At 37.3% G+C, this 144,179-nt stretch overlaps 1 protein-coding gene across 3 annotated transcripts; it reads right to left on the reverse strand.

The window, feature by feature from the left end:
• Positions 1-3,739: 3,739 nt before the first annotated feature.
• On the reverse strand, positions 3,740-74,947 carry lingo1a (leucine rich repeat and Ig domain containing 1a). 3 transcript variants are annotated; one of them, XM_053491091.1, is made up of 2 exons: positions 74,881-74,947; positions 3,740-7,290 (listed from the first exon to the last, which is right to left on the reverse strand). In XM_053491091.1, the coding sequence occupies exon 2, from the start codon at positions 7,276-7,278 to the stop codon at positions 5,431-5,433; it is 1,848 nt and encodes a 615-aa protein (XP_053347066.1). In that variant the 5' UTR covers positions 7,279-7,290; positions 74,881-74,947; the 3' UTR covers positions 3,740-5,430. The 3 variants fall into 3 exon arrangements, with proteins under 3 accessions (XP_053347066.1, XP_053347065.1, XP_053347064.1); XM_053491090.1 differs by lacking the exon at positions 74,881-74,947 and adding an exon at positions 40,831-41,085; XM_053491089.1 differs by lacking the exon at positions 74,881-74,947 and adding an exon at positions 40,827-41,085.
• Between the last annotated feature and the right edge of the window lie 69,232 nt (positions 74,948-144,179).

Genomic DNA, 144,179 nt, shown 5'->3' on the forward strand with positions numbered 1-144,179 from the left:
CAATTATGTAAGAATGTTGTTCATAGCGATGAGTTCAGCATTCAATACAATAAATTCACAAGCAAGTAAAAAAAGGTGATCATGCTGGCTCTGATCGGCCACTTTGCAACTAGACCCTAGACCAATTGGTAACACTTCAGGGTGGCGTGCTTAGTCCACTGATGATTATACCGCTGGCCAATGCTCTAAACTGAAATTTGAAGGGCATGATAAAACTATAATTCAGGGCCTCATCAGCAGTGATATGCCAGCATACGGAGTTAGGTGAACCAACTGATAGAATGGTGTAAGAGAAATTACCTATCTCTTAACTGTAATAAAACAAAAATATGGTTGTTGACTTCAATAAGAATTCAAGCAGATTACTTACCTTTGCACATCAATGGAACATTAAAATAAAATGAAGAAAGTCAAAAGCTCTAAATTTCTCAGTGTGCACATAACAGAGGACACCTCCTGGACATTCAGTACCAGCTAAGTAACCATTTCCTATGGGTGCTGAAGAAAGTCAACCTTCCATTCCCATCCTCACCATCACCTACAGAGGGATGATAGGGAGCTTCCAGATGTCATACTGTTTGGAGTATAACATCCTACAGTAGAGGGAGAACAGCTAAAAATCATCACAGTCTCATCATTGTTACCAATAACCACTGTATCTACAAAGTCACCAGCCTAAGGGATGTCCCTCTCCAGTGCTCACTTGGACTCCTTACCCTCCTTTTATCTGGCATAAGGTACAGGAGCATCTGTGCCACCACCACCAGACTCCACAACAGTTTCTTTTCGGAAGATTACTTAATTTCTTGTTGCCTCAAAACAGTCATCTGGCCTAGTCAATATCCTTATCCAGCATGACTCAATGCCTGTGCACACCATACTTCAGATTGCTAAATTATAAACTTTCTAGAGTAATGCATTGATGGGCACAAACAACCTTCCTTTGGAGCAAGGTATTCTGGTTACAGCTAAACTAACGACTGATGAAACTAAACATTACACAAACAAAATGTTTGTTATCAGCAATTCATGGCTTTAAGGCAAGTCTTTAGTCTGTCTTCATGGTTGGCACCTTAACGGCACTGTACATGAGAACCTCCATTTTTTCTTTTTGCAGGTGGTGTGGCCAAAAGATGACTATTTCACGCTGTGCACATCCAGGTAGATTCAAGCAGAATACACTTTTCATAGTGGTCATTAGGATTGCTATCGGCTGTCCTCTCTTGTTTTCTAAGGTGATCCTATTAAAAACATTAACTTCCTGATGACATAGCCCTGAAGGTTTACTGAAGCCCCTTCACCAAGACAGTCTTGATACTCAAAGGAGCTCTTATTATTGTGTATGTTTAATATTACATTTTCCCTGTTATATTTGTCTTACAGTATCTGTAGGTTTAGACCTGCATTTACATGGCTAGCACATGACATTTAAATTTTCGTGATGCTCAGCTGTAATGAAGAATGTACTGGGTGGATGGTAATAGTGCATCAAGCTCTCTTCTCTAAAAGCTAAAGGCACTGAGAGCAGCCATGTGAGAACTCATTGTCACTTTATAGGGAGCCATGTTGTATAACTGCACTGCCCTCACACAAGCTGCTTCATAAAACTCACCAGAAAAGCAATAAGATAAAATTAAAATAATACATTTTGAGTGGATAATGCGCTCTTGCTGATCCATTTTTCAGGTAAATTGATATATTTATATTTTGAAGGTAATTTGTATTTATGCATTTTTCTAAACCACAGCAAATAACTTAGTGAATGCCACACTATGCATTCTTGTAAAGTAAACCTAAGCTAATTAATGAGATCACAAACAAACTGAAGAAGTAATTGTTTTGATTAAACATCCTACATTTTTTTCATTAAATGATTTTCATTCTAGTGAACATTGGTTGTTAAATCAAGATTTTTGTTATTTTTATGAAATCACCATAGATTGTTTAATACATCATACCATATTCTCAACAATTCAACATTAATAAAACTGTTAATTAAAAAACTGCATATTACCTTTATTGCACAAAACAATCAGAACTTTTTTTTTCATATTTCGGATTTTTTTTTCCTCAATATAAAAAATGTTGTGGACCACATTGTATAACATCTTGGGATATAAGTAAAAAGAAATTAATAGATTTTTCTTGGTCTTTTCTGAAAGGGAGTTTGCACAGGATGAACACAGAAACATAAAAAAGCATCAACAAATGAAAATGTAATGTTTCTGAGCATCTCACTCCTGAATGTAAATAGAATTTTTGAAACCATCTGTGCAACCTATCAGCATAGGAGCAACAAAATAATTGCTCTGGCATTTAACCCACTTGTCTATAAACCAGCACTCAGTCCTGCTTTATCCCCCTCACATCCACAAAGCTCTGACAACCACATAAAAACACTTTCACTAAGGTAAGAACATCACACATAGACTCTCCTGGAAAGCCAGAATCACAATCAGTATAATTTCATTTTCTGCTCTTTAACTGCTTGTGGAACTCATGTTATGGAAAAGTATTTTTTTTTTTTACAAGTCATACTAAAAAAGTTTTGGAAATGATGGTAGGTTGAATTTAAAACATTTTTTTTTTTTTTTTTACAAATCTGTTGTTTTTGCAGCAATTTTTTACAGGCAACAAGAACATCAGGGTTGTCAAGCACATTAACTTTTTATAAAATTAACACTTATCCATACTTAATCATTTGATGACTTACCTGCTATAGTGAGGAACTCTTTTAATTCACAAATAGTAACCAGGACATGTCTTGTTATGTGAAAATAAAATGGCATTAACAAATTCCAAAATAGAAGTTATGTCACTCTGTCATTCACAATCAACCATAGCATATAACAACTTTCATAAGACTTGCTGGCAATATATCACAATGAAATATGCAGTTTAAATAAATCATATAACTGTAATATAATAGGTTATATAAAAATATGGCTCCCTTAAGCTCCTTGAATTTTGTTAGATCCACTAAACATACAACATATAAATCAGAATAGGCATTAAAGCTTTTATTTTAATGCCAACTAAGGAGATGCAAAAAAAACGCATATAAGGGCCCCTTATCATAAATGTGTTTCGGATTTTTAAAATTGTCATCAGACAGTGAAAGAAGATATACTACCATTCATGTTTTATCATCTTGGCCTTGTGGAAATAAGAACCCACTGAAAAGATCCATGCTTAAATATAATATTCATATAACATGTCAAGGTTTACTATCTTTCTCTAATATTAAGTGTTACTATAGCTTGTTTTTATAGCATTTATTTATAGTTTCATGTACTATGTATTGGTTGTATTATTTTGGGTTTCTAACCTAGTTCTAAAAAGTAATCAGTAGGTTACTTGTGCCAAAGATGGATACATCTGAAAAAAAAAGAAAGGAATTTCACAAATGCTAAAAACATCGATGAGCCTGCTTACACCTGTTCCCGTCCCCTGATATTATTAACACGGAGGCGAATATGATTTTGAATATCATGAAGCTCTGTATGGTAAGGGTTCTCTGGTGCCTTGAAAATGTGTCAAAGAGTATACTCACACTTATACATTCCATGTAGCTGTCTCTCATTAAACACAACTGGTCAGACTATAACTGCATGACAGTGCAAATCTATAACCACATGACAGCATATTCATGGTGCAAAATATTTCTATCCTCTATGACAAGCCATATCTGTGATTGTAATGCTAATGCAGCAATTCCCTTCAAACTGACAACGAAAATTTGCCCATCCAGAAAAATTACCAGTGTTAATTAATCTTAGTCTAGTTGGTCTCATATCAACTAGATCAACAATATGATCAACTAATAAATCAACACTATGTACTTCCTCTCATTTTTGATTTTTTTTTTAAATATAGTTAGCCTAGCTTATGCTATATTGACTTTTCCAGCTAATCTTTTAGTGTCTAAACAGTTACTCGTTACAGCAACTGATGGTAACTAACAATTAGCTATTTGTGTTCAAAATCATTTTTGCAACTGTACTTTTAATTTTCTCTGAAAGGGATGAGGATTGAGAAACAACTTGACAGATTAATGATCAAACCCCAATATGCCAGCAAAATGTATGGTTTTGATGGCTTTAAACTAAAAATTGTAACTAAATTATCCTTACACATACTATAATAAATTTTAAATAATCTTTTGTCACTTTGGGGATAGATACGCCTTGGGTTCCCATGATCCTGTCATAACTACCTCTGTGACTGGATCTACACATCCACAAATCAGCTTCCTGTTTAATTGAAAAAGTTATACTGTGCTGTAAATCATGTACCTCTCTGTAATTTTATAAAATAATTTATTATAGCCTGTCTTGCACTAACACTTGCAGTGTTTTAATGAGATTCAATAGAATACTGCAAAAACTATCCAAATACATCTTCCTCAATTTCACATTGAGAAATTGTTTTTATTCACTTAAACTGATATCATAGAAATAAATTCAACTCTATTTAATTAAAAAGATATTTAACTATGGTGCCTATGCAATCTGTATATTTTGATCTTACATTCAGCTTCCAAATGTGTATTTGACCAATGAATAATAATGGCCTTACAGAGTTGAAAAGAAACTGTACTGAATCAAAAGTTATGCAGCTCCAATCTAGTAGATGTGTGATGGCACCACATCTGGCATCCTGTAGCAAAATCTGAAGGTGCTGAATTCAGCCATGAGAGATGAATGTCACCTTGCTTGTTGCATAATTTGAGAAATTTAATTTCAGTGTGTTAAGGATGTAGGACTTGTCAGTAAGTTAGGACTTTGTCATAAGTAGATGTTTTGTCATCTACTCTTTTTGTGTATAAATATAAATTTATATACATTTAGTATAAATATAAATTAAAATAATGAATATTTCAACGGAATGTAAAAGATGTCAAAACACTTCATGTCATAGTGCAGTGTTTGACTTGGATACCAACAGTATTCAAGGAGTGTGGCAGTGATCATCTGAAATAAATTATATCTATAGCATAGGAATGAACTAGTTAATGTGCTTATCAACCCAGAAATGTCTGCTGCTGTATAATAAAACTATATCAGTTTGTCTATTAAAAATTAAATCATATAATAACACATAATGCAGGCAAAAGGACAGCAAAGGAGGACAATGATCTTTTGTATTTTAGCGGTTCACATAAACATTGAGAAGGGTTCATTAGTCTTTTCCTTTTGCTCATAAGATTCCACTTGAATGTTTTACAGCAAAATTGTCTTCCATGAAATGGTCCCTGAAGGCCAAGCAGAAAATGTTAGCACATAGAAATGCAGTCTCTTCCCTTTTCAACATCAAACACACAACATCTTAAATTCTTCCTCCATAAGAAAGTTGCAGGATCCAGTGGTTAGTCAGGGTGGATTTTATATTTTGCTCACAATTATTCAGTGTTTACTGTGTCTTTAAATTTCAAATCATCTTCATATTAAATTTGCGAGGTGCATCAGCAGTACCACTGCTTAGTCCTGCATCTGATTTACGTGGTACATACTCAATCTCGATGTTGTGTTTAGTGTTACCTTTACCCCGGCTCCACAGAAACAGCAGTACCAAACAGAATAATACCACCCCAAGGAAGGAGATGAATCCCATGGTGGTGGCAATGATAAGAGTCTTAATGTCAAAGGGGAAAGGAACAGTATCCTTTGTCCCGTTGGCTCCACTGTCACTGGGCTGATTAGAAATGAAAGCAAATGTTTTGTTGGGCTGGTTGGGCCAGTCAGGAGAATAACTGTGGACATGAAGGTGAGCAACAGCAGTGTCATTTCCACCTGCATTACTTGCAATACACACATATGTCCCGTTGTCTTGGATCTGAGCATAGCGTACCTCTAATGTACCATCAGGAAACATGGTTAGTCTTCCTATTGTTTTTGTAGTGATGAACTGTTTTTGTGGGGAAAGCCACATGATAACTGGGGCTGGATCACCATCTGCCTGACATGCAAAATGCACAGTAGTTCCCTCGTCCACATACGTCTGCTGTGGTTTGCGGTCCCGGATTCTTGATTTGCGACATGTGAAGTAATTAGGCTGTAAGATGTCAGGGAAATCTTTAAACTCTTTTCCTTGGACAAACTCAGGTGAGGCGCATGTGGGCTGCTGGCGGTTGAAGTTGAGCCTCCATCTACGACGGAATACCCAGAGAAGTCTACAGTCACATGCCAGAGGGTTGTCATTTAGCACCAGTGTCTCCAGGTTCCCCACTGAGTGGAACGCTGATTCTTCCAAGGTAGTAAGAGCATTCCCTGACACATTCAGGATTTTTAGATAGTTGAGTCCTCTAAATGAGTATGGCTCTATTATAGCCAGTCTCCCACCAACCAAGTGAAACTCCTGCAGTCTGAGCAGGTCATGGAGCTTGTTTCCCTCAATGAATACGATAGGGTTGTAAGACATATTTAAGAATCGTAGATAAACCAGGTGCCGGAGTGCCACATATGGGATTGAAGTTAAATTTGCGTTGGTGATTGTTAGGGATGTAAGATTCAAACCATACAAGCAGTTGGTAGTCATTGTATCCAGGTATGGCCAATTAGCAATCTCCAAAACTTTGAGGCGGGAGAGGCGTTTGAAGGAATAATCTCTGATAATGTTAATGTTGAGGTTGCGCAGACACAAAGTGTGGAGACTGTGCAAATGTGTAAAGGCCTCTGTGGGAACAGCGGTCAGATTGCACTTTTCCAGTGTCAGGTGTTCCAGGCTGTTGAGGCCATGGAATGCTCGGTGGGATATAAACACCAGGTCATTATCACCCACTTCCAGAGAGCGGAGATTATAGAGATCCTGGAACATGTAGTCCAGCAAGATAACTATTTTATTCTCACTGATATCAAGCTTGGTAAGATTACTGAGGCCTGTGAATACACCCAGCTGAATAAGTTTGAGCTTGTTGCTCCGCAGCCCGAGAGTCCTGAGGCCGTACAGGTTGTTAAAGGCCCCAGGTTCGATGGTTGATATGGTGTTTTCATTCAGTTCTAGCTCCTCCAAGTTGGGAAACCCAGAGAACTCCTCTGGATTGATGGTTTTAATTCGATTCTTACTAAGGTCTAAGAATCTTGTCTCAGATGGGATACCTTCAGGGATTGACATCAACTTTTTACGGTGGCACACAACAGCACGGTCTTGTGCATTGCACTCGCAGCGGGATGGACAGCCTGTGGTAGAGCCGGACAACACCGTGGCAAGCATTAGTATTAGGATGGGCTGCCAGCACGCCACCAGGTAGCTGTGCCCACTTATTTCCACTGCTACCATCCTACCGGTTACCTGCACACAAAAACAATAAAAATAAAAAGACAGTGATGGTATGATAAGTATTTGGCATTATCTACCAAAATAATCTTTTTTTTTTTTTGTTATGGTTTTATAAATAACTAAATTTAATGACTAGTGGAGTTTAATGAGAAATATGATAAGGATTATAAGCTTTCTAACATTGTGTTGGAAATGCAGTGTTGCATGTTTTTGGAGCTCTTAAACTAATTAAACAAATCAAAACAATAACACAAATATACTATATAAAAGCAGCACAGATACTGTACTTTATAGAATTTATAATACAACAAAGGTATAAGCTTCTTTCTTTCTTTCTTTCTTTCTTGCAGCACTATTATAGTGTATTTTGGCGTACACAAAATCATGTTGTAGCTGATCAGGGCAAAACAGTATTTATTAAATGGACCAACAGCTACATCAAGTACAACCTGCAACAACTAAGCCAGAAGGAATGGTCAAAATCACAAATGCTAGTGGTAATAAATTTGTTATTGCAGGCACAACTTGTATTACTTGATTATTATATAACATAAGAAAATTAAAGTTACAACCTAAATACCACTTATGTATACCTAAATACTTCAAATATTACAGGGCAGAGGAAAGAAAACTGCAGTTGACCTGCAAAGAACACTAGAAGCACCCTGGGTTTCGTTAGTTCTTTAGTTAGCTCTTTAGCGCTGGTAAGTTGGTGCATGCTGTGAGTAAAAACTGAATGTTATTGTGTCAGTGTGACTGAACTCATACACCACAGGGGTCTGTTTATGCGAGCACAAACATAAAGCAGAATAAAAATGTCAGCCTGTCTTTTACATCTTGTTCCACTTATACAGAGTGGATAGCAGTCAGTACTGTGAAAAAAATCTCTCACAAGAGATAAAGTATACTTCATTAAATAGTTAGCAATTTTTAACTAGTTATTTAAAACAAAGAAACACATTATTCACATTAAATGAATGCCTTATATATATTATTAAGAGGGCCAATAAACTGTATCAAAGATCATAAAAATACATCCCAAAATACCAATAAATATATATATATATATATAATTTATTTATTTATTTATTTTTTTTACAGTGACAGATGCTTTGCTGTTTTTGGCAATCCCAAATTGAATAAGAGAAGAGAGATGTTGTGTTGACAGAAGGATGGCCAAAGCAATGGGCATTTGGCCAACGCCAATCAATCATTACACATTAGTATCAAGACAGCTGAATGGACATGCTACAAGTTAAAAAAAAATCACTTGGCGGACAGGTTAATATTTATTTCTACTGCAAAGCATGCTGTTTATGGTAATCCAAAAGGAATAAAATGCACAATTATCGAGAAAACACAAGTAAAAATTCCTCTTAAATGCTCTAGCTAAATATGTATGATCTGCTTAGAAATCCCTCTAAGACTGCTGTCACTGCCTTTAGTGCTAAGAGTTAAGTACGTAAGCCATGACAGTTTCACTCACACTGCTCACAACCTCTAATCCTGCTGGAGTTTTATGCCATTTTCCATTTGCATGCCTTTAAATCTCCATCCCTCATGTACTGCTTATATGCAGCCTGAGTAAGATTGACAAATTAATTTTAGCCCCTGTGATCCTTCATCTCACTTACCTTTTATGACTTCTACTTTTTTCTCTTTGTGACCCAACATTATTTTAAAACCCATAGTAAGGTCAGTAAGTATTTGATCACCGTGTGATTTTGCAAGTTCTCTTATACTTAGAAATCATGAAGGGGTCTACAATTTTTGGCAAAGGCGCATTTCCACTGTGAGAGACAGAATCTTAAAAAAAAAAATCGGAAATCACATTGTATGAATTTTTAACAATTTATTTGTGAATTACTGTGTCAAATAAGTATTTGATCACTTGCCTATCAGCCAGATTTCTGACCTTTAAAGACCTGTTATTTGGCTTTTAAATATTCCATATGCTTCTTACGCAGCCACTACTTGGTTTTCCTGGCTGTGTGCTTTGGGTCATTGTCATGTTGAAAGACCCAGCCACGACCCATCTTTAATGCTCTGACTGAGGGAAGGAGGTTGTTGTCTAATATGTCATCTATAATGCTCTGACTGAGGGAAGGTGGTTTTTGCCCAATATGTCACAATACATGGCCCCGTTCATCCTCTCCTTAATACAATACCTCCTGTTCCCTGTGCAGAAAAACACCCCCAGAGCATGATGCTTCCAGTCTAATTCACGGCATTGACCAGCTCCTCCCGTGTAGTTCTGGGCTGATTCTTCACCATTCTTAGCATCATTGATACCCCATGTATCTACTTAGACTTTGGCTGATTGTGGGGTGCACAGGTGTCTTTATGACAGCTAACGACCTCTAACAGGTGCTACTAATTTAGAATTATGAGCAGAGTGTAGCTGGACTACTTAAAAGCAAAATAACCGGTCTTTGAGAGTCAGAAATCTGGCTGATAAGCAAGTGACTAAATACTGTACTTATTTGACACAGTAATTCACAAATAAATTGGTAAAAATTCATACAATGTGATTTCCGGATTTTTCTTTATATATTCTGTCTCTCACACCTATGCTGAAAATTGTAGACCCCTCCATGATTTCTAAGTAAGAGAACTTGCAAAATCACAGGGTGATCAAATACTTATTGACCTCACTGTACATTTACCCTTTCATTCTTGAGATATTTTGTTACCGAGAATCTCAGAGGGATGGACAAAAGGGCAGACAGCTGAGTGAACAGACAACCTGAAAAACATAATACCACCCTCCCACATAGAAAGTTGCATAAATAGAGAAAAAGCTGAAATGTTCAAGTACTTGCCCTGAAGGCTTACAACACTGCACAATGTTTTTCCTAGTTTAACACGGCTGAATGAACTAGACACCTAAATATTGTGCCCTTTATGAGTTAAGTAAAGCAGGGGAAACATTAGATTGCCCAGTACTGTGACCCTCCAGGAATGCACTTTTACACCTCTGGTAAGCAGACAGCATACTGCATTTATGTGCAGTGATAAGAATTAGAAAGGGTAGCTACATTTAACTTAATAAATAGATTAGAGCATTTTATTGAATCATTCCTGAAGTGATGTGTCCAAAAAAATTAATCAGTTGACTACCTGAATATACTGATTAATCAGGTTTTTTTCCACAAATGGAATTTTTTTATTTCCTGATAGCATGGGCATTTTCCCTAAAAGGGACAAAGTGTGAAAGAGTGATTTTGTGAAAGATTTTTCACACATGGACTGGCCACCACAGAGCCCAGACCTTAACCCCATTGAGAATCTTTGGGATGTGCTGGTGAAGGCTTTACGCATAGACTCCCATCATCACAAATAAAAGTTGTAACATTTTATAAGAAATTCTATGGCCATAATAAAAGCAAATGCCAGCCCAATTTAATGTTTGTTTGTTTTTTTTGGCTGGGTGGTGTATATTACTAATTTTCCTATTACCTCTTACCAAATAAAACACTGCATATGTAAAAAAAAAAAAAAAAAAAAAACTTAATCCACATGATGAAGTTCCACTTAGCATCCACTTACATCCACTTATACTAATTATACCACCACAACAAAATTATTATTATTATTATTATTATTATTATTATTATAAATTAATTTATTACTTTTTTATGTTTCTAATCATGTTGTGTTGGCACAAACTGTAAGTACTGTAGTAACACTACAGTACTAAAATATAATATATAATTAACACTGCTAATAAAACTAATTAATCTTAATCTTGGCGTGGATATATATTTTTTTTTTTCCTTGCAGTTATCTGTAAATGTTTTTACTGTGCTCTTCATGTTGTCACTGTGTTGTGTTGCCCTTCAGGAACTTACATGACATTTTACACAGAAGACTCAAAGCCTTTTAAAATTGGTCTATCTGAGGCTCAAAATCAAAAGGGTTACAAAGAAATAAAGAAATACATGCTGCTCCTCTGGCAAAGACAAAATACCTTAAAGAGGAAAATATAGAAGCTAAAGTTTCTTTTGAGGAACCACCCCTACCCACAAGTAGTACATCTGCAGAAAATGTAACATATCAAATCAAGGTTTAGAAGTTAATGGAACATCAGATTTTCCTATCCATCAGATACTTCCTATGGATACAGCACCACTGTGTGATACTGACTCACCCATGTGGGTTTCGGGTCAGAGAAGAAAAATGTGTGCTTTGTGTCAAAAGCAGATATGATGTGTCAAACAAAAGTGACACTTACTTCTACCCAGAATCTTGATATCATAATTAATAAGGCCAAAGTCAGCCAAACTTGATGGGTCATAGTGTTGTTCCAAGAACTGTTTTGGGATATGCATGGAAGAATGGATTACATGATATAATAGCTGTAAGCCAAAGCCATTTTGACTTTACTTTACCTAGAAAAACTTAAGACCTTTGCATTGAAAACTCCAATGTGTAAGTTTGTGGTGTAAAGTCTTTCATTGTCAGATTTTTGTGTTAGTTAAAAAAATATACTTGTCATTTTGCTAATATTTGCTTAGATATATCACTTATTTAGCCTTCCTATATACTGTATGGTTTACTTTCCAGTTTCCATAGCATGTAGTAACATTCGCTAAATTCTCATAGTAGTTATGTTTCTTGTATTTTTTGAAGTGAGTATAAAGGTTACTGCAGGTGTTACTGTGATTAAGATTGGGCCCTAGTGGGCTGGTTGAATGCCGTGTGATGTGTAGCAGTTTAAAGTGGAGCTGTTGCCGGACAGATGGGATAGCCTTTAATCCCCTGGCTGGAGCTGCTGTTTGCAACGAGATGCAGGGTTCCAACAGAGGGCAACTGCTTCATATGCATAGCAAACCATTTCAAAACATGCATGAGTATGGTAACACATATCTGTATGTAAAAGATAAATAGAATCAGGTGTTTCAGGAGAAAAGTACATATGCCTCACAATCTATTTGATTGGCTGTATCAAAATAGCCTCATTTTAGACATCTTTCATATCTAGCTAGTAGCAAATCCAGAAACGTGGCCCTTAATATAGTAACAATAGGACAATCAAATGTCCTTGACATTCCTGTACCATAAGCAGATTCTAAAGTACTTTACTATTGGTCCTGTATCCAAAGGAAGCCTGTTTCTTAAAGGAAATACGCACAATATCACTGCCCCTCAACAGTACATATTGTAACTGATGGAAAGAAAATTCATGCACACAGGCCTATAAGTACTGTAAGGGTTTAACGAAAAAGCCACCTTGAAGAGCAAAATACATGATTAATGGATGGTAACTGACATCTTATAGCTGCTTAAGCACGGAAAGGCTAATGTAGCACAAACTTCTGCAAAATGTTGATGCTGATGAAAAGGTATCAGAACACTCAGTGCAATCCAATCCAATCTGAGCAACCGTTAGATGTTATGGACAAATCTGTGATCCATGGAGGCCCTTTCTTGCAATTTAAAGCTTTAAAAAGGATATGCTGCTAATGTCTTAGTGACAGATACCACAAAACTCCAGAGGTCTTAACAGTGGGATTAATGTTTTGACTTTTAATGTTATAGCTGATTTTTGCATTCAATCAATAATTTTGACATGACAAACATGGCAACCAGACAAAAATGTAATCTTGGTTTTAGACAGTCACTTCTGCTCATTGTGTTTTTTTTCCTGTAAATTGAAAAGAAGCAGCTGTGCCAGGGGTGTAAATACTGTAGGTATTAACTTGGAATGGCTTGGGTGTACTCACCCCGACCTAACCATTTTCTTTGACCTTTTAGCATACATCATAATAAAGAGGCAGAGTAAGGGGTGTAGGTTATATTAGCACATGTAGGCAATAAAGCTTAACAAAAAACAATTGTGCACAGCTGATTGTGCATCGCTGCTCATTAAAATACAAATGTTTAAAATAAAAAATGTAAATAAAAACACAATTGACCACGTTTCTTTAGGCATATGTATTTAGGTATTGCTTTACCAGTTATCCATAACACACACGCACACACTCACTCACACACACACACACACACACACACACACACACACACACACACAATAATACTAAAAAACAACTTTTGTTCTGGTAAGTGTTTTGCTGTTTAATATTTTGTGTTTCATGTTTCACAAGAGAAACTTAAATAAAAATGCATCAGTGTATACACACCTTTAGAAAATGAGGACGCACGTTCAGAGTGCTGTAACATGACAATCGACAGATTAAATCCTGCCGCTGTCAGCAAGATGGGAGATGATCTACGGCTACAATCCTATTAGAGCAGGATGCTGCACTGCTCCAATTGTTCTAATGGAACACATTACATTGCAAGACAACCCATGCACTGTATTATGCCTGTGCCAATCATTTGCACTTGCTCAGTAACCACAAATGATGGTTATTGATGCACTCTTACGTAACACTTATTTCACCTTTAAATGACTGACACAGTAAAAAAAATGTAAGATTCAATTGTTTGCCAAAATGGTAGTTGGGAAACAAACAAACAAATAAATAAAAAAAAAAAAAAAACACTAGCAATTTAAAAACCAATTTCTGATTCATAGCTGAAGAATTTAGTGCATCCTGAATAATATAAAACTGCCTCAGCAAAATCAATACTGTTTACTTATTTAAAATTTATCCCCTCTGATGCAGCGGGTTAAAAAAAATATTATTCATAACTGCTCACTCTAAAAAGGGGAAAGGCAATAAATTCTAACATTTGCCTATGAAAGATTGGATGGTAAGATGGAAAGAAAAAGAGAGAGACAGACAGACACCATACTGGCTAGAGTAAAAACACAGCTATAGCAGTTGCTGATAAAAAGGTATGTGTATATCCCACCTGTCTAAAATGAGGCATGCAGAATGTACCAGGAGCTACAGTTTACCTGCAGCACATTCACAAAATCACTGTATTTGTGACACATTTACATTTAGGCATTTGGCAAATGCTCTTATCCAGAGCGACTTACATTTTTATCTCATTACACATCCGAGCAGTTGAGAGTTAAGGGCCTTGCTCAAGGGCCCAACAGTGGCAACTTGGTGGTTGTGGGGTTTGAACCTGGGATCTTCCGAACCATAGTCCAATGCCGTAACATTGATATGCTGATACCAAAGACAAAAAAAGCTATACTTTTGTGCTTTCTCAACTTAAGCAGCAGTCAAACTAAATTAATGCTTTATAATGTTTTTTAAGTTTTTTTTTTTTTTTATTATTATTACTAAGGATGTTGGTGTTCCTATTTAGGCAAATATGTTTATTTTTTGTATTATTTTTTTTTACATTAGTGATTATTATCATCTTTAAAATTTTTCGGCACCAGGAAATGTAAATGATTTGACTGCAAAATGAGACAAATTGAGTCAAGTATACCAAAAGAAGCAAGCATACCAAGTTTTAACAGAGTATTCTGTGCATCGTTTTTTTGAGCCACAAAGCGTTAAAAGCACAAATGCTAAAACAATGTGTCAAAACTATCTATCAGAGTGAATTTTGTGTGAATTTTGTGCAAATGTTATAAATCCACCTTCCACAGTTTTATCACAATGGATAAATCAACATGTAATTGTGTTTGTGTTTTTTAAATTATGATTATTTAGTTTTGATTAAAATGCGCACATGCATTCTGAGAGAACAGGCTGTTTGGTACATACTGGCAGCAAACTGGAACAGAGAAAAAAGCTTTTGGTGATCACAGTATCGTCAGAAAAAAAAATTTAACATTTCGTTAAAAAAGCATCAAACAGTATGCCTTCTCCTCTATTAGTTTAAGTTTCTCGTAGTTCCCAAATATGTGGGCATTTTCACATTAAACGTTTTGCTGTAAACAACCTTGTGTGCCTCTAAAATTATTGAGCCGGTATGAGTAAAAGTTCAAAAACATTGCATTTATTGCATTTTGCATGGAAACCCCTCATGTGTTTTATATGTTTTGCAGGTTTAATATCAAATTTAACCAAAAGGTTTGCAAATCCTAGTTTTGGATTGTAGTGAAAGGAAGAAACCTGGAGAACATTTTTTTTTGGCAGAGATTCAACTTTTTCTAAGAGCAAGCAATTTTGAGTGTGATGAATCCTCTCAACAAACAAGCATGCTCCATCTTAAGCTATGGAAGCTTTCAGACAGTCCCTCTTACTATCTATTTACCTTTTAAACTTTTTTTATCTGTCTAATACAACTGAAAAGTTGTAAAGTGACTACAAAAATCAAAAGAAAACCAAATAGTAATTTTGATCATAATTTTATCTAAAATTTAGATAAATACTAGTTATTTCTATACTAGTTAAGTAGCTATTAGCTACCTTGGAGTAGAGATACAGTGGCGTTGTGTTTCCTTGTTTCACTGACTGATAAATGGACAATCATAATGAATAGCACACTGCGTTCAACTGGCTATAAACAGTTTTTCCTCACCTAGCCAGAATTAGCTGTGGTTAAGAATGCATATCTTGTGCTAAATTTTATGCTGAAGGTTAGTTTGTGTGTATGTTCTATATTCTGAGAAGAACCTGCTCTTTTAATTTGTACAGGAACAACTGCACCATTGATCAGTCAGTGTCCAGCTCAATCGGTCTCTGAAGCTCATGTGTGTTCTTCTCTGGAACTGCCTAATGCTATTGATCCCATTTCTATTTCCTTGGACTGGGCTCAACTCTTTCATTTGCATTCTTCACTTTCACATCCTTTTCCATCTCCGGGCTACCAGGAAGTGGGCAAGGCCAGAGGATTGAATTGTTTCACCCTGAATGTGGCTGGGGAGACAAGAGGCCTTAATTAGCCCTATGAACTATCCTGGAAAAGGCTATTGTTATATGCTGCAGAGTCGTTACTGAAGACCTGAAGGAAGAAGCAAGAAAAGGCAGAATGAGAGCATGAGAATGAGGCCGCAGCAGTTCATCCTCCTCTCTCGTCGGCTTTAAAGGCCTCTTTTCATACAGCTAAGAGGCTTAGGAGGAAATTCTGACCCTAACACTATCAACAGTTATAAGCTGGATGAAAATGACAACAATGCAACTGCAATTTACTGGGTGTTAAACACAGGGGAATTAGAACTAATTAAAGATAAAATTACTTGTTCATGTCCTGAGCTCCCTTTCTTCCAGTTCTTCTCCACCTTCATTATTCAGTGAGCTGAGTTCACTGAAAAAAGGCATGGGTATAGGTTGTTGTAGTTGTTTTGAGTTGTTGTCTGATCCAACCCAGCTCTGTTTCTAACAAAGTATGAGTTTTTTCTTTAAGGTGTTTGACATGTAAGGTTACCCAGGATAGATGTGGTCCAGTTAGTCTTTGTACAATCATATTGAGCCAGTTAGCCAGTAGTTTGTCTTCACTTACTTGCCTTAAAACAAGAACATTCATTGTGCCCTAGAATGGATTGGTGACACATCTACAGTGTACAGTACTAGGGTTAACTAGGTTACTCTGAAGATTATTTCTGTACTCACTGCATGAATTGTGAATTAGACATTCAGTTAAAATGCTGCAGTGGTAAAATTTTATCTTGTCTGTGCCAACTTGTGACAAGCTTTGCTCATTATTAAGCAAAAACTATGGGATATATCACAACAATTTATTTGAAATTGCCTGGAGACATTTCATTATGAGTAGTGACCTGTTCAACTTTTTCCTTTGACACAATGTTTAACAATTAGCGGACACCACAAATGTTTCCTCTTGGAGAAATCGGTAGGATAGTGTGTTGTTCATCCTCTTATTCCTCTCTGTCTACTTTTCCTCTGATTACATAAATCAACAGGACATCTCTCAAGCAGTGGCGATTTCTTTAAGACTGCAAGGGAAGCTCAGCTTCCCCTATAATGTCACAAAATTAATGGTCAAATTATGTACTATTGTATTAATATTTTATTGACTAAAAATGTGTTAGAAAACGTTCATCTCAAAGACGAGTTCGTTCAGAATCAGTTAGATATAGCAGGTCAGCTGACTTGATTTTCTTCTCATACATGCGCGTAGCATCACAGTGCATTTCCCCATTGAAGCCCATTGACTTCAATGCGGCTGCTTTGAACGTTTTTTTTTTCAGCGCTTTGAAACTAGACGGTCATTGGATAAACGCTGCGATTATGTCCCGCCCACGGACGCTCAGCGTCTCTGGGGTAAATGAGGAGCAAATGAGGAGTGGGCTGGCCTGGACTCCGAGCTTCTGCATGATGATTGGAGGAGCTGTTTAAAGGGCTGAACCCCCTTTTTGATTGACAGCATATCTTAAGTATACATCAGCGCTACAGAGATTCAAGTTCACTCCCATTGTCAGGTTATAGTACAAACTTTCGGGTGGCTCCCGCACTTAAATCCAACTAAAAAGTACTGAAAAGAAAACAAAACTCAGGCTTTATATCCCAGCTTACATCTCGCATTTGCGTTTAACTTCACACACACACACACACACCGGACTACACTACCCACAATGCATCTCCCGCACTGGACTACACTCCCGTAAACAGCTGTCGTAAATCAACCTCTCTCTCCCACAACAACATGCTCTTTGTCGGCGGCGCCTGTGCGATCAACGCACTCATTCAAGTAAGTAGGAAAAAGATGCAATATTATGGTTTCCGTCATTTTTTTAAATATATTTGCATACTGACTGGGCCGGCTTACACTGGCCAGCGGCCCACCGGGAAAACTCCCCGTACTCCAAATGGCCAGTCCGCCACTGCCCATGCGGATTTGCAGGTGAAGTGCTACGATGAACTGCTGCACTCTGTATTGTTTGCTGGTGATATAAACCATTTTTGTTTGCACAAATCATTCTTTAAATAATAAAAAAAAACATATTATAGCCTTCTTGACTTTGCTCAGTGTTTCAGCATTGTAAAGTTAGTTCGTTCATATAATTAAAGTAGCTTGTGGGAGGGGAAACTAGCCGGAATTTACGTACGAATAACATAATGAATTTTATGATGAAGTCCTAATATAAGCTTCCCCTGTTTCAAAAGCTAGCAGCCGCCACTGCTCTCAAGACTAAAACAACCAGTGTACTGTAGAGAGATGCAGTCTGAAGTTAGTTTAGGTTTTGATATTCCTTTAAACAAATTTTAATCAAAGGTATATGTTGGAAAAGGCATAATATACATTTAATACATATAATAAACATGTTTACTCTCTCTAATCAACCTACTGAACTGTACCACAGTATCTGACCACTGTAGACAAAGATGTGCACTGTTTTATTTCTCCTATCATTGCACCAACATTTTCATCTATACAGCTCCTCTCTGTGATGTATTTAAAATCACACACTGCCCAGAAAACATTAAAGTTGAAAAAGGTGAATATGGCTTCAAATAAATATAAATTTGTACTTGGCCCCAAAACCCAGCATGTACAGCAGACATTTCCTGATTATGCCATTTCTCTTATAACATGTAATTAAGCAGAACATCATCCACTCTAAAAGTGAAAGAACACACACATTTTTCTTACAGTAGAACTCTCATTTTGCAGTATGTATATTCCAACACTTGCATGTCTAATTTACTGAGATTAGTTGAAAAAGCACTGTTATTGAACAAAATACAGTTTGTAGTAGAATTATTGTGAATCTTGCATGTATTACAAATTGTTAACAACCTCTATAGTACTTTGCAAATATACTTTTAAAAAATTGTACGTTACAGGAAAATATATTTAAAATAAAATATTTTTAAATATGTTTAAAGCACACGTTTTTACACGTTTTTATTTATTTTTAGCATATTTAAAAAGTATAAATGGAAGTGCAAATTTTAATATACTGTAGCCTCTGTATACAGTAAGTCCCCACTTTAGGAACATTGGAATTACAAATTTTCGACAGATATGAATAGACTGTGGATCTACAAACATTCATAGATGCGAACAAATAGTAGGAGTAGCTTATGTCTCATCATCGTCTATACCGTTTTAGACAGAAGTAGCATATGTGTACAGGTATTGTATAAAAAATTGTCACTGCAGTGCACCAGATACCAGTATTTTTAATCATATACAATCAAAGCTCGATTTGAGGGGGGATGTGGGGGGGATGACCTCTGTAAAATCAGCACCCCCCTTACCATCCCCTTTACCATCCCCTTAAGATTAATAATACTGTGTTTTATGTTATATTTGTCATGAAAATGAAATATTAAAACTCTCTATGTATGATCATCTACGAACTGTAAATCACAGCGATTAGCCAATCAGAATTCAATATTGTAACGTGTTACTCATAAGCTCATGCAAGTTTGCAAGTAATTTTTTTCGCTGTTCACATTTTTCAATGGCCAAGAGAACAGTTCAAGCACAGCTTTTGACATATTTTAAAAAGAAGAGAACTAAAGGTATGACACATACAGTACGTACAAATCCTCTCAGCAAAGACATGATGAAAACGAAGCAGTTACTTTAATATGGGAGTTTTCGAAATGACTGACAGCTTTAAGGATAATTTTTACCCAATTTGTTTAATTTTATAGTTCTTTACCCAATTTGTGTAATTTCATTTATAATTGTAAGAAGAAGCTTTGTTTTTTCATTAGACTTTGTGGCTTCACTTACATGCTTGGGTGCAAAAGAGTCAAAAATAGTTTTTTAAAATGCTATAATAGTCATTTATTCATTTTTGTGCGTGCAAGTGTGTGTGTGAGAAAGAAAGTAAGAGAGGGAGACTGGTGCGTAGTCATACAAAAATATTAAATTGATTTACTGAGTTTTAAAATTATTTAATTAATAATGTTTATGTAGATTTACTCTTTTAATCTTCCTCAGATGAAAGCCATGGAAAGGATTAAATTATAGTATTGACAATTGCATGTTTAAATGCATGTTTTGTTTTGATTGCTCCAAGTTGATTTACTTACTCACTCATCCACTCACTCGTTGTCATAACCATTTAATCCTGTATTCAGGGGCCTGGAGCCTATCCAAAAACACTTAGGGCACGAGGCGGGGAACACCCTGGACACAGTGCAAATCCATCGCAAGGCACACAGACATGCACACACTCTTTCACACACAATGGGCAATTTAAGAACATCAATTAACATAACCTACATTTCTTTGGACTGTGGAAGGAAACCGGAGTACCCGGAGGAAACCCACCAAGCACGGGGAGAACATGCAAACTCCATTCACATAGAGACAGGAATTGTACCCGGTCCCTGAAGGTGCAAGGCAACAGTGATAACCACTACACCACTGCGGCGCCCCAGGTTGATTTAATTAAGCTCATATTTGGTTAGTAAAACTGTTTTTAAAAATGACACTGTATTTCGCTTCTCCTCAGCCAAACATACATAAATCCCACACCATCCCCCTTAAATTTTCTTTACAATTTGGCCACTGTATACAATATTTTCAGTGTGTAAGTGAAAGTAAAAAATGTCCAAAGTGCATGCATGCAGGGGAGCGGGAGAAAAGAGTCGGCCTCTCCAGTTTTAGTGAATCAGTCCGGGAGCATGACAATAGAAAATGGCTGTTCTGTAAAGCTGAAAATCCTCAATAAGTTCACAGTCCAATACAGGTCTGAGACAAAATGGCATCCGTTCAAGCGTGTAGTAAACACCACATGTTGTCTTCCCGGGGCTGCCTTTAAATGTGATGGATTCCCCTCGTTAATAAAACAAAGGTGTCAAAGGTCTCTGTTTTAGGTACTGCAAGTAATCGCCCAATGTTTCGTGAGGTTCAAAAATATTATTCATGTGATATAGTGGTGTAAGAATGGATCTGACTTACTGTATTTTTAGTAAAATTTGAATCTACTTATCCATGCTTATATTTTATTGAACTGCTTAGTCATTTGTGTACTCAAACTCATTTTTACACATTCAAGCTTTTTTATTTGTTCTAACTCTATCTCTTGCATGTGCACAACACAAAGCTACGCTTGTTTGAATTGGAGCAGCGTTAAAACTCTGCCACAATACAGAGACTTGAGAGTGGAGGAGCGCACATTTTGAGTGCCTGTATCTAATTGTCTCTGTTGTCACCGCTTCTGGTTTTGAATTTAGTGGCTAGTATGCTTCATCATTACACTAGTTAATACTATTATTTTATTTTTATCAGCATAAGGTAAATGTATTTAAATGTTAAATGTGGCATTACTAAATATTGTACTTCGTTTCTAGTATACTGCTAAGGATCTTTTACCCTGTTTTCAGAGTCTCTGTGTAACAACTAAAATCAATGCACCAGGTTTGAACTAATACAGTGTATCCCACAGTACTGCCTGTCTTTGTTTAGACAACAGATTATATTTTAGTTTTTTTGTTTTGTGTGTTTGTCTTGAAGTTTTGTTGAAAACAAATAGACTATATATATATTCTTATTTATATTTTATAATATAACACTGTGTGTGTGTGTGTGTGTGTGTGTGTGTGTGTGTGTATATATATATATATATATATACAGTGAGGTCAATAAGTATTTGATCACCCTGTGATTTTGCAAGTTCTCTTACTTAGAAATCATGGAGGGGTCTACAATTTTTAGCATAGGTGCATTTCCACTGTGAGAGACAGAATCTAAAAAGAAAAATCCGAAAATCACATTGTATGATTTTTTAATCACATTGTGCGATAATTTATTCTCTTACTTAGAAATCATGGAATTACTGTGTCAAATAAGTATTTGCTCACTTGAGTGAAAAATTTTTGTATTTGGTACAGAAGCCTTTGTTATTAATTATAGAGGTCAAACGGTTCCTGTAGTTCTTCACCAGGTTTGCACACACTGCAGGAGGGATTTTGGCCCACTCCTCTATCCAGATTCCACTGTATATATATATACACAGCTTTATACTATAAAATATAAATAAACATGTATAGTTAAAGAAAAGAAAATCTTTAATTTTTAGTTGAAAACAGTTGAATACATGAATGAAAACTGTCATTACTGACTTGTTGTGTTCCTGTGGTCTTTAAAACACATTATATTATAAATGTTACTTATCTTTAGATAATTTTATTCCTTGAATGTGATATTGCAACTAACAAAATTCAGGTAAAAAACAAATAAAAGGAATAAACAAAAAAATTGTCTACAAAAGCCACCAAGTTTTTTTTTTTTTTTTTTTCAAAAACAGCATGGTGCTGGGGTCTTGACCTATGCTGTGTGTTATGTAATGTTTGTCATGAAAATCCATGTCCCCTTCTATTCTCCACAAGAGAATCATGAAACTTAATCATTGAATGATTAACTGCCTGGGATGTTCTTTTTTACAATCAAGATAATTTAGGTCAAATCTTGTTTTTGGTCACTTTTATTGTAATTCAGCCCTTGTCTGAAACATAAAAATCTAGCACATTGTCTTATGGTCTGATAAAACCAAGGTATAAAATAAACAACCTTACAACATATTGTGGGACAAAACACTGGTCTTATTTTATTGTATTGGTACATTATAATGCAGTGAGACCATTTGGGGGAAAAAAGCACAAGTGAAATAATATTTATTATAAAACAATTAGTGCTGATTTAGTATTTTGTTTAGATAAGTGGCAAGCCACAAGTGGTGTTAATAAATGGGGACATCACTAGAACATTTAACTATATATATATATATATATATATATATAGTGAAAGTATGTATATATATATATATATATATATATATATATATATATATATTTACATACTTTCACTATTTAACCATATGTATCACTCCATATGACAGGTGTTAATTGCTAAATTACGTTAACTGTCAGTCACAGCATGGGTGAAATTAGTTTGGTACGGTCTACAGTACTGAGGAGAGAAAAGCTACCTGCCAATGCCCAAATTCAAAATCAGTCACTGAACCTTTTGTGCTGTTCAGGTAATGCAAAGCCAAGCTACAAAGATAAGATAGATGGTTGTACAACCTAAACAGATTTCTTTCTAATGCTTTTTGTAATTTAACCCCAGACCCCAATCATTAACGTGACTGATATTCTATACTGATATCTTGCTGATAATTAATAAAACAAGAAACTTCCTTTATTTACGGTACTATTCACAACCTCCTTTAACCAAAGAACAGACCATGCAATGCTCAGATAAATACAAACAAAAACACAAGAGCTACTGTACATCTCAGCCCCTACAGGCCCCACTGTGCATCTTAAATGTCAAAGTCCATAACAGCACAATTAGAAGGAGACTGAACAACTTTGATTTGTTTGGAAGGATTGCCACCAGAAGGCCTGTTCTGTCCAAAATAAACTAACATAAACTAACTGACTAAGGTTCGCAAAACTGCATCTAAACAAACCACAAGACTTATGGAAGAATGTTGTAATGCCCAGCACTGATTTTCTGATTAGTCTCTGGAAACAGTTGATTTTACCATGAAAATTCACCAAGTGTTTAAGTGATTTCCGTGATTTTTTCAGAGCTCATTTCCCCCAAAAAGTTCATAGTTCAAAAATACCATTTTAAAATTTGTTGAAAGGTTCTTAACCCAGGGCCACCAAATTCTAATAAATTTCAATTGCAGCATGCTCGTGGAGCACCACAGACACATAAACATGATGTGAGATCTTACACTGTGAAGGGTAGTTTTATTAGATTTTTAAAAGTGCAGGAGAGAAAGATAAAAGGAAATAGAGTTAAATTATTTAAGAATTAGAGTGGAGCAGTGTCTAGCAGGCGTCATGGAACAAAGCTAGAGTGCTGAAGTGCTGTCGCAGTAGTAGGCTGAAAAGGTGGACAGCAGTGGCTAGCCTATCAGTAGCATGTCCACGCTGAATGCCTAGGGGCCAATTTTAGTTCATTGGAAGCAGAGGCCAAAGATAAGGGAACTGAAATTAAAGCTGCGGCAAACCCGCGAAGTGAATGTCATGGTATGCGCCAGTGATGGGCGCCAATGATGGTGTGTGTGCGACTAAATCTGTTGTCGGTGGGCACGGCTGTGGAAAAATCAACCTTAATGGATCTCTTTTCGCCCACATTAAAAAAGCAGGGCAGGGAGTGTAGCTCGAGGTCCTGCAGGTCCACAGAGCAGAGTTGCATGGCAGACACTTAAGGCACAGAAGAGTGGCATGCTAACAGGGGGATTTAACGCACCCCAAGGACTCGCACTCACTCACAGAGAGCCAGCCTTCGGGATCCTGCTGCCGAAGAGGAACAAAAGGCAGCTGTACTCCATGTTAAGGCCCCAGGCGCTGGATGTTATGAGAAACTCCCGCTTGAGGCCGTACCCAAAGGAGGTCTGGAAGACAGCAGGAGGAGTTGCTTAGGGAGCATGCAAGAGCCACTGCCCACTTTGCCTGCTCCCATCGCTTGCCAGCCTTGTGCCCGTATGCTTGCTGGGCACTGCCTCCAGACCCACACATGCACACCCTCACAACTTCCCTCACCTTTTTTCCTTCCTCCCTCCTTAATCCCCAGCCAGCTGTCATGTGCCATTTAGTGAGGAATGGCTTTTGTCTGGCCACTGTACCATAAAGGCTTCTGCAAGTCTTTCTATCACCTCAAGGGATATCAGGCTCTCATTTGTGGTGTAAATTTTTGGTTTTTGGTTACCTGTTTGACCAAGACACACCAGTTTGGTTGAGTGGCTAAATCAGGTAGGTCAGAAAATTAGATCAGATCAGAAAAGACTCTTGGTTATTCTAAAGCCCAATCCCAATTCTACCCCTTACCCCTACACTTAGCCCTACCCCTCTGTTTGGCGCGTTCACGTGAAGGGGTAGGGGTGTCTCATTTCTCTTTTGGTTGGAGGGGGAGGGGTAGGGGTAAGGGGAAGGGCCAGATAGCCCTCCAAACGAAGATTTTTCGGGACCTCACTTCAAACGAAGGACTAAGCGAAATTTTCAAGATGGCTGCTCATTCGAGCAAGCAGACCCATAAATGTAACTAATTTTCATTATATGTACAGGTATATTACCTTTAGTCTTGTGTTAGTGTTTATGGTGATGTTTTGTAAAGAAACGTCAGCAAAAAAAAATCGCTAAAGTTTGCTAGCGGATAGCACCGATTGCACGATATTACAAAAATATATTTTTATGTCATATACACTTTACTGCATGCTACAAACAAATATGAAAGTTCAGTAGCACGGCAGTTTGCCGAGCATTTGATAACACATTGTTTGTTTTGCTTACGGCCATATGTGTGCATGTAAATTAACGGATACGTATGATGACATATAACAGTGTTGTAGTGGTGTCCTATTTCTTAGGGGAAATATTTTAACCCATTTCCTTTCCACTTCGTTTCAAGGGACAAGGGGAAGGGGCGAGGGGGTAGAAAAAAGAATTGGGATTGGGCTTAAATCTCTTCCATTTGGGAATGATGGAGGCTTTCATGCTTTTTTAATGTTCCAGAATGTTTTCACAGAAGTTGTAGCACCATTTTAAGGATCATTGGTAGGAACAGAATGCACCAAAGCTCAATTGTAAGTGTCATAACAAAGGGTCTGAATACTTATGTACATGGGACAGTCTTCATTTTTTAACAGATTAACAAAAAACTCTAAACACCTGATTTACTTTGTCATTATAAAGTATTGTTTGTAGGATTATTTGAATACACTTTAAAATGAGTGTGAAACACTGTGTGTGTTGCTTGCTGGGATCTAATCAGTGTCTTCCTTTTTACAAACCATGTTTTTTTGTTTTGTTATTTACATCTTTGAAGGAAATCACACGCAGACTTAATTTCCAGATAAACATATGAGGGCTTTCAAGAAGGCATAAACCCTACTCAAATTTACAAGACTTCAAGCGGTTATGAAACTCTTAGCTAGAGTAAAACATTTGAATAATTCAAGCATTGTAAAAAAGGGCCATGATTCCATAAATGATGATCCTGGCCAAGGGGACTGAGAGGCTGCTGCAGGCATTCCCTAAAGATTCAGCCAATGGAATACCTCAAAGTGAGAAGTGATGTCTCAAATGGTTAAGGCTCTGGATTGCTAATCTGAAGGCTGGGGATTCCAGCTTTAGCAACACCTGTTGAGCCTTTGAAAACAGCCCTTAACCCTATCTGTGCTATATCCTGGCTGATCCTGTGCACTTACCCCAGCTTCCTAAATGGTTTATGCAAAGAGACATGCCCTGTGGCATCGATAAAATTTATTTTTATTTTTTAACATCAACATATACCATAAATTCGAATTGATCGATAATAGCGGTCAATAATGTGCAGCTCTAAATATGCCAAAAAATTATTTCACTGTGCTGTAAGGTACAGTGCATCCGGAAAGTATTTACAGCGCATTACTTTTTCCACATTTTGTTATGTCACAGCCTTATTCTAAACTAGATTAAATTAATTTTTTCCTCAAAATTCTACATACAACACCCCATAATGACAACATGAAAAAAGTTTACTTAAGATTTTTGCAAATTTATTAAAAATAAAAAAGTTTTGAGAATTTTGCACATGTACATAAGTATTTATAGCCTTGCCATGAAGCTCAAAATTGAGCCCAGGCGCATCCTGTTTCCCCTGATCATTCTTAAGATCTTACTGCAGCTTATTTGGAGTCCACCTGTGGTAAATTCAGTTGATTAGCCATGATTTGGAAAGACACACACCTGTCTATATAAAAGGTCCCACAGTTGACTGTTCATGTCAGAGCACAAACCAAGCATGAAGTCAAAGGAATTGTCTGTAGACCTCCGAGACAGAATTGTCTCGAGGCACAAATCAGGGGAAGGTTACAGAAAAATTTCTGCTGCTTTGAAGGTCCCAATGAGCACAGTGGCCTCCATCATACGTAAGTGAAACAAGTTCGAAACCACCAGGACTCTTCCTAGAGCTGGCCGGCCATCTAAACTGAGCGATCGGGGGAGAAGGGTCTTAGTCAGGGAGGTGACGAGGAACCCGATGGTCACTCTGTTAGAGCTCCAGAGGTCCTCTGTGGAGAGAGGAGAAACTTCCAGAAGGACAACCATCTCTGCAGCAATCCACCAATCAGGTGGTCAAACAGAAACTGCTCCTTAGTAAAAGGCACATGGCAGCCCATCTGGAGTTCACTCTCAGACCATGAGAAACTAAATTCTCAGGTCTGATGAGACTCTCTGGCCACTCTACCATATAGGCCTGATTGGTAGATTGCTGCAGACATGGTTGATATTCTGGAAGGTTCTTCTGTACATGTTAAATACTTATGTGCTTTCTCAATTTTTAATAAATTTGCAAAAATCTCAAACTTTTTATGTTGTCATTATGGGGTGATGTGTATAAAATTCTGAGAAAAAAATTATTTAAAATCAATTTTAGAATAAGGCTGTGACATAACAAACTTTTGAAAAAGTGATGCGCTGTGAATACTTTCTGGATGCACTGTACATGTGACAAATAATTTAATCTTAATCTTAACTTTTAACAACTTGCGAAAAAGACACATCTGTCTGTGGGAACTGTACACACAATTATTCACGAACACCGCTTATACATTACAGGGATTTGGCTATGGGATATTGCCACATCAACTGTAAAGTCATGCCAGTCCACACATTTAAGCCATTAAAGTAATTCGCAGGAGCACTGTACTGTACTTTGATTAAACCATGATGGTTTCCTATACTGTATACCAGGATTGGCAGACTATTTATTAGGCTTACTAGGTCAAACTGGATTATAAGATTTCAGAACACTATTGCATGATACCCTATTTTACTTGTCCTTCAAGGATCTGAAAATGGAACATCTTTAAACACTCCTCTAATATTACCAGAAGTTTTTGTAACACACAAATGCATACACACACATAAAATCTTAGTTAACTTTTCACCAGTTATCACTATTGCAACTCATAGCATCTATACCCCAGAGGATCACTCTTTATTATTCACATTGGCTCTGCACCTTGTGTCTGTTTTTTTCCCAGGCTCTGGGAGCCTAATTTCCTGCCTTCTACTGCTCAAATTTACAAGCAATCTCTCTTTATCTCCTCTGTCTTTCCTCCACATCTAGAATTTATAATCTACAGTAGACCCACATTACTGAATAAAAACTCACACACGGCAAAGTGAAAAACCTTCTTGGAAGTGGAAACTAAGACATTATGCAGAGCATTGTGTAACCACAGGAACCAATAGAAAAAAGTAACTATTGTACACAGATAAGCCATGCCTTTTACAGTGAAGCATGTAAAAATAAAAAAACTCAGTAATGGCAGTGTAACCATACGTGATTTACAGTGGCTACACTTTGCAGTAGGATTTGGGTTTGGATTTAAGCCTCTATTTATGACTGTCTCATCCGACCAACCCTGGCTAGGTAGCGGAGGCTCTAATTAAAGACTAATACTTGAAAAGTCTCCCAGGGTGGCTTGAAATGAGCACAAAGAGTGTATTGAAAGGCCACTTTATTGTTACTTGAAAACAGGCCTGAAAAATAGTCAAGCATTACTGTTATGTTTGTTAAGAAGCGGATTAAAACACACATCAGGCATTTTGATGTGGAGAGAAAGAGGGTTATGAATTGTAGAATCATTAAAACCGAGTGAATTATCAGAGAGGTGAACTTCTTTTGTTGGGGTGGGATCCATTTCCTTAAAAGAAAGCTCAAAACCTTAATGTGTTTTAATGGTCTGTGGTAAATGGCCATCCAAATAAAGTCAGACAAAAAAAGGTCCTGCATGTGTAAAATATGTGTGCGTGGACATTAAGAGCACATTTAAAGCAAAAAAAAAAAAACTATAGAGGCATTTTAAAAAGCCCATATTAAAGCTTTCAGAAATGAAAGTGAAGTACGAGTAGCCATTAGAGAGGACCGAGTACCAGCTTTGATTTTTGTCATTCATGTCTTGTTGACAGAGGGCCAAAGCTATGTGTGTGTGTGTGTGTGTGTGTGTGTGTGTTATCACCCATTGATAGTGCTTACAAAGGTCCCTGAATGGCAGATTAATGGGGTTTGGGATGCTCTTGGAAAAATGTTAACACATACACAGTACACTCACCACAGACCCAGAGATATTGGGATGACACCAATAACAGCATATAGCACTGTCAGACAGCCTGCAGGGGGAGAATGGTTTCAGCTTCTTGTCTTCATTAGCTGAATCCATAAGAGGGTCCTCACCCTCACCCTTAACTAAACATTGACACATACTAAATATATATCCTGCCTGGGTGGTATATTTAGGAGACAATGTAAATATGACTGCTGTAGATAAATGAACAAATTCAATTGAAAAAAATTAATTAGTACAGTTATTCTCAGCCCCTTTTCTCTCTCTCTCTCTCTCTCTCTCTCTCTCTCTCTCACACACACACACACACACACACACACACACTGACATGACATACAAAAAATAACTATAGTCTAAATCTGATTAATAAATCATTAATCCTGTGTAGTTTACAATCTGTATTTGATTGAAAATTATAAGCAATGGCTTGAGATTCTCTCAGTAACAAGGCAGCCATTGATTGGTTTATTCGACCATCCTGTTTACTGAAACCCCTTTCACATTTGGTAAGATTCTTAGTAAGCTTTCCAACTCACTATAATTAGCTTAACTAAAGCAGAAAATAACTCCATAAAGCCATGCACCATTAAAACAAAAAAATTGACAGTTTGAATGTCATTAACTCCATAAGAAAGCCTGACAGTAAAGGAAAGACTTTTCAGATTTGGAAATAAAAAGAGAGCATACGAAGATGCATTCAACATTAGTTGCATTCATCATAGTAACATAATGTATTATATAGATTTTTTTTCACCATACAGGAAGTACAGTTTTAATGGCAGTTAGAAGGCAAGATTTGATTTGATTAATTTAATTTCAGTGTTTAAAACCTCAAGTGCTGATCTTAACAGCAATTTAAATTTCAAGCACATAAGCTAATGGTATAAAAATGTATTTGATAAGTTGTATTTAAAGCATTGCCATAAGCTGCTCCATTTCTCTCATGCACTGTCTTTTTTTGTCTGTTTGAGGGTATGGCTGGAAGCGGTTTGGCTTTCAACACAAAGGGAACAAGTGGGATTAACCTTTTAGAACAGGGTAATATGGCCAGACTGAAAATCAATGCAGACACAGATAAAGATCTTTGCGCTAAGATACCTTTCCACTAGTTTTAAATGACTTATTAATGTCATATTTGCAGTTATACTTCTTATTTTAGAGAAAGGGTTTTATTTATTTATTTATTTTCAAACCTGAAGTGATAAAACTCTTTTTAGAGCAATGCTACGCATTTCCCAACACCCCCCCCCCTTTTTTTAATCCCACCGGGCTTTGAGTGTTTGGTATGGGAGCTCTGGAAGATCTCTAGGAGAACTGCACTGCATGGCTCCAGCATAGCACCCATGAAGAACAGTTCTCTGAAATAAGCCTTCTTTCAGAGTGTGGCTTCAAGTGTGTGCCTGCTTTAAGATGCCACATTGAGCACCTGCTGGTGCTATAATTTAAAAGAGTACTTGAAAATAAACAGAGGTAGATGGTGAATGGAACTTGACTTGAAAAACCCACCTTCCCTGTCTAGCACATCAATTTCAGGGACAGGATTATATTTTCTATACAGTATATACTGCCCCTATCAGGATCCATAGCAAAGGGGTTGCAACTGCTGCTGATAAGAAATATGTCACTTGCAGCTTCGAAGCAATGCTCTAACTCTAACGCCACAACACTATAAAGCACTATTTATCAAAATAGGTGCACATCATTACAGCATTAGATAATACTTATATTAGCAGACAGCAAATATTTGTACTGATTATTGTGATCTGGATGCATCAATCACTTTTTGCAGTATTGATATAACCTGTTTAAATAAAAGAAATATGACTTCTATTAAGCATTGTATTAATTACTATCCCATAAGATTACATAGGTAGCCAATACAGTTCATAATTAGTGCAGCATCGGAAAATGCACAAATAATTAATAAAATGTTCTGTATTTAATGTTTTACTCATTTACCACCAATGTGCTTGTAAGGGAAAATGGCTTTGTGCTATTCACCAGGATGAGGGTGAAGATTTTAAGAGACATCACATTTTGCACAGACTGTACATCTGTACTACTGGCTGTAAATGACTTGTACACAAGGCCATACCCTCTCAATTTATATATAATATTTGTTTTTTGTTTTTTCAACAACTAATTTGGATACAAATGTAGAATGTTTGCAATCTTGTACATAAACGATAAAAAATTATTGACTGTCATGCTTGTGTTCTGGTAATTCTTATCACGCCAATTGACCCAGGCAGCTCTGGTCATTCCTATACTCAGTTGTAAAACCACAAGTTACCACATGTTATCTTTCACTGTACTTTATTTCATTTCTCTACATCCAATTTGTTTTTGTTTGTACAATTTGTTTTAGAACTGGTGCAAGCTGTGTATCAAAGTTTCCACAACGGTTTGTAACTTACTTATGGTGCACCTTGCCAGGAAATAGCTAGCAACCCCTTATGTAATTGCCGCAGAAACGATAGCCTAAAACCCTCCTCATCCTCCTTGACCTTTCAGTAGCAATCAACATAATCGTAAAATCCTCTTGTCTATCCTCATGTCTCTTGGACTATGCAACACAGCTTGATACTGGTTTGCTTCCTATCTGGAGGAATGGTAAAAAAATGAATAAAAATCAGGTGACATTGCTCCATCCGTATTCTTCACTAGTGTCCTACAAGACTCAGTTCTTGGTCCCTTTCGGACCCCCTTTCTCTCTAAGGACATATCATAACATGATTTTCATATCAAAGACACTGTATGCTTATATAACTCAACGTCTCCCCTCATTTCCTTCCTGAGTCATTTTTGGTTCTCCATGCATCTTTGAATCTCTGGCAGTCTGGAAACTTAGTCCTAGCAAAACTGACTTGCTAAAGATCAGTGAGGATTCAGCCAATATCAAAATCTTGTGATCTCCTTGAATAACCCTCAGATCTCAGGACATGGACAATCAACTGTCCTTCTCACCTAACATTATTATGAGCTTATGGCTTCTCTCCTTTACAATGCCTTTAGGATAGCTTTTGGTAATTTCAAATTGCAAATCATTCCATAAGTCTATTCCAGTTTTAATTCTAGTGGATTGCAATATATTTAAAATACTGATGCTTTCCTATGAAGCCATTCATAGGAAATGAAAAACAGAGCAGGAGCCCACATCCTTAATGCTTAAAGCCCACATGCCTGCTCTGCACTACAATTCCTCAAATCCTCTAGCACTGCTCAGTTGGACCATCTCTTAGCAGTACTTTCTTGTTTTGGCACTAAGGTGGTGAAATTAACTTAAATGATATACCTTTGTTATTTGTTCACTCACCTCAACATTGTTTGCAATGTCCTTTCAATGCCTTGTGTGTGTGTGTGTTTTATTAAAAAAAAATCCTTCTGTGGTGCTGTCAGTCCACACTAGTACAAGTGGCATTTTAGGGGTTCTTAAAATGTTACAGTGCTAGTACCCACATGGAAAGAATCTATATGAGGATATATGCGCATATATGAAACCTATATGCAGTATATATGCACATATATCCTCACCTATATGAGGATATATGCGCATATATGAAACCTATATGCAGTATATATGCGCAAATATCCTCACCTATATGAGGATATATGCGCATATATCCTCACCTATATGCAGTATATATGCACATATATCCTGACCTATATGAGGATATATGCGCATATATGAAGGCCTATATGCAGTATATATGCGCATTTATCCTCACCTATATGCAGTATATATGCACATATATCCTGACCTACATGAGGATATATGCGCATATATGAAGCCTATATGCAGTATATATGAAGGCCTATATGCAGTATATATGCGCATATATCCTCACCTATATGCAGTATATATGCACATATATCCTGACCTATATGAGGATATATGCGCATATATGAAGGCCTATATGCAGTATATATGCGCATTTATCCTCACCTATATGCAGTATATATGCACATATATCCTGACCTACATGAGGATATATGCGCATATATGAAGCCTATATGCAGTATATATGAAGGCCTATATGCAGTATATATGCGCATATATCCTCACCTATATGCAGTATATATGCACATATATCCTGACCTACATGAGGATATATGCGCATATATAAAGCCTATATACAGTATAAATGCATATATATGATAATATATATGCTGCATGTAGGCGAAATTGAGGTGCATATATGTGCATATACAGGCCATATAGGTCTCCTGTATTGCTTATTTATATCCACATATAAGCCCTATATGTACATACAAGATATGTCTTCTATATAGCTCATGGCAGGATCTGGTCATTTTAGCTCATATCTCACTTTGGCAACTGTCATACATGATGCACTCATATTTTTTATTATCAAGGCAATAACTAAGAACTAACTAAATAAAAAACACATTTTAGAATTTCTGTCGAGTTATCTGCTAATGACCCGAGGCAGGACACGCCCACACGCCAATCACACGAAAATCAGTCCGGCTAATTTACATACTAGGCCACGCCCCCGGACAAGGAAACTCTTCAGAATGTTCTGGAAAGTGGGAGGAGTTTACATTTACCTCAGAAGAAGGTAATTTACCATTTTGAAGAGAGAATCCAGGAGGACACACTGGGTAAGTTATTAAGTCTTATATAACTCTTATTCTGATAATATTAAACTAATATTAGTAAATATTTTCCTCACTTCAGCTAGCTCTTGTCAGCTTGTGTGACACATTGGCTTTCAATGCCATTTACATAGTTCAGGTAAATCATGCTAACATGCTGCCTTTCTGTATGTAGCACAAACATGATATTTCCCGGTGGCTAAGCTAATGCCTTATGGAGTTTACAGATGTTTATAAATGTTTTAATAAATAATCATTTATTATTATTATACTGTCTTATTATTTTTGTCTTTTTTAGATGCTACATTGAAGAAGTGGCCGGCAGCCACCCGAGGGCAGACAGGCACATCTATCAATTCAAAGCTCACAAAGCTGAGAAGGTCCTCAAAATATGTATATGTTTTCTTCCTGTTGAGTTTTTTTGTCTTATTTTTGTTCTTTTACTATTTGATTGTTCTTAAAAAAATAAAAAAATTAAATTTCTACATTTTGGGCTTTTATTTATGTTGTCTAACAGCTATGGATTTTAATAATTTTACTAATATCTAGGTAAAAATATAGGTGCATATATATGCACATAGGTACATATATGCACGTTTATATGTACACATATATGTACGTATAATATAGGAAAACGGCCAATTTTATATATGTCTATATGGGTACATATATGCACGCACGCATATATGTACGCATATATGTACATATATGTACATATAATATAGGAAAACGGCCAATTTTATATATGTCACATATATGTCTATAGGTACATATATGCACGCGCACATATATGTACATATATGTACATATAATATAGGAAAACGGCCAACTTTATATATGTCACATATATGTCTATAGGTACATATATGCACGCATATATGCACGCGCACATATATGTACATATATGTACATATAATATAGGAAAACGGCCAATTTTATATATGTCACATATATTAAAAACCTATATCAAACCTATATTAAAACATATAGGTTTTATATAGTTTTTTTCCGTGTGGGTAATCACAGCACCTTAGGGCACATGTACATGCTCTTGTCAACAATATTGACACATGCTTTCACTATATGAATGACAGTCACTAAAATAGGCAGAGTTGCAAAATTCCCATTTTGTTCACTGGAGCTGATCCTGTCCTCCCTGACAGACACAGGAAGTCTACATATGAGCAGTGTGCAGCCAATCATAATTTTCTGACTGCCTTTATAGTAAAGACAGCTCAGCCTTCTTTCAGAAAGGTTAATTTGGTTAAAAATCAAAAAGATCAGGCTTTCTTGTGCATGTACTATTTATGCCTTTTTTTTTAAATAATAAACTGCATCTTCACAGTCGGTATAGCCAATTGGCTTGGGTCTTGTACCTCTGTGGTATGGACTTGTGTTTGGCAATGGCTGTAGGTAAACTGTAAATGATCCCCTGACAGTGTGCTGGAATGTTGTTATCAAGCTTCAGTTCTCCAACAGGAAAAAACAACGCACAAATATGTGCTTGAGAAGCTTTATTATGCCCTTTCTGATGTCAAACCACCTTTGTGTTCAGGGCTTCCATACCACCATTGTTGTGGTTCCACATACATCCTTTTATCCACTGTTGTGCTCATTAAAACCAAACTATATACATAAAGCGCAATAAGCTGCATAATGTGTTTGCATTCCTCTTTTAAATTTTTATTAAAGTGGCTCTGCAGCCATATCTGGTGTTTCCTCTACTCCTTGGAGCTTTAGTGCAGTGCCAGAGGAAGGTTATGAATAGATAGTGGTACTTTCATAGCTTGCAAGGTGCACTTTGTATACCGCAAGTGATTTTTTTTTATGCCAGTAGATACACATTTCTAAGGGACATGAGGTATGCACATTACAGTATATTGTTAGTGCATTCCATAGTTGTTCAGCTCCTTAACATTTTAGGCATGTCCATTATTCAACTCCACCAGGGCTTGGCAAAACGGGTTCAACAGTTACTTTTAATTTTTTTTAGGTTTTTGAAGATTTACTAAGAGTTAGCCCAGAGTGATCCTGCTGCTGATTAAACAGGCCATTTAAGCAGTAGACCATGTGTCTTGTTAAGCAGAAAATAGTTGATCATGGTGAAATTAGTATTAAACATGGATAAAGTACAATAGGTTGGTATGGTCTGCAGTACTGGAAAGGGGAGAAAGTCACTGCCTGCCAAAACGTGCATTCAAAACCAGTTTTGGTGGCACTTTTAGCAAGACAACAAATCTACTATCATTGTGTAAAGTTTACTGTATGTAACATTAACATTGTGTAAATGGCCAATATCTGGGCTGTGGTACCTGAGCTGTTGCCAGCTAGGAGGACTGATGTAGCATTGTAAAATTTTTTGTTCCGAAAGCTTAATTTTGTTTTAGTAATTTACTTCATCTTCCCTGTTAATTTTATTAATTTAATTTTCCACAAGAGCACCCATCTGTTGGTGGTAGTATTATTACAATGAAGTAGTATTATTGTGTGCATATAGTGCATATTGTACTACACCACTACTGCACCACTGGCTGACAGGTTCATGACTCCGCATTGTTCACGGCTAACACAAGCTAAAAGGTAACTAACTTCATTTAGCCTTTTAATGCAAGACTAAATCCCAATTGCCTCTCTAACCCCTGGACAAAGGCACTACTTTGAGTAAGAAAATTGTACACCCTACATAGCGCACTAGCTTTTTTTTTCAATTTTACGCTATTTGAAATTCAATCCCAGAACAGGTAGCTGAGGCTATTCTAATAAGCATTGAGTGGGGACATAAAGAGAAGCTTACGAGATTTACAGGACTGTCCACAATCTCCATCTTTTTTTAGTTACTTATTTTTTTTACTCTATTTTACTCCTTTTTTAAATACTGTAGTACCAGGAAGAATTCAATACTCCTGGTAAAAAAAAAAATAATAATAATCGAACATTAGAAAAAAAACACTCATCTTCGGTGTACCTCAAAACTCCCTCTGGTGGTAAAGATGTAAACACAATTGTGATTTGTAACAGCCAAGTGATAAAATTATAATACTTTACATGTTATTGTAAAACATGCATCCTCAACTCCTCAGCAGGACAAGATTGGAAAAGGGGATAAGCGTGAAATAGCGCTTATTTATAAATAACGCAATAATGGTTCTTATGGATGTATGTGTGAAATCTTTGTCATAAGGTGTTGACTTTGCTATAAGCACTTGGTATTAAAATAAAGAAACAGGAAGAACTCATCAAATTATAAATGAACTCAACTATATTAAAATAGAACCAGGTTGTACCATACTATTTTTAAGACTAAAATGCATGATATATAAAAGCTTAAATTGAAAATAGCACTAGGTAAAACACAAGTGCAATTTTCAACTAATGTGGATTTTAAAATTCCATTTTGTTGTCCAATTTTAAGCCCATAGTGTGGGGCAGTTCATTTCAAAAAGGAAACAACTGTATAAAGCTGGGTGTTTGGTGTCAGCAAGTAATTTGCCATAAAAAAAAAAGTTCTTTAAAGGAGTAAGGCTGCACTATATATGATTTGCTTATTGTTAACACAATATGGGCTTTTAAAATACCATTACTACTAATTATTGCAAAGTGCAAATGCCCTTTCTAACCAATTGGCAGATGTTTTATTACTGTATGTGTTGTGGCCAGTGAGGCCAAGCTCACCTATTTCTCTTAAGTGTGAATCGCCCTCATATTTCTACAATATCCTCATAGCCAATCCAGTCTGGTTGCTCTTAGAAATGGCCACTCATAAAAAATTTGCTTAATGTGCAGCATTTGTCATTCCTGTGTGTAATTTGCCTATCCTTTTCACTATCCACTGCTCATGCATCAAAGCCCTGTGCAGTATGATTTTTTATTGCAAAAAGGGTATATTGTCATTAGCCTACAATTTAGTAAAATGGGGGGACAATGTCTTGCACTTTAAGAGAGAAATAGCCACAATAAGTACATACAAGGAGATAACCGATAGCAACTGAATTTGAATTGACCCACATTCCTAAGTTATCAATAAATATTAACAGCATTAAAAGGACATCTATTGTATTGACTGTTCATGGTAAGAGAATGTGGAAAAGAGAACATATTAACCAAAAAGTCGTTACGGGTTAATGTTTTACGTCCAGTTATCGTTTATAAAGTAAGCAAAAAATAACCAATTTTTAAAAGCTAATTTAGCTATTGGTCTATGCCAATACCCTGCTTTCTGCAACACCCTGCAACTAAGCACATTGTTTTTCACAAGCTAATACTAGCCAAGCCTTTCCCATCTAATTTAATCCAAGTTAAAGTAATCACTGAGGCGATGGGAAAGTTGCTGTGGATACAAAACTAGCCCAATTGCACCCCTGCCAATCCTACTGGCTTACTAAAATCAGCAAAGTGTGTATGCCACAGTGAACTTGTTTACAACAGATTTTCTGCAATGAAGTTGGGTGGAAAATGTGATGGAAATAAAAGCCTTGTTAGAGAGTTAATGCTTAATCTGCCATGTTTAAATCTGTTACATTTTAATGCATAGCTTTTGTTTCATTCTTTCTTTCATACTGCTAAGTGTGTGAGAATTAATTGCGCAAGCATATTGGTATTAAATAGAAAAAAATTTGATTAAACGTATGTTTAATCTATTAAAAATGGACACCTAAAACATCGCAAGTAATGCGGTTTGCGACTGTTCCGCGAGACGAGCAAAGATTTTTAATAAATTTTGACTTGAAAAATGAGAAAGTCTTTGTTTACGAGTACCGAGTGTCATGTATCACGCATGCGCTTCTTGTTTTAACGCAGAGCGTCATGTTTCGCTCTTTCTTGCGCTGCGGAAATTGTTTTCCCTGCTGGGTCTTAGTGCGCGTCTCTCAGTGGTATAATCAACATCCGTGCACACGTGCACTGCTTGCTTACACTGTGACCACATGTGTGTGCGTGTAAATCATATTTTATTTTGTGTTTGTTTGCCCATGTGTACAGCGCGTATGTACTGTTTCTTATAACACGTGTGTTTGTGCGTGTGTAAAACTAAAGAAATTCCCATTAGAGAGGTTAAAGATCCATTTTCTCCCTCTCTGTCGTTATGTGTGCGCACATAATTTGACACCATGCCCCTTCACACACACACTCTCGCATTCACACACACACACACACACACACACACACACTCTGCTCTACACAGAAACACTGCTATGTTGTAAAGGTAAAGTGCAGGTTCATTTGTTTGTTTCTTTTACTTTACAGCAGTGATTTCGTTAATATGCGCTCAGGTGAGTGGCATTAGCGATGTTCCTTGCTTATTTTTCCAACAAATCAGTCTTTCCGTTAATGTGTGTGTGTGTGTGTGTGTGTGTGAAATTCAAATAAGAGAGGAGAAAGTTTTAATGTGTAAGATGAAAAGGGGGAGACGACTGATTCCTTCTCTTACTTCACACACATACACAAACCCACACATAAACAGCGCCTGCACGCATAAATGGACACATTAACAATAGGATTTCTATTATTTCTTATAGGGAAAAAATGCTTCGATTTACGACTGTTTTGGAATATAAGCCCACTTCAAGAATGAATTATCACTTAATTATACTTGTAATCCAAGGTTCCTCTTTGTTTTTGTTTTGTGTCAAAATGTCTTTTATTGTAACACTGTCTTTAAATTTACATTTAGATAATGTGTATTGTTAAACCTCTAGGCAGCTGTCGTGGGATTTTAAATATAGGGCTTGGTGACAGTAAAAAGTAAAGTACCTAGAATAAGAAATATTGTGCATAAATCAGGAACAGCACATTCATAAGAGCCAGAGAGAGAGAGAGAGAGAGAGAGAGAGAGAGAGAGAGAGAGAGAGCGTCACTTTTTCATATTTTTAATGAATGTGATATAGAAGATCCTTAAAGAGAACAGATTGCATGGGACACATGGGAGACTTATCTTAATTTGAAATGTATTTATTACCTTTTTCAGAAAACATAATTCTTTCAATTAATTATATTTTCAGATGTCCAGGATAACTATTCCATATCATGTGTACCTGGGTCATGATATAAAACACCCTGTCTATTTTATAAATCCATGACATCAAAGTTGTATTCTTTTGATTCTTTTGAACACACACACACACACATGATAGAAGTATGAATCACCCTCAGGTCATCTGTAGAACATCTTCAAAAACTCAAGACTTTTTAAGAGGTCTTTAGGCCATCTTCATGAAAGTGAAATATTATTAATTGCGTGCAGACACCCTAAAGACACCTTTACTATGAGGCTTGAAATAATTTCTGAAGACATCTGTGATAGTTACATATTTAGAGCTTTAATGGGTTCCCCAATAGGTTTCTAGTTTGTATGGTCCTAAAGACATCCTAGAGGCCCATCTATGGCCATTGGGTAAGTACAACTGGATACAGGATTTAGATAGATAGATAGATAGATAAGATATGTGATAATATATCCACCACTATCCCTTATCATTATCACTAATTGCTATTTGTGTGTGTGTGTGTGTGTGTGTGTGTGTGTGTGTGTGTGTGTGTGTGTGTGTGTGTAAAAATTAAGCCACGTCTTATGGGTTTCACGTTTGTCAGGTTTTCGTTTGTGCGGTTTGAGAGGTAGGTGAAATGCGACGGTAAACGGTCGCTTAGCAATCATCTCCATTCAATGGCGCAAGACAAACGAGCCAGAAACTTGCAGCGGTCGGCGTTACAGACGTTCTTCACTGGACCAAATTCAAAACCCTGATAAGAAGCTGGAAACATCCGACATATCCCCGATAAAGATAACAGTGACGAAAAATGAGTCTAGCGTATATACAATAATTACGTTTGTTCAACCCTAATGACATTTAAACACCCTTGAAAGCGGTGTCGCCCTCGGCTGCTTTATCAGCCGCTCATCTGAGCAGCTCCATCACTGAGATCGGCAGAACGACCAGCACGACTATCAAGTATTCTGCATCGTTTGCGTGTCTCCATTCTGTCCGACCTCTTTTTAAACGTATTTTAAGTTCGCGTAGTTTAAGCTCTGTGTGTGTGTGTGTGTGTGTGTGTGTGTACTCACCTACCGCCGTTCGTAAGCATCCTCAAGGGTTTTACACTCACACAGCGGCAACTCCCCGCGCGCACAGAACGGACCGACCGACTGCACTAGCTCGTCTCCATCACCGGACACACCAAGTGACAAAATAATGAAAACAGCTATAATAAGGGGGAAAAAACCTTCCCGGTTTCCGTGACCAAACCGTTATTGGGAGCAAATCGATAGGGGCGTCGTTTTTTGCTGTTGTCGATGTGGTTCTGTTCCGGACGGCAGGTAGGTAGACTCGAGAGAAAGGGCTTTAGACGCGCCTGCCGCTGCGCGAGCTTAGAAAATGAGGCGTGGATAGAGAGAGAGAGAGAGAGAGAGAGAGGGGGGGGGGGGGGTGAAGGAGAGAGAGGGAGAGATTTATTCTCACAAGACCGGAATTTAGTTAGCTCAGCTGGCAGTTGCACATACCACACCTCACAATTATTATTATTATTATTATTATCTCAACAACTAATATAACAGATCAACAAATAGCAAGAAACAAGTTTCACGTCTATCAAAACAAATTAACACACTAAAAAAAAATCGCATTAAAAAAAATATATATCGACCAGCAATGCATAATTTATTTTTAAATATTCTTTCCCTGTTCAGTTTATTAAATGCTGCAAGGTTTCACACAGGACTGCAGTTTTCTCAACGAGGGCCTGATGGCACTGTTGGACTCAAAGATGTTCTTATGCTGGGCCAAGCTCTCAAGTGTCTACTCAGGAAACATTTCAGAAAATCTATAGTATTATGCTGCATTATCAGGCTCACTCATAAAAAGATACATGTGTGTACTGATTGAGGTGAAAAATCTTTCTTAGACAAATTCCTGCATTTTTCATGAACTGGATGCACAAACATGCCTCCCCCGATGATCAGCTGGTGTGTGTGTACTGTCCTACTCTCGTTCGTACTGTATGCATCCTCTTGGGTTCACACTTATACGATTCAAGTCCCTGTGCAGTGTGTTTGTGAATGTGTGTGTGTTTGTGTGTGTGTGTGTGTGTGTTTGTTTATGTAGATAAACACTGCACTAAAATGATATGGGGCTTTTGATGCTATTACACATTGTGTAAAAAAAATATGTCAATTTTGCTACAATAAAAAAGTTTGTAAAGTACATAATTCTATTTAATGAGTGTAACATATTTATACCATTATTTATTTTTGTTTACTTACATAGGTAGTTTCCCTGAATGGAAGTTCTGCCCTCTATTTAAATACAGTGGAAACTCGGATTACGCAGTTTCTGAATGTTATTTTATTAAAATCTTTGTTTATTAAAGATTTTTAATACATTTTGACTTGAAAAACGAGAATTGTCTTGGTTGACGAGTACCGAGTATCATGTATCACGTATGCGCTTCTTGTTTTGATGGTGAGCGTCACGTGATCACAACTGAGTCAATAGTTTTTTTCTCTATTGCACTGCGGAATTGTAGGTAATCGTCCCCCCTGCTGGGTCTTAGTGCTCGTCTCTCACTGGTATAATCAACATCCCAGCATGCATGTACTGTTTACTACAACACTGTGATTACGTGCATGTGTGAAACAATTTATTTTGTGTTTCTAAGCGTGTGTGTACAGTGCCTGTGTAGTGTTTATTATAACACACGTGTGCATGTATATAAAGCAAAAGCAAGTCTCATTAGAGGGTAAAGATCCATTTTATTCACTCCCTCTCTGTATCAGCCTGTCAGGTGTGTGCATACGCATAGTTTGACACCGTGCTCCCCTTCCCACCCCCTCCTCCTCTTGACCTTCCACACACATACAGACGCACACTCTCTGCCTTACACAGAAACTCTGCTCTGTCGCGATTCTTTTTAAAGGTAAAGTGCAGGTTATTTATTTATTTTTTTTTACTTTAAAACTCACATTACACACACACACACACACACACACACACACACACACATCAGGATCTGTCAGGATTTATTTTTACTTTTTTTAAAGGTAAAGTGCAGGTTTATTTGTTTTATTTTTACTTTATATTTTATATTAATTATTTTTATGTATTTATTTTTTTATGTATTTATTTTTTTATGTATTTATTTATTTTTTTTTACTAGTGTTTCGGAACGAATTATGCTCATAATCCAAGGTTCCACTGTATGTTGATGCATGATTTATTTATTGCGTTCATATCAGACATATTGTAGAATCTGCGTAAATGATATGATCACTGTCTTCTTACCCTGAACGCCTGTGCACTTTTTGCTGCTAGTCTGTCTTCAGAGCACCATGCAAGAAAAAAAACCTGTGACCGTTCTTTGCACATTCCTTGTCAGAGCTCTATGCGAGGAGCTTCATTATTTGCTTTCTTAACTTGCTCCTTTTTGCCAGTTGGAAACTTGCAAAAGCTTACCAAGTAAACCACCCTCATCCGCTCTGAGTAATGGGTGTAGTCATTCACTCTTGTCCCCCCTCTAACTACCACAAGTACCCACCCCCCCCAAAAAGGAGAGACTTTGTCTCCACATTCCAATGCTGAAGGAGCATCATTGAACGATTTTCTATGAGGCTTCTATTTTGATACAAGACTCAAGACAGTATCTCGTTTTGTTTGGTTGGTTTATTTAAAGCTGGTGTTTGTAAGTTCTTTTTATGGTTTTGTTTCTTATGTGGGATTCTTTTATAGTTGTAATGTGGAGATGCTTGACTCTGTTTTTTTCTAATCGTACTTCATGTCACAATCTCATTGTGCCTTAGAATGCATTCTGTTTTGTTTTTAAGATCCCTATCTTTTACGTTTTGTCTCCTGCAAATCCTTGACAGAAAGCAACACAATAAACAATGGTGGTGGGAGCACCATCATATGGGGCTGCTTATTTGCAAACAGTAATGAGGCAGTACGTGCCATTAAAGTATTTGTGAATGCCACAATGCACTTGGACATTGAAGGAGAAATTGATCCTATCTGCCAGTTAAATAATCCTGTGGAGAAGATGGACATTTAAACATGACTGTGACTCCAAGAGTACATGCAAAATCACTTAAGAAGTCCTGGCTTGCCTTGAATTCTATTAAAAATGTATGTAGGATTTTGAAATTGAGAGTACATCAGAGAGTGCTCTGTGAAGGTGTTTTGCTGAGAGGAGTGGGCTTAAACCACAATGAGGTAAAATACTTTTTTCTTTCTTTCTTTTTTTTAACCAGCAGCTTTTCAACAATGTACTTCTGTTGTTGAAACACTTCTGAACTCTTCTATCTGAACACTTCAGGTTATATATGCTTGTTAATATTTATGAATGCATATGTTTTTGTTATACTTTATTGTTTTGTATATTTTTGTTTTTAGGTAAAAATTAACTAGTTAATATTTTATGGCTACTGTATAGAACTTGTAGTCTCACAGGAGTGATAATGAAAACTCATAATTAAATAGACAATAATAAATAGGATTTCATATTCTTTGCGTCAATAGTACAGACATTGGCCGCGATAGGCAGCACACACAATGTAAACAAACATGGCCGAACGCTTGAGTTTTCAGGAGTGAGCTAAGATTGTAGCATTCTAGAATGTAGCATTGTAGAATTCTATTGTTTTTGTGAAGAGATGTTGGCATACAGTAAAGAGGAGGAACACAAGTCCGGAGACTTGTCAAAACTTGTCATGCAAAGCTAATGTTAGGCTTCATGTTAACACACTGTACAGGAGCTAGCGAAAGAACTTTTATAACCGTATCTATCTTTGCCTTGACTAACCCAACTTTATCCTGACTAACAGTGTCCTGCTACACGGCCACGCAAGTGCTTAGCTAAGAAATGTCCAAGAAAAAACAAAGTGTTTAACAGTTAAGGAGAAGTGGTGCTTCTTTGGTGCTTTAACTCATCTTTAGAAGTCCAGAAACAATCTTTTACACACTTTGGTGGTACAGTATATAGTCTTATTAATATATTGTATATAAATATGAAATTTACAGTATCTTTTTTGTCTTTACAAGAATTTTCTTGTTCTGTTTAACCAGAGCTCTACAGTGGAGGATCGGGTCGGAGGGGTAATGGTTGGGCTTTGAACAAGATGTTGAAGTTGTAGTAGTTCTTAAGGGTCTGGGTGACTATGCAGCAGCTTTAGGAGTGATGTCAGGATGTGCTCTAAACACTGAATTCCAAAAGGACTGGACATATACTTATGCAGCCATCCAAATGATTATTATTATACTTGGAGAGACATTTTACAGATTCACATGTGGAGAAACAAACTCTTGTTGCCATAGACTCTTTTTTTTTTTTTTTTTGGTCTCTGACACTTTAAGAAAAAAAGCCTTCTAAAATCAAATCTTTGGTAAATTGTTATGATATTGTAATATAAAAGAATCAGAGAGTGATAAACATCTGGTGTATTTTATTGACCTACAGTATAAGCAAAATATAACCTATATTCTCAATATATGTTTTATGCAGAGCACTGTTTTAACTTTGAGTAGTTTTGGAAAAATAACATTTTTTTAAAGTAATGTTTGTGTGTTTTAGTTATTGGGGTATTGTTAGGCCAACTTGTTTTGTAAAAAAAAAAAAAAAAACTTCAGAAGTCATGTACTTGAACCAACTTCATCAGTTGGGTACAATGGAAGACAACTTACCTTTTCGAATAGATGAAACATTGATGAAATATAATTAATTGGGCCTACAACCAATACTACTTCAGCTGACTTAAATTACAAGTTAAGTCAACTTAAGATTTTGAACTAAACAGCTATGTGGAATACATCATTTGGCAACTTTCTTAAAAAAAAAACAGTAAACTAATTTGAGCAACTTGTTACTAAACCTTTTTACATTGAGGCAGCCTTTTTTTTTACAGTGTTGATGCGCGGAATGAACACAAGAGATTGCGTTTATCAAGTAAGTTCCCTCATTTCGAAGCTCACTAGCTAGATGGCCTACCCCTTCTGCAGTTGTGTGAAGGAGCGGAGCCATGGAATTAGGCTCGTCTGGTGAGCCATCTACGTTAATGATCCCGGGCTTCTCCCCGCACTATAAAGCACAGCTAGGAGTGTAGCTCGGGGTCTGTTGGGTTGCTGAGGACTTTAATAAGCGGTGTGTGCAACGGGCGCGCTAAACGCGGAAGAGCGGCAAGTGAGCAGGGCAATGGCACAAGCCACAGGGACTTCAAAGAGGCGAGTACGTCTTTGATCTCTGCAGCAAGGACAGCCGCAAGCTCACTGCCGGAGCTCCCGCGGCTCTTCAGCTTTCACACGGAGCTGGATTTTCGTGACCCTGCCACTGAGGTGAAAAAGGCTGCAAGGAGGTACCAACTACCTCTACCTATACAGGGCATCTGGAAAGTATTCACAGCGCATCACTTTTTCCACATTTTATGTCACAGCCTTATTCTAAAATAGATTTTTTTTTCCCTCAGAATTCTACACACAACACCCCCTAATGACAACATGAAATCGGTTTACTTGAGATTTTTGCAAATTTATAAAAAATAAATAAATTGAGAAAGCACATGTACATAAGTGTTTAGAGCCTTTGCCATGAAGCTCAAAATTAAGCTCAGGCACATCCTGTTTCCGCCCAAGTTCAAGTAGGCTTTATCGTCATTTCAACCATATACAGTTAGTACACAGTGTAACAAAACAACATTCCTCCAGGACAAAGGTGCTACAGTACATGCAACATCAATTTACAACATAAATTAACAGAAAAACTAAACTAGCTAACTAAGAGGCCTAGTTAGCTGGCCAGAGGAGACAAGACAGATTGACCTGACAACATAAATTAACAACATAAATTAAGGAAGACTATATGTTTTTTTTTCCCAGAAAACAAAGTGCACGTGAAAATGTGCAAAGAAGAGCAACAAAGTGACAGTGCGACAAACAAGACATAACATAATACTCTGTGGTGTTGAGGTGATAAGGTAGTGAAAAAACAGTAAACATTCCTTAACATAGCAGCAAGAATTAAGAAGTTAGTGCAAAAAGTAATCCAGTAATAAATATTGTGCAAAAGAGCATTTACAGGTTGGTGTGTACCAGGGGCGTTTCTAGGATTTTTAGTTAAGGGAGATGTTCAACACACATTTGGCTTGTTCATAATCAGTACTTAAATGAGTCTTCTTGATCACACACACTGTTTACCATATAAACCCTTTTCTATGTACAGGTACAATTAGAAAAACGTAACCAGAAAACAGCATATAACTTTAAACTTACATCAATTAGCAATATAAACAACACACCTATCAGGCTGGAAAATGGAATAAACTGTGTGGGTGCCAATAATCTCAAACATTTATCTGTTAATTCTTTGACAATACTGCTGATTTTTGTTGGAAACTGGCAGACAAAAAAAATTTGAAAAATTGTTTCTAAAGCAATGACTTCAATCAATGTTGGGAACACAGTGTTAATGTGCCTGAGAGGCTGCGCTTTCAGAGAACTGAACTGTAGAACTGAACAGAGAACTGTAGATGGAAGGTTTTTCAGGTCACATGGGAGTCGGTCTCCAAATACAGTGGTGTGAAAAACTATTTGCTTCCTTCCTGATTTCTTATTCTTTTGCATGTTTGTCACACAAAATGTTTCTGATCATCAAACACATTTAACTATTAAACACAAAATGCAGTTTTTAAATGATGGTTTTTATTATTTAGGGAGAAAAAAAATCCAAACCTACATGGCCCTGTGTGAAAAAGTAATTGCCCCCTGAACCTAATAACTGGTTGGGCAACCCTTAGCAGCAATAACTGCAATCAAGCGTTTGCGATAACTTGCAACGAGTCTTTTACAGTGCTCTGGAGGAATTTTGGCCCACTCATCTTTGCAGAATTGTTGTAATTCAGCTTTATTTGAGGGTTTTCTAGCATGAACTGCCTTTTTAAGGTCATGCCACAACATCTCAATAGGATTTAGGTCAGGACTTTGACTAGGCCACTCCAAAGTTTTCATTTTGTTTTTCTTCAGCCATTCAGAGGCCGGACATTCTCCTCCAGGATTTTTTGGTAGACAGTAGAATTCATGTTTCCATCTATCACAGCAAGCCTTCCAGGTCCTGAAGCAGCAAAACAACCCCAGACCATCACACTACCACCACCATACTTTACTGTTGGTATGATGTTCTTTTTCTGAAATGCTGTGTTACTTTTACGCCAGATGTAACGGGACACGCACCTTCCAAAAAGTTCAACTTTTGTCTCGTCGGTCCACAAGGTATTTTCCCAAAAGTCTTGGCAATCATTGAGATGTTTTTTAGCAAAATTAAGACGAGCCTTAATGTTATTTTTGCTTAAAAGTGGTTTGCGCCTTGGAAATCTGCCATGCAGGCCGTTTTTGCCCAGTCTCTTTCTTATGGTGGAGTCGTGAACACTGACCTTAATTGAGGCAAGTGAGGCCTGCAGTTCTTTAGATGTTGTCCTGGGGTCTTTTGTGGCCTCTCGGATGAGTTGTCTCTGCGCTCTTGGGGTAATTTTGGTCGGCCACTCCTGGGAAGTTTTACCACTGTTCCATGTTTTTGCCATTTGTGGTTCGCTGGAGTCCCAAAGCTTTAGAAATGGCTTTATAACCTTTACCAGACTGATAGATCTCAATTACTTTTGTTCTCATTTGTTCCTGAATTTCTTTGGATCTTGGCATGATGTCTAGCTTTTGAGGTGCTTTTGGTCTACTTCTCTGTGTCAGGTAGCTCTTAATTAAGTGATTTCTTGATTGAAACAGGTGTAGCAGTAATCAGGCCTGGGGGTGACTACAGAAATTGAACTCAGGTGTGATAAACCACAGTTAAGTTAAGGGGGGCAATCACTTTTTCACACAGGGCCATGTAGATTTGGAGTTTTTTTTCTCCCTTAATAACATAAACCTTCATTTAAAAACTGCATTTTGTGTTCAATTATGTTATCTTTGACTTATAGTTAACGGTTTTTGATAAGCAGAAACATTTAAGTGTGACAAACATGCAAAAGAATAAGAGATCTGAAAGGGGGCAAATAGTTTTTCACACCACTGTAAGCAGCAGGTAAGAAGAGAAAATCATTTTTTTTTTCATGTGACTTGAAAAACCTTCCAGCTACAGTTAAATATGAATATTAAAACTTTGATCATCACGTTATCTAGTATAATTTAATGTTTTCAAAATCAAAGTTAGAAAAACCCTACTCTAAGGCTAATAAATGTATTTTACGATTTGGGACATTATTTAATACAACTCAATATTTATTACAAAAAAAGGATTTTTCTATCTCTGTAAATCACACTGATGCAGTTTAAATGAGTGCACTGAATGCTGTCTGTCACTATGTTTAATCATTTATCTGCATAACTCTATGGTAGTTAATGCCATATGCACTGCGCAATGTTTTATATAGACAGGTTTTCCAATTAAAACAGCAACAGCATGATTGTTTTATAAAAGAGACTATAGGTTCATAGAGTAGGTATTAAGGGCTTCATTTTCACTCGAGGAAACACCTGGTGTGTTGAGGGTGAACACAGCGAAGATTTAATTGATTAATCCCTCATAACATTTTGTAAACTGTATTTATGAGAAAGGACTGCACTGGTGCAGATATAACAATTTATAGAAAACACACACCTTGCCTTAATCCTCCCTCTGTGAGGCGGATTGAAGACCGCGCTGAAGGACAGGGAGGAGCCGAAGGAGCCGAAATCTGCCGCCGCTTTCACATGAAATTTAAAGGGGACGATGGGCGATCAGCAATTTGTGTGATGGTTATGGAGAATTTTTAGGGGCGCTAAAGCGGGTAGTGGGTGATGGCTTATAAGCCCTGCCACATGCGCCGTATGTGACCGCTGTCCCTGAAGTGGATGTAGATTCTCTGGGCATGTGCACGCTTCGCCTCTCTGATGAAGCACTGACTTGAGATTTGCATGGTTGAAATCTCCAGCAACAATAAACAGTCCATTTTGCAGTTCCCTGATCTTTGCATACAGTTCCCATAGCGCTTCCTTAGCATTAGCGCTAGGTGGAATTTACACTCCAATAATGAAAACAGTGGTGAATTTCCACAGTAAATAAAATGGTCTGCATCTAACAGTCACAAACTCCACCAGCGATGAGCAATAACTAAAAACTAGCACAGAGTTCTTGCATCATTTCATGTTGATGTAAACACACAAGCCATTGCCACAAGCTGCATTTTTGTCGGCGCCGAAACGAGGCTAGCTAAATGGCGGCGTCCGCTACTCTGTCGCTGAGCCATGTCTCTGTAAAAACAAAGACACAGCAGTCTCTAGCCTGACTTTGTGCAGCCTGCTGGAGTTGGATGTAGTCCAGTTTATTGTCCAGGGAGCAGACGTTGGATAAAATAATGGACGGGAGAACCAGCCGGCTAGGGTTTGTTTTTAGCCTAGCACAGACTCCTGCCCTCTTGCCGCGCTTCCACTTCCTCGCGCATCGCTTTCTGATGTCCCCTTCTCCGGCCGCCAGCATCAGGTTGCGTAGCCTTTCCCGCAGCTCATCATGGATGTCGTTAATCGGGTTATTTAGGTACAAAAGTGCCTGGTGGTTTTTACGGACACCAGTTGTGCCAATGTCCATACACACAGAGTAAAATAAATGCGCTACACACAAAAAGTAAACAACGTATCACCATTTTGGCTTCGGAGGGCCGCTGCGTGCTACTGTCATGCCACCATCTTGGATCTCCCCTGATCATCCTTGAGATGTTTCTGCAGCTTAATTGGAGTCCACCTGTGGTAAATTCAGTTGATTGGACATGATTTGGAAAAGCACACACCTGTCACTATAAGGTCCCACAGTTGACTGTTCATGTCAGAGCACAAACCAAGCAAGAAGTCAATGGAATTGTCTGTAGACAGGATTGGGATAGTTACAGAAAAATTTCCTTAAATCATCCGTAAGTGAAAGAAATACGAAACCACCAGGACTCTTCCTAGAGCTGGCCGACCATTTAAATTGAGCGATTGGGGGAGAAGGGCCTTAGTCAGGGAGGTGAACAAGAACCTGATGGTCACTTTGTCAGAGCTCCAGAGGTCCTCTGTGGAGAGAGGAGCTCCTATATGGTAGACTGGCCAGACATTCTCATCAGACCTGAGAATTTTGTTTCTCATGGTCTGAGAGTCCTTTGGGTGTCTTTTGGCAAACTCCAGACGGGCTGCCATGTGCCTTGTGGCTTCCGTCTGTCCACTCTACAATACAGGCCTGATTAGTGGATTGCTGCAGAGATGGTTGTCCTTCTGGAAGGTTTTTTTTCTCTCCACAGAGGACTCATCTGTAAAATTTTGAGATAAACTAATGTTTTTTCAAGATAGTTTTTTTTTATTTTTATTATTGATCCTATATAAGGGCATTTCCCATTTAAATTTTAAATTAGGCCAATTGCGCTGAAACAAAGCCTGTATGTTACCTTAAGCTCAGTCAAATACACCTGTAAAAATCCCATTAAAATTTGTTCAGTAGTTTTTACATTCTGCATTTACAAACAGACAAAAATTTCTAAAAACATCATGATGTGTTCTATTACCCATCTTACGTTCCCCCAAATTATTTTTTGCAAGAATTTAAAACTATTTTCAACCTCTTCAAACTGTTGGTCACCAGCTTATTGCTACTTCCTCCAGTCATGGAAGCATATATGTTTGTGGCCAAAAATAACTGCTCAAAATAACAGACAAAACTTGTCTTTACTGTTCTATAAAAGCAGTATAACACTCATTCCTCCTTTAGGGAAATACTGTATACTCCAGCTTTCTCTCTAATACAGTGCTTCTTAAAGTACTCATGTGCTGGGAAAAAAAAAATCTCAACTTTTAAAAAACCCACAAGTGAAGCACAGATGTAACAAGAACCAACCGATCAGCTTCACTTTTTTGGTTCTCCTAGATTTGCTGGTGAAATTATCTGTATTTTCTTCTTGCTTGATGGATGAGCTGCTCCCAAAAATGGCATTTTACCCTCTTTTCAACAAATAAATCTTGCAAGGGATTTTTGATGCTGGAAATTTATTTATATCCTAAAACTTCCTTATTGGCATGCACCACGCTACTCGTGGTTGCTTAGCAATGGCAGATGCTACTGGGAAGTGTATATGAACATGTGAATGGCCCTTTTGGCACCATGTATCTTCCACTTCAAAATCATTTTGATTTTACAGTATGTAATTACTTTTATTTGTGTTGTCTGTTACTGTAAGTTTAGTATTTTAATCAGTTTATGTAGGGATAACATAAAATGCACTTTGCTTTTTTTTTGCGATTAAAATCAGTCAATGAAGATTTTTCTCTTGTGGTTAAAATGTATTCTAAAGCAGCTGTAAACTTTTTATTGTTAAAAATTGGAGCTGCTTAGGTTCCAAATAGTTTGAATAGTTCAAACAATACCATTTCTTTTGCACTACCTTGGAACATATTTTGAAGACAAGTTAGAGTTGATTTGGCTTAAGTATCTGATTGCAGTTAAACAGTGACAGTTTTCCACTAGGCTTGAATGTGTCTCAGTCTACCTTAAACATGGGTGTACAGTTAATTGCTTGCAAGTTATAAGTCATTTGCTTATTGCCAATTGTTATAGACCTTTGGGCTTGAATAGATTAGGACCTTTGCATATTAAGGTTAGGAACTTCTGCTATAATACATCAATTTAATTTTATTGCCCACTCAAGTCAACAGCTTCTTGGCCACACTAAGCACTAGAGAGAGACAGCCAGGGAAATTCCATAATCAAAGTTCTAGATCTAAATTGCCAAGCCAATGTGATCATCATACATCATATAGAGCCTTTTTTTTAGGCTTTGATATTTTGAGAAAAAATTTCCACTTAGAAATATCAACTGCTTTAAACGCAAAATGTTTAGTCAGTATAGCAAGGTAATTGAAAGTTAACTTTTTTTCAAATGCTGATTGTGCTGTAAATTGTTTGCTTTTATAATCTAAATGACCAATACTTTGTATTGGTTGTGTTCCTGCTCATTTTTCGTAGACATGCCATTGGTAGATGATTTTAGTCATCTTTGACCTAATTAAAGTGTAATCAATTAGACACAAAAGAGCAGAATGGTCTCCGCAAACAAAATAATAAATAAGTGGCCAAAAGATAATATAGAAAACCCATATGTTCTTGGTGAACATCTTGTTCCAGATTTAGTATCTCTTTACTCTTCAAACAACTTCCACTCTTCCGTGAAGACTAGATTTTGAAGCATACCTATGGAAATTCCTGCTTATTCAGCTACAAGAGCATTAGTGCGATCAGGTATTGATGTTAGGTGAGGATGCCTGGGATGCATTTGACATTCCAATTCATCCCAGAGGTCTTCGGGGGGGTTAAGGTCAGTACACACAGCCAACCTTGGCAAACCTTGTTTTGTTGGACTACACTTTGTGCACAGGGGAATTTTTATGCTGGAGCAAGTTTGAGACTTTAAAGCCCACATATGGGTGTGATGGTTAGGTGTCTGCAATTTTTGGCAGTATATAGTCTATCATGCACCATATGTTTAGTGGGCATATTTAAATTGTTCTGTTTTCTTAGCTTGGAATATGGACACTGGCCACGAACACCTTCACTGTGTTACACAGATATTTCTGTCATACTCTATCCAACAGTTTTATTAGTCCTTGTAGCGCTGAATGCTGAGTCACTGTACTGCAGTGTATTTCAAACTCCTTCCTGAAGTAACCTTTAATTGCATAGTTTAGCTTTTCCCTCTACTTTAACACACCCACACACACACACACACACACACAGGGGAGAATTCTTAATTAGCTAATGATCTGAACGCACTATGCTCTAAGATACAGTAGAATACCTGCTGTGTTTTATAGGATGTAAAACCTCCAAGCCAAAAGCATGAACTTGATGCAGACAAAATTGTGTCTTACAAAAATTTAAACTGAAAATTAGATCTTATTGATTGAAAAAAATATATACCTGTCTCAATTGCAAGAGAAATAGGGGGTAGTTCAATACATGCTCACTCCATCTCTCACTCACTCAAACTTTATACTGATAATCCTGCAGCAGGCTTGGAAACTATTGCAGGGGACACAGGGCACTAGGTGAGGTATACCCTGGATGGGGTGCCAATTCTTCACATGTCACAAATCTGTAGAAAACCAACCATTAGCAGAACATGCAAACTCCATGCACAAGCTCACAAATTCCAAAAATAGTTATTTGTGGGGGTACGGGATCTGCTAAGCTACTTTGATTATTATTTTTTGTATATTAAAGTCCATAACATGAACAAAAACAACAATAATAATAATTATTATTTTTATTATTATTATTATACTTAATTATTATTATAAATAATTGTTATAAATAATTATTAATATTTTAAATAAATAAATGAATAAATCCCTGTCTGTAAATTGCATTGCCATATGAGTTCATCAGAATTCCTTAAAAATTCTCTATGATCAAAACTACTGTTGCAAGACAAACACAAACTTAACCAAACTTAAGCACAACTTCTGATGGAGATTTTCTTAAATCTTGAACTTAAGATCATTCCCTGGTGATATCCTCTTCAGAGTGATCCAAACACACTCAGCTTTTCATTTATCCTTATCCACCCTGACACTGCATTTTACTGACATATTCAGCAAGGCTGCCCTATTGCAGATATTCTCTCTCTCTCTCTCTCTCTCTCTCTCTCTCTCACTCTGACTAATGTGTTCCCTGTGTGAGGTTTCATTACCTTCACCTCCAAGCCTTGAAGCTGCCAGACATTTCTCTCGCTGCCAGACTCAAACAATGCCCACCACACAGCTATTTCCTTCCTCCCCAAGATCACGATTTATTGTGACTCACAGCCCGTCACCTTTTTTGCAGAGACAATAGCCCAATGATGCCAGAAGCTGCTATAAAAGATGCTTCCAGCCAATCTCAGCATGGACCTCATCTAATCTGAAGCCAATCGAATCTCATCCCCTTATTTCTCAGGCACACCAAGGGGGTGCTGGGTGATGCTCACATTAAGCACGAGCAGACGGATCACTCATTCAGTGCCTGTTCGAGGTTTTCAGTGGAAATGCAAATTCATGCACACAGCCTCAAGGACAGACAGGATTACAGCCTTCTTCTAGTTGTAGAGCTCTGCCTATAAATGGAAGTCTGGTCACATGTCACAGAAATGGTTGAGGAGCTCTATATACAGTGTAAGCTATATTGGCTGTAAAAAAAATGTTTGTTTTTAAAATCCATTTTTCTCTTTTTTTATTTATTGAAGAAGGAACAAAAGCAGTGCAATGCCGAAAAGGATGCTTACTGTAAAAGTACACTCCAAATTTCATTTTCATCAGACCTTGAAAAGCTGATCATCATAGTAATAGGAGTATGGTGGGGCAATTTGTTAAAAAGCCTGCCCTAAAATCTCTATTCACATGGTTTTATGCCAACTTGTAGAGCTCTGCCACTGCATGCACATTCCACCCATTGGGCTTACTATCTTGAAACTACTTAGTAAATCATGCAATTAGAAATCTAGAATGTTTGCAAGCAGAACTTTTAATCATATTGTATATGATTTTCTGTTGTCATATAAAGCATTATTGTACTCTCCTAGAGTTTTGCATTGGAATTGTTTTATTTATAAATCAATTTGTTACAGCTTATTTGTTACAGAAAGCTATAAATAGTATATTATTACTCTCAGTACCCAAGGTTAGAACATACATTCAACAAATAAAGTACAGTTTACAGTTATTGATTTCTCTAAATAGGATTGTGGCTTTATGTAAGGCAACTCTAAAAACATTAGTGAGCTGTCATTATTGAAACCAATTATGATTGTTTTTAAGGTTTTAACTGTTTCTTTTTAAATGAATTTTATATTACTGTTTTTTTCTATAATGTGTTTCCTTTGTCTATAGCCTTGTTGATGTCTCTTGGCTAGAGCACTTGTGAGCGGCAATTAAAATTTCAGTTTTTCTGGTTAAATAAAGATGATCATCATCATCATCATCATTATTGTTTTTTATTTAAATTGTGGGCAGTTTTTTTTATTTAGTAAAAAATAGTATTTTTTACTATGGATAAGTCGATGGATTCTATTTATGTTTATAATTGTCTTATGGTAAATGGTTTACATAAAGTATACAGAGCACCATAAGTTCAATTCGATTTATGGATGTCAACCTTCAACCCCGATGTCAACAGAATTAATGCATATTATTAAATCTACCAATGCAGGAATATGAAACACATAATATTCATGCAACACATTACATACTGTATTTAGTACATCTCTCTCTCTCTTCTTCTCTTACACTTATGCACACACTCTCACATTATAATGCATCATATGACATAGTATATAACCCACAAGCCTGTTTTTTTTTTTTTAAGCAAACCGCCATCTTATAACAACAGGCAGAAATGATAAAATCATATAATATGATTCCATCATCTTACTCTCATCCATTTGTGTGTAAGGTTGACTGATATTTTGTACCAGGGCTCTGCTTGCCATAGAAATCTCATAAACAGAGAATTCAGAAGATAGAGAGAAAAGCAATTCCATTACTAGTGGCAGTTCACTTTATTTTACTTATCCACTCCACTGTCCTCTATTCACTCTAGATGGCTTGTTCCCACAGACTCAGATCAAATCATAATGGTCATATGAATCACTTCTCTTTAAATGCTGCCTGGGCGGCATGGTAGCGCAGCCAGTGGTGTTGCTGCCTTATAGCTTATGGGTCACTAGTCTGATCCTGAGCTCATGGTATTGTCTGTAGGGAAGTTCTCTCAGTGTTGGAGTAGGTTTTCCTATATACTAAGTACATACCACTTCTGTAGTGGCTATACTAATTTGACCTTATGTGTAAATGTGAATATGTACAGTACCTTCTCTGCTACAGAGTGCTTCTCCCAGCTATATGCAATATTTCCAAGAAGAACCTGTTATTCCACTGCAGAACCCATGCACATATGTAGCACATAAAGACCAGTAACCCCAAGTAAAATAATAATAAAACTAATGATACTACTACTACTACTACTACTACTACTAATAATAATAATAATAATAATAATAATAACCAAATAAATAATAAGCAAATATAATAAATAAATAAAAAACACCAGTACATAAACAGTACATAAAACAAAAACTGTTAATTATACAACATTACTTTGTTCATTATATATTAGATTACAATTAATAAATTGTTTTCCTCATGATATACTATGTCAATAGGGAGATTATTTTGTGTTTATTTCCCAGAATTAAAAAAAAATTAAGTCAGATATCTAAGTTTTGTAGTAAACCGTTAAAAAAATTGATTCTAAAAATAGTTATAATGACTAGTAAATGCCTCCACTGCCACATGTTTCATAGTGGCACTCGTTGACATTTAAAAGCTAAAGTTAAACTGGCCACCCAGTGAACTTGTCTAATGATAAATTTTTCTAATAATTGTCTAATAATAATCATTATTTTGCTGTCATTTACTTACTTAAATAAAGGAATCTTTAGAGGCAATGAATCAAGAAGTCTGTTTAGAGTCTGACACACAATAGCTCATTTCTCACATATTTGAGCTACCATTTAGATATCATGACACCAGTTTGAAATGTTTTAATGGGATTCCCATGTTACCATATGGTTTTATTATATATAAAGGATATAAGAAAGTGTGTTTCAAAGCAGCTTTCTTTTCCATTAACGTAAACATTTGTTTTTTTAATTATTTATAGATTTACTTCTATCAGCTATGTCTCAGGGGAGCAAAGCCACTGGTATCATGTGCAGTCTAGCTGTACTGATACACTTTACAACAGTGCACAATTATTGAGCCAACACTGGTTAAATGCTACACTCAGGTGGATGATTGATCTTTCTTCACTTTCTGTCTAATAAATAAGTCATGATTCATGATTCATTTTTTACCTTGAGTTTAAGATAATTTGTTTCAGAACTAGTAGAAAATAAAGAAAATAAAAAACAAATCTGCCAAGTGTATATAAGTGTGAAAGATGCAGATTCACACTAATATAAGATTTGTAAAGATTAAATAATATGCCATATTAGTGCAGTGGTTTCCAACATTGGTCCAGAAGACTTCCTGTTCTGCACATTTCAGTGTTTTCTCAGCTCCAAGCACACTAACTAACTAATTGGCTAATTCACAGACTATTCACAGTAGAAGTTGGTGGAATAGAGCAGCGAAAACACGAAAATGTTCAGAACATGGTTGGGAACCAGTGGCTATATGAACTTTCAAAATTGAGCTCATTAACTTAAACTGATTTTCCAGCCTTACCTAAGATTCCATGTGATCAAATGCAAATTACTTTTCTACATGCTGGGTTTAAAAGAAGCGTTTACCAAGGCCATGCCAGTCATCTCTCTTTAATCCACTACTGTAGAGCACCATCACTCCTCATTTAAACACGGCAGATAAAAACAAAGCCATGCTTTGGTAAACAGATACCAGTCACTGACCCTTTTCTCTCATTAATTTTTGTTGAAGGTGCAAACACAACATGCTTTATAAAACCATTATCAATGCTTGAAAAGTAAAAGATTTACTCAAATTGTCTATTGCATATTCAAGCTATAAAAATAATCCAACATTGATCTCTACCTTTTTAATAACATGGAGCATATTTCTGTAGTTGACCCTCTCAGGCATAATTAAATCTTCTCTCATTCAGTGGTTGGTAATAGTTTTGACCATGGGGCATGAAAGTAAAAAATGCTGCTGGATTTTACTTTAAGGCAGGGTTTTTTAGCTTACAATGTAATACAGATTCCTCTCTTAAATTTGATTTGATGTATTATAATTATAATGTTTATTTAAATAAGGATTTAAGACATTTTAATTAAATGGGAAATAGAGCTGGTATCCAGTGGCTATTGCGAAGTAAATCTTAATGCCAGCTAATCTAAATGTTTATTTTGAATACATGAAAAGTTTCATATCTGGTCTAAAGCACACTAATAATTCTGTAGACAGGAGAAGCACATCACATATGTTCATTTTAATTTCATGGCATAAATAAGTAGCAGATACAGTATGTTTAGTCTGTTTTGGCTGACATGAAACCTTAGTATGAAAAGTAAAAGATAAAACTAGCTTTTAAACCCTTAAAACATACCCCAAGCAGCAACACAGCATGGGTAAATGACAAACAAAATAAAAAAAGTGCTTATACTGTAAGCCATTGTGTGTTAACGGGGAGACTTCAGACTTCGAACAATGTACTTGGGTTTTCGGGTTTGATAGGTAGAACAAAAGTTATCATTACTTTTATAAAGGGTAAATTTTACCACTACCGGAATATGGAAATGGCATCACAAAAAATGTGGAACTCATCAAACTTCATTGCCTGTGTGACCCATTTAGATTTTTTTGCCCAGTTATGTTTGGGTAGTTGGCTAAAATAAAACAAAATCCAGTCCAATGTAAAGATTGGGACTGTATATGCTCCACAAGGATAATAAACAGCTATAGTTCAGGTCTATTGTACTTCCGAGTTTTACAGTTTACAACATTGCAAAACTCTAGAAAGCCTTCTACAATGCTCAGGTTTGTGAAGGTCAGCTAGCAAATTTAAGACATGCTGTGTTAGAAATGTTATAGTGGATACAATCACAGGGAAAAACTTGTCTTTTATTTACTTAAGTAAACACTGGTAGTCAAATCAATCACGAGTAATCAAAAAATGGATAGTCAGAGAAATCGTAGAAAAGTCATACATGAGGGTCACACAAGATACAAATAGCTCGATAACATCAGGAGAGAACTCACTAACTCTTGGCAACCCTCCTATTGTTCTGAGTTCTATTTATATCTAGTGTTAATGACAAACAGTTGTGTCTGATTAGAGCTCAGGTGAGCTGGAGCATGCATGCTGGGATTAGGAGTCTGTTTCAGCTATACTAGTATGTGGTTTCCTCTTGGTCGCTAGTGGCCTGGCATCTTGTATATTTCAATGTACAGTATAATTAGATATGCAATGTAAATATCTTATATTTTAGATTAAAAAATCATTGAAAAAGTAAAAACCTTAGCTCTATATACCTTTATTGTCTTTTTCCACAGGGATAATACGGTTCTGTGTTTGGCCTTTTTAAATGTCTTAATATTTCCTTAATATTTGTTGTGAAATGCTCATATTAAGTCTAATCAAAGAACAATCAAGTATTTACTATGCATAGGCCTACAGAACTCTTTTCAAATCAGTCAAACATCTCAAAAGGCAACACTGCCCCCAAATTATTCAACATATCTAGTAAAATACTGTGTCAATAGACGGTTATGTGACTTTTAGTACTTTGGATTGCTGAAAAGGTTAATTACATATGATGTAAAAATGTTAGAATGGTTTAAAATAAATTGAGAAAAAAATATCCAAACAGTCCTTCAGTGGGCGCTAAGAATTTCACATATAGTAGGGACTTTTTTTTAATTCCAGGCAAATAAATCTGAACTAATAGTTCAGTTCACTGATTAACAGGAAGTGAAATGTAATGAGAAAACTCCTCATACCGGAATATTCTTAAAATAATAACGCATAATGATGGATGGAGGATGCAACATCTACAAAAATGTCTGAGAGTTTTTAAAAATGTGCCTCCAAGCCATCCAAACTTTAGCCTCAGTAGTGTCTGCAAATATGTTGTATCACCCTATGAGAGCCAGCATGCCACTGATCTGATTCAAAACCACCTAATTGTGAAATGCTGAAGACTTCTGCACACTTTTCCAATTCATGCAAAGTCACATTAAAGTGTTGGGAGTCCAGATCTCCCCTTTGATCTGTTTGCATGTGACTGCACCTGCATTCATGTGACTGCACCTACATCACCATTGTCAAAACTTATGCAAATAAACCATTGACCAATAGACAACCGAACAAGTCAAAACATCTATAAATTTATAAAAGTTAATTTTTTTAAAGTCATTATACCATTACACTACACTTTACCACTGCACCACTCAGAGGACCATTAAAGGCCTGTTTAAGGTAATGTCAATTAGATTTAGGTCTGGACTTTGACTAGGCCACTCCAAAACTCCATGGTCACAGTATTTAAACCTAGGACCTTTCGAACTGTAGTTCAATGCTTAGTTTTACCGAACATCCTGCAGAACCATCCACTTGCTTCTTTTCTCATGTATGCAAATTCCAAAAGCTTTTAATCTTTTTTTCTCTTATTTCTGAGAAGTGGTCTTTTTAATATGTTGCTTTTTTATGGCCTTATAATGAAATAAACATGCGTAACAAAGACAGGTGCATTAAATAAATAGTTACAGTATGCCTAACATTATATTGTTTTCCTTACAATGAACACCCCTCACCCCACAAGGTAAATATCATTTGATTGTTTAATTGCTGCCAGTAAAATACTTTTACAGATAACAACTGTAAAATAAATTTACAGTAAAGTAGTGTGAAATGTTGTATAGTATTAAATAATTTTTTTTAAATGTGACCTAACTCAGCTAGCTTGCCTTGATTTAACCACATTTACGTTTAATAAACTTCAACAAAATTTGCAATGAATCATTGGAAGCTAGTTGAGCCACTTGGAGCAACTCAGTAATTGAAGGTTTTAAGTTTCAGATCAGGATGTCATCATGATTGGGTCCTGGAGCAAGGACTTTAGCTCACTTGTATCCTTCAACAGCTAATAAGCAAATGTACTTAATTATGTGATGTTTATGAGAATATAAATAAATTAGTGTACTCAGAAGAAAATGTGCATAAATGTGGTTTTGCGCTAATTTATTGGCAACCTCTTTTGCCAGTAAACAACAATAACATTTACAGTAGATTTTTCTTTTACAATATGGACTACTGTTTGTCTACTTAGTAACATTAAGGTAAGCCTGCTGACTTAGGTTCTCCCATGAAGCTGGTTAAGAACACACCAAAAGTGTGCAAAATTTCAGACTATGAAATGCAATTAGTGTTGGTTTGTATAACACATTTCACTTTAACACTTTCTTCTCCGCTGCATACTTCCATATGTGTTATTTCATTGTGTTAACGTATTCATTTATTAGTGTAAAGTAGAAAATAGTAAAAACATGTGTGCAGGTGTAGATAAGCCATTGTATGAAATTTTGACTGGTAGTGTACATTCAGGAATAGAATCACAAATTGCTTTATGAAAATTATTATTACAGTAGGGACTGTAATGAGTCTGTAAGTATGTATTTGCCAGGTAAGCACAATCTATATGCATTATTTTATAGGTAATGATTGGCATGAAATTTGGGAGGATGCCAGTTTTTTGCTTTTTTCACAATCCTAAAAATGCACTTATACTGGATGCAATGGCAATTTATCACATCATTTGTAAAAGTTACAATATTGTTATGACTTAAATCACTATGGAATTTAAACTAATATGGAATTAAAAATTACTTGGAAAAATATGGGAATTACTTAAATGGAATAAAAGATATTGGGACCTGTTTTTGATTTATTGCTTTTAGGCTATGATTATGGTTGTTCTTATTATGTAGTGTAACACATTTAAATGACATCTGTCGAAAATAAATAAATAACTATTAGGTATATTTCTTGGGAAGAAATGTGAATTAAAGCTGAAATTCACTGTTAAACAACATACTGAAAGGAATAAACATAGCTGAAGTACATGAAGTTTATTAAACACCATTAAGAGTATAAACAATGAAAGAGTCTGGAAGATGTTTTTACCATCATCCACCATTCAAAGAACAGAACAATCCATCACGCATTTCAGCAAAAAATTATTGAATATTATAAGACTATAAATCACATCACTAGTTGGCCATCACTTGTTAATATAAAAGAATATTCACAACACTGCCCACAGCAAGGGCTGTCTGTAGCCATGGTTACAACAATAGTGTCTATTGCTTAACAAAAAAAAGCCGTTATGATGTAGTTGATTTTAGCCCTGCTTTAGCCTCTACATTTCTGGTACCTAAATGCCATATCGTCCATTATCCCTTGCTTAACCAACATTAGCGATGTTAGTAGGCTACAAATATTATTACATATTTTGAAGCTACATTCATGCTATTCAGAGCTAAGTAAAGGCTGGTCAGATGTGGGTAAATGATATTTCAGAAACTAGAAGGTACATATACTGTACGCCATTAAGGTGCGTTTAGCCTCCACTACAGCACTGTTTTATTTTAATTTATGTTTACATCTTTCCATTTGCAATATACACAGAACAACTGAAGGATATTAAACTGGACTCAAGTCTTTCTGTTTAATAAGCTAACTAAAATTTAGCTGCTTTCAATGTGACTGATACTGTACATACTTTGATACAGTATAACATTTGTCCAGTTAGACAATGTCTAATCTGTTTGCAATTGAGTGTAAACCAGTTTGGGATAATTACAAATAAGTTCCTACATTCTGTTGAAGGAGGGTTTGTCTTTGTTTTACGCTATAAAACATAAAAGCTAGCATGACAAATGACATCATGGCTGGGATTTAGTTTCAGATAAGTCAAAGGCAAGAAGCACACATCACCAAGTCCATCAGCTCCTGCTCATCCCAGCTTTCTTCATGCTCACTCTATTCTTCTTGCCCCATTGTGACCAATTGCCAGAGGTGGACACACAGCAGCTGTAATTGGCAGAATCTATAACAGCTCTGCTTACTGACACACTCCATCACTCTTAGAGCATCGCACACGCTGCTGCATGATGGAAGACCAAACCTGCACATCAAGCAACCTCAATGTTAATGATAATTTATTTCACACACACACACACACACACACACACACACACACACACACACACACACACACACACACACTCTCTTCCTTGTGAGGACTTGCTACAGACAGGATGTAATGCTATTCTGTACTAACTTTAACCATGGTAACCAAATTTTTTATTTACAAATTTAAATACAGGATTATTGGGATATGACTCAATGCAGCCCCTACAAAGTGAAAACTGCCAGACAGTCCCATCCTTGCAAGGACATTTGGTCCCCATGATGTAAAAAAATCAACCCACACAGTGTGTTTTGACAATCCAAATTTCTATCTATCTGGTGTATTATACAATCAAAGAACACTTTTATCCATACCTGTACATCTATACATATAATAAAACTGTAAAGTTGGCGTGTCTGTACATTAAAGATATTTGCTAGAAAAATATTTTGTGGGGATGAGTAATAGAACACATCAAGATGTTTTTGGAAATTTTTGTCTGTCTGTCTGTCTGTTTGTGCATGCATGCATCACATAAAAGCTACTAAACTTATACTAAATTTTAATAAGGTTTACACATGTGTATTTGGCCGAGCTTGATGTTAACATATAGGTTTTGTTTTATTGCAACTGGCCCACAGAAAGAGCAGATATGATACAAGGCATGGCACATTTTTAATATGCGCTTATGAGTGTGCAATTGAAAACTAATTAATACTGTAAATGTGATCTCGCACACTTTACAGTAACACGTAAAAAATTTAGTTAATACTAAAATTCAATGAATGGCACTTATAAGTGTGCAATTAAATTCTATGCGAACAAAGTCACAGGAACATCAAGTATATAATAGAATTATTGCAAAAAAAATATTTTTTAAGCAAGAAAAATTATGTGACCTTTAGAAAACACATTAGCATTATTTAGAATTATCAGCATAATATTATCAGCAGGATTCCCAAGAATTTGCAAAGAATAACACATCAGCTCTTCCTGCACATCATAGCTTTTTCCATGCCTGCTAAGATGCACATAATATAGGCACAGAACCATGTGGTCATTTTTCAAAAAGATCATCTAAGCAATTCTCCTTTTGCATTTTTCATCTGTTCAAGCCCTCGTATTCTTTTGTTTGTGTGGAATGACCTTGAAAAATATGGCGCTCGATATTGATATGCTTTACTCTATCAGTCTGGAGCATTCTTCTCTGTCTCCTTCTCAAATTTGATCCCAACCTCACATTTCAAACCCAGGAAAGTAGGAAAAATAACCAGGCTCTGCTTGGCATGTGTGTGCATGAGTTGTTTTTATTCACATGCGACAGATTGGTTCAAAAGTAAATATAATGTGTATTTATAAATATCATAATAACAACGAGAAAAAATATATACTTATAAAGAAAACAACAGATTGCTTGCTCTGAACAAGCTTTACTAAAATAACCAGCATAACTAAAAATGTAAAAAAATATAGGTGGGTTTTGTTTGTGTGATTGTTAATCTCGATTACCACCCTCTCCCCTTGATTGGAACAGCATAACCTTGACAATTATAGAAGCCTTTATTACCCCAGTTTTTATAGTTACACCTGCAAAATCTGCCACTATATTTTTGCTTTTGGGATCTTCTGTACATCCCCAACTGAACAAACTAATCTAGACAGTGTCTTAAAATTAGTAGAAGTGGAGGGCCTGCTGGAAAGCAGATCTTAACGAGTGCCTCTGTATATTCGAGAGTAGGGGTTACAAATTAAGCTTGATTAAAAAACAGTGTGGCTGAATTTTCTAATGACATCCTTTTGTCACTTTATGGCTCTGGGTCTGCCAGTATGCTGGATATCACAACAAGACCATTATTTATTTATAATTTCTGCTTAAACAGAATATTTTAGAGTATGGGTTACACAGTGTTTCCTTGTTATGCGTTATTTTTTATGTTTGTATAATTGTTTTGTATTTATTTATATAATTCCTAGTAATAGACCTATGATTATATATAGTTATATATAAGGAGATATATCGTGGCACAAGCATATTTTTCTAAATAAAACAAATAGATTGAAGCTTGAGCAGCACATTGGCTTAGTGTTTAGCACGATGGCCTTGCACTTTCAGGGTCCGGGTTAAATTCCCACCTTGGGTCTATGTGCATTTTGTGTTGAGTTTGCTCCAACCCCCATCCCCTCTCCCCCCTTTAGAGTAAGCTTCCCAAGTTGCCCATAGTGTGTGACTGAGCATGTGAGTGAGTGCATGTGTGCGCCGTGCGATGGATTTGCACCCCATCCAGGGTGTACCCCGCTTTGTGGAATATGCTCCAGACCCCCTGCAACCCTGCAAGTGGTAAAGATGGTAAGTGAGAGAATGAGTGACGTTGAAGCTCTAGCTATGTATTTTAATGTATTAAAGATAAATAAAATATGCATAAATTAAAGACTTTTTAAATTACTGTTGCTTTATGAATTAATAAAGATATCAATAAATAAAGATAAAGTCTATGGTACCTCTTTACTATTTACAGTAAAGCCAGCATTTCAGAGGTGAAGCAGGTAGTCCAAACATGACTCCAGGGTATTAAAAAACATGAATGATATCAAAGTACTAGTAAAATGCAAGGATAAGTGCAGGAGAAATAAAGGTCTTGTAAATGTCTTGTATGATTATGTACAATCAAATGTCCCATCTTGACTTGAATCCACCTTGAAATGAAATAAGTAATAAAAATGAAAGAGAAGACAAAGAATGTTTCTACATTAAGAATGTGGCATGTGTGCTGTGGCTAAGCATACTTTACTTCTCTCTCACACACATAAAGAATCTCACTGCCTTTTTGAGAAACCAAAGGTAATCAAACACCTAACAATTCAGGGTGTGCAATATTTTCCAAAAGGGCAGGTTTGGCTGCAGGTCTTTGATTTAAACCAAGCAGGACCATCTTTTGATTTCACTATTTAATCACTTGGTACAATTCGTCAGTAAAGTTGTGGTTTTTAGTTGTGGTTGAAACAAAAACTCACAGCAAGACATGAACTTTGCAAATACTGTAAATTTTGTCAACCCAGGATTAAGGGTTCTTATTACTACAAGATCTTAAATTAGAGATATTTACTTCCAACCTCATACCACATAAAATACAGAGAAATTTAGACACACTAAATCTATTTGTTTTATTGAGTGCAAATAATGTAATAAAGCTTTGTAAGGTAACTCCGCCAATCATTCTGATATATTTTCTTGTGCAAATTGTTATAAATTTATGATTGCCATTGCTGTAGTTTTGTCCCTTCCAGAGTCCTATTACACTTAAGGACTAGTGTGCAGTGGTCAAAAGGTTGACAGTTCAAGCATCAGCACCACCAGGCTACCATATTTAGGCCCTTGATTAGGAATTCTATCATAGCTGACCCTGTGCTGTTCTCTGACACCAATTTCCTAACAAGCTGGTATGTCCAAGGTAAAGACTTTTTCTGTGCTTAAATGTAATAAAAAAAAAACAGTCTTTCTTTCTCTATTTCAGTGTTGTTGGAATAGCCCCTGGATCCACTGCTCCTCTAATCAGGATAAAGCAGATGCTAAAAATAATTGAATGCATAATGCTGGGCATTTTGCAAATAATAGGATGAGGTTAAGCTAGAAAAGTAAAAAAAAAAAAAAAAGTCACTAAAGTGAGTCTGCTGCAGTGCACTTTCCTATCGGCGTAGGATGATGTTTCGCAACTATCTGTGACGTCTATATGACGTGTTTAGATGTGCAACGGCAGGCCTTTAAGGAGCCCAGGCTGCTTTCCAAAGAAACATGTGTGGGCTAAATATCAAAGCTTTCACCATCTCTATAAAAATGCCTCGTTCCAATCTTCCTTCTACAAGCCAGAGAAGCATCCATGCTCCCTATCCTTCACTCCCCCTCTTCATAAGGAAAAACTGACCTTGACTTCACACTCCACACTCTAGGCTCAGATTACGGCAAATCTTTTTTCAACACGCAGCCTCCCCAAATCCTATTTTTTCCACCTCTTCTAGTTTTATACTCAGTCTAAAGATTGAAGAGAAGAGAAAAGTGAGCTGAAGGTGTGCAGGTCTGAGTGTATTTCAGCCACTGTATATCTATTATGATTCATAGTTATGAATACTCATAATACACCTTTCTCTTAGTTTGGATTTCAGTAAATCTTACAAAATACTCTAGGTACCCAAAAGAAGGGAGATGTAGAATCCTTTTTTTTTTTTTTTACCATAATATTACATCTTTAACAAGCTTCAGTCATGTCAAAAGGTATATAATACTGTATAAATCTTTACAACAGGCTTTTTACTTTATATTTGCTTCAACTCACAGGATTAACCACAGGATTATATCAATAATCTGTAGTGTTGTTTTTACTTTCAGCTTTTGAATTGCTGTCATAGGACCTTTATTTATTCTACATTTTCCTTTTTATAGTATATTTCTGACTACTTTCAAGCCATTTTTAGAGCCAGGGATATATATATATATATATATATATTTAACAGTACAATGCATATTAAAAACAGAACACCTGTAACATGCCAGAATTAGCCAAAGGCTAGTTTTCATCTGTTGTCCTGTAGGCCTGTTGTACATTGGCACCCTAAAAAAGCATAAAGTATTATAAACAGTAAAAAAAAAAAAAACAGTAAAAATCGTCAGGTTAGGATTGTGTTAATCGATTGCAATAGTGACAGCAATAGCGTAAAAAGACAGTGTGATTCCGATTAAAGTAGTTGTGAATAAGCTCCAGGAGCAGCAGCAAATAGTTTAGTAAAAACATAAAAACAGGAACAGCAACGATGGGTTTTAGCAACAAAATGAATAAATAAATTAAAAAGTTATGTTATGTAATTGATTGTAACAACAAGCATAAATAAGGAGTCAGCTTCATTTATACTCTTCTAATCCTTTCACTATCATGCAAAATTTAGGCTTAATAAGAAAAATTAATGACAAGATTTTAACATCAGTGTGAAATATATTGAAACATAAAACTAGAGCAATGTGCCACAGCACTTCTATGGAGAATCCTGACATGCTCTACATCTGCAATACACTTTACTTAATCTGGCACTAAAAAGGCTCCTTGGTCTTGCTTTTTTTAAAAAAATTAAGCGTAATACTACTTTTGATTAAATGTTGGTTCAAAAGGCTTTATTCATTTTTTTTACAACCTCGACAGGACAGATACAACAATCTAAAGTGACAGAATAACTGTTTAGAGAACATGAAAGTTATTATATAAAGAGAAAGGAGGGAGATGGCATGCAAATTATTTGGAATCAGTACAGTATCACGATCTATCACAATCAGAAACATGCATAATTTTATAAATGGTTTTAGCATTATTATCTTAACTAAGACTATTTAACATATAATGAAGAAAACTAAAATTTAAAGAATAAATTCTTTGTTGCAATAATAAATAAAGGAGTTTGCTTTGTCTTCGTGGTATGCAATTAATTAATTATTACTTTCAATCTAATCCTGGAACATTTAATAACTGTTGGTTCTGTGGACAAAAATGGGAAATGTATAAGGGGTATTCTATAATTTTAAGTACATTTCACTTAAGTAAAAACTACAACTACTTTTTTTTCAATAGAAAAAAGGTTCAAGTAAGTAAATTCCCTTAGTGTAGAATAGTTGATAATTTAAATCAAAGTAAAACACTGAATAAATATAATGTTTCTGTGATATTAAAACATACTTTCCTTTAAAATGTAAAATATAATATTTTGTAGAATATAGAATAGAATTAGAATATATCTCTAAAATTTAGAATATACTGAGAAGGAATGTACTCCAATTCATAAAAAGACTTATTAGTGTTATTTAGAAGAGTGGGCTTTAAATAAAATGCACATGTGCTGCTGTGTTATGGGTTTCACAATGTCCTTGTTTAGTTTCTTCTTTTTTCCCCTTTAAATAGTAAATGAAGCCAATAGTTTTTAAAACAAATGGCAACTGAACATAAAACTACTTAACATTTATGCCATAATAATTTTTTTTCCTCCTTTTTTTCAAACCAGTGCTCATGCAGTATGTGAAAATAAGCTAAATGTGCATATTATACTTATTTTAACATACTGCATGAGCACTGGTTAAAAAAAAAAATTGTTAACAGATAAACAAATTGTTGTTAACAGATACACTGCTACTGCAGGCATAAACTAAAGGGAATTAAAGAACTCTTAAAGCGAACACTTTACTCTACAGGTCAAATGAGGCTATGTGATGACTGTGGAGTACCAGAAAAAAATCCAGGCACACCATGGCAGGCCATTAAATATATTTAGGGACATTAAATTAATAACATCAGTTTATCTAAAGTGCAAAAAATACCCTTTGACTCTGATGTGTTCCAGTGAAGCGGATATGTCGTTTTGCTGCTCTGGTGTTATGTACAGTACTGCTTGAATGGGCATGACCAAAGTGGCATGATGCAGTTCACTGTCCTTGTGTCTAAGCACTGACCATCCTTTTTCTAAATAATTTAATGATTTGATGTGGACTGAAGCAAACTACGATGGCTGGTTATGGCATGACAACAAGCCAGCTTTCTTCAAGTTTATCAGTATTTTAAATATTAATAACTACTGCTCTGAATTATGACCTTATAAATAAAATGGTAAAGGCCTTAGCAGAATAGGCATAAAAAATAATATCTATAGAAAAAGATTAAGTGGGACCTTTTGCTAGAAGCTGATTTAAATATTTGTATAATGGCATCATTAAATTGTTTTGGAGAAGGGTTAGGACACTTTGTAGTTAAAATGTGAAATTGTAATAGATACACATTCAGTATTATATCGACAAAAAAATAACATTGTCATAGCATTATATACATTATAAAAAGGTTTTTGTAATAGGATTCAAAATGTTTGCTGATTTTGGCAATGGAAACAGCATAAATAAGGACACCGATCCATGGTCGCAAGGGGCCTGGAGCTTTTCCCAGGTAACTCTGTGGAGCTGATTCAGTCATGTGTACTGTAGTCTTGTGAGTAATGTCAGGTTTTGTATGTGCTTCTGTGTCCCTAGCCTTTAGTGTTGTTGTAGCTATTTGGTAAGTGTAGCTAGTTGTACGTTTAGCTATATGGTAGGTGTAGCTAAGCGTCTCTAGTCCCGTCTCTCGTCCCCCCGTTTCTCTAGTCCCTAGTCCTGTCCCTAGTCCCTAGTCCTGTCTGTCGTCTCTCCGTTTCTCTAGTCCCTCCGTTTCTCTAGTCTTGTCTTATCCCCGTTTCAGCTCCATGCTTAGCTTGTAGAGTCTGTGTTTCGTCCTTAAGCCTGTGTTTCAACATAGTGTTTATATCATGTGTAACAGGTATTAGAGCCTGTGTATTGTCAGTTAAACATATATTTCAGCATAATGCTTATGTCTTGTGTGTCTGTCATAAAGCCTGGGTATTGTTCAGTTATGGGTAGTATATTTGAGTGTGTTTGTTTCTTTATTTGTTTTTGTTTCTTTGTGATCTCCGTTTTATTTTATCTCCTGATTAAAGATTCTTTTGTTTAAAAACACCCCTCTGTGCCTATGCCTACTTTTCTGCCCACGGCAATAACAGCCATTACCACCCAATCATGGCAAAAACTTATTTTAAACTTTAAAGAAAAATGTTCTAAAATATTTCTATGCAGAAACAATTAATAGAATTTATAGGGGAAATGTTTTAACAAATGAACAAAAAAAATTCATTTTTGTCACTTGTGTTTATTTATCACATGCCTCTGCTACAACAAATGAAAAAAAACAATCTCATTGCCCATTGGCATGAACATTTACAGTACTTGCCTCTATTTCCCCTTATAACGGTTCTATTTAATACCTTCTGTTTCCAATGGTAAAAAAAAACTCTACCCGTTAAATATTAAAGAAGGGTTTGCATTATTATTATTTCAGAACTGAATCATTCCAATTTAAAAATTAAATTAATGTTCGACAGTGCAAGAGTTGAGACACACACACGCGTACACACACACACACACACACACACACACACGCACACACTGTTTTAGCTTCAAGTAGAATTTATAATACTTCAATTATATGAGCTATAAGCTAATGGAAACTTGTAATGTGTCAAATCAACTATTTCTTTGGAATGCTTTCAAGGAAATGTTTTTCACTAAGAAAGTTAGATTCACAAGAAGCATTGTGAGGATTCTGCAGCAATGTCTGGCTCTGAAAAATTAATCCATTATCCATAACTTGCAGTTTCCTAAATGACCACTAGGACTGCTAGCTTCAAAAATCGACCCCCCATAGAACTAAATTTTCAACTTTACAAGAAAAATCCTTTTTTTTAAGCCTGATATAAAAGGAAAAACAGGTTTTGGTCCCCATAGCTATTATGCATTCATGACAACTGTATAGGAAGGTGAATTGTTATGCAACTCATCAGGTAAATTATATTTAAGTAACAGCTACACGGCATCATTTACCAACTGACTGGAATCATTGTAGTTTAAATTACCACAAGACATGGGATGACATGTAGGATAGGGATGAATTGGGTTCAAAAAGTCATCCATTGTCTTTTCATTCTACCCATATGCCTATTTATGAGTTCATTGGGGTTTAGTCTGAGCTAGTTCAGGTAACTGAGGTAAAGTTCATGGGTAAACTGAGACATAAAGTGATTATTGACTTAATTAAATCCTAGATCCATAGTCTTTAAATTATGGTCATTTCAAATAAATAAATAAATACATTTACCATTTTGTTTCAAATTAAATTCACAAAAAGATGTATATCTCTTCACAGAAAAGATAAATAGGGTTTTCCCCAATAACCCATGTAACATGAATTCCTGTTTATTACTGAGTATGTGATGAGATCAAAAACATATAGTACTGTATAATTCCAATATAGTGAGATCTTCTGTGTCTAGATAAGTTAATAGATATGTACCCGAAATATGCTGCGTCTAGATATATTGATAAATTTCCCTAATCAAAGTAGTGTTCCAAATTAAACAATAATAAGTGGTAAGCACTGTTACCTCACACCTCTGTGATGGGGGGTTTAAATCTCACCTCCAGTTTGTGTGTATGGATTGTACATGCTCTCAATTTCCTCCAGAAGACTTTCTGTACATCCAAAGACTTTTGGTGTAGAGTGATTGCCATTTTTAAATTGTCCATAGTGTGTGATTGAGTGAGTGCATGCCTGTGCCCTGTGATAGTTTCACACCCCTTCCATAATGTGCCCTAAGTTCCATAGGACAGGCCCAGTTTTCCACAAGCCTACACAGACCATGCAAAGCATTATCAGTATAGATAATGGATAAATGGAATGAGACTGTGGACATGCTATCTTAATATTCAACTCCTAGTCTAGGTATATTTATGGAATTATATTATATTTACTTATATTTTCATGTTTTTTTTGTGTATGTCACAATAAATGTATGTCTCCATAAGAATTATCACAATGGAAATATGACAGAGGACAAAGAGAGGTTATTGCAACGGATAATAGATAGTGATAAGGTAGAGTGATTATGTAAAGCACTCAAGTGGGAGTATTGATATGTCTCAATTTGCTCTTGTGGGTGTTGACCCAATTTGGTTGGCTGGTTAACCTTACAGATGCTGCGGTGATTAAAGAGGCTGTTTCACACACCTACAGAAGCTGTTATCACTTACCACACTGCTATCATTCACCACACTGAACAACTAACCATATCACAACTTTCTCAGATCAAGTCATATTTGTACTGTACATTTTTTATATTTATTGAGATAGAACAGCTATAGATACATTTATTATTAATAATAAATTACTTTGACTGTTTCTAAAATACCTCATATTCAACCTTCAACCTTATGATTCTTAAAATTCAAGGCCCAACATCCCAATGATTCACTTCTTACCTCTCACATACCTTTCACATAACCTCCTCAAGTCTTTTTGCACATCACTTCAATGCTATGCTCCTTCTACTAGCCTCCTTTACTGTAGCTGTCATATTAGATTTTAAAAAATGAGGTTTGCCTCATTGACACAGCACATTGGTTTCTCCAAGGCTCTGGTATGGCTGCGTAGGACAAATTTTTCCTGGCTGTTGGAAACAGCTGAGTCAGTGGCTGTCCTTAAACAGTGACCAAAGACCTATGGTATTTCTTTGCTAAGCACTCAAAGTAGCACTTAGATATTTACTATTTTAGTTTAGTTTTAGTTAGGTACAGTCCACAGTAATGCCAAAAAGGCAGAGGAGCTACCAGCCAAAACCCACTTTCAAAACTACTTACAGCAGCACATTCAGCAACAACATCTCCTTAGTCAACTGCTTCTAAATCATTCCAAATTGCCTCTGTTCATAAATCATAATCTATTAATTACAAATGGTAAATTGATATTCAGCACAACAGCACTCCCTCTTGTGTAAATATAAATTTCATGTAACTAGCAGAGATTATCGTTGTCATAATTGCCTCCCCTTTCAGCCACTGTAGCCCTCCTATTTGTCCACACCTCCAGTAGCACATGAATGGCTAACTATTTTAGTAGCACAGGCTGTATTGTTTCATTAATGGCTGTTGTGTTGAGAGGCAACCAGGTAACTTGAAATTAGTTGTTGTGTTATGCCCTCATAATTCAGTCCAGTTTCTCCTTTTTTTTTTGACCAAGCAGGAAATGTTGAAGTTGCACATAATACTGTAGTAGTCCAGTATCACACATACCACACTGTTTATTGCAGCTTTATTCTGTAGTCTACAAATGTGCATCTGTGTGGTGTATCTGGGTGCAAGGAAATAAGGGCACTCATGGGGTTTGGTCCTTTTAAATCTGGTACAACACCCATTTTCCTGTTTTCTTCTTCTATTATTTCAAAGTAACTGACTAAGGCTGGAGAGTTACCCGGTGGCTTTACTTTAAGGTTCCAGTGTGTTTGGGTTCTTATGTAATCGATTGGAAGTTAGTTCTGCAGACAAGTTACTTTTAGATAAATGTTTTATATACTTTTTATTTGATTTAATGAAATTTTAAATTGGTAATACAATTGTTGTGAATGTGAACAGGAAAAACTTTGTCACTGTCTTAATTCAATACATACCTGTGAGCATTTTTACCTCCTTTTGAGGAATGGATAAAATCTAGATTTTGGCTGGAAAGTCAGCAGGTGGCATATTGGTGCTTCTTTCACATTCTTTTGGTTGTCAGAATTGTTACTGCTCCAGTCCCACTCAAATAAAACTCAACTGACTGAGTGTTGCTATGGATTACTATTGTATCTTATATCATGGTATATATTTTATATAGTTATTATTTCTCAAGTAATGTGAATGTAATATATTATTTGACTAATAAATTAACCTGAGAGGTGTGCTTTTGTAGGATAAAGTGATGAAGTGCTTAAAATTTGCCGTATGCCATTTTAGGCTAAAATTAACCAAAATACTCACCAACAGTGGCTGTAGTTGGGGATGGAAGATGATTTACTCAGTGCAGGCCAGGTGAGATAAAAACCTTTTTCTCTCTGGTCCACATGCCCTTTCCTTTCTGCATTCTCTGTACCACTTAGACCGGTTACTGCCCTCCTAAAAAAATAAAAATAAATAAAAAATAGAAAAATACAGTTCTGTAAAAAATATTTAATTTTTTTGTGTATTTGTCACACACAAACAGTAAATAACTTAGATCATCAAACAAAAACATTTTACACAAAGGTAAACCAGGTGAACACACAATGCAGTTTTTTAAACAATGATTTCATTTATTAAGGGAAAAAAAGCTGTCCAAACCTACCAAGCCCCATGTGTAAAAAATAAATGCCTTCCTGCTAAATCATGTTAGTTAAGCACTGTGGTTAACTGCATTTTTTGGAAAGCTAAGTTAAATGTCACTTGCCACACCCTGGCTTTATTACAAGAAATCACTTCATAAAGGTGAAAGAAAGATCTTGCATGCTTAAGTAACACATCATGCCACAATGTAAAGATATTGAAGAACAAATGATAAACAAATTGACATGACATGTTTTATACACACAAAACATGACATGTTTTATACATTACAATTGACAAGTGACATGTTTTAGTCTGGAAAGGGTTATAAAGACTTTGAGACTCCAGCGAACCATGGTGCAAGCTATTATCCACAAATGGAGACAACTTGTAACAGTGGTGAACTTCCCAGGAATGACCAGTCTACCAAAAATTACTCTCAAGGACAATTCATCCATAAACTCATAAAAGAACCTAGAACAACATCTATATAAGTGCAGGCCTTACTTGCACTTAGTTAAGTTTAGTATAAATGACTCAGTTCAACAATAAGAAAGAGACTGGAAAAAATGGCAATCATTCAGTTCCCAGGCGAAAAACCACTGCTGACCAAAACGAGCACAAAGGCTCATCTCACATTGCCAATCTTGATTATCCCTAAGAGTTTTTAAAAAATATTCTGGGGACCGATTTTTGGAAAATTTTTTGGAAGGTGTGCGTCTCATTACTTCTGGCATAAAACCAACACCGCATTTTACAAAAAGAACATCATAACAACAATGGAACATGTTGGTGCTAGTATAACAATCTGGGGCTGCTTTGCAGCTTCAGGATCTGGACGACTTGCCATAATTGATAGAACCATGAATTCTGCGCGCTACCAGAAAATCCTAAAAGAGAATGTCTAGGTTATGACCTCAAGCTCAAATGCACTTGGGTTATGCCGCAGGACAATTGTACAAACACACCAAAAAATTCCACCTCTCTATGGCTCAAAATACAAAATTAAGGTTTTGGAGTGGCCCACCCAAAGTCTGGACTTAAACTCAATTGACATGACCTTAAACAGGACGTTTATGCTTGAAAACACTCCAATGTGGCTGAATTAAAACAATTCTGCAAAGGGGAGTGGCCAAATTTCCACCACAGCAAAGTGAAAGACTCATTGCCCATTATTGCAAATACTTTATTGTGCTTTTCTCTGAATAACTTAGGTAATCTTTTAAAACCTGAATTTTATATTATCTGTGTGCATTATTCAGATGTATTTTTTTTTACAACAAAAAACAGTTAGTTGAACACTTTGAACATTTATTTAAAACTGCGACACATTCACATTGTTTCTGCAAATTTAAAATGCATCTTTTAGACTGCAGTTTATTTTAATGGCCAGATTATTTTCTTCATAAACATCAAACCTATAACATTCTTTAAATATTCATAAACTGATTGTTTAGACTCATGAAGGTTGCCCTATACTCAGTATATGGTCTGTATGAACCACTGTGAATAGAAAAGTTGCTCAATACGTTCAAGACAGGTTTCATTTATTCATACAAAACGTCTCGGGTTACTTTGCTGTAACCCTGTTTCCTGAAAAGGCAAGAACGAGATGCTGCGTGACAACGCTATGGGAACATCTTGTCATGTTGCCGGTTGTGAAGCATGTGTGTATCAAAACATTTGGCTTATATAACCTCGGTCGGGTGACGTCATCTAATGAGACGCATCTGCAGGTTATAAATAGGAGAGAGCCGCAAAACATTTCTCAGATTGATTTGTCTGAACAGACGTCCGGCCACATAGGCAGTGCGGCATTGTGACCCAGCATCTCGTTCCCTCCTTTTCAGGGAACAGGGTAACAGCAAAGTAACCCGAGACGTTTCCTTTCAAAGGCTACACTCAATGCTGCGTTACAACGATATGGTAAAAAGAATACCAATGCCGCCACACTGCAAGTGTCTGGACCACAAGGTTGTGTAGCGTGTGCGCACAAGGCCGAAAAGGTCTCAGAACTATGTCTGGGCAGCTAACTCGGAAACCCATGAGCTCGGAGTAGCATAAACATCCAGACTACAAATGTAGTCAGATGTGTAACAGATGTGTGCGGAGAGGACCAACCCTCCGCGTCACACACTTGCTGCAGAGGAATACCTCTTGCTAGTGCAATAGATGAGGCGATCCTCCTGGTTGAATGAGCCCTGATTCCTAGAGGCAAAGTGAGCCCGCGCGCCTCGTAGGAGAGGGCAATAGCATACCTCACCCAGTGTAGTGGCGGCCTCAAAACATGTAAAGGCTGCTTTGACTTACGCCACTGGCTGATGCGGTGGACCTAAATATGAAGAGCACGTACTGGACACAGTAAGTGAAGTCTCTCCTGCTCTGAAGCTGTAAAGGCGGAGGACAGAAGGCTTTAAAAACAGTAGGGTGCATGTTGAGAATAGAACTTTCGGAATATAGTTCAGTGAGGATGCAGTTACGTACGTCCTGAGAGTACTAGGGCAGAAGCCCGAGGACAACTTTTCCTGCAGGAACTCCAGCACTGAAACAATTCGGCAGTGGACTGGGTCTACCTGCTTCACACACACTTGCCGCAGGGGAATACCTCTTGCTAATGCAATGGAAGAGGCGATCCCCCTAGTTGAATGAGCCCTGATTCCTAGAGGCGAAGTAAGTCCACGCACCTCACAGGAGAGGGCAATAGCATCTCTCCCCCAGTGTAGTGGCGGCTGCCCCCCTGGTTGCGGCCCCAAAACGTGTAAAAGCTGCTCTGACTTACGCCACTGGCTGATGCGGTACACGGAAATCTGAAGATCACGTACTGGACACAGTAAGTGAAGTCTCTCCTGCTCCGAAGCTGTAAAAGGCAGACGACAGAAGGCTTCAAAAAAATAGGGTGTATGTTGAGAATGGAACTTTCAGAAGATAGTTCAGTGAGGATGCAAAATGGCCCTAACTAGCCCAGGGGCAAAGTCTAGGCAGGATGGGGAGACTGACAGATCTCTAATCCTCTTAGCGAGCTATTAGCCATTAGAAAAACCATCTTAAGGGTCAAAAACCTGAGGCGCTGACTCTAGTGATTCAAAAGGGGTCTTAATCGGACCTTTGAGCACGATAGATAAAACCCACAAAAGGGACCATGGCTCTAATTGGTGGCGTCAACTGTTTAGCTCCATGAATGGAACGGGTATATAAAAGGGTGTTTTCCCACAGTAACCCCATCGATCAGGACGTGGCAGGCTGAAATAGCCTATTTAAAGGCATAAGCTCTTTTAGGAGAGGCAGCCCTAGCACTTAGAATAGTCTTAATTACGCTGGCTGGAAGACCAGCTTGACTTAGTTGGTCCCGTTCAGGGACCGCCGAGGCGTCCAGACCCAGGGGCTGGAAGAGTCAGAGAGTAGTAAAGGGGACATTTGCTGATCTTGCGGGGCAAAAAAGTCCACCTCTGCTACATAAAATTTTCCCAGAATGTAAATCGCCCTGAGGGACAGGAACCTGGTGCACTAGCTATTTAGCGACGCGAGCAGAGTCCGCCCTGGCAATTAAAATATGAGACTGCCGAGACTGCCATAGTGTTGTGAACCCGCAATAGGACATGTAGTAGTAGTCTTAACTGCTGGAGGAAGTGCTTTAGGGCCAGAAATAGAGCCATAATTTTGAGGCAATTGATGTGTTGCACAAGAAGATAGCCTCTCCAGCTCCCCTGGGCTGGACAGTCATCTAAGACTGCAACCCATCCCATGAGGGAAGCGTTTGTCGTTAGCATCTGCGACGACAAGATAAATTTAGAGTGTGACCCAAAGTCAGAAACCGGGGTCTGAACCACATAGGAAGGTACGAAGCACCTGGCCAGCCCTAAGTGGGGATTGGCCCTAGAGTGAAATCCCCTGGTTCTTAGGCACAACTGAAATGCGCTCATGTGCAGAAGGCCCAAAGGTGTCACCGTGGATACAGCTGCCTCGTGACCAGACGTCCGTTCAGACAAATCAATCCAAGAAATGTTTCCGGTTCACTCCTATTTATAACCTGCAGGTGCGTCTTATCAGATGACGTCACCCGACCGAGGTTATATAAGCCAAAAATTTGGCATGTTTGATACACACATGCTTCACAACCGGCAACATGACAAGATGTTTCCCATAGTGTTTTCACGCAGCATCGAGTGTAGCCTTTGAAAGGAAACAAGTGCATACCACTGGGAAGATGCAGTTCTGACAACTGTTGGCCAGGAATCCTTTACATACCAATGTGCTCTCAACAACAGTGTGTGAGAAAGCAGAAGGGATCATGTCATAGAAGACTAGATGATAGCATGAAGCACACTAGCAAGTACTGTATGCAAGCACATTGCAAAACACATTGCAGGTTTAGGCATAACAGATCGGACACACTTATTAGTCACTTACTGCTGACCCTAACAACATTATAAATGAGTAGTGTATTAATGTTTTTTTTTCTAAACTTATGGGACTTTCATGATTACAAACAGCCCACTTGTAAAAAGAGTAACTAGATAAAAATTTACTTAAAGAATAGTTAAACAATTTATACTGTATGAATGCAAATATGTTCGCTTAAATATGCACTGTATTGTTCTTAGCCTTGTGGTAAATACACCCCAGTGTAGTTTTTAATCACAAATATAGAATATAGAATTTAGAATTTTCAAATATAGAATATTTAAATATAGAATTTATTTATCCGAAACAGAAAAAGTTTCAGCTTATGATACCACCCACAAGTTCTAAAATACTTCCAACCATGATCCTCCAGGTTTAGCCATACTGTACCATAACCTATAGCTTCCAACCTTATGCCTTTATGCCTTCATCTCTGTGTCCTGCCTAATTGTGATAAAGAGCAATTAATTATGGTCAACTCACCTACTGTACATGCATATTATTAAATGGTAAGATGAAACTGGACAAACTAGAAGAAACCTGGCACCTTGGAGGTGGAAATAGACATCCTGTAATAGGTGGAAGTACTGTACATCATCCTGTAAAATATATCAGTTATGCCCCACTTTCTACAGCTCTCTCAAAACTCTGCAATTTTCTTTCAGTCATGTTATCTCATTCTTACTACATCCTTCTTTGCAGAATTTTTCATCATTAATTAAATAAAGTTTGTAACATTACAGGCACTAGGAAATTTAAAACTAAAGAAGATATCTTCTGTTAGCAACACCTATCACTTGCATTGGTAATCTAATACTTTATAGACCTCAATTAACAAAATTTTTTACATTGTCAGGGAAATAAATATAAATTCAGATGATTACAAATGCAATTATGAAGCTTAAATTTTTAGATATGGTTAATAATTACTTTTTTTTATTATTATTTAGACTGTCATTAATTATGTGGTCTTAAAATTTAAATAAGTTTCAAAGTCTTTCTTTCAGTACATCTTAGCATGTCTCAGCTGAGTGCCTCCTAAAATGTGGGTGTGAAAAAAAAAATTCCGCCTTCATAGTGGGAATTTTTTTTAACCAATTTAAAAATGGGCCTGCATTTTGCCCTTATTCTCACCCTTTTTTAAACAAGAATAAGCTAATTTTATTTTAAACAGTAAATACAGTACAAGGGGCATGCATGGTAAACTATGACTTTTGACAGTTTGACAGAATAACAGAACACAGTTACATTATGAGAGAAGAAGCTACCTTTATATCTCCATATTATTTATATAATGTATTTAACCCAGTGCTTTACTACTGCTGTTAGGATACCATTAATATAAAACCTCTTTTCAGTATGCTGGAGCCATGATTGGACTGCCTGTTTTAAGTCTAAAATGCTGGCCCCCCATGAACTCCATTAATGGTCCAAACATGTGAAAATGGCTTGGAGTAAGTTCAGCACTATATAAATATATAAATGTGCAAGTGGAGGGCACTATGAGGTCATGCGCTGACCTGCAATAACAGAAAACTTTTGGTGATTGAACCAGGCTTTTTCTTTTTTTTTTTTTCATTTTTTAAGGAAAGGGACATTAAAGTACTTCCTGGGAAGTCAGACAGGAGGTTATTTTACCCTAATTACAAATTAAGGTAGTTTTTATTGTCAAAACTGTCTTTATTCTGGTTTGACCCGAACTCCATTCGTACCACAGATTAAACTACTTTATCCCTACCAAATAAAAACACAGTTGCACACCATTCTATTTTAATAGGCATAAATAAATAGACTCATCAAGATCAATGGTATTAGGATTTCAAAGGTATTCTCAGATAATGTATTACTTTTTTTTTCTTGATTCTTTCCATTTAGGCCAAAATCACTGAGAGCCATTAGCTTTACATACTCCTTCATGAAATTGTGAGGAATGTCTTAAGGTGTAAAAATAGTTTTTTTATTGTTGTAGCTTGTGTTAATGCGATTATGCAAATAAAACTCTAAAGGGGACAGGATGTACTCTCGCAATAAGACAAAATCAATTATTTAACTGGGTGTTTGCTTGTAATATGATAAAAATGAAGTGATACTGTAGACAACAAATGACATTATAAATAGGCTTTAGGTAATCATGACAAAGATCCTTGGAGAGGAGGAACTCTAGCTATCTCTGCAGGGGAGGGGGGTCTGCTGTGCAATTGCACTAGGAAGGAGCAACAATCCTGAGCTTCTTTTTTAAGCTGTCTGAATTCATGCTTTCTTGTATTAGTGAAATACTGCAGCATATGAATTTCAGAGATGCCAAAGTTGCTATAGACAAACACAGGAAGTTGAGGGCCTACAATGAGTTAAATCCACAATGAAAAATTGATTGCTAGTTGCTTAATGAACGAGTCTAAGCCGCCCCCTAAGCCTCAATACAACAAAACTTATTGCAAGGACAATTTGAAGCTAGCTTAGGAATAAGTGCAAGTACTGTACTATAGGTGTGCAGAAAGTATGTACTTGCAAGACAGTGATTTGACCTGGGCAAGTAGCTCATGTTCCCTTCTGGTGTGACACAAACATACAGTATCTGCTGTTTTATATGTTAATTCTATCAGAGACATAAAAGCAATTGATAGTGAGCTGACAGCGTCTTGGAAATGCCACATTGAGAAGGTGAATGACAGAAAGTATGTTTAATATTAGGAGCTGATGGAACAGTTCTAAAGGCAGAAGCAACATGTATAATGCAAGCCAATAGAAGTAGTGTGCAAGAGATTTGCTGGCTGTTCTTTTTGCAAAGTTCTGCTGACCTCAGGGAACATCACTAATGACGAGTACCAGTGCATATTTTCATCAGATTTACTTTGGAATTTAATATAAAACATGTATCTAAGTCTCCATACTTGTGGAACTACCAGTAAAATATAATCTCAAAATACAGTGTCAAGAAAAAGAGAAAATATTGTTTTTGCATACTTACAGTACCTCTAACCCCATCACTTTTAATCTAACCCCCTTTTCACATCCTAATCTTAATGAGCTCTTGTTACTTTACTAAGTGTCACAAAGATACCAAGAATATACTGTACCATGTTTCAATCATACTGTATACTTGCTCTTACTTGTCAAAAAATAGAACCCATTTGCTTATTTAAACTGCAAAAATGTAACAATATTATTACTGAAAAAAAATTAAGGACTGCACCACTTCCCTTATCAAACTGGACAACTAATTTATTTTATGGGACTTTAAAAAGGTCAAAACTGCTGTTTATTAAATGGAAAAGATTATCAGCAGAACTGTCCTCTCCCCTTTCTGTTTGCCATTTCACATTTAATGAGTACAGGCACAATGATGTAGCTCACAGCTAGACTGTCTGAGGAATCACAGCTATTTATAAAACATATAACAGAACAATATACAACAAACCAAAAACGTAACTTAAAACAAGCCAGGGTAATTAATCTAGGTTTTCTGACATCATAAAAATCACCTACAGTAAATACCATAATGATCAAAGAACATAAATTAAATACAAGGTTAATGACTGTTTTGATTAAAAAAAAGGTCACAATACATTTTTTATTAATTTATTTAATAGATAGAGAAGAGTCACTTACACATACAGATTCTAAATTCTCACAGTCTTCACAAAAAACTGACTAAATCTTTAGAGTAAAACAAGATAAACCTAAAATATAAAAAAATAGCATTTAAAATGGATGGACAGGTTTTGAAATAATACGAAATATTCAGTGTTCCATCAAACAAGAAATATTAAATAAAGGAACACAAGCAGAGCACACAAAGACTTGAAATAAGTTTGACATAGTATAAAGGTGCAAAACCTATACTACCAGCAACAACAGAGAAAATGCAGCATAAAATCAAACACATTTGACTTAATATAATTTCAGTGAAGCAATAATAAACCAAAAAATCTTGATCTTTGATTTTCTTTAAAAGAGAAGGATTCTGTTTGAGTCAAAGGTAAACTTTGCCCTTTGTTGTTTTATTGATCCACAAAACCATTACAAGCCTCCAAAATGTCATTCACACAGCACCACTTTTAGAGTTCTGTATTTAGCATTACTAAATGTGAGCAGTCTTTAACCTGAAGATCAAAGAGGAAATCATAGACCCTCTTTTCATAACTTCTGTTATAAAGGGACTAATCATGGGTCTGAAATACAGATAAAGGCAATATTTTGACTGAAGTGGCCTAAACACATAAGAAAACACCACAATAGCTCCACAACCACACTGATAATGCTAGCTAGCTATGGTCAGTGGTCAAGCATTAGATTTATTGATGCATTGAGGCTTCTAAGATGGAGATAGATACATGCAGCATACATTTAAAATATAATTTTTTAATAATCTGGTGCACAAGTTTTCATTTATTTAGCATTTTCTAATATTCACTTATGGTTCAAAATGTTCATAAAAAGTGAAAAATATACATACAAAACAAAAAAATATATTTTTATACAGCACACGTAATATTCCAACAAGTTTTAACCAGCAGATTTTGGTAGCTATTAACAAGAATTCTAGTTGGATATTTGAAAAATCATTTCGGCAGAATTTGTAGTGTAAATTTGTTGTTTGCCTGGCATGGATCTAAATTTTAAGCACAGTTCACAAACTTTCGGTAGGGTTAGGCCTTCAAAAGCTTAGAATTAGCTTGCTTTATCATTTCCCAAATTAGCTTTGTGTGCAAAAGTTTAAACTATCTAGCTGATGATTTTAGAAGAACTTAGTGAAAACCTCTGAGATAGTCCTTCTTTGTCATTAATTAATCCACTTTGTACAATGTACCAGTTCCACTGGCAGCAAAACAGCATCACGGCATTATACACTGTTATTGGGATAGAATGCTTTTCAACTCTTCAAACATACCCCTGGTCATTCCACTAGAAGGCTAAAATTAGCATTAATTGAGGCTGAAGGTGTCAATTTAGGACAGAGAGCTTCTTTCTTGGATGGCAGTCTTTCAGTTCATGATGATGTAAAACTGGCTTGTCTGCAGACAGTGACAGCAGCTATCAGTTCATGGCGGGCCTGTTTTTCTGGATTGTTCCTTACCATACAAATCAATTTCCGCTCAGCATGACAGTTTGGGTCTTCTTCTAGACCAATGCAAATTATTACATTTCTTAAAAATGTGTACTTCTATATAGTAAACAGATTTTGGAATCTGCAGTTGTTTTGAAATGACTCCCAGTAATATTTAGACTCTCCAATATGTATTGTCTAACAAAGAATTTTTAAGGCTATTGTCAATCATAAACACTAACTAGGAAGTTGAGAAGTCTTCGCAAATAGAATTTTTGTGGGGGGCTTTTAGCACCATCAAATTAACAGTGTTTGTGAATAAATTTAGATATTTGAACTTTTATTTAAGCACATGATCCTTTGTTGACTTCAGGAAACTCAAACTAAATTCAACTTTGTGTCCTAAATGTTTATTCTTCTAATAAAGATGGAGGTTATTATTATTATTATTATTATTATTATTATAGTCCTGAAAAAGATCAGTTCTAAGAAATCACTGAGTTTCCAATATTGCCATTACAGTACATTTATACCCAGGTATGGTACATTAAGTATATTAAATCATAGCATGCTTAAGTGTACTTGCAGCTAGACAAGTGATGAGTATACGTGAAGTTTGCTATTTTGGTGTCATACTAAGTTCATACTAATTTATAAATTATACAAAAGCTTAATAAAGTGACCTTTTCAGCGGTTTATAAACATTGTGCTAAGACATCACTATCCATACGTCGCTGTGTATTTGGATGACATTGTCATTCACTCCAGTAGCTGGTAGGATCATCTACACTACCTAAGTGCTTGAATGGTTGTGGAAGGTGGGTCTCAAGGCGAACCCCAGAAAGTGTCGCTTGGGGCTGACAGAAAAACAGTTCTTTGGGTACAGGGTTAGATGTGGTCTGTTAAATCCGCTAGAGAAGAAAGTAGAGATGATACTCCCCGCAGCCCTCAAAAAAACAGGTACGTGCCTTTTTAGGTTTAGCTAATCACAATCGTCGTTTCGTACCTTTCAGCACCACCTTTCAGATCTCCTAAAAAAGTCTTCCAGAGTCTTCCAAAGGTGTGCTGGATTCAGAAAAAAAGAATGCACATGGTATCCAGACTTTTATTCTTTGTCTATTCTTGGTCCATAAGGACACCTCCAAGATCGGGCTTGGGGCGGTCAAGCAATTTTCCTTTGGCATTAATAAATTTCTTTGAATCTTATATCTTGTCTCAGGAGTTCGTCATTATCCTGTATGTGAGTAGAAATGATGTAAGTATACTGTTTATATATTAACTGATGATTTCTGTTACTATAGAAGATTTTAACATATTTGTAATACACTAGTGTTTTTTATGATGTTTTCTCAAAATAAACTTTCCTTTCTTCAGCTGCAGTTACATTTGCAGTTACAGTCATGCAGTTAAAGCCTTGTAGCAAATGGTCTACGACTGCTCTACTTTACAATTCCTTTTCAATCAAACCTGCTTTATATGCTGATAACCCACTGATTAAATCACTTAAGATTTGGTATTAAATTAGACCTCACTTTAAATATGTATTTGCATCAGCACTGGGTCTATTACATAAAAACCAATTGTTTTTCCATCACTCCGATTCAGCATTTCCTTTATGGTATAACAATGGCATCAAAAATTTTCACAATTTGTATTAAGATGGAGTCTTTATGTCTTATTTATTATTTTTTTTTTTTGTGCCTTAATCTACAGGGGTTTTGAACAGTTTTTTTTAGTATCATGTCCAGTACAACTGCAACTATGCTTATTTATTGCTGCATTTGTTATTCCAGATGATTCTGTTCCATTGAGTTCTGGACAAACAACATTAGCTTTCTCATCTTTATTGACCAAACTTTCCATAATTTTACATTGAAAGTCTATTATGTGTTCCTCCTTTTCTCACTGACTTTAAGATTTATTACTTTTTTTAAGCCAGAGAATAATAAATATAGACAAAATAAGGAAGTCTTTTACCAATAGCAACCGATTACCTTTAATTTTATTTATTTATTTTCAGGTATTGCCTGATCGAATATTTGAACTAGGTCATGCGTCTGAATGTATGTATGACCTGTTTGATACACAAGGATCTGTCTGAGCCGGATGGTGTGTGTGTGTGTGTGTGTGTGTGTTTTGTGTTATTGCATATTTAACATTTTTGGTTGTATTTAAGATATGTACTTTATATTTTCTTGACATGTGTACTTAAATTTGTTAAATAAAATTATTTGCAAAAAAAAAGGAACTGCATGTTGTATTTCAGAGGAGGTTTTCATATTTATGATAAGTCTATGTCCTCATCATAAAACATACATACATGCTGTAAATCCTGACTGAAGCACCATGATTGATTTTAGCATGTGCTATATAAGAGATCATTCTCATTTAAGCATTTCATTTTACTTCAATAAACAAAAACTAAATAATAGATGGGGCAAGTACAGAATTGTTAAGATGTTTTGTGATGTTTTGCAGTTATATTTACACTATAAGATGAAACTATTGTTAAAAAAAACATGTTATTGTTTTCATAAAGAAATAAAACATAATGCCATATTTTAGTGCATGACAATTAATCAATTGTATTTTGTTTTTGTTTTTATATCTGCACATGATCTGGTAATCCAGACTATATGCTTAAAAGAACTGTCATCCAGATTTAGCAGCTTAGTGTGTAAAAATTAACATGAGTCATTTTGGATATATTTATAAGGGGAATTTGAGCAGTTTGTGCTAAGAGGTGTTCTCAGGGGACATTATTACATGCAGTCTTGGATGAAAATCGTTTCTAAAGTCCCACTGCACCAACTGAATTTAAATGTCACACCTTCTTTTGTGCCACTCACCAGCATTAACAAGCAAATTATGCATCAGCAAGGGGGAGCACACTAACATCCAGCATTATGGCAGTTTTAAACATTTTCAGTGAATGTAAAATGATACATATCATTGCCTTTAAACCACAATGGCAATTTATTGTAATATATGAAATGTTTATGACATTGTTACTGTATGTCAGTCTTGTAAAATTAGGATGCATACACTTCAAATATATTTACATTCTTTGTTCCCACCGAGCATGTGGTAGTGTGAACCTTTTCACAACTGAACTTCCCTTCACTCTATGTATATGGATAGTGGATTATAGCAAACTACAAAAGCAACACATGGCAAAGGAATGGAATGTTTTTAAATAGCTAATTTAGTCACCTGACCTCATTCCAATCTTGCTGCTTTTCCCGGCAAAATAGAAGACGAATGATAAAATTTAAGATGAGTGCTGTAAAGGTCTGGCAAAGTAGCTCAAGGGACGAGACACAACACTTGGTCATGTTCACAGGTTTTAGACCAGATGCAGTACTTCCTGAATATAAGCCTAATATTTATGATGGTTAGTTTGTCCATTTATTTTTGAGCCTGTGAAAATAGAGGAACTTATAAATAAGGTCTAAATTAAAATCTTAAAATGCAAAAATGACTAATTCCACTTCTTGCCATATTTTAAAATTTGAATTAAAAAGTCAAAAATTAATCACATATGGTTGCTTTATTTTAAATTCATTGTGGTAGTGTACAGAAACAAAAGTATGCACACTGCTGCTGAAATGTCGGGAACTATAGTGTATAAGAAATTGCCAACTCAACATTACAAACTGCCTGATTTCAGTAATAAGAATTATATCATGAACTATGAAATGCAAACCACTACTACAGTACATCAACAGACACAGTAATCAGCTGAATCAGCAGAAATCTTTAGTATTATCTTTTAGTATTATAACATATCATTAACAAAACAAAACTAGTAACAACATACATTAGTTCAGCATATTCAACAAAATATTTGTAACAAACATTGAATAAATGTTTACATAATTATAATGCCATGATAAAAGAATTTATTTATATGGGATAAATAGAAGAATTAATGTTTTAATGCCTCTGGCAATTGCCTCTTAAATCTTGTTTGCATATTGGTGCAGCTGAGATTACCAGAAAAGGGGAGAATCTTATTTCTATGCAAGCCATTGGGTATTTTGCCTCAAATGGCTGCAGGGTATGTGCAATAGAAATTGTTTTTTTTAAGCAAGAAAAAAAAGAGAGAAAACATTGATTACAAACCTTACTAATTTTCTAATGAACCAAATGCTGAATAGTCAACGGTCAAACAGGTTAACAAGTTGCAAATGAGGTTTAAAGATACTGTATGGCTTAAGGTTAAGTGTCTGTCAAAATTTCTTAAATTTCTTGGACTAAATTGAGAAGTACAAGGCAATAATCAGGTTTTCATGGCAAATGAGTTCTTAGTGCAGAGAATTGAATTTTTCATCATTCTACTTAATGGCTGCTGGCATTTTGCGGTAGGTCTGGATATGAGAATTACTCCATTCTTCTCCAACAGCTACGACAATCTATCAGTCTGAGGATAATTATTCCTGAGGCACTGTCACAGTGACAGCCATGCCACTGGCTTTCCTGTCTAGAAGTAAGTGTAAAAATGGCCAATCAAGACAGTCTGGAGGATGGCAAGAGAAAAGGCCAGTCCAGTTTTATGGAACCAAAAATAAAAACATTAATAAATACAATTTAAAAATTATAACAAATGACAGCAGGACCAGGATGAACCCTGCGCATTTCCTTAACCTAACCTATTATATGATTTGGCACAGGTGACCATGTTTGAAATGGACAGAATAGGGGCAGGATAGATGTGCATGAGCTGAATTCAAATCCAACTATCTCAGAAATTAGACTTTTTAAAACAAAGGCACACCTGCTCCCACTGGAACCAGGCAATGCAAGCAAGAATTAGAGAAGCCGTGATAAATATTACCTGGATTCAACCTACCAGATACTTCTTGGCTAAGCACCTGATTGCCTTCAGCATAGAAAGCAACCAAACTCTTACAAGGCAATTGTTAAATACAGGATTATCCCTTTAGGGAGGTTCAGCCCGAAATAAGAATTCAACATGTATATGCTTTTAATGTCTTAGTATTAGTAATTATTTTTTATTTTTAATATTATTTTATTATTTATATATATTTAAAAATGTAATTTATTAACACCATCATTTTAATAACTGGTAAGTAACATGATTTTTGTGCCACTTTTTCTGGGGAAAACTGTAGATATTTAACCTTAACCTTAACCGTTTTATCTCTAAAATCCTGACTGTAAATTTAGCATAAAGCTCAAAAACTATCTTGCTTTAGTTAGCTGACACACACGCATGCACGCGTGCACGCACGCACACACACACACACACACACACACACTCTAAATAATTTTAGAAAATAATAATGCATCATCTTTAGGGGTGCTAGAATTGAATTAAGGGGTGCTTAAGAAGGGTCCAAAATTACCTCTGGTTGCAAGTCTATATGGATTAATTGCAAAGTACGGTATTAAAAGATGAAAATACTGCAATGATCCCCATGTTTATATTCACTCTTATGTTATTTTGTAAATGCAGCAGCTTCACTTCAAGAAGACTACACTGTAACCCTGGTGCCTGTGGAAAGATTAGGCTATCTCATTCCACACATGGATGAGTGGCTCTATGGGCCTCTGGTGTCATCTCTGCCCTGCCTCATCTTACAATCCGGCAGTGAAAGTCATATATAGTAAACTCACTATTGGATTACATTGCCAATGAGCCACCTGCCCTCCAAAAGCCATATTGAGGCCAGACAAGTTAAAAAGATGTAGGGAATCGGACACATTCTAAGCAAAATGAGCAATTTGTGTTTGAAACTCAGTTATGGCTGAGCATCCACACCCCTGGTTAATAATTAATTAACATAGATGACACATTTTAATTGATACAATTAACCATAGTTAGCTATTTGCACTGCTTTGCTATTTTTATTTATATTTATTTTTTAAATACACAAGGGTAGTGTATTTATACCCTGTGTCATAATTTGCATTATATGCAAATTCCCTATGAAATAGTTAAATACTTTTTTGGCAGCAGAACCTACCCTATTTGACATTATAGTGACTTACAGTACATATGTATAAATCAAATTAAAAAGAGCTTCTACTCACTATTGTTGGAGACTTACAAATGTACAAACTATGTAAAGAGTGAGCATGATTCATCTGATGTTCCTGAATATTTCCACTGGAGTCGATTGATTTCTGAGAATTTATAGATTTATTATATACTATTTACATCTTCTGAAGAAAATAAACATTCATATATAAATGTTTTTTTGGCTTTGCTATAATTATAGTCACAGAAAAGTAAAGTGCACATTTCTAAAAAATTAAAAACTACAAACTGTCTAGAGTGAGATATTATTATGTCTTGAAGCATGGATTTATTCAGTATCTATGAAAAGGTGTTTAGGTTTTTGCTTAATTAAAAAAAAAATCAATTTAAATTACACATATAGTATATGGTATACAGCACATATAGTACATATACAGTATTATTGGCTCTATTGGGGCTTTCTACTACAGTAAAGAATGCAGCGTGGGTTGTTAAATTACCCATAATGCTTCATGGTGCATGTTGTATTTCCGCTGCAAAGTGAGCCAGCTAAGGCTAAAAATAGTACAGCCCATTGATTGATCAAACACAGTTGTCACGGAATCATACTGTGATGTGTCTGGCTGGAATTGATTTCCTACTGGCATAAGTATGTTCAGTAGTAGGCTAAAGATTGGTCTGTCTCACTCATTGTAATCATTTTTTCAGGCATCTTTAAGAGGCTATCCATGTAAAAAATTTAAGCACTTTTAAGTAGTGTATTTAATGCTTCAGACTCATTTTTATTTAATTCACACTTAGTAACATTTTTTCAAAGGGACTGACATTGCTACCTTATAGCTCAAGTGCTCCCTCCTTGGCTTGATCTTAAGCTTGGGTAACTTCAGTGTTTTGCAGTTTCCCTTTGCTGTCCAAAAAAACACTTGGGTAGGTGCAAATGTGTGTGAGTGGTGCCCTGTGATTGACTGCCATTCCACCCATGGCAGTCCTACCTTGTTACTGTAATTGGCTCTTCATTTACATGATCCAAGTAAAATCTGGCATCTTCTAGTTAGGGTAAACCCCAAATTATACACACATGCGCTGGATATTAACACTGCATATATATACTATATATATTGTTTTATTGGCTTTACACTATACACATACATGTATGCACACACTGTGGTCAGAACGGGCCAAGCTCCAATGTTTCTGAAGGATTGGTGGCACAGTTTCCACAGACTGATGCAGTCATTCATTGACTTTCAACGATCAGGTGTTCCACTTACTAAGTGTTCACAAGAGCGACTGCAGTGGGCTCTGCGCCACCTTAGCCGGAATTGTCACTTACAGACAATATAACCCTCTTAAAAACATTCGTGCAATTTAAATGTGTTAGTGAAAGTCTTCTGTAAATGAAAAAGCATTCACCTTTGTCAGTTATGTTTTTAAGTTTGTAACTTTAAATTTCAAAATTTTAAAATAATGTTTTATAAAACTTTGTTACAAGTGTATGTATGTGTAAGTACACATACATGTGTTTGTGTGCTGCAATTTAAGCAAGTACTGTGTCTGAAGCACTGTGTCTAAAGCTAAGAGAAAGCTTTGCATGAATCTAAGCAGCACTTCCTGCATTGTCTCCGTTTCAAATCTGCTAATTTAAATTTTAAGTTGTATTTTGTTACTTGTGCTGCAACCTCAGGAGAACCCCACCCATTTCCAAAAGTAGAGATTGGAAAGTGACACACACTCAGCTGAGTTTCAGGTAACAGTGGGTCCACATTTGATGCTGTTGCTTGGTAAAGATAAGATAAGATATCTGCTATAAGATAACTTGAATTTCTGGGACAAAAAAGTGCATAATCTGCAGCAGCAGATGGTCAAAGTTGGTTTTAGGTTTTCTGCATTACTCTGAAGTATAAAAGTGCTGGCTGAGGGATTTTAGGTGAACTCATAAGCAGAAAAGAAAGACAGTGCAGCAGAATGGTTTGTCCAGATTAATAGTGGGATCAGACGAAATGTGACAGCACTGTACTTGGCCAAGATTAAAATATAAAATTAAAAGCAAAAAATACTATATTCAGTCAGTTCCAGTATTCTTGGTTTGTCACAATTTAGGAGAGTAGGCAGAAATTATGTGTAAAACAGAGTAGGATGCATAATAATTACATTTACTGCCTGTGTATTTTTTTTTTTGTTACACACTCTAATATTTCTTTGATTACAGCACATATTTACTGTCATCGTTTCAATGCTTATGCAATGTATTAATACATAACATTTATTTCTGTCCACAGTTTTTTTGTTCTACTAAGATCTGATGATGGGAAAGTTAAACTGCTGATTCTCAGTAAGGTTAAGGGTGGCCAATCCATGTGTGAAAGTGAGAGTCTCATGCTCCAAGAACTACTCTTTTACAGTTTTGGCCCAACAACTCCTGACATTCTCATCTTGGAATATGCTTGTTCCATAAGTAAAAAAAATAATAAATCATTGATGAAAAATACTTGGTTGTTGAGTACATGCAGGTAGTCATCTGACCTCAATTTTGGGCACATAACATTGCTAATCCAAGACCTGACCAACTAAAGCAACCCCAGATCTTAAGCCTGCCCCCACATGTTTGTATGGTAGGCACTAGTCATGTGCCACTCTTCTTACTCTGATGCATCCAACAACCTGGATGTCCATTCTTTATGCTCTCTAGCAATTTACAGTCTTTTTTTCTGTTTAGCCTAACTGATAAGTGCTTTTCTTAAGGCTACACAGCTCTTTAGCCCCTATCAGTTAAGTTCTCTTTTTATTGTGTGTAAATTATTATTCTTTCTTTTTTCTTTTATAATTCGATTTCACCATTTAAGCAATTTAAGTAACATTTAAGTAATATCTAATCATGTTTATTCAAATACCTTTTTACAACCCCATTCACCCTTGAAGATGATTATTTACCACAATCCTTCAAGGGTCAGTTTTTAACCTAGTTTCAGCAATCTTCTTACTTGTTTTCCTTGCTTGGCCCATGCAGGCCCATAATTTGACTATCCTGAAACAGAGTAACATCTTTGCTATGACCATAGGATAAGTCCTCTGACCTGACATGATTGTTTAAAAAATTAGAAGCTGCTTACTGCATCAGTACATTATCTTGTTGCCAGCTAGAAAATATTAATCACTGCAGTAATTATTCAATTGAATGCTCTTACAAACTTGTTTAGTTAAATCCAGGTGAAATATTTTTATCAGGCCTGGCAGTGTATAATAGTCATACAATTTTCATTTTTAAGTAAAAAAACCTTTTACAATATCTGCATTCTTGATAATAAAAAAAAGGGAATAGGTTTTGGCCAGCAGATCCGAAGGAAGCTACAACACATCTTTAAACAAGCAGATCTGCAGTCAACCTCATGTTTGGTTGCTAGGCAACACCATTATAGAGCAACCAGGGGAGGTATGCAGTACCTGGTCACACTCCTGTATAGGCCCCTAGACTTTGAACTTGGTGTGCGGACATTAGTTCGACATACCAAACTGTATGATAGCAGCAATATTCAATTTTATTCAATTCAATTAAAAATGTCACTTTGGTATAGAAAAGAAGCGAAGAAAAGTAAAGAAAGAAAATGTATGTTGAAAAGAGTTGAAGAGATAGGGAAAAAGTGACTATTTTTAAGAGAAAAAAATGGTGCTGAAGAGAAAATAAACAAGAGAGGAAAATTTTATGTTAAAATTAAAAAGTGTTTTTACAAAAAAAAAAAATCATAAGACAAGATCCATTATATCAAGAGAAATTATGCAAAATCATTCCTGCAGTCTGTTGCCACCTTATTATTCAATAAGCCTGCATTGGGCTTTTGGTCACAACACACAGAATTCTTGATGAATCAGCCAAATCCAATCACAATTCCATTTTCAGACCCCTTCCCTGTTGCTACTGGCTCAAACACTAACTTAAGATTCTAGGTTTTGCTCAACTACCCGTTCTGGTGGCTGAGATGAGATAACCTGTTCCCTAGCTGTATGCAAAGTGTTCACTGATCTTTGAGAAGCAACCTTCTAAATTTCCCTTAGAGAGAGCAAAAGTCTCATTTCATTCAATTCATAATTTCCTTGCTAACTGGTAAAGCACCAGAATGGGCCACAGTGGTCTGGCAGAATAAAATCTTTGATCACTTCACATTACACTTCCTATTGAGGCATTTATTTGAGGCTACATTTCTGCACCCTAATACAGCAGGTGTAACCTCCTTCCTGCTCTGGATCAGGGCAATGGGCAAATACTTTTTCGACTACAGCTCTGCATTTAATACCATAATTCTCTCCACACTCACCACCAAGCTGGAGCATCTGGGACTCAGCTCATCTTTGTGTGAGGGTTTTGAGCCCCCTGCTGTACTCATTGTACACCTATGACTGCATAGCCACTACGAACTCCACCACCATCATTAAGTTTGCTGACGACACTGTCGTGGTGGGCCTGATCTCTGACAATGACGAGACAGCCTACCTGGAGGAGGTTGGAAATCTGGAGAACTGGTGCCAGAGGAACAATCACCTCCTGAACGTCAGCAAGACAAAGCAGTTGATAGTGAACTTTAGCATAAAGCAGGAGAGGAACTACCAAAACCCCATCATCAATGAGAGCTCACTGGAGAGAGTGGACAGCTTCCGATACCTCTGTGTTTACATTACGCAGGACCTGTCATGGTCCTGTCACATCAACACCATGGTGAAAAATGCCCGGCAGCGTCTCTACCACCTCAGGTGCTTGAGAAACTTTAGACTGCCCTTTAAGGTGTTCAGGAACTTTTACTCCTGCACCATAGAGAGCATCCTGAAGGGAAACATCTTAAACTGGTTCAGGAACAGCACCATGCAGGACTGACAAGCTCTACAGAGGGTCGTGCATTCGGCTGAGCGCAACATCCACACCGAGTTCCCTGCACTGCACTCAATCTACAGCAAGAGGTGCTGGACCAAGGCCAGGAAGATCGTAAAGGACCTCAGCCATCCTAACAATTGACTGTTCTCTCTGTTGCGATCAGGAAAGCGCTTCCGCCCCCTGAAGCCCAACACAGAGAGACTGAGGAGGAGCTTCTTCTCACAGGCAATACGGTCTCTCAACCTGATTAACACACAGGACTAATCATATATATATGATTATATTATATAATCATATATTTTGGTCTAACTTCTTATAGTTGAACTATTTATTTATTTATTTATTGCTTCTTTTTCTATTTCTCTCTTATTTCTTGTCAATTGTTTTAAAAATTTTAAGGTCACAGGCGGTCGTATAAGCATTTCACTACATATCGTAGTGTGTATGACAGTATGTGTATGTGACAATTAAAATTTGAATTTGAAATATTTGTAATCTGTTGGTCCACCGGTTACAGCCACTTAATCATACCTTTGCTTTGGGGTATAGAGCCCAAAGCGTGCTTTGTAGAGCCCATTTAGTTGGGTATCACTGGGTTTGTTACACAGAGACATGCCATTGTGAGAGTGCATGTTTCTGGTTTAGAAAAGTGGGCAACCTGTCCTTAGCATCTGATGCCAAAAGGACTTAAAAGTTTGGAGTCAGGTGGCAGAATTCCAATTGAATCTAGGATCAATAAGTAAGTAATAACTCCAGTAATAAGTCAGAAGTTCATGTTTGTGTAGGATCTCTATATACGTAATTACTGTAAATCTGTACAAAAAAAATTATCTATTTTTGTAAAATTTTCATAGCATTTCTATAATATTTAGTGACAATTTTTAGTAACTACATTAAACATGTGAATAGTTTGAACTTTACTGGCCTTTTACTGTACATCTCCTTGTGAAATGGAAGGCCATTAACTTTTATTGAAAAGAAACAAGAATCTTTAATTAATCTTTAGTAAATGAATGTGAAAGGACTGCTTGCTCTGTAATATCTAGACTTTTTTCTGTTTTTGCATCTAGGTGGTGGAATGAACTTCCTCTAGATGCCCATACAGCTAAGTATTTGGCAATCCTTAAACAATGACTTAAGTATCTATTGTTTCAGTACTTGGACTAATCTAAAAAAAATAAAAAAAATCCTAACAGTGTTTGACTGAAGTTACTTACTTACTTACTTGTCCGTTATTGGACAGATCCCAGTGTAGGGATCTGTCCAATAACGAAAATTACAAAGCACTTTTGTCTATCTGGATAAGATAAGATCATCTGCTAAATGTAAATGTAAATCATCCATGTATGGCAGTTCTTGTATATGATGGTCCCACAGGTAAACTACACCTGACAATAGCGGTAAACATTCAGGACCTTTTCTGAGAGATGTATGACCCCAGGAAAGGTCCTGGGGCGTACTGCTATTGGCATGTCTTTTGAATATGTGGCACACGCCTGTGCAGTGAGGACCTTGGAGTTCATAGTGGCCTGGCATAGATAGAAATGTCTGGGCCTATGTGGCTGCATGTCTTGTTTGTGCACCGAATAAGGAACCCCACACATGTCAATCTGGCACATTCCACCCTTGGTCCCACCTCTCACTGGACTTACAGGATTGCCAGTTTCTAAGAAAACCATGAAAATATTAATTTTGGTGAACCAGTTCTTAAATGTTTGCAAGTTTATTCCCTTATAAAAGTTCACTTCAGTCAAGCAGATGGCAGAACTAATATTACAATACCTGGTTGGCATCCACGCCCTTCCAACACACCTGGTTTCTGAAAGGAGACCACAATTTGCCAGCAAATTCTAAAAGAACTTTTAAAGACGCCACTGGCAACCTGCCCTCTGGCTTTACCAGAATGAAATGGACAAACAGAAAGGAGCAACCATAAGCTGGAGCACTCTTTCAGGTGTCTGGCATCTTCCAACCCCTTTTATTAGGTAGAACACATGATCTGGATGTGTTATGCCCATACCTCTTATGGCACTCCTTGTGAGGGATGTTGCCACTTGAGTGGCAGTATGCCTACCTTCCACCCATGTTTCCAGGGGAAAAATAGAGGTACCCACAGCACAGCATACTGTATGGTACAACCACTGGTTCTGGTAGAAGGCTAAATCTGTCCAGCAAGCTGCAGTTTAAAGGGGGGCCCATATACAGTAGTCAACATAAGGAGACAACCTTGGGGAGTTTCACCAAGTACAGTAAGGTCAATAATTGGTAATGTATAACTGGTCTTTGAGGGTCAGAAATCTGGCTGATAAGCAAGTGATCGAATACTTTTTTGACACAGTAATTCACAAATAAATTGTTCAAAAATCTTACAATGTGATTTCCAGATTTTTCTTTTTAGATTCTGTCTCTCACAGTGGAAATGCACCTATGCTGAAAATTGTAGACCCCTCCATGATTTCTAAGTAAAAGAACTTGCAAAATCACAGGGTGGTCAAATACTTATTGACCTCACTCTACGTCTGAAATGGATATCTACCGAAGATCTTCTGCTGAAGATCCTGAGTCTAGGAAACCAGTGTGGTACAATGGTTAATTTAAGGAGGATTAACCCTGTCCTGTATTAGCTGGCATTTCCTCAGTCGGTTTAATCCTACTTTTTTTATATACCATAAGATTTTAAGAGGAGAAGAAAAGAAAAGAAATGTTAAAAAGAAAAATGAAAAAATATGTGTTGAAAATAAAGGAGAATATATGTTGGAGAAAAAAAAACAGAGAATTCATGTTGAAATAAAAAGAAAATATATGTTGAAGATAAAAGAGAATTTATGTTAACCCATAACATCACAGACCCATTTCTCCTATAAAGGGATATTATAGGGAATATAACACAGACCACCTGTGACATGTATCTCACCAATATTTGATTAATTTTATATGGATTTGATTAAGAGAGGCAGCCAAAATAGTTTAAATATAAAATATGGGATGTAATTAAATCCTTATAATTGTTACATAGGAAGAAACTAACTTCCAGTAACTAAAAAAAAAAACATTTTAAAATTAGCTTATAAAGTTCTGTCACATGTGCTACCCACCATACCACCATTTTTAGAAATAATGTCATTGGTACACAAATTCAGAGATTGTTAAATGATTGCACCAGGATGCTCAATGGATGTCACTTAGGGACTTCATGTGATTAAATTTTTTATTGTTCTCATTGAGACAAGATGCATTATTTCTCAAATCGAACAATTTTCACAGAAAGCACACACAATCATTCATGCAGTCTGTTGCCACCTTGCTATATACTAAGCTTGCACTGGGCTCTTACTCACAACAAATAAAACTTCACTGTTCTTCCGCCGGTTTGACATCACGTGCCGTTTACATATAACAGTAAGAGCCTTTGGTTTTAGGGCTTGTCTATGTTTTTAGGTTAGAGGAGGATCTTCTATCTTTAGATGGGTTTGCCTTTGAAATAACTTGTCTTTGAGATGTTTCCAGTAAATACAGAAGAACATGTTTTATATGTGAGAAAAAGATTATTAAAAATAATATATATATATATATATATATATATATATATATATATATATATATATATACACACACACACACACACACACACACACACACAAACCGAATTCCCAAAAAGTTGGAACACTATACAAATTGTGAATAAAAACTGAATGCAATGATGTGGAGGTGCCAACTTCTCATATTTTATTCAGAATAGAACATAAATCACGGAACAAAAGTTTAAACAAAGAAAATGTATCATTTTAAGGGAAAAATATGTTGATTAAAAATTTCATGGTGTCAACAAATCACAAAAAAAGTTGGTACAAGTAGCAATAAGAGGCTGGAAAAAGTAAATTTGAGCATAACGAGGAGCTGGAAGACCAATTAACACTAATTAGGTCAATTGGCAATGATTTGGTATAAAAAGAGCTTCTCAAGAGCTGTATATATGTGTGTGTGTGTAAATATATATATATATATATATATATATATATATATACAATTATTTTTTTTTAAATAATTAACTCTTCTTTAAATTGGACAGTTAAGGATTTTAAAAAATCCTTCAATTTCATTATACCCACTCACTGTAATGTGATTTTTTTTTTAATTTCTGTAGCCCTTCTACCACAAGGGTCAATGTGTTATGCATTTTTACATATTTTTAGCGAGTTATTTGGTACCATGATATATTACCTTTTAAATATGTGGACACTGGTTGATCCACACTTTTAGTTATATACATGATCCTAATAAAATGGACTTAAATGGTTACAGTGATTAATTCATAAAATACAATTCATTCTTTGTATGGTTTACATAATTGTACTGGCCAGTCAAGAAAATTTGAGAGTTTTTTTTTTTTTCTCTTTAGGGTCTGATCATTGCTTGTTTTAAAATCAAAGCATATGTTTTGCAGACATTTTAAGGGTAATACTTAAAACTACAGGCCTCTAATTATTTCAGAATGTATTTACATTTATCACATTATCAGTAAAGCTGAAGGTGAGTCAGTTCCACTGGCAATCATACAATACATGCCCATGGGCAGATGAAGTAGAATGCTTTTACAGATAAGGTAGAATGGGTTGAATTATAGCAGTTTCTTTTTTACATCACCTGACAGCAAGGGTACAGCATGTGTACAGATATTGATGATTTCTACCAGTAACCCTTTGTCTAGTTTTGTGTATATATTCTTCACAATCAGGTTCTCTCATTAGCAGTGTTGGGGAAGTTACTCAAAAAAGTAATCTACTACAAATTACTACTTTAAAATTGTAATTTAATTGCATTACTGAATATTACATGTAAAAAGTAATTAGATTACTTATTACGTTACTTTCAAGTTACTTTGAAAACATCTGCGTGTGCATGTGATGGGCGTGCGATCTGTTGTTACTCCTCGCTCATTCCGTAGGCTCCCTACGTAGGCGCTGTATGTGTGTGTGTGTGTGTGTGTGTGTGTGTGTGTGTGTGTGTGTGTTTAAATCTAAAGTTAGCTTCCCTCTCCCTCTTCACATCTTAGACAGTTACTCTATCTCCCTTCTTTTCACACGCGCGGACTATACCAGTAAGAGACACGCACTACGACCCAGGAGGGGAGATGATTACCCACAATTCACACAAGAGAGAGAAAAACCATTGGCTGCATCAAAACAAGAGGCGCATGCGCGATACATAATACTCGGTACTCGTAAACCAAGACTTATTCGTTCATAAAAGTCAAAATTTATTAAAAATCTTTGCTCGTCTTGCAGAACACACACAAACTGTGTTCCTCGCAATCCGAGGTTTCACTGTAATTGTAATCAAATTACATGCATTTGAAATTTATTGCATTACATTACTGTGTTATCAGGTAAAGTAATTAGATTACAGTAACACGTTAAAACAAACTTTGATCAGTAGTTAGCTTTGATAATTTATCATTTCTTTAATACTTCACCCATTTTTGTCTGTATATTTTTATATGTATGGTTTATCTTTTTTGCACCATTCTTTCACTGATAAATAGTAAGTTGTAACCCTTTATTTAAATTGGTTTCTGTCTGTAACCTTTCTCATCTTGAGCATACTTTAATAGTCCTATAACTATTTCTTTAACAAGTTAACATAGGTGTCAGAGGTCCTCAAAAGTGTGTCTGTTAAAACCCCAGCAGAAAAACCTCTCAGATAATGCATTTTTCATGCCTCAAACTTCCTCTCTTTCAATTTACTTCTTTACCAAAAGCTACTGCTAAGCCACGCCCCCCAGAGAACAGCAGAGTTGGACAACAAGTGGGGCAGGGGCTCTTATATAAAGTCAAAACAGGAAAAATCTATATGGCTTGTTTAAGTCCAGTCCTGGCCAATCCAAAAAACAGATAACCATTAGGGAATATTTTTTCTTATCTTTTTTGTCTCTACTTGCCAACTGGAGACCCATGTGAATGTCTAAAAATGACAAAAAAAAAATATTTTGCATTATGGGTGCCCATTAATTTAAGACAGCCTCCGACATTCAATATTAGATTTTTAAAAAAGTGCACTTTTGGTTGGTTTGGCAAAGCTTGAATAATAAAAAAAAACCTGCAATTACTTATTCATTTAAAAAATCTACATTAATCATAATTGGAATATGAAAGATACTTTTTAAGTAAATAAAAATTAGCGATGGACAAAAAAAAATCACACATTTGCATACCAAATATATCATATGAAATCTGTATCCTATCAAAGCAGAGTAACACAATCTGTTTTTTAACATTATAGGTAAGATAGTGACAGGACATATTAGAACAGTGTGTCACGGCTTTGATCCATGAATGACCTTATCACAGAGCAACCCAAAGAACCTATTACTTTATAGAGCTAGCTTAACTGACAACTCACAAATGGGAGCTCACTGCAGCTGTCAGTGCCAGAGATAAAAGGTATCACTCCAAGTGATTGACACAACAAAGTTTGACCAAAGTAGTACCACAAAAGATATAAAGTAAACGGCTTGCAAGGCTGTAGCTGTTAATGAACCTTGAGACTAATAAACAAATCAGGCCAGAATAAAAGTCACATTTAATCACAAACTGATAATTAGTCTGAGCATATAGTGGGAAATAAGCTACACTGATTAATTTCCTAAAGCCGGTTGGCACCCATCAGTTTTCTGCATTACAGCAAAAAAGTTCATATCATATACAGTATATATATATATATATATACTGTAAATACATAATTAAATTACAAAAGCAGCCTTAGAGGTACTTAAATTACTAATACACAAAAAAGACATTAAATGGAGGGAATACACAGTGGTGTGAAAAAGTGTTTGCTTCCTTACTGATTTCTAATTTTTTAGCATGTTGGTCATACTTTATGGTTTCAGATCATCAAACAAATGTATATATTAGTCAAAGATAACACAAGTAAACACATTATGCAGTTTTTAAATGAATTATTTTATTATTAAGGGAAACCAAAATCCAAAACTACATAGCCCTGTGTGAAAGTGTTTGTCCCTTGCTTTTAAAACATAACTCTGGTTTATCACACCTGAGTTCAATTTCTATAGCCACACCCAGGCCTGATTACTGCCACACCTGTTCGCAATCAAGAAATCATGTAAATAGGACCTGTCTGACAAAGCGAAGTAGACCAAAACATCCTCAAAAGCTACACATCATGCAGAAATCCAAAGAAATTTGAAAAAAAATGAGAAAGAAAATAATTGAGACCTATCAGTCTGGAAAAGGTTATAAAGCCATTTCCTAAGCTCTGCAGCGAACCACAGTGAGAGCCATTATCTATAAATAGCAAAAACATGGAACAGTGGAGAACCTTCCCAGAAGTGGCCAGCTGACCAAAATTACCCCAAGAGTGCAGCAACAACTCATCCAAGCGGTTACAAAAGACCCCACAACGACATCCAAAGAACTGCAGGTCCCACTTGCCTCAGTTAAGGTGAGTGTCTATGACTCCATCATTAGAAAGAAACTGGGCAAAAATGGTTTGCATGGCAGAGTTCCAAGACAAAAACCATTGCTGAGCAAAAAGAAGTCTCAGTTTTGCCAGAAAACATCTTGATTATCCCCAAGGCTGTTTTGCTGCTTCAGAAGACTTGCTGTAATAAATGGAACCATGAATTTATCCTAAAGAAGAATTCCAGACATCTGTTTGTGACCTCAAGCTGATGCGAATTTGGGTTCTGCAGCAGGACAATGATCCAAAGCACACCAGCAAGACCACTTCTGAATGGCTAAAGAAAAACAAATGAAGACTTTGAATTGGCCTAGTCAAAGTCCTGACCTGAATCCAATAGAGTTGATGTGGCATGACCTTAAAAAGGCGGTTCATGCTCAAAAACCCTCCAGTGTGCCAAGTTACAATAATTCTGCAAAGATGCGTGGACCAAAATTCCTTCACAGTGCTGGAACAGACTCATTGCAAGTTATCGAAAAGGCTTTATTTTCGTTGTCGCCGCTAAGTGTGGCCCAACCAGTTATTAGGTTTGGGGGGCAAACTTAATTAGTAAGGGGACAAGCACTTTTTCATGTGTGTGTGTGTGTGTGTGATGTTAGCTCTGAATGAATCAACCTGAAATCACTTACTTAAGTGATCTGCAAAAAAAAGTGAAGGGGAATTTGGCTCAGGGCTGGTGGATTCACAAATTGAAATGTGTGTAAATCTCAGGAATGACCCGAATGATTCTCTTACTTAAACAATGAACTGCTAAACGTTAGAAGTGAATCTTAATTATAACAGGAAGATTTGTTGATTTTAACTCTGACCTGAAAACTGAACAGCATAAAAGGCAAGCAACAAGTTTGGCATACATGCCATTGCCAATCTGACCTCCAAGTTGCATATGTTTAAAAAGTAATTAGTGAAACTGTTATTTTACTTTGTAATTTTATATAAAAAAAAATAATAATAATAATAATTAGCCCAAATAACATTTAAACAAATGCTTTTGATGTTACAGTATGTTACTGTACATAAGAAAAGAGAGAGGAGTTGGAGAAGTTCATTCACAATGACACATAGCCTTGGAATGAATCAAGAAAAGCATAGGAGAAGCTCACACAGTGCAATGAAAAATGAGGGTTTCCTACAGTTTGCTGCTTTGGAGAATCGTCATGACAAAAGTATTTGCAGATTTTACAGAGTATCAGTGCATTCAATTATCCTAGCCGGGAAGGCTGCAGGAGAGTTTTCATAGTTTTTTTATTTATTTATTTTTTTTTTTACTGAATCTCTTTTAGTTAGCATGAAGCAAAGATAAGAATAAAGTTAATCTAGGAAACCTTCACACCTTTAGCTTCCCTCAAGGACATATTGTGTAATGGTTATTAACATAAACATCAAAGCAACCCTAAAATCGAAATAGAAACCAGGACTCTAAAGTCAGAGAATTTAGCATACTGTGTTATACAGTATCAGCAAATGCCACAAGGCTTAAAACAATTAATACAAAATGAACAGTTTAGTGAACAGCCTAAATCTAACAGACCAGTTAAATGGTAACTACTAAAAGGTAATAATTTCCTTACAGACGTCTCTGGTTTAAGGGACATAAGATACCATCCCAGATAGCACACTGCTGAAGGACAAATGCTGGACCAACAGCAGTGCATACATTGGGCCAATGTTGGCATCAGTGGTTGGCCCAATGCCATTTTGTCCATTGTTGTCTCATTGGTCAACAGGGGCCAAATATAGGGTGGCCCAACATTGGTTCAGTAGATAATGGTAACAATAAAGTTGGAAAATGGGAATTAAATTAGGCTCTTTTCATCATTGCCAATAATAATAATAAAACACACTTATATCTCCAGAAATTTATTCATTAATTTTATTTGTGATAAAATGATAACAAACTAAGAAAATATATGTAACCATTATGATGATAAACTACTAAAAATAAACACCTAGGACAATTTTTTTTCTCTCAGCAAGGTGAATGAAAAAAAATGTATACAAAAAGTACCTATTGCCTCAAACTTGGTACTTTTACCATCAGCTTGGTTACTGTAGCTCAGTTCTTCTTTATCCACCACACAACACTGACCATGTAAGTTCAACAAACTCAAAATGTTTCATATGGTTTTGTGCAATAATGATATTGTCCAAACCATTTTTGTATAAAACCTAGTTTTGTTAAATATTCAGGCTAGGGCTCTCATTTACATCCATGACATACAGCATATTTGTTGTTTATACTTATTGCTTGTTCACTGCCTTTTGTGGATGGGATCCTCTAAGTAGATCCATGGTTATGTCCTACTTATTTATACCTAATAATATTTATATAATAAGTATAATTTATATTATATTATTTTATACTATAAAATGGTAACATTATACTATAACTTTACAATATGGCACACACACACACACACACACTACTATATGGTATTTGTTAAAAAGGCTTGAAGCCTTTTTGCTTCTTGTTTTTACATACAACAATTTAGCAAAAAAAAAAAAAAATACCATAAATATTGTGGCGTGGGCGGGGCGGCAGCTGACGACTAGCATGCCTTGCAGGGATGTCTGTGTGTTCACCATGTTGGGGAAAGGTGTTTGGGTTAGTGGCTTCTGCCCTGTTTGTGTGTGGTGTGTGTGAGACGTGTGGAATGTGCTCCGGTTCATGCTTAGGCTAAATTGGAGGTAGGCTTTGAGTGAATGTGCTGCTCATGCTTTTGTATGCCTGCGTATATAAAATAAAGTACTCCCAGCCATTGCATTGGGCAGCAAGTAAGCTCACTCGTCTCTCCAACATCCTTCTCAGCGGTAAAACACTACATTGGTGTCAGAAGTGGGATGGAGAGTACTACGGAGGACCTACTAAAGATCCAAGCGGGCCGCCGAGTAGCGGAGCGACTACTCAGGAAGAAAAAGCTTTTGCCCGACGGAGTTAGCGCAAGCACACCACGGCAGCCAAAGCGGAGCGGCGAGATGAAAATCCCGCTGGCGATTCAGAGCCACTGGGGGCGTTTGCCATGGATCTGAGACGTCCCGCGCACCGGGGCTATCCGGAATTCAAGCACGACAAGCAGGAAGAGCTAGCCCGTTGCTCATTTTTCCGGGGACTCCGACCGCCGTGGCTCCGCAAGCACATCAGGTTAGCGGCACCAGCTTCCCTTTCAGAGGCGCTGCGCGAGGCCGAGCGTGCTGAGCCCATAATGGCGACACATCACCCTGAAAGAGCCGAGCGACCACCCGCAGCTTAGTGGCGCTCGGTAGGTAAACCTAGCTGGCACTAAACTAGCGCCAGGGGGACGTTTGAAAAGCCGTGCTGGAATTTACATCGACTGTGAGCTAGACGGCGTCTTACTGCGGGCGCTCGTGGACACCGGCTCCGCTGTTTCGCTGCTGCACTGTGGATTACTGGGGCAAAGCAAGTGCGTCTGCAGACTGCATGATCCTGCCTTCAACGTCCGCACCGTTACTGGGGGCTACATGAAGGTACAGGCGTGTCGCACGGTGCGAGTCCAGGTGGGTGGTCGAACTTATTCTCATGACTTCTTTGTGGGGAACATTGGGGATGAGTGCATTTTGGGGTTGGACATTCTGGAGAGATGGGGTGCGGTGCTGAATTTGTCTAGCGGAACTCTGCGTGGTAACTTAGGGGTAGCCAGGTTGCTGGGACCCAAGCCACGGCCGGACAGGTTGGTAGCCCACACCTGGGGGGCGGAACTTCCGGTAGCAGACCGAGGGGAAAACCTACGCGCTAACGCCGGCCGGGCAGCAAAGCTCGCTGGCCGGGCAGCAAAGCGCGTGGTCGGTACTGCGAGCGAGTGGAGTGCCGTGGCGACGTAGAACCCTCGACGCCGAACATTCTCCCCGTGCAGTTCTCCAGGCTCTCTGGGGGTGATCAGCTGTGCGAGCCAGCGTGTAGCCGAGTTACTGCATCACCCAGAGCGTCACCCGCAGTCGCTTCGCCTGTGTCACAGCTGGACCGTGATCCGCTCATCGCCAAGCAGAAGGGCCCCACCCAGCGCTCGCGGGCACCGCTGCAAGACTTTCGGGTGGGGGCACCTATGGGGCGTATGGGCGTGGACACTTACAGCCGGGGGCGAGATTTTGCTGCTAGAGAGCAGGTATGAGTGTGTTCCTCCGGAAGGAAGAGAGGTTCTCGGCCAAGCTTATGTCCCACTGGGTGGGTCCCTGTACAGTAATTGCTCGGCTCTCTGATGTCTTCTACCGGGTGGGGTTGGTGGGGTGGGCACGAGTTGTGCTCCACCGGGACCGTCTTGCGCCTTACCAGCTGCACGCCGATGAAACATCAAACTCTGTGGAGGCTGGACCGCCTCAGGAAAATGTTCGCGCTCATCCCTCACCTACCAAAACTGACGAACAGCATGCCTTGCAGGGATGTCTGTGTGTTCACCATGTTGGGGAGAGGTGTTTGGGTTAGTGGCTTCGGCCCTGATTGTGTGTGGTGTGTGTGAGACGTGTGGAATGTGCTCCGGTTCATGCTTAGGCTGAATTGGAGGTAGGCTTCGTGTGAATGTGCTGCTCATGATTTAGTATGCCTGTGTTTTTAAAATAAAGTACTCCCAGCCATTGCATTGGGCAGCAAGTAAGCTCACTCGTCTCTCCAACATCCTTCTCGGCGGTAAAACGCTACAATATGTTAAAAGTTGTCTAGTATTCCTACCACAAGATTACAATAATGCAGAAAATAATATGCCTTTCTAGCTATTTTTTCATATTTCAAGCTTGAACTGATCTTAATGGTTTTGTTAGCATATTTTATATAATTTATTTCTAAAGGGAACTGTCTACAGAATGGAATTCATAGCTTGAAATTTGTTTAAGGAAATAATTGGAAGACAATTTAACTAAAGGTATTGTTGTTGGCTAAGATAATTTTTTTTTCTCCAGTAAAGTGAGTTGGAACAGCTGCAACATGACACATTTCTACATGATAGATGTCTATCAAACATGACTGATTGGCCCACAATACACAAAGCATACAATGTATTTACTGTAAATGCAGTCTGAAAAATAGGTTCAGACAAATTCTAGGGTTGATAAACAGTACCAGGCGTTTTCTCTCTTTTTTTTTTCTATTCTCAACTCAAGAGTCCCAGTTAGCACATCCCACACCATCCTTGTGGATGCTCTTTTCATATCTTGTAAGTTTTGAGGTTGACATGTCAAAAAGAATATCAGATGTATATTTTTAGCAGATTTCATAGATACCATAAATAATTGGCATGAATGTTTGTGAGGTATGCACTCATTACATTATTACATTTAAATAAAACATGATGCTATACAGTATTTATCTCTCAGGCATGAAATGCACACATGTACAGAAAGACAGAACAACCAAACAACCAAAACTTATGTGCAAAAATAATAGAAATAAGTCCAAACTGTTTTTTTTCTTTCTTCATCTCATAATAGTATGTTCCTGTTTTTCAGAGATCATTTAAAACATGCAAGACAAATGGGTAACCTGTTTTAAAGGATTATTGTACAACATTGAAGAGAAGAGATACATCTTTTAAACTGACTTAAGGATCTCTTCATGACACTCATGGCACTTTACATGGCATGTGATTAATAACTTTACAATTTTTATGTAATTAGTATCTTAACATTCAAAGTCATTCTTGAAGAGGAAAAACACCACTGGCACTCTTTCTCTCTCTCTCTCTGAAGTGTCTGTGTCACCCAAAGACCCTTCTGCTTGTGCCTGAAATTGTTGAGCTACCAGTCTTTTCTATTGCATTTTAATCACCTATGCAAATGGTTTATGTCAGTGTTCTTATACACAGTTTCAAAAACCTTTGGTAAAGGTATTTTATTACACATACTACCACAAAGTGATAAACAAGACAAAAAACACACAAAAACACTGCCGAAGAACCTAAATGCAGCAAATTAAAAACACATCATTCTTACCTCCCTGCAGCATCAAAATATCTCCAGCAGTGTCATTAGCAAAGACCTGGGACCAAGGGTACATTCATCTACTGTTCAGAGAACTCTGGCCAGAAGTGATCTTAATTTACGAATTGCAGCCTAAAAGCCATACCTCTGACATGGAGACAAGGCCAACCCAACCATCCACAGAAACATAGCAATTGGCTTGAAAAAAAAATGTCAGCAGGTGCTCTGGACTGAAATTTGAAATATTTGGCTGCAGCAGGTGGCGGGTTGTTTCCTGAAGGGCTGTAGATCGTTACACTAATGAGTATCTGCAGGAAACAGTGGAGCATGGTAAAGGTTCCTTTTAGGTTTGTGGCTGCAATGGAGTTGGAGATTTGGTTAGGGTTAATGGTGTCCTCAATACTGAGAATTATACATACTGTAGATACTTTTCCATCATTCAGTAGTATTTAGGGAGACATCTGAAATTCCCAAATGACCCAAAACATACAGCCAATATCATTAAAAACTTCTATCTTCAGCATAAAGAAGAATAAGGTGTTCTTTAGTTGATGGTTTGGGCCCCACAGAGCTGTGATATGAACATCATCAAGTCTCTCTGAGATTACATGAAGAAACAGAAAGTTCACATCATAGGACTATACAGCCGTCATGCTGGACAGGAAGGACACTCATACTTTGATACAAAATGTACAAATGAATTCTAGAACAACAGCAATAGACCTACACCAGTTTTGACAGGCTACCCAAGTTAACAATTTAAAGGCTATGCTACCAAATATAAACTAGATGTATGCATACTTCTGGCCTAATGGGAATGTAAGAAAAGAAATGAAAGCTGAAAAAAAATCTCCTTACTATTATTCAAACATTTCCCATTCTTAACATAATGCAGGTATTTTAACTTACCTAAGACAGGGAATGTTTATTAGGATAAAATTTAGAAAATACATAAATCAACCACACTCATTACCTTTTAACATTTTTTTTATGCCACTGGACAGTCATAAACATGTCGTACTCTGTGTGTGTGTGTGTGTGTGTGTGTGTGTGTGAACCTATACAGTTGCCAAAACATTTTGAGATCATTTCTTACATCTTTTTTGTAATCTATAATGTTTGAATACTCTTTAAACGAACATCAAATTTGTAATAGCTTTTACACACTTTGTTTATTCACATATCATAAACACTGTGGAAAAAAAAATATTATGGTTTTTAAAAATAATTTTCTCCTTCCAAGTCTTCTATATACTTGGACTAATGTTAGGTGTCCTTGCCAAACTGACAGTTCTCCAGGAAAAAAAAGGCTAGATAAAATTACATTTGGACCATGTGGAGTACATTGGTTCAAAACAATTTTTGACAGGTTCTGAAGCAAACAAGTAGCCTGCTGGTGAGGTCAGGTTTAGCATTGGTAAACACAGTATTGCTATCAGTCTTAAGTTTTTTTTTTGTTGTTGTTGTTGTTTTTTTTGAGACATGTAAATGTGTTGTTCACCTCCACACATATCAACCCTTCTGTTCTTGCATTTCTTGGAAAATATACAGATTAATAACAACAAACAGCATAATTCAGCAGAAGAATGTGTTATTGGTGTGCTATACAAGCCATGTGTTATTTGGTGTAATGTTTATGCCATCATGTTATCTGTAACCCAGTTGATGTACTTTCTTTTGATGTACAGCAATGTGTAATATTATGTTTCCTCTAAAGGTGTCAATAGCAGCACCATTATTAACTGTCAGAAGAGAGGCATATATTTTTTATGTTGAGGTGTGTATACATTTTTTTGGGCCCATCAGTATATTGTGTAAAGTTATCAATAAATTGCCTCTCCTTTTCCCCCCAAGAGCCGGGATGCCCTTTTAAGATAACAAAGAACAAGTACTTTTTTTTTTAACCAGTCATTAGGTCCGCAGCAGTTTGTGAAGTACATGCATGCACATTACTGGAGAGAATAATTTGAAATGTTCCTATTCATTTGTCATTAACATTATTGTTTAGCTTTTATTAATTTACAAAAAAGACAACACATTTCATCATAGTTTTTGGAGATTATTTTTATTTAGTTTTAGTCTTGTCTTCATCTTGAAAAATAGGTTGTCAACTAAAAAAACTGCCATGTACCTTAATCAAATCTTTCAAGCCGCAAAAATGAGCCCAGATGAGATAGCACTAATGTAAGTTGGTGGAAGGGACCAGGTTTATAGGGGTGTTGGTTAAAAGAACATAGAAGACAACCTTGTATATGTCAATTATTCCAGAACTGCATAACAATTGGCACAACTGCTGTTTTACTAGGGACCGCACTACTGGCATTTTTAAAATGCAATGCTCCTACACAATATTCATAAACGTTGGCAGGTTTAAAAAATAACAAATTCAATATTTATTTTTGTTGTTTTTATATTTTGGTCTATATTTAAAACTCTTGTTAAACTTTTTTTTTTTAGTTGAGTTTACTTTTCTGAACTTAAAAAGTTCAGTAACTTGCCATTACTACCAGGAACATGGAGTGCCCACAGTAAATCATGTACAGTATATATTGTTTCTTCTCTCAACTATCTAGCATGCAATTATTCGATGTAATTCACAGTACCTGTCACATACTGTACCCACTAATTGCATGCTTAATTGGTTTCATTGCACATGACAATTAGTAACCTACATTAATGATTTTACAAGAAAACAAAAGCTGTGTTTACTTGCTGTCCATTAGACACAAATTATTGTAGCTTAACTCTTCTATTATCTGTATGTAATATCTAAGCACAAGACTGCTGTGGGCTTGATGTTTGATTGGTGGTTTCCCAGATAAGCTGCTGTGCATGATATACAAAGCACATCAATGTCAGTGCTGTAATGTATGTAAGCCAACACCCAATTAATAATAGCCTACTTCATTAAAAGGTGGGGTAGAAGCAGACAAAAAAGTACATAGCAACCTCAATATATGGTGGGTGGACAATGGAAGGGTCAGTAAATATTTAAACACTGTACACTGTATGTAGGCTCACATATAGGGGCCATCTCGATTTAGTAATAACCACATTGTAGTTGGAACTTTATATATATATATAAGCACAAACAACTCTCACAAAAATAAATCAAGTAAAAACTTCAAAGTGCATACAGTACATATACATACAGGATTTTTTTTGTATCTACTAGATGCTTAAGGATGGGTACTGTAAAAAAAAGTACTGTATATATGCCAAAAATGTGAAAAATCCATAGTAAAAAAAAAAATATATATATATATTTCCAATCTTCTGGTAAAAAATAACAGCAAATACCCCTCTATTTGGCAGGGACAGATCATGTGTGATCTATGCAGCTCACTGGCTATTTGGTGATAGTCATAGTGTGACTCAAATAGCAGTAAATATAATGACACAATACAGGATCAATGGTAATCTCTACTGTACAGCACTCGCTACTGGAAGATTATGTATAAAAAAAATATGGCAGATGAGAAAAACTAATTGAAACCAATTTTACTAAAAATGTAATAAAAATGATGAGTTAATTTAGTCTGAAACACCTTAGTGGCTCTTATGATAAATGTTATTACATAAACACAACAAGCACTTAGATTTACCACTCTAATATAAAATTGTTCTCATGCACAGCAAAAATGCTTTCATTCTCAGTTTATAACCACTTCAGCAGGTGCTGGATTTTTTATGGGACAGGGATGGGGTCTGACTTATGTTGGTGAAGGATATCCCCCTGTTAGCTTAGGCCATATATATATATATATATATATATATTTTTTTTTTTTTTTTTTTTTGGTAAAGATAGGTTTAATACAGTACTGTAGGTCTGAATATGAAAGTCAAACCAATATAAGCATACATTCCTTATAGAAAAAGACGTTTTTGTGTGGTAAAGAAAAGTTGTTCACATCATTATTTTATTGAAACCCTATTTTACATGATGACGATGAATATTAAAGGGGTCATCCAGTCCCATTTTTTCATTAAATGTTAATATGATTCTTTAGGGTCCTAATGAAAAGTTTGTAATATTTAAAAATTTAATGAAAAGTTTGTAATACTTAAAAATTCTCAACGGTTGTGTAAAAAAAACACTACTTTTACCTGGTAAAAACTAGCCCTGTCCTCAGCAACCTGTTTCAGTACATGCTCCTTTAAATGCTTATGATCTCTGCTGAGTTCTGTGGGGCGTGTCTTTACAACACACGTGAGGTATAGCCACGAGAGTGTAGTCCAGTGCGGGCAATGCTTTGTGGGTAATGCAGTCCAAACTGGAAAACGCTGGAATATAGAGCCTGAGCCTGTTTTCTTAAGTAGTTTTTGGTTTGTTTTAAGTACGGAACCCACCCGAAAGTTTATAATATCGCCTGACAACGCAAAAAAAATTAAAAGAATGGACATGCATTGACTCGATTTGTCTTTCTCATCACTGCATGGGCATGAATTAACGAGTTGTGACGCTGCCGCGAGCAACAACAACAAAAGCGGAGAAGCTTACTGAGAGAGATACGAACGCGATGTGTTTACTGATGTGTTTACATGACTTCTAATCTTTGACAGACATCGTTATAAACCATCTAACGTTACAAAGGTAAGCATAATATAGTTTTCCGACTACATACACAGTTTGCAACTAGACAATCACCTTAAAGCATTGTTTATTATAAACGGGCGATTAGGAATTATGTAGAGACGGATGTACATAGAGAAGACGACATAACCATGTTCTATGAGAGTGTAAGTTAACTTACACTTCGCACTCATCATGATTATTAGAAAAGGCGATCTGCAAAGAGCCTGAGCTGGTGAAGATGAAGAAGGAAGTACAGATAGTTAGTACAGATCCATTTTTTAGGAGCTGCTTCCTAGCAAAACCTGCTTTATATTGACCCTCATTTATGAAGCAGTCTGGTGAAAAATGATTATCACAAACATGAACGCATTTAGGTATCGGCTGAGACATTAGCTTCAAAACAAAATTCAGCCACTGCGTTCTCAGCGGCTCAGATGTCGGTAGTAAATGACGACTGCTGTGTTCGCTATTACACCCAACAACTGTACACCACACTCGCTTAGGCGACATTTTGCTCCACAAAATGGCCAACAGTTTCTTCTCACTCTGGGCGGGTTTTGCTAAAACACCAGTGTCAATCAACTATAGCAGGAGTGGCCTCTGTTGGTGTGGCGTCACATCAACAGGCATTAGAGATTGGCCTGATTTCAAAAGGGACATGTTATTTAAATAAATAAAAAGAAAATCACTGGGCAGTTCTTTATCATTGTAGAGTGGTTGTGTACACACTCTCCTAACACACATTTCAGTCCAAACTGCTTAAAAAGGGCATGTAGGCCTGTATGACCCCTTTCAAACTAAATAAGTAATAACTAAGAAGTAATCTCTGGAAATGATAATTATAAATGTTTTTTTTTGAATAAAAATTAAGTGATAATGTGAATGACAAATGAACAGACAAATTATTTTTAGATCAATTTATCTTTTGATCCAATACTGTGCCCACACATACTTTACAAACTGCGGCTCACCCACCCACTGACATCAAAAACAAATAACTTGTTACCTGTTATGTCTATTCCTGCTCTTAAAAAAAAATATAGAGACAATTCATGGGATAACTTCACCTGTGTTGCCACTTGCCACAGAAAACAAAGCTGACCAAAAAACTTGAAGAAGCATATGAATACCAGCTGCTAAGAAATGTATGAAAAGGCAAGTTAGATTCAGATTACAGCTCATAAAAATAAAAAAAAAATCCAGTATTTCAAAATATGAAAAAAATATTTCATAAATACAGTGTACTGTATCTCTCAGTCTAGTTCAGTACACACAATCATGGAGAACACTGCTGACTTAACAGTTGTCTAGAAGATGATTATTGACACCCTCCACAAGGAGGATATGTCAGAGAAAGCCAACAAAATGGCAGAGAGATAGATCCAGATGCAGAGTTGCAGATGCGGTCGTGAGGCATTGAGAAGCTTTGAAAACCTAAAGCTGTGTGTCAAGGAGAGACGTGAAGCAGAGTAAACGAGAGCGAGAGTTCAAAAGCCATGTGATCCGTCTGCGAGGGTGTCGAGCCAAAAACGCGAAGTAGAGCCGTAGTCGAGGAATGAAAGCGAGAGTTCAAAGCCATTAAATCAGAGAGTAGCAACTAATCCAAATCGTGAGATAAAAATTCAGAAAAGTAAGCAAGGTCGACAATGTGAAAACATAGTGGGCAGTTTACGATACTTTGTAGATGTGAAACTTGGAAGGTAGAGTTGATCTGTCGCATCTAAGATAGGAGCAGGAGTCGAACAGCACATGGGTTGATAACCTTGGACACAGTGTAGGGGGTCGATAAAGCAAGGTGAGAGCATTCTCAGAGAGATGTCCCTGGTAGCGAGCATGACTCTCTCCCCTACATGGTACCTGAGAGCCTTGGTATGGTGGCGGTCAACCTGTCTCTTGTACAACCTGAATGCTTGCAGCAGGGATTGTCTAGCTCGTACCCATATCCGTTTGCAGCGACGGACGAAATGTTGGGCTGAGGGTACCTCTATCTCCTCCTCTTAAATTGGGAACAGCGGTGGCTGGTAGCCCAGACAGAACTGGAATGAAGAGAGCCCTGGAAGCGGATGGCAGGGAGTTGTAAGCGTATTCGACGCATGGGAGGAACTTACTCTAGGTGGTAGCATCATGAGTGGTCATACACTGGGGGGCGACTTTAATTGCTTGGTTCTTTCATTCTGTTTGGCAGAATTGGGAATGAAAGCCAGAAGTGTAAGGTGAACTGAGGGCCTCGATCTGAAACCGTGAGACCGTGAAGATGGAAAATATGGAGGATCAGTTGCTCTGCTGTCTCTTTGGTGGAGAAAAGCTTGGAAAACGAAACAAAAGGAAGTGACGTGACCCTAGCCTTGTTGAAAACCAGCTTAAAATTGTGGTATTCGGAAGGAACATTGGAGATATCCAGATGTTCAGTACGCGTAGCTGAAGTGGAAGGCAGAGGGAGTGCTCGGAGAAGACAAGATGGCATGCTTAGTCCAGTCAATCTGTGGGCCATGAAAGCACTAGCCAGGGAAGGCTGAGAACTACAGCAGCATGGGAATTCTCAATAAACAACAGACAGATCTCCTCAGAGGTTTGCCACATGATGGCTGGCAGAGGGCTTCTGTATAGGGCCTGAACCAAGCACAGAGGTTCCACTGGAACACAAAGGGCTTTTAGCGCCCTAACTGTAAAAGCGCTGATCAGGTCAGAGTGTCTGGTGAGCTTGGCCGCCATTGATCAATGTAGCTGGGAGCGGGGGCATGGTTCTGGAAGTCTGTCTGAAGGAGCACCCTCTAATGCTACCAGTCTGACTAGAGGGTGCCTCCTTTTAACGGGCAGTTCTTAAGTAAGTGTCCCGAGGCCCTGCAGTAAAAACAGGTCCTCCTCTGAGACTCAAGTCCTGTCTAACTGTATTGGCTCCTCAGGATCGGTCTGTCTCGGAGAAGGGGCCCTGTGAGCTGTCCGGGGGGAGTCTCTTAGCAGGGGGCGGTCTCCTGAAAGTTCGCTTCAAATGAAGCCGCGAGTCGACCCGACCAGCGAGATCCATAAGTCCATCAAGGTCGGCTGGTAGCTACTGAGAGATGTGTTCGTCTTTGACTTTCTCTGATAAGCTCTTGAGGAAGACGTCAGATAGGGCCCTGTCGTTCCATCTACTTGTGACAGCAAGGGTCAGAAATTTAATGTCATAATGGTAACCAAAGCATGATTCTTGGCGAAGCTTTAACAACTTATATACTTATAACTCATACTGTAACTGGATGGCTTCTTGTAGAGTGTTGTATTGAAGCATATTCATGGAATATTCATGAAATGTTGACTGGAATGTTGACTGGAAAGGAGAGTGTGTTTGCTTACAATAATATTATTATGCCTGATTTACCCAACCTGAACCCCATAGAGAATTTATGGGCTATTGTTGAGAGAAAGATGAGAAACATCTAACCCAACCCAACAATACAGACAAGCTAAGGGCTGCTATCAAAGCAACCTGATCTTTAATAACACCTTAGTGCCACAGGATGATCACCTCTGTATTATTTCATATTGATGCAGTAATTCATGCGAAGGAAGCCGTAACAAAGCATCTGGTTTACTGCTTATAAAAAACATAATCAAACCTCATTAAGCAAATATACAAAAAAAGAACCGGCATAATATGATGCAATTCTTATTAGCTAACAAGGGTGTTTGTTTTGCAGATTTGATCAAGTTTGCAAGTGTTTATACACATACACAGTTCAGTATATTCAGGTCACAGTGTTGCTATGTCCCCTTTATCATAGCTTTTCATGATTCTGCACACTCACTGTGCAACAGACATGCTACAAAGGAATAGATTTACTACACACTCCAGTTAAAGTGTACAGTGGTATGTAACTATAAAAAAAACCTTCAATAATTGGGAATTTAAGTCTTATGGATGTAATAAACCAGCTGTTGCATGCATTTTGACTGAAGGTTTAAAAAAAATCTCAGACAGTTTTGGTGCTTTGGTTTTCAGCACGCTCTTCATACCTGTGTGTATACTTCCTATATTTATTAGTGCATTTGGAGACTTCAAAGCCAACAAATCATTCTTTATCTCCCTCTTTTGTTGCCATGGAAACAAGGCAAGAGCTGCAAGGGAATGTGGGAAAGGATTTCTGTTTCTTTTCTTGGGATTTTTTCTTGATTTATGCATGGTGCATCAAATATTGCAAGTGTATTTCATACCATCACAGTAACTGATAAAGTAATTAAGCTAGGAACGAGGACATCAGACAACCAGCACTTTACGTAAAGTGAGACCCACCTATTCTCATAATTCACACTATAGCACATTTCTATTTTGCGTCAGATTAACCACCACATTAATATTTAGGACTGTATATTCTTCAGATACTGCTATAAATTATTTTGTGGACTAAGACTAAGAAAATGTGTCAAAATTGCATTAAAAATGATATGCCTTATTTTTCTGATCATGGCACATACACAAAAATGGCTTAAAATATCTTTGTGACAATTAGCATGGGTTGAACAAAGCCACCGAGCAGTACAAATAATAAAAAGTGTTTGCATTTAAATGAATGCATTATCAAAAGTTGTGTGTTCATACGTACAACACACTAACAGCATTGTGGCAGGTTGGAAATCTGCATACAATAGCATAATAAAATAATAATTAGGTGCAGACATGCGGATGCATAATGTCTATACAGTGGACTTAACCCTTTAACAGTCGACTTAACTCGACAGCATTGTTTTTGTGTTTTAGTGAATGAAGTTATATTGTAGCAAAACAAACAAAACTATGTACACAAACAGTAGGTGGTTTTCTTTCCAAAACGTTTATTGCCAAATAAATGTTTGTTATTAAAATAATGTTAAAAATAAAAAAAGACATATGTCAGATTCTCATGTCCACAAAGGTCGTAGAAGGGAGATGCAAGTTTTATGTAAGTGACTTCATGCAGATGTAAGTAAATGCTAAATGCTTCGTGGTTTGGAGGAGTGACGTGCGGATACATGCCCGTGCCTAACAAAATAAAACAATTTTAAAAAATAATAAAAACAAAAATACTTGCAATTGTAGAACACCACAGCCTGTGGGATATTTAGATACAGTGGAACCTTAGATTTTGAGTAACTTGGTCTGCAAGCATTTTGCAAGACAAGCAAATTTTTGTAATAAGTTTTAGCTTAATAAACGACTGACGGCTTAATAATTGAATGGCAAGCGTCATGGATCACAACTGAGCCAATGGTTTTTATATCTCTCCCACTGTGGGATTGTGGGTAATCGTCTCCCATGCATATAGTCCCCATTTGTAAGCGCTTGGACTATTTATTATAACATTGTGATCACATGTGTATGTGTACGTAAAGCAAAAGTGAGTGTTATTAGTGAGGTTTTAGTTAAAGATCCAGAGTGTCTCTGTCAGATAGCAGTAATTTTGTAGCCCAATCCCCTTCTCTCATCTTATTTCAGCTTTACATAAACACACACACACACGCATGCGTGCACAAACAACCACAAACAGAAACACTGCTCTGTCAGGATTTTTTTTAAAGGTAAAGTGCAGGTTAATTTGTTTTATTTACTTTATATTTTTGGGTTGTGGAACAAATTTTCATTATTTCTTATGAGGGAAATTTACTTTGATATAAAAGTGTTTTGATATACAAGCATGCTTCTGGAACGAATTATGCCTGCCATCAAAGGTTTACCTGTATAAAGATATTTTTTTATTTTTTATTTTTGCATTTCATCCAAACCTGTCACAGGCCTTCTAAAGAGTCAGATAGATTTTTGTTTTTTTGTACATAATTCTTTTTGAATAAGACTCTAAATTAGACAAATTTGTGTAAGTCACTCAGTTTATGCATGGAAATTCCACAAATAAATCTAATAAAATTCCACTAATAATCTATATAATATCCAATCAGAAATAGTATTATGTAAACACAAGTTGGCACATTCAGACCATTATTTTTTAACCCTCTAACCAGACTAATTTAGACTTGAGTTTTCTCTCTTAAACAGTGGAGTAAATTTTATTAGTTTCTCATGAGGTTTAACGACTTTGTTTACACATGGCATTGAACAGATTTTTATTTAATACCATAGCTAAATTAACTAAAAACAAGACCACTGCAGAAATCTCCACAACAACAACATGCAGTAGTGAGGATTTCATGAACATTTTCAATAACAACATCATAAATATTAGGCAAAAAATTCAGACTTTGAAACCAGACAATTTAAGTGATACAGATGATAACTTAATCACATCACATCAGAACCTAGAATACTTTACTCCCCTTGAAGCAAGAGAACTAATTTCACTCATCTCCACTTCAAAATCGTCAACCTGTGAATTAGATCCTATACCGACACATTTTCTCAAGCAGATAGTTCCAGCAATAACAGAACCCCTGTTGAAAGTAATTAACTGTTCACTCAGCAGTGGGTATGTTCCTAAGTCCCTTAAATTAGCAGTTATTAAACCACTAATCAAGAAACCTGACCTTGACCCCTGTCAGCTTTCCAATTACAGGCCGATATCAAACCTCCCCTTTATCTCTAAAATTCTGAAAAAAGTAGTATCACAGCAGCTATGTTCATATCTACATAGGAAAAGCATACATGAACTGTATCAGTCAGGATTTAGGCCTCATCACAGCACAGAGACAGCACTTGTTAAAGTAGTAAATTACCTCCTAGTGGCCTCTGATCAGGGTTGTCACTGTACTTGTGTTACTCGATCTCAGTGCAGCCTTTGACACTATTGATCATAGTATTCTCCTTCACAGATTAGAAAATGTAGTAGGAATTAAGGGAACAGCCCTCTTATGGCTCAGATTCTATTTGACTGATCGTTATCAGTTTGTAGATTTAGATGGTAACCCTTCCTCATGTTCTCAAGTAAAGTTTGGTGTTTCACAGGGTTCTGCTTCTTCTGGGCAACATAATTCGTAAGCATGGTATTAAACAAGCTTCAATTAGTCCAGAATGCAGCAGCGAGAGTCCTCACTTGAACCAGAAGATACGAGCACATCACCCCTATCTTATCCACATTGCATTGGCTTCCTGTGAAATTTCGCATCGATTTTAAAATACTACTCTTGACGTATAAAGCATTAAATGGTCTCGCGCTGCAGTATCTGAGTGAACTGCTAGTGTCTTACAATCCGTCACGCCTACTTCGATCAAAGGATGCAGGCTGCTTGTTAGTACCGCGTATTATTAAAACTACAGCAGGGGGCAGAGCTTTTTCTTACAAAGCCCCAAAGTTATGGAATAGTCTTCCAAATAGTGTTGGGGATCAGTGTTTAAGTCCAGGCTAAAAACCTATTTATTTAGCCAAGCATTTTTGTAAATAGATTAGCCTTAGGTAAAGGAGCAGATCTGGGGGACTCATGGACGTAGAGTATTAGGTGAACTAGTGTGTTTAGATGCTGTCTTCCCCACTCTCATTGATCACTCAGGTTTGTTGACGGTGAGGTGATTGGTTGCTTTACATCTCTGGAAGCCCTCATGTCTGTGTTTCCCTCTGGCTCTCCCTTTGTAGTTATGCTGTCATAGTTAGTCTTGCCGGAGTCCCTACTTGCACTCTGCACTAAATATACATTTACCTCATACATTGTTCGACTGTGACCATACCTAACTGGTATTTCTCCATCTCTTTTGCTCTCTCCTTTTCTGCTCTCTCCTCTCTCTCTCTCTCTCTCTCCGCCTCTCCTTTTTCCTCTACCTATCTCTCTGTCGAGCTATACAGCTTCTGAGCTACCAGTGATCCAGACCTCCTCTGCCCTCTGGACCTGTCTAACTCAGCCTGGAGTCCTGCTTCTGGTTGGAGATCTCATCACATGGATGCCCCGTGTGGTCTGCCTGGAATGCATGTGGTGACTGGGGATGGTTCCACTTTTCCATGAAGGTGGTCCTGTCCTCGACTGATGCAGACAGTTGTTCTCTGAGGACCTGTGACTTCAGTCGCTCAATAGTTCAGGACTGAAATTTCTTACAGTTTACCTAAGCCTCCAGGAGCAAACTGGACTGTAATCTTACACATCTCCTCTTAAACTGAAATTCCAGTCTCGCATATTATTATGCACATATAGCTCAATCCCTGCTATCTGTTTTCACCCAGATGAGGATGGGTTTCCTGTTGAGTCTGGTTCCTCTCAAGGTTTCTTCCTATTACCATCTCAGGGAGTTTTTCCTTGCCACTGTCGCCGTCGTCCTCGGCTTGCTCATCAGGGACAATCATATTATTTTAATTCATACACATTTACATTTCATACAAACCTAATTCTTTTGATTGTGTATAGCTGCTTTGTGATGATGTAAATTGTTAAAAGCACTATACAAATAAAATTGAATTGAATTGAACAGATAAAATAAATTATAAATATTTATATAAAAATTTAATATTTGAACTTTTAAACACTCATGGTGTTTACGGTCTATAATGACTGGTCATCGTGAATAAATAGGTAAGAGTACAATTAGTGTATAAAACAGAGTTTAAGCACATTTCTACACTCTTTCCCACACCTAAGCAGGTGTCTTTGAGCAGCCACACACACACACACACATCTTATGCCCCTTTTTGGCTACTATGGCAACCCGCAGAGAAACCTATTGACAATATAATTTTTTACCCCACAGGAACCACACCTGTTGAAAAACAAAACTGCAACATTGTTTCAATCATACAATGTTTCTTGCAGCTCTGGTGTATACAGCTTTTTGAGGCTTTATCCACAGTTTAGCCTTTGGCAGCATGATGGCCAAGAGATACTGCACGTGAAGCTGTGGAATTATATTTGACAATGCCAGTGATCAGTAGGAGCGAAGTGGGAAGGTTTTAGAAGAGGAAGAGTCAGAGATTGAGGATGACTTTTGAGTATAACCCGAGGAGGAAGACTCTGACACTGGTGAGGGGAAAGGTCCAGCTGAAGTTGTGGTCTCCCTTTATCCAAAAATGGAACTAAACCCTAACCCGATATACCATATTCCGAGTTGATGACATGTTTTCAACTTTCCCTCTAGCCTTTGTCATGAACAGGACAAACCTAGAGGAGAAAGGTTTATGGAAAGAACTGGAAAGAAGTAGACCCGGTAAATATTGAAGCCTCCCTACATGGGTATGTTAATTTTGTTTGGTGTCTACAGATCTGCATCCAGCTTATGGGAAGCGAACACTGGTCAGACAATCTTCTATACTACAATGTCTTTGCAGACTTTCATATCCTGTCGCGTGTGATTCACTTTGATAATGACCACACAAAAGCAGCCTAAAGTCAACGAGACATTGATATTATATATATATAACAGTATATTTTACTAGTTAATTTCATTTTTTACCATATTTCTTTTATTACAGTATATTTTACTTGTACAGTATATTTTACTAGTTAATTTTATTTTCTAACGTATTTCTTTTATTCATATTTATCTTTTATGTTTAAGCTTTTATTTTTAAGGTCACTGGCAGTCGTGTAATCATTTCACTACATATCGTACACTGTATGACTGTGTACATGACAAATAAATTTTGAATTTAAATTTGTCTTTCCCTTTTTTTATCTGTCTAACTGCAAAAGAGAAAAAAGAGCATCTGATGATATACACTGCTTGCCAAAAAAAAAAATAGCCATTGCAGGAAAGTCAAACTATCGGGCGGTATCAAGCAAAGTAAACAAATAAGGAGATTTTAATTTTTTTGGGAATTGAGTTAAGAACCCTTTAGCACATTATTAAAAGATAGAATGAGAGTGTTGATACATAAAAACTCTGGAAAAATATGTCTATAAGAAAACCACTTGTTGGAGAGACTAATTAGAAAAAACAGGCTTAAATTTGTTAGGGGACATAAAGATTGTTTATTTGAGCAATTGAAAAAGGCCATGTGGTCTAGTGATTTTAAATAGACCCTATTCCAGAGTGATGGGGGTATCAGTGTATCAAGGGAAGGACATCAAGTGCTGCACCCATCATACATAATGCTCACTATACAAGCCTGCTATCAGGCAGTGTTATAATCTGGGGTTCCTTCAGTCGGTTAAGTCTACTTGTTCTGTATTGCTTAAGTTGGTTAGTTAGTTAAAATTATGTGGCAATAAAATGAAGTCTAATGTCCTGACCTGATGATCTGAATGTACTGAATGACCAGGTTATTATATTAATGAATTTTTTCTTGCCTGATGGTACAGGCATATTCCAGGTACAGGGGTCAAATGAAAAAGTGTTTTTTGGAGAAGGAATAATTTTTACATATGAACCGGCCACCACATTGTGTTGTAATCAAAGCTAAGGACAATTGTATGAAATCTTATAGCTTGCCCAGCCAGTGTATATATGCTATAATGAGATAACAGGAACATTCATGTTGTGAAACTTAACAGTTTTTAATAGACATTGACACTTGTAACTCATAAATGGTAAATAAACATTGCCCAACAAAAAATAGCAATGTTTATATACTGTTTATATATTACTTTGTTACCTTACAACACACTATATTTTATATAACAGCTGCTCTCTGTGACTGATCCCTGTACAAAGTGTCATTTCTTTGCAATCTCAAGTGGGATGAAAACATCACTTGTATAACAATAGGGGCTCAGCAAAAGCTGTTTTTCCCAAAACAACTGAAGAAACAGCCTACCCTAGGCAGTACTGAAATAGTTTTACACAGTTATCATTGAGTCTATCTCGATCACCTCCATAATTGTCTGGTTTAAGGTTGCTTCTTCTTAGGCCATGAAAACTATGGCGTACCATCCACTCTTTAAAAAATGAAAAAAAAAAAAAACAGTGTTGTATTTTGTCTATCAGTGAGCTCTTCTGGTCCAGATTGGGAAATATTCAGAGAAGAGCATTGCAAACCTTTAGGCCAGCTAAAATTAAAACAGTATTCGCCCCAAGCTCTTAACGTATGATATACTGAAATTATGTAATTACTTTATGTGCATTGGATGTGATCATCCAGAATTTTGCAAACTAACTCTGTCTGAGAACTGAGAGAGCTCTTGCTAGGCAGTGAGGGTTCTGAATTTTACAAAGGGACTGACATTAGTGATGGTAAATTTGAATCATTTTAGAGACTCAGTTCTTTGAATCTTGTTCATCAAAAACTAATCTTTTTTTAAATCATTTAATTTATTTCATTCTTTTGATTGGAAATTAAATAAAATGTTTACCATTTTTAATAAACCCAAATACAGTAAACCCAATACGTCTACATATACAAATTTTGGTTTCATTAATGAAAATATTACAGTGCAGCTAAGGACATATTATGATAAACAGAATGACAAGCTCACCTCTCATATCTTCTAGTCTGAGTTGTTTGTTCTTTCGAATCTATTGCACTTCATAGCGTCTATGGGAGTCACGTGACAAAAGAACGAATGACTAGGACTTGAAGACTCGTTGAGAACCGTTCAATTCTGTTTCTTGTGTACTGAACTTTATAGTGTCTATCGTAGTCACATGACAAAAGAACAAATGACTAGAGACTAGAAGACTTGTTGAGAACCGTTAAATTCTGTTTCCTGTGTACTGCACTGCATATCGTCTATGGGAGTCACGTGACAAAAGAACAAATGATTCGGACCTAAAAGATTTAAAGGTAACTACTCATTTCAGTTTCCTGTACATAACCTACGGATGTTTTGTGATGCTTTGTGTATGTGCGCCCAGTAGAAAAGGATCTAGGAAAAAAGGATCACTCTCCGAGACTACTCATTCTTCTGAGTCATGTTAAACACTCTTTCAAAAGGAACGAATCATTCATGAATGACCCATCACTAAGTGACATGGCTAAGCACTGAGTGTTGATGATGTAGAAAAAACTAAAGCGCTTGCAATATGTTTTCTCTAACATTATTCATTTTATGTTTGTTTTTTTTACTTTTAGATGTCAGATAAAAGATAACCTTTAAATGTTAAATTGATTTATGCCAAAAATAAAAAGGGTAAGGGGAATTATGTACTGTATATTAATACCTTTGGCTTGTTTGGGAAAATCGCATGGAACAAATGGTAGAGTAAAGACTTCAAAAATATGATAGATGACCAGTGGTTCATTAAATGTAAGCTTTACTGCAGAATTCTAAGTTGGTAAGAGATATCTCCAAACTGATAAGAAACATTTTATTTATTTTACATGTTCTTTGTTTTCCTCTAATTGCTATTGGGAGATTGCTGTGCTTCTTCAAACATGCACAAAGCTCCTTTATGAAGACTTTTAATTAATGAGATAATACAATAACAACATAACAAAGATCACCTTGAGGATTATGTTTGGTTAAAACCATAAGCTACAGTTTATTAATTAATTAATAGTAAACACTGTATTTAGACTGTGTTCTTCTTATTATAAATAAAAGCTGCAATATTAAGTCTTTTAGATACCCATTCTGTGCGACTTATACAGGAAAACAAAGACAAAGCTTGACAAATTTCCACAGAATTTGGTTTGAAAATGTTCTGTACTGCTTCAGTTGGTCATTTAGTCAACATTATGTCGCAATCAACTTTGTAAAAAAAAATGTGGCCATTTCTTGTGGCAAAATCTTGAATAGAGGTAATGTAAACACTGTAAATTTGCATGGTAAAAACTTAACAGTAAAAACCATAGCTATATTTAAAAGTGAAAGTAAGAGTATTTCCATGCGCATACAATGTAATGAGAACTCACAGGAGTTTGACTAAACAGCTTTGTGACCATATGAAAACCACTTGTCACAGAGACTATTCAGAAAAAAAGGTTTTTATTTGTTAGGGAACATAAAGAATGGTAAAAGGTCATGTGGTCTGATGAGTTCAAATGGACCCTCTTCCAGAGTGATGGGGGTATCAGGGTATCAAGGAAAGGCATCAAGTGATGCAGCCATTATACATACAGTACCATACAAGCCTCCGGAGGCAGTGTTATGATCTGGGATTGCCCTCTTTTGTTCAAGTCTACATGTTCTGCAATACTCCCGTTAGTTATTTAGTTAATAACTGAATAACCTGAGTGTACTGAGTGACCAGGCTATTACACCAATAAAGGTTTTTTTTTTGGCTTATGGTACAGGCATATTCCAGAACTCAAACTGTTCTGGAACTCAAACTGTAAAATGGCTGAGCCCCTATACAGTACCTCATTTTATCAGGCTTTTATTTCCTAAAATTTATACAGGATAAATTGAAACAAGCTTGACAAGACAGTTAATTTCCACAGATTTCAGGTTGAAAATGTGACTGTTTCAACCAATTGCAGAGCACAGGTGGATATGTGCTCACCCCCAATCATACACTACATACATCGTATTTAAAAATACCAATCAGCTGACAAAACACATGTTTTTGGAGTGCGGGAGGAGACAGGAGTATTCAGAGGAAACCCAATCAGCACAGAGAGATTACACAAATTCAGCAAACAACGCAGTAGTGCTGGACCCATCAGCAACAAAAAAATATTATTTTTTTATTAGCCTTTCCTAAGCAGTTTTAAATGTTTAGATGTTAACAATTGCAGAATAAATTTTTGTTAATGTTAATGAAGCATGTACTGTAGGAGGAGAGTAGGGGGAGAGTAAATTTATCTAGAAAAACATTAGGAACAGACTCATATTTGTTTTCTATTGCATCACTCAATGTGTCTTGACACCCACTGATCTGCAGAAAGTGTCGCTAAGACATCGCTAATTCACTATGCATAAACATACACACAAACACAAACACCCACACACACACACACACACACACACACACACACACACACACTTACACACACACAAACACACTGAATTCCCCTGAGTGGTAGGTCTGATCTGAATTAAAAATTGATGGCCTGCTCTGGTTTGCCATCCCTTCTTAATTAAGAGCCCAAAGTGCTTTGTTTGTGCTGCACTGAAAATGCAAAGTCATCCAGTGGGAAAGAATTAAAAAACACCATAAACGGTGCTAACTAGTATAAAATACAAAATAGAGATACAGTCATTTACTTTCAATGTGCAATGTTACAATCATAACTTAAATACTATGCTGAAAAAAATTAAATAACTTCTGAAATATATATATATTATTGCAAATTCTCAGAGTTTTAATCAACATAACTAAATAATTATAATTGTGTGTGTGGTTCAAATATTAAGTTTTTTGTGGAAACCCCAAAGAGAATGCCTGCCATGAATTTAAATATATTTAATATGTTCTAGTATGTTCGTAATTTAGTAACCTGGACATGTTTGTATTAATTGTAAAACTTTCTTTTTATATAAAACTAGACAGATAGACAGACAGGCAGACAGACAGATAGATAGATAAATAGATGTGCAGACAGAGAGACCTAGTAGATGATTAATATATACTGTAACATTAGCTGAGTGCTCAGGATATATTCTAGATACACTAGATACACCTACTGTGCACATACACATTATTTATAGCTAAACATAGACACAATGCAAAACAACATCAGTATAAAAAGCAAGATAAAGTGTAAAATCACAATATTGCAAGACACAAAACATTCAATGTGTGTGGAGAGCGAGCTTTTTTTTTTCATTGTAAAATATAATTTACATTTACATTACAGTTTTGGTAAAAAAAAACAAAAAAACATTTGGGTTGAATGAACCGGTTGTCTAGCGGAGGAAGGGTAATTGTGTAAGATGAGAAGGGGGAGAGGAGGAGGAGCTCCTTACTTCAGATTCACACATACACATATCTGTCTGGATTTATTTGTACTTTTTTTTTTTAAGATAATGTGCAGGTTAAATTGTTTTATTTTTACTTTATATTTTCTGTAAATTATTTTTATGTATGTATTTTTTGGGCTGTGGAATGAATCATTTGTTTTTCCATTATTTCTTATGGGAAAATTCAATTTGGTTCACAAGTGTTTTGAAATACGAGCCCACGTCCGGAATGAATTATGCTCGTAATCCAAGGTTCCACTGTACTCTATACACACATGCACATACACCCACCCAACACACACACACACACACACTAGACAGCTGATCCTGTGCTCAGTTTCCAATGTCCATGTTGGAAAAAAGTCTGCAGATAGGTATGTTTATGTATAAGCGTGTTTATGTATGTGTGTGTCTGATTCTCTGCAACTAGAATGGCATTCTAGCCAGGGTGTGTTTTTTCCGAAAGGCCCAGTGTTTCCAAGAAGAGCTCCAGTCTTATCGTTTTCCTTCTCTCTCTTTTTTAAAATGTATTTCACCATCAAAGGTCCCAACATTGACAGTTTATCAATGAAGCTTGCAATTTGCCAGATAATAAACAAACAAAAAAATAATACAATTAAAAAAAAGAAAAGTTGGCATTTTAGCAGGTTCTGTGATGTTCACAGCAGGTAACTGGTAGTGTTTTAATCCACCACTGTTGCTCTATTGATGGGCAGTGAAGAATGAGCACCACACAGAGAAAGAGAGAAAGAGAGAGAGAGATAGAGAGAGACTGTGTATTTTGGCACAAGTCTTCAAGCTGCTTGACTGCCTCTCTGTATGCTGACTTGTCGTTACTCCTGATGAGACCCACAACTGTACTATCATCCAACCTGATGATGTGTTTAGAGGTGTGCTGTGCCTTACTGTTCTGAATCAGCAGTGTTATTAGTCTTTGACTACATACTGTATATAACTCTGCGGAGCACCAGTGTTCAATGTGGTGGTGCTGGAGGTCGTTCTGCTGCTTCTGATGGACTAAAGTCCCTTAAAGTCCCTGAGTCAAAAAGTCTCCCTGCAGGGGAAAGTGCCCACTAGAGATTATTCTACGACTCCAATGGGATAACTTGAATACTGAGTAAAAATCAATGAACAGTATCCTTACTTAATTGTCCATCTTGTCCATGCAGGATAAAAATTGATGGATGGGAGCAGTAATGGGTTCCTCCTTTGAACAATAAGGAAGGTAGACCTGAAGATTTGGGTCCAGTGCAATAAAAAGCTTCAACACATTTTATATGGCTTTATTTTTAAATTCTTAATTGCAATTTTCAGAAAGTTCATTCATAGTCACTTTTATGTTTTTTATATGGTCTTTAGGACAGGCTTTAAGCTTTTTGGTTTCTGATTAAAATGACATCCTGCATGTTTTGTAAGAGCACAAGCAGATCACTCTTCAATTAAATTAAATTCAATTCAATTTTGTTTGTATAGCACAAATGTAATTATGGAAATGTGTATACTGTGCATCAGATGACAGAGGTAGTGAGCTGGCTTGAGGACATTCCACATTAAATCTTAACTAATTGTGTAACTTGGTATCAAAATTGAGCTTATTGGACCAGAAATCTGTTATTAAGACAAAAATGTAATGTAATTTACTAATAATTGAAGAACTGGCAAATTGCTGTGATATATAGTAAGTGAAATAATTAACAGTGCATTTGTTATTCCACTGTGCTGGTAGTTTTACTCAACATCACATTCTGCCACAGCATAAAACATGTATTATTTGTTACATAAAGGTAATTATATATAAGCATATATTAATTTACAACAACTTCTTAATTCTAATTCTTCTTAATTTTAATCCTAAATTATAGAACAATTTTATCCATTTGTTTCCACTGCATCAACAAAAAGTACTGTATGTCTTTTGGGAAACTATTTATAATTAACCCGCTACACTAAGGAATATACTATTGAGATTATATAGCTAATTTATTCAGTCTAGTGGCATTTAGGAAACACTCTTATCAAAAGCAACTTAGAGAAATGCTTCGAATTTTTCATCAAAAACACAACCTCATAGGTCTCCGAGTGGCGCAGTGGTAAAGTGCTAACCCTATTATCCAGAGATCTCTGGTTTGGTTCCCAGGTGATGCTGTAATCTCTCGCAGCCGGAGGTCTAGAGAGAGCTGATTGGCTGAGCAGACATTAAATCACGGCTCTACAGCCAATCAGGGGCATCTGTAAGCTTGCGGAAGAGGCAGGTAGCGCTGTCCTCTGAGTGTGTTGTGCTGCTACCAACGGTGCGTGAGCGAGCAGTTGGAAAAAATGCGGTTGGCTGGCGTCATGTGGTTTGGAGGAAACACGTGATAGTCTTTGGCCCTCCCAACTGAGTGGTAGTGGGAGCTCCCTAGTGATGGGGATGAATTGGACATGACTAAATTAGGGGAAAAAAATCCCAAAAATAATAATAATAATAATGAAAAAAACCCCACACAAGCTCATGCATTTTGTGTAACTTAATCATACACATAAATACAGAACCAGAACCAGTCAAAAGTTTGGACACAACTTCTTGTTTCATAGCCTATTCTAATTTGTATTTATTTCTACATTGTAAAATAATGCAAAAGGAAGCAAAAAAAATGCAGTAATAGCTACTGAGATATGATTGCTACTTATGCAAACAATAAAAGCATTTAAATAACCTACTTACAGTACAATCTACTTTATATCACACCATTGTAGTCTGTGTGTAATGTGTAATCCTTCTGACCTTTATAGGACAGACAGAAGGTAACAAAAACATAAAAATTAAAGATTGCAGGAAATATACAAGGAAATAAAAAAAAAAAAGATGTTCAAGGATGACTTTAAATTGGTAACCATGTAAAGTAAAACCATTTTAAACGTGTTAAAGTGTGGTCCGAGAAATTGTCCCTGGTTACTAAACCCTAAATATCTCAGTTCTTGAAGTAGACTTGAAACAAGAACTTGCGGTCCGATATGGCACAATTCCCAAACCAGACAGTGATGCAAATAGTTCCTCTATGGAAGGTGGTCAGGATCGGTGCTGGAAGCTGGGCTTTCCTCAGTCTTCTCAGAAAGGCTTTTTGTGCAGGGAACTTGATGATGTAATTCGAACTGTGTGTTGCTACACAGTCGTGAGTCAGCAGAGTGAACAGCAGAGGACTGAGCACACAGCCCTGTGGGGCCCCAGTTTGAGCGGTTAGGATAGTACGCAAATTGCAGTGGGTCTAGTGAGGGGTGCAGCAGGGTCTTGATGTGTCTCATGACGAACTGCTCGAAGCACTTTGTGATGGTGGGTGTGAGTGAACAATAGTCTTTGAGACAGGACACAGAAGACTTCTTGGGCACGGGAACGATGGTGGTGGCCTTGAAGCACGTTGGAACGACGGCGCCGCTCAGAGAGATTTTGAAGATGTCGGTAAGAACATCTGCCAGCTGTTCCGCAAAAGTGCATGCACTTCCACAGTAATTCACGGTTTCTGATTGGGTCACAAGATAATGTTCTTGGAGACAGTGACGTCATCAGTGCACTTGTTGATGTAGCTGGTCACTGATGACATGTACTCCTCCAAGTCAGTGAAGTCACTGTAAGTTGCAGCCTCCCTAAACATGTTCCAGTCAGTGTTCTCGAAACAGTCCTGAAGAACAGAGATGGCTCCTGCTGGCCAGGTTTTTACCTGCTTCAGAACTGGTTTTGAACGCCTAACAAGTGGTCTGTATGCTGGAATTAGCATCTCATTGCATTTGCATCTCGTTGCAAAGTCCACATACTGATGGAATCTAGGAAGCACTGACTTGAGATTTGCATGGTTGAAATCTTCAGCAACAATAAACAGTCCATCCGGGTGTGCAGTTCACTGATCTTTGCAAACAGTTCCCATAGCGCTTCCTTAGCATTAGCGCTAGGTGGAATGTACACTCTGATAATAAAAACAGTGGTGAATTCCCATGGTAAATAAAAAGGTCTGCATCTAACAGTCAAAACTCCACCAGTGATTAGCAATAACTAAAAACTAGCACAGAGTTCTTGCACCATTTCGTGTTGATGTAAACACACAAGCCGCCACCGCGAGTCTTACTGCACAGAGATGCATTTCTGTTGGCGAGAAAAAAGGCTAGCCCATCTGGCTGAATAGCGGCGTCCGGTACTCTGTTGACTGGTGTAAAGACAACCTAGGCTGTTTTTAGCCTAGCACAGACTCCTGCCCGCTTGCGGCGCTTCCTCCTTTCTTCTTCTACAAGTTTAGCCTCCCCCATTTATGCCCGTTGCACATCGCCCAACCCTTGTCTGTTTTCTGGATTTACAAGCTAGATTCTCCCCACCGGATTCAATTGTTGGAATCACCATGGTTTCAACGCAGCCATTCTATCTGCACTTGCGTTCCAGTGTCAGGTACCTAACAGAACACTTCGCCAAAATATGGACGCAGCAAGGGATCTTAACGTTCGTGAAGCCCATCTTAGCCACGCTCGAGCTCTGTCTAAACGAGCTCTGTCAGGGTGTTGCACAAATGAGGATGGATGTGGTACAACTACAGCAAAACATGAAGATATCAGCCTGCGCCGCTCCTCCTACACTAAAAATTTCCATCTCTGCAACACCTAATCCTATCACGGTTACTCGTCCGGATAAATACGCCGGTGATCCGGCAGAGTGCCAAGGCTTTATTTTGCAGTGCTCACTTTACTTCACTGGGCAAGAAAATGTCAGTGAAAAAGATAAAATCGCACAATTCATAAACATGCTCACTGGAAAAGCTTTAAAATGGGCCACCGCAGTATGGAATAAAGGTGACGAAAACACAAATTTGTTTGACCACTTTCTTGAGATGTTTAAAAGGGTGTTTGATTACTCACTGGAAGGAAAAGAAGTGAGTAAGCACCTGCTCAATATGCAGCAATGCAGACAAAGCGTAGCCGAATACGCTCTTAACTTCCACACTTTTGATGCGGGTAGCGAGTGGAATGAACCTGCGCTAAAAGGAGCATATCGCCGCAGATTAAATCCCAGGCTACTCAAAGAACTGGCATGTCGTGACGACAATGTATCCCTATATAAACTAATTGATCTCACTATTAAAATAGAGGCATTGATGTCAATACAACGACACCCCGGGGAAATCATTGAATCTCCCACACTACCGCCAACAGAACCAATGCAAATTAGGGGCGCATGGACAACGGCAGCAGAAATGAACCGCTGCCGGAAGGAGCAGTTGTGCTTCTATTGCAGAGGAGCGCAACACAACATAGGTCTCTGCCCGGTACGGCCGATCAACAGAGCGCAAAAGAATAGCCCAGGAAAGGCAGTCAATACCCAAAATTCTGCGGTAAGTAAAAAATAAAAAAATACTCCTTCTTCTCTACTGTCCATAAAAGTGAAAGTAGAATTCTCAAATCAAATAATTTATGTTCCAGCACTGATTGACTCTGGAGCAGCTGGAAACTTTATGGACAAAAGCCTCATCACCAGATACAATATCCCATTGAAACCACTGAAACACCCACTGTTGATTGAAGCACTGGACAGAGGACCAATAGGAAAAGGATCCATAACGCATAAAACTGCACTACTGTCACTCACCGTTGGCGCAATGCATCAGGAACACACTTCCTTATCACCACGACAAAGTTTCCCAGAATCTTGGGGATCCCCTGGCTACAACAACATAACCCTGAGATATCGTGGAAGCAACAGGAAATAACACAATGGTCTGAGGAGTGCAAAAAACAGTGCATGCTTCAACCCACCCTCCACGTAGCATCTACCTCCATTGAAAGCCCCAAAACAGCTACAAACAAGATAATTCCTGAGAAATATATAGAATGTTCAGTGACGTATTTAGCAAGACAAAGGCCATTCATCTCCCATCCCACTGACCCTATGATTGTGCAATTGAGTTCCTTGAAAGTGCCCCTCTTTCATGAGGCAAAATATACCCACTATCACAAAAGGAAACAGAAGTAAGGGAGGAATACATAACCAAAGCACTGCATCTAGGGTATATTCGTCCATCCACCTCTCCATTCTCATCAAGATTCTTTTTTGTGGAAAAAAAGGAGGTGGACTCAGACCATGCATTTATTATCGTGAGCTAAATAAGGTTTCGGTTAAGTATAGGTACCCCCTACCCCTGGGCCCAACAGCCTTGGAACAACTCAAAGAGGCAAATTTTTTTAAACTGGATCTATGCAGCGCCTATAATCTAATCAGAAACCGTGAAGGTGACGAATGGAAAACTGCATTTAGCACCACATCAGGACATTACGAATATTGTGTGATGCCATGTGGACTCTCTTTAGCCACAGCAGTATTTTAGAACTTCATAAATGACATACTCAGAGAAATGCTGGGAAAATACGTCATAGCCTACATCGATGACATCTTGATCTACTCACCAGACTTGAACAGCCATATAATGGATGTACGGAAAGTACTAACAATCACCCTTACATCAATCGAGAAAAATGTAAATTCCATGTTAAAAGAGTTACCTTTTTGGGGTATGTAATTGGTCAAGATGGCATTCAAGAAAAGATTTCAGCTGTAAGGAACTGGCCCAGCCCGACTACAATAAAAGAACAGATGGTTCATTAGAAATTTTGGTCGTATAGCAACACCACTCACAGACTTGCTAAAAGGAAACCCCAAAAGATTAAAGTGGAACTCAGCAGCACAACAATCCTTTCTATAAGAAGCATTCACAACAGCACCGATATTTAAGCACCCAGATCCTTCTAAACCATTCTTAGTGGAAGTGGACGCATCAGAGACTGGAGTTGGAGCAATACTTTCACAAAGATTCGGCGTCAAACCAAAGTTACATCCTATAGCATTTATGTTGAAGAAGTTGAATTACGACGTAGGGAACCGAGAATTACTCGCCGTAAAACTAGCATTGGAAAAGTGGCATCATTGGCTAGAAGGAGAAAGACACTTATTTATGATATATACAGACCATAAGAACCTGAAGTACATTAAAACGGCCAAGAGAATAAACGCCCGCCAAGCCCGGTGGGCGTTATTTTTCACAAAAATTAACTTCTTGCTGTCCTACTGTCCGGCGGCCAAAAATGGTAAGGCAGATGCCCTTTCACGGAACCATGTTGTAAGTAACCGGGGACTCCAGTTCACCTCAGGAGTATGGAGAAATTTTATGGAGAAATTGGGGGTAATGGTAAGCTTGACTTCGGGGTATCACCCCCAAGCTAATGGACAAGTAGAGCGTGCTAACCAAGAGATCAGCAGAATGTTAAGAACGTAATGTGCAGAGAATCAACAGGACCGGTCCCAGTTCATCCCATGGGTAGAGTATGCCCAAAACTCACTCATTCACTCAAGTACTAGAATAACACCATTTCAATGCGTAATGGGATATAAACTCCCGCTATTCCCATGGAATGTGACAATCACTAACTCACCGATAGTAGACAAATGGTTCAAAAGAAGTGAAAAAGCATGGAAACGGACACACCAACAACTACAACGAACCTGCATCACGAGCAAAAGATTTGCAGACAGACACAGAGAAATTAACACAACATACAAACCAGGAGACAGAGTATGGATCTCCACAAAGAATCTGCAAATTAAAGAAGGATGCAGAAATCCCTCCCATCAATTTATCAGACCATACAAAATGGTGAAACAAATCAATGATGTTGCTTATGTAACAGCCTGATTTGCATCGGGCATTTATTTTTCTTTAAGGGTTATGGAAGAGATACAAAACGATGTGTTAATGTGCATTAGGAAACCTGCATTTACGAGTTACAATAAGTTAAGTAAGTTTAAAATTTGTTACACTGAATAAATGTTTTAAGTACAGAAGGTAGTCTAATTATATTGTGAGTTTCCTCCTTGTGTGGTGCACAAGGAGGTAAGGGGGCGGAGCCAAGGAGAGGAGAAAAAAATGGCGTGCAGTAAAGCTGGATATATTTAATTGCAGCATGGATTATCGAGAACGTTTGTGCAACGCCGCGTTTCTTTTTCGTTATCGCGAGGAACGTTTGTTTGCGACATTCACTCTGGATCCTTCGCGAGGAGAAGCGCTCAAGAGAGTGTGTCTTTGGAGTTTTGGGTTTTGCCGAACGCGGAATGAGTTTCTGAGGGCCGCGTGCTTTGTGTCCACGGACGCAGGTGATGGAAAACGGAGGTTGGGGCTGCTGCACGTCGAAAGACATTCGCTGACTGACTGGAAGTTTGGTTCTGGTAAAGCGGTAAGAGCTGTTCTAAATTCATGTAACGCATGGACGTCCTACAGTTTCTTCATGAGCTCCAACGTTAAGCGCGCCAACGAAATCTTTTTTTTTTTTGGTTGTCTAAAGAACATTCCGGAACAAAGTGCACTAAGGTCATTTAAATTTTAAGACTGAGTCGTTTATTCAATGTTGTTTGTCATTTTCTGTGTTTGCTGGTCTGTGCAAGGCATATTTTATTTTGAAACAATTGTGTTAAAGTATTTGGTTTCTCAATACAAGTGTTAAACCAATGTATGTCGTCGATGTTGTTTTCACCTAATTCGAAAGTTAAACAGATGGGTCCTTTATGTAAATTATTTGGGTTGTTAGGAGTTAGGTACCCTTGGGCTTCTATTTAGGACCTGGATCAAGCGAGAGTTATAATTCACCCTAGACAGTTTATTTTATAATGGGATGTCCCTTTTACCATTTGCATTGATAGCAGAATCAAGACGGTGGGTTAAATTGTCCTAATCACGGCATCCAGGACCCTAACACTCGCGAGCCTATGGTAAAAAGGGTTACATTTTGGGGACATCGTCCGGGATTGTTTATGTTTAATTTTGAAAGTTTGTGTGCAGACTTATGTCTTGCTTAGTATAGATCATTCAGTTGGGCTGTGCTGAATAACACTTTCACAGTGTACTTGAACATTTGTAAAAAAAAAAAAAAAAAATTCTTCTTCTTTTCTTTCAAAAAGTACACAATGGATGTCATTGAAATAGAAGCTTGGTGTAAAAGAGTGCAGTTGGCTCCTGAAAATGCACTAGTTTTAGGGAATGTTTATAATGTCACTGATGATATTTTGCTTGAAGCTCTGAATTTGGTTAAGGTAATTGGGAAAGCTAAGATAGTTGACCGCTGCTTAGACACAGTTTCTAAAACGCAGTTTGTGTTGATTCAGACATCCTGTGATCTAACTATGCAAACTGTACCAGATCATGTTGGACTTCCTGGAAGTGCTGGTCCTTGGCCTGTTCAAGTGCTCTCTGCTCCTATGGAGGGTGAAAGGTTTGAAACTAAATTGATGTCATTCCTCAGGCATGAGGGAAAGACTATTACTGATATAAAGGGTTTACTTGATCCCTCACCCTTAGACACGAACACTGCGCTGATTAATGCTATTAGTTCTTTAGTGGACAAATTTAATGCAGTGCCCGCGGATACACAGAGTTATAGAAAACTTCGCTTATTTTCTGGTGTAAAACCCACTCCAAGTGGGGAAGAGGAGTATGAAGCCTGGGCAGAACAGACAATGCATTTATTGGAGGAATGGCTATGTAGTGACAAGGCAAAGAAACAGAGGATAGTTGAAAGTCTAAAAGGTCCTGCTGCTGACATTGTCAGGTCATTAAGAACCCAGAACCCCACTGCTACATCTAGTGATTATATGCATACTCTTGAAACAGCATTCGGGACTACTGAAAGTGCATCTGACCTCCTTGTTAGATTCCGACACACATTCCAATGTGAAGGAGAAAAACTGTCAGCCTACTTGTTTAGGTTAGATAAACTTTTACACTGTGTGTTTAGGAAAGGAGGTGTGGTGCTATCAGACCTGAACCGGTTACGTATTGAGCAAATTGTGAGAGGTGCATTACCTCAAGATATGATTGCTCTTCGTATTCGCATGAACCACAAGCTGAGAGACCCTCCTACGTTCAATGAGTTATTGAGAGTGGTTAGGGAGGAAGAGGATATGCTCCAAGGTAGAAGTGACACTAAGAGCACTGTGGTGTCAAGGACTATAATCCCAGTTGCTCAGCCTGTTCCTGAAAGTAAAGTCGACTCTGGAGTGGAACAGTTGAGGAAGGATATTAGCGTGATGAAAGCTGAAATGAGTAACCTTAAAGCTGTCACGGCTACTTCTCAGCCTGATACTAGAGGTCCACGGCCTGAAATTTCTGTCAAGGCTAGGCATAGGAGATTTGAACCATCCTTGAGGACAAATTCTGAGGAAGTGAGACCTGGAGTGTTCTGCTACAGGTGTGGGGAGGATGGACATTTTAAGCGAGATTGTGAAGGTGAGGAGAATTTGAAAAAGGTCAACAAGCGTCTCATAAAACTTTCAAAGAGGTCGGGAAACTATCACAGGGCCCAGTAGAGGAACGGCCTGGTGTCCCGGTGGTGAAGACACGTTCCACAAAGTGCATCAACTCAGTGAAGGAAGCAGAAAATGCTATACCCAAAGGCTTAGTGGGCCCAAGCTCAGCAGTAACAGTGCAGATTGAGGGCATATATGCTAAAGCTATAATTGACACTGGTTCTCAAGTGACCTTGCTGTACAGATCCTTTTACGATCGATATTTGGCACATCTGCCATTGACATCCATTAGTGCTTTGCAAATATGGGGTCTCAGTCCTGCTGATTACCCTTACGATGGTTATTTGTTGCTTAAGCTGGAGTTTTTGGAATCTGATGTAGGAGTCGCAGAGACTTTTGATGCCCTTGTGCTTGTCTGCCCCGACCCAGTTGTGAAAGGTGACACCTCTATTCTTGTTGGCACAAACACACCAACAGTGAGACGACTGCTAAAGAGATGTAGAGAAAAGGGAGGAGAAAGCCTCATAAGATCAAAGCACATTCATCCTGTTTTTAAAAAAGTTTTGAAAGAATTATCAGCACCTTTGTCTGATAGTAACGATCAGGAGAGAGAAGCTGTGTGGTTTACACAAACTCAACCTGTTACTTTGCGCCCTGGAGGCGTGGTTAGAGTAATGGGCGTACCCAAGTTTCAGAGACAGCCATGCACTAAAGCTGTTTTAGTAGATTCACCTGATGAACCTGTTGAGGGGACGAGGTTCCATGAGGAGCTTTTAGTAAGGCCAGAGTTACAGGCAGCCACCGTTGGGAAAGGTAAAAAGATTTCTGTTATGGTTAGGAATGTGTCTGTCCGAGAAGTCACATTGACCAGAGGGACCCAGATTGCTCACCTTTTCCCGGTCGATTTGGTTCCATTGCCTCTCGTTAATACGGAGCCTAGCACAGAATCAGTTGAAGCACTGAATCCAAATTCTTTCAATTTTGGAGACTCTCCAGTCCCCAAGCAGTGGAAGGAAAGGTTAGTAGAGAAAATGATGGAGCGCAGCAATGTTTTCTCTGCCCAAGAATTTGATGTGGGCTGTTGTACGAGTGTTCGCCACAGTATTGAAACCACTGAGAACAAACCTTTTCGAGAAAGATCTCATCGACTGCCACCAGCTGATTTGAAGGCTTTAAGACAGCATCTTTGGGATTTGAAGAATGCTGGAATAATTACAGCATCAAGAAGCCCTTATGCCTCGCCTATAGTTGTCGTTAGGAAGAGGGATGGGAGGATGCGGATGTGTGTAGACTTTAGAACGCTAAACAAACGCACTATTCCTGACCAATACACAGTGCCAAGAATCAAGGATGCCCTGGCTTGTCTCAATGGCAGCAAATGGTTCAGCGTGTTGGACCTCCGAAGTGGGTATTACCAAGTTCCTATGAATGAAGCTGATAAGGAGAAAACTGCTTTCATTTGCCCAGCCGGTTTCTATCAGTTTGAGAGAATGCCACAAGGAGTATCCGGGGCTCCGGCTACCTTTCAGCGACTTATGGAACAGACTGTTGGTGACATGAATCTTCTTGAGGTTCTAGTCTATCTTGATGATATTATCGTGTTTGGTTCTACGCTCGAGGAGCATGAAACGAGACTCTTAAAGGTGCTTGATCGCTTGAGAGATGAAGGTCTCAAACTGTCATTAGACAAATGCCAGTTTTGTCAACCATCAGTGACTTATTTGGGACATATTATCTCTCAGGATGGAGTATCTACTGACCCAAAGAAAACAGAGGCAGTAACCACCTGGCCACGACCGACCAGTGTATCCGCTTTGCGGTCGTTCCTTGGTTTCTGTGGGTATAGGCGGTTTGTGAGGGATTATTCCAAAGTGGCATACCCCTTGAACCAATTGCTGTCAGGTTATCCCCCAACTGGCAAGAGGTCCAGAGTGAAGCTGAAAAAAACCTACCTAAGTCCATCAGAGCCTTTTGAAAAAGGTGGGATGAAGAATGTGAGCAGGCCTTTGAGGAGCTGAAGCGGATGCTTACTCAAGCACCTGTGTTGGCTTTTGCAAACCCACAGTTACCCTATGTATTGCATGTAGACGCTAGCCGAGAAGGTCTAGGTGGTGTGCTATACCAAGATCATGGCGAAGGTTTGAGACCAGTTGCTTTTATTAGTCGGAGCCTTGCACCCTCTGAGCGACACTATCCTGCTCATAAATTAGAATTTTTGGCTTTGAAGTGGGCTGTAGTTGAAAGCTGCATGATTATCTGTATGGGGCAAAGTTTGAGGTGAGAACTGACAACAACCCGTTAACCTACGTGTTGATGTCTGCAAAATTGGATGCGACAGGCCACCGCAGGCTTGCTGCTTTATCCACCTACAATTTCAACCTTAAATACAGATCACGAGTTCAAAACATTGACGCAGATGCTCTGTCTCGCCGTCCACACCCTGTACCTGTAGCAAAACAACAGTGGGAGGACATATCTCCAGGCGGAGTAAAAGCTCTATGTCAAATGTCTGGTGTGACTAAGCATAGAAATTCTGGCAAGGAGATAAGTCATTTGGGGTTTTCTGTGCATGCTATTCCTCAAGCTTATTGTAAATTGTCTACTTTGTGTGCAAAGGAGATGCCTGTTCTGAGTCCATTGGAACTGTCTAATGCTCAGCAACAGGATCCTGGTATGGGTGAAGTATGGTCAGCTCTCAGCCATGGAGATGTGACAAAGGTTAACAAGGCGAACGGTCGAACCACTGCTCTGCTAGTGAGAGAGTGAAGACGGTTGAGGCTAAGCAAAGGGGTCATGTACAGAATCACCAGTCCACCTGGAAAGCGACGCCAGTCCCAATTGGTTTTGCCAGACAAATACAGGAGGATGGTGATGAAATCACTGCATGATGATTCCGGTCATTTAAGCTGTGAGAAATCATATGGTTTGATTAGAGATCGATTCTATTGGCCAGGTATGAAGTCAGATGTGGAAGGCTATTGTAAATCTGGTGTGCGGTGCATAAAGAGAAAGACCCTGCCAAAAAAGGTTGCCCCACTATCTCACTTGCAGAGTAATGGACCATTAGATCTTGTGTGCATGGACTTTTTGTCCATTGAGCCAGATTTGAGTAACACAGGAAATGTCTTAGTCATTACTGATCACTATACACGGTATGCACAAGCCTTTCCGACAAAGGACCAAAAAGCATCTACAGTGGCAAAGGTCTTGGTAGACAAGTACTTTGTTCATTATGGATTACCAAAGCGGATACATAGTGATCAGGGAAGGGACTTTGAAAGTCGGCTAATTTATGAGTTGTTGAGTGTGCTTGGGGTTGAGAAGTCAAGGACTACTCCCTATCACCCACAAGGTGATCCCCAGCCGGAAAGGTTTAATAGGACCTTGCTAGATATGCTTGGAACCTTAGAGCTGAATAAGAAAAGGAGGTGGAGTCAACATATCGCACATCTTGTTCATGCCTACAATTGTACATCTAATGAAGCCACTGGATTTTCTCCCTATTACCTTATGTTCGGGCGTGAGGCAAGACTGCCTGTGGACCTTTGTTTTGGAACTTCCAGTGACAACACACCAAACAGAACATACCTTAAGTATGTTGCTGAAGTGAGGAAGGAGCTGAAAGCAGCATATGAACTTGCTGAGTCTATTGCTGCCAAGCAAAACCAAGGCAATAAACAGAGGTATGACAGAAAGATCCGTTGTTCACAGTTACTGCCTGGGGACAGGGTTTTAATCAGGAACTTGGGATTACAAGGGAAGCACAAGTTGGCCGATCGCTGGGGGTCAACAGCGTATGTAGTAGACAGCCAAATGGCAGACTTGCCTGTGTTCCGTTTGAAACCCGAAGATGGAAATGGACCTGTTAAAGTCCTCCATCGGAACCACCTTCTGCCTTTGGGACAAAAAGTGTGTCTTGAGCCAGTGCTTGATGCCGAACCTGTACAAAGTGAAAGAGTTCGTCAGAGAAGGAGAAAGAGATTTCTAAGAGATAAATTAGACAAGGGTTTGCAGGTATTAAACGAGAAGTCTGGTGCTGAAGGGAACAAATCAGGTTTTTGCAATGAGGGAGAGTACACTGACTCAGAAGACGAAGAGAGTGGTGTGTGGTATGACATGCTGCCAAGAATTTCCCTAAGTAGACAGGAGGAGGAGCTGTCAGAGCCATTCAGTTTTGATCTAAATGTTGTCGGGGATGACCTGATTAGGCAGCCAGAGGTAGTTGAGTCAGATGGGTTGTCTTTAGAGGCAGAGGTAGTTACAGAAAGAAGAGAAACTGAGTCACAGGAAGCCAATGAGCTACAAGCAAAGGTTTCAGATGATGGGGCAATAGGAGCAGAGAGTCATTTGTCTGAAGAGGGTGCCGACTTTGAGACAGCGATTAGACGGACCCAAAGAGTCAAGAAAGCGCCACTCAAATTGACATATGATACATTGGGACATCCAAGTTTGGTAGCTGCTCCCATAGTAAAATATGTCTCTTGTTTTTATAAGTGGATAGGTACCCCTGTAATAACCTTATGACGTGTATTTGGTAGAGGTCACTGAGATTTGGTTTTCACTGTAGTTTTCACTGTAGTTTTTTTAAGAAAATATCTTTTTTTTCTGGAAGCTTGCTGCTTGAATGTTTTTGGAGCATGTTTTATGTATATTCTTTTGTTTGGTGTTCCCAATTTTGAAGATCTGTACTTTATTTTTTTTACATTTTGAAATACAGTTCTAAAACAGATGCATATGTGTAATAGAAACATTGAGAAGTAACTAGTATTTTCTGAACTAACAGTGAATTACCAATTCAGGTTGTGATTATCATTGATCTTTAAGATATTAATGGCAGTGGTTCTTTTAATGTGCCGAATGGGTTTGTTCATGACAAAACATTGTATTGTGAATTTGTCTATGTTGTAGAGTTACTAAGCCCTGAGGACATGTCTTGTTCGGTGGGGGGAGAGTGTAACAGCCTGATTTGCATCGGGCATTTATTTTTCTTTAAGGGTTATGGAAGAGATACAAAACGATGTGTTAATGTGCATTAGGAAACCTGCATTTACGAGTTACAATAAGTGAAGTAAGTTTAAAATTTGTTACACTGAATAAATGTTTTAAGTACAGAAGGTAGTCTGATTATATTGTGAGTTTCCTCCTTGTGTGGTGCACAAGGAGGTAAGGGGGCGGAGCCAAGGAGAGGAGGAAAAAATGGCGTGCAGTGAAGCTGGATATATTTGATTGCAGCGTGGATTATCGAGAACGTTCGTGCAACGCCGCGTTTCTTTTTCGATATCGCGAGGAACGTTTGTTTGCGACACACACTGTGGATCCTTCGCGAGGAGAAGCGCTCAAGAGAGTGTGTCTTTGGAGTTTTGGGTTTTGCCGAACGCGGAATGAGTTTCTGAGGGCCGCGTGCTTCGTGTCCACGGACGCAGGTGATGGAAAACGGAGGTTGGGGCTGCTGCACGTCGAAAGACATTCGCTGACTGACTGGAAGTTTGGTTCTGGTGAAGCGGTAAGAGCTGTTCTAAATCCATGTAACGCATGGACGTCCTACAGTTTCTTCATGAGCTCCAACGTTAAGCGCGCCAACGAAATCTTTTTTTTTTTTGGTTGTCTAAAGAACATTCCGGAACAAAGTGCACTAAGGTCATTTAAATTTAAAGACTGAGTCGTTTATTTAATGTTGTTTGTCATTTTCTGTGTTTGCTGGTCTGTGCAAGGCATATT

Source organism: Clarias gariepinus, chromosome 2, assembly GCF_024256425.1.
Source record: "Clarias gariepinus isolate MV-2021 ecotype Netherlands chromosome 2, CGAR_prim_01v2, whole genome shotgun sequence".
In the NCBI taxonomy this organism is placed as follows: Eukaryota; Metazoa; Chordata; class Actinopteri; order Siluriformes; family Clariidae; genus Clarias; species Clarias gariepinus.

What these genes read in the sequence shown, in the direction of transcription:
- lingo1a (XM_053491091.1), bottom strand. Translation starts at nt 7,278, where the DNA reads ATGGTAGCAGTGGAAATAAGTGGGCACAGCTACCTGGTGGCGTGCTGG.